The 129,605-nt window shown below is 41.9% G+C and overlaps 1 protein-coding gene across 2 annotated transcripts; it reads left to right on the top strand.

The window, feature by feature from the left end:
- The first annotated feature begins 12,732 nt into the window (after positions 1–12,732).
- trrap (transformation/transcription domain-associated protein) lies at positions 12,733–73,680 on the top strand. 2 transcript variants are annotated; one of them, XM_028407632.1, is made up of 72 exons: positions 12,733–12,765; positions 13,345–13,512; positions 13,916–13,965; positions 14,157–14,267; positions 14,377–14,481; positions 14,742–14,825; positions 15,063–15,119; positions 15,270–15,395; positions 15,764–15,841; positions 15,941–16,029; positions 16,571–16,667; positions 17,120–17,258; positions 17,744–17,822; positions 18,371–18,605; positions 18,682–19,018; positions 19,171–19,268; positions 19,389–19,583; positions 19,692–19,883; positions 19,961–20,126; positions 20,225–20,481; positions 20,759–20,959; positions 22,120–22,271; positions 23,522–23,721; positions 23,972–24,189; positions 24,292–24,489; positions 24,638–24,898; positions 24,987–25,148; positions 25,309–25,405; positions 25,498–25,619; positions 26,702–26,872; positions 27,000–27,068; positions 28,650–28,769; positions 29,255–29,374; positions 29,606–29,770; positions 29,925–30,106; positions 30,605–30,803; positions 34,144–34,272; positions 35,129–35,395; positions 35,486–35,692; positions 37,055–37,213; positions 37,342–37,479; positions 38,024–38,134; positions 38,792–38,938; positions 40,427–40,640; positions 40,815–40,943; positions 41,743–41,892; positions 42,788–42,987; positions 43,411–43,532; positions 44,520–44,733; positions 44,868–45,047; positions 45,336–45,482; positions 45,682–45,801; positions 46,999–47,286; positions 47,465–47,602; positions 47,852–47,964; positions 48,238–48,373; positions 50,392–50,583; positions 53,180–53,375; positions 54,216–54,334; positions 54,421–54,567; positions 55,200–55,300; positions 56,810–57,011; positions 57,982–58,143; positions 61,461–61,551; positions 61,818–62,023; positions 62,964–63,225; positions 67,515–67,740; positions 67,846–68,063; positions 68,673–68,857; positions 68,983–69,186; positions 71,498–71,692; positions 72,668–72,952. In XM_028407632.1, exons 2-72 carry the CDS (start codon positions 13,413–13,415, stop codon positions 72,950–72,952), a joined length of 11,532 nt encoding a protein of 3,843 aa, XP_028263433.1. In that variant the 5' UTR covers positions 12,733–12,765; positions 13,345–13,412. The 2 variants fall into 2 exon arrangements, with proteins under 2 accessions (XP_028263433.1, XP_028263434.1); XM_028407633.1 differs by lacking the exon at positions 12,733–12,765 and having other exon boundaries at positions 13,413–13,512; positions 72,668–73,680.
- The last annotated feature ends 55,925 nt before the right edge of the window (positions 73,681–129,605 follow it).

The following is a 129,605-nucleotide window of genomic DNA, read 5'->3' as shown; positions in this document are numbered from 1 at the left end:
GAAAAGCAAAGCACACTGTCAACTGAGGTGAGGACAAATTTCCCATTTTTCACATGTCAAAGAAAAAATACCAACTGAATATTTTTTGTTATTGTCTGCTTAAAGACACAAATATCAATTATTTAACATTTAAATCAGTTAAAAGAGAAAATAAAGTGTTTGGCCAGACCTGAGTTACAGTGCTGCTTCAAGCTAACTTTAAAATATGGCTGATATTAGCAAAAATGGCTGTTTGGGGCAACTGCTACTTATGATATAAGAGACACAGAGAATCTGCTGGTTAGTGGTTGTTCAATATGTGATTGTTTTTTGAAAGAACAAAGGAAAAACTCACAGGAGAAGAAATTATCAGTAATTACACAAGAAAAACAAGAAATGGCAGCACAGCACCTGACGTGATTGAGGGAGGTGAAGTTGGCCAATTTTTATTCAAGTTTATTGATTAATCAAACTTTTTCTAGCTAAATTTAATTTGGAATATTAATTACACTGAAGTTTTATTTATGCCAACTATTACTTCACACTGTGCGACAACTTACCCGCTAATGGGGCAGCATATCACATGTGTGCACCCCCTATTTAAATGCTGATAAGACAGCACAGAAAAGAGATATCAAAACAAAATGAATACAAAGTTTGTGCCCAAGACTTTGTATTCATTTGGTGGGTATTTTTTAACAATCTGATGAACTAATTTTAAGATATATAACAGAGTGTAAAAAGTGTGACAACCCCTACATAATGTGACTATATGTCAATTTAAATAGTATAGTATAGAATGCATGCATTTAAATATCATTTGTAACATATATTATTGATCTGCTAAAGTGGATCACTTCTATGTCGTTTTGCATTATCATTGCAGGCTTGTAACTCTTAAATGAATGTGACATTCACACATATAGTTCTACACAAACTGAAACCAGGAGCCACTGATCTTTAAAAAATGATGATCTGGGTTTAAACTGCTCTCTGGCCACTTCAAGGACCTCATATACATATTAGAAAATATAAGTCATGTGCCGTGAAGTAAAAACAGACTAACTTGTATGCGTCCACATAAAGAAGTGGTCACAGTTCAGTGCCATCCTGAGCGTATAAGATGCTGATGATGCTGAAGTTTCGGCCTCCTCTGGTTATTGCGCCCTCTGCCCTTTCCACCCCCCGCTGAGCTCCTCTTTCATGTTGCGGTATTTATAACCAAATCAAATATTCTTTTGTGCTAATGCTGTCATCCATCTCATGCAGTCAGTGACTTTTGAGGTTATACGTGTGCACGTTTTTTTTTGCACGTTTGCGTGCGCGTCATGAGCGCCTCGTCTCCTGCGATGGAGTTATGACAAGACCTCAGACCAACACAAAGGCACATGTGCAGAAATCCAGCTGCTTTATTGTCTAAGGCAGGACAGACTTTTGTTTTCCACCCGGCATCACAAAGCAGCAGAGTTTAAAGCACAAAGCCACAGGGGGGTCGACTCAGTCAAACAAAAAATGAATATATTAGTGCCTGAACTTAGTTTTAGGGACTTCACAAATGAGTCATAGTGTCCACGTGCACACTGTGCTCAGATGGGGGGGACAGTCGCATTTACACACTTTGTCAAACACATCAGTGTGTATAGTCATTAAAACAATGGCACGCATACGCCATGTGACCCCGCTTTGACCTTAGCTACAGTTTAATTCCGCCTGGATCATGTTCGAAGCTTTTATGTGGTGTGGCCACACATGCACATAAAGATCTTAAACTTCAAACACGCTGAGTTCATGAGGTTTTAAACTATTTTCTTACAACACTTATAAAGTGTACCCTGTCACTCCCTATCCAGGTTTTAAGAGAGACATTGACTTGGTTCTTGACACACAGGAAAGAACCCCAAATTACACATCAGCATGCAGGGCCGCAATCAAACTTAGTCTGAGCTATCATTAAAGGTCAGAGTGTGCACGTGAACCAGCAGACCTGCTTGTTTCCGCTCTGCTTTCAGAACAATGCCATCTTTGATTGTAATGAAACACTGCCTGTTTGTCTCCCCTTACTGTAACCACCAGAACAGATTCCCATAGAGTTTTAGCAGCGTTCTCACCAGCCCGCCAATGACAATGTCTTCAAACAGCGTTGCTGTACGCATACGAGAGTTTGCGTGCATGTGTCGGTCCTCTGTGTATTTACCCTGTGTGCTGTATATGCCTCTGTGTGGGGGCATGTTCAAACACACACACAGGATGTAGTGACAGTGTGGTGTGAGTGGTATTTATGGGACCTTGACACTGTGTGTAACTTTCTCTCATCATCCCCTCAGACTGTTTCAGACCCAAAATCAAGGGCCTCAATAGAAATACTTCATTTTTAAGTTGTTTGAATGAGGCTTGTGTAGATTCACAGGCCTATTTTGGGACTCTAATTGTGACCTCCTGCCCATAGATTAGACTAAAACCAAATAACACATCAATACACCAGAGAGCAGGCCGATGGCACCCACAGGTTGTACATTACTCATTTAAAAAACCAATCAAACAGGAATATGTTGTTATTTACAGCTGAAACACCAAAGGACGACCTGGTCTGACTTTGAGAAGCTGAAATGTCCTCGTTCCCAGGCCTCCCATGGCACCTCAATGCTAATCTGGCTGATCTGAAATCAGTGCTGTTTGTTTTCCTGCACAGAGTCATCTATCTGCTGGTAATGAGATCTGAGACCTTGTCAAGACACTCTGGTAATCAGCCTACGTCCAGGGAGGCAGAAAATCTGCCCTTCTCACCACAGGATTGTGCAGTGTGTTGTGTTTTGCTTGGGATTGGTCCTGGAAAAACATTTTTTAAAAGTGGCAAATGAATGAGGAGAAAAAAACTTGATTTTCTACTCAAAATGCCCTAAATGTTTTAATTAAAGTAACGTCGAGTCTCATGAATTGTCACAGCAAAGAGGTTTAAATTAGCCACTCTCATGTGATGAGTCAGTGAGAGCTGTGAAATAGACATTTTCCCACCTCTCCATGCAGGTGAGGAAGCGGAGTCAGAGAGTCGGGTGGCAACCGGAGGCTGTGAGAAAAGCCAGCACCAGGGAACCTTGAAAAAAAAAAGCTTGTGCTGATATTTACCATCTGAGCCCCCATGAGAGTCGCTCGCATGCGAAAACCGACACCTGCTCTCTCATTGCACTTTCTCAGGGTTCTGATTGTGTATGTGTTTGTTTGTATGACAGTAAATTTCTCCTTGTGCCTCTCATCTTGGTTGTGTGTCTGTGTGACACACAGAGAGAGCGAGAGAGAGTGTGTTAGTGTAAAGCCCAGTGGGAAACAGAATACTAGAGGGTCGTATACCAGATAAACAGAGTGAGACAGGGTTGATAGCAAACGCAGCTGGAAACGCACAGAGACACCCTGAGAATGCTCTCTAATGCTTTCCTAAATGTGTAATAGATCACTTAGCTGCACTGTCACAATACCCTCACATGGCCCTGGTGTGCTTTAATCTTTTTGCTTACATGTTTCTGTATGTTTGTGTCTTTTTGTGTTTGCATTATACTTATTATTGCTCATACATCATTGTGATCTGTGTTTGTATCTCGTTTTTAAAGTGCTCTTCAGATATGTATATTTTTTATTAATAGCTCTACACATTTTTTTTCGCATCTTCTAACTCTAAATATAACATAATAATAGTGTCTGGGGTCAAAGGTCACAGCTGGGTGCCCTGGGGACCTTTCATTAGCAAAATGGAGGAAAGAGCCTACATGTGTCTGAAATGGACCTCTCTCTATCTATTGTGACCTGATTCAGGAAGTTCTGTAACACAATTACATTTAAAGTTGTAGGTCTATTATAGAGTTGTCTCTTTTAATAAATTATCTGTGCGTCATATTTACTGTGATAAATAGATATGTCAGCATTAATTGCTTTTTTTCAAGCATATATTGTATTTCTTGCAGCATTTAAAGAAACATCCAGTAATAATGGGATTATGTACCCATGGCTGACCTTGTGGTGATAAAAAAAAGATTATTATTGTGTTCCTGTGTTGATAAAGAGGTTAGACCCACTCCCTTATCTCTGTGTAAATAGATACTGTCATTGAATCAAGGCTGACTTCAAAACAGGCAGAGCGTCAATAGTGCAGTCGACCATGACATCCTCTGTGTTGATTCTCACATTCCTCAGTGTTCAGATGAACACAGGGGAATGGTTTAGGGTAAACATGCTGGATGTTTTTTTTAAAGTAGTTCTTAACACAGCGTTGCCACTGTAAACTCGGGGGATTTCACGTTTGACAGTCAGCGCTTGATAGCGAGCAGCAGGCAGGGATGAAAAAGCCGCAGAATGTGCAGGAAGTTTCCTGTGGCTCATGAGGTTTTGGGGGGTATATTTAGACTACAGAGCATTTGCACACATCACCACAGCATTTGATTGTAGCCAGATTGAAGCAAGCATGTGCAGGGCTCCTTAACATTAGGACCTCCTAGTTGTATGTGGGTGAGCTTGTCCTGATTGTCTGACATTTATTTGCAAAATCAGGTCTGTGAATGGTTTGTCTTGTCTGTTTTTGGAGGGAAACCCATTTCAGTTATTGCCCTTTAGAAACAGCATCTCCACCTCCTTTCACTGCACATTTATGACTCTCATTAGCTACAATTAACAGAGCATCTCCCAATCTCACTATTTGTAATCCAGATGAGAGTATTGTTATCAGCGGTGCTGCAGTAAAGCCTTGGGCTGGGTGACTTTTGATAGGCAGTGTTGTTGGAGCCCAGCTGGGGGTCAGACAGGGGATCACCGCTGTCTGCTCCACCACCCCCCACACTTCTTCTAATTGGCTGAATCAATTTGGAGGGAAACTTAACAAGAAGCAGGATCCCTCCAAAATTCACAATATAGTGTTTTACATATGACCACAGGAAAGACAGATGTTGTCCCTCTCGACCACATCCACATTTGAATAGCCTTATTTGGATACAATGGATGAATATATACAAAGGGCAGATATTTTTGGCGGTCAAAGCAGAGGCATGATTTTAACACCTTGTTGTGTGTTGACTGCAAAATTAACTGGAAGGATCCTACAAGTAGTGGAAAGTGATATCCAGGCAAGTAATAGGGAAGCAGCTTCACTCCGTCAATCAACATCTTAAACAAGCCACTACTTTGTGGCATAAAGTCTATTTAATGGCAACCTATTCAAAAAATGACCATTCTCACATATAGCTCCGTGGGGAAAGACTGAGAAGCTTGTTGGTAGCAGCGAGTATGTGCAAGAGGGACTAGAAGAGAAACACTATTCTGACATTTTAGAAAGTTTAGTGACAAAAAGATTGAAAGGTCAATTTTTTCTTTTTCTGCCTAACTGCACTTGAGCACCTCCTCCTCCTCCTCCTCCTCCTCCTCTGCATCCTCCTCTGAATTAAGTTTGGTCAGTCTAGGTCATCCTTGGCTGTGCAGAATATAATTAGACTGCCTACACACATACAGACTTTAAACCTTAAACCCCCCCTGGATACAATGGCCTGCTCAGACAATAGACACATGCCAATACTATGACCCCCCCCCCCAGGCTATCTCAACCATGCACAAAAAAACTCCCTGTTCGTCCTCGGACCCTCCACCTCCCCCTCTCCTGCATGCTCACTCAGCAGAATAATGAGGGTGATAAGATTACATTTTTATGTCTTACATTTCACATTATATATCATAGAGCAAATAAAGAGCTTAACAGGTGTCAAACCTCAGCTGGAAATGCAGCTGCTGATCAGAATTACCCATGATAATATTATATTTCAAGTGATAAAGTGGCTTTAAAGCTAGAAGCTGTGAAGTTTGTAACCAAATATGGTGCTTTAGTGTATCATTAAAATCATCTGCATGAACCACTGCTTGCTGTTATGTCAGTGTCCATTTTGCTCTGATTGTGGATGCAGATAATATGATATAAAAATAACAGGATTAAGCCAATAATTGAATAATTCTACATGAATGGCATAAGGTATTTTGAGGGTCATTCAGCAGGCGTTTGCAGTAATTGGAGAATCTTAACATTTCAGTCCTAAGATGACAATTAAAATCTCTGAAAGGGGACTCAGCAGGAGCATAATTGTGCATCCTGAACTCCTTTTATCTCCCACCATCTTTCATCCACTCCATTCAGGCTCCTTGGTGACCTGCAGCTCGTCCCTGCATCCCATTTAATCAACTTTTTTTTTTCTTCAAACAATGTCATTGCACAGCAGCTACCCTCCCCTCTTTTTTGCTCCCTCAGCACCTGCACTTCAGTGTCCTCCGGCTCGTCAACCAACCTGCCTTTTAAAAATGTATACATCTGTTGCAAATGAGGTAGGCCTTTTGTTAGGGGAAACACTTCAGGGGACCGCCAAAAAAAAGTTGTGGTGTCTCCCTGACTGGCTCCAGTAAACCCCAGCCCCCCTCTTCTCCACACACACACACACACCTCTTACTTCAGGGGTATCATATCACTGATCCCTGAGGGTATAGGGGTGTGCAGGGCTGCATGTTCTCATGATAACAGGTGTATTTGAATGTATACAACAGGTGCAGGTGAAGTCAGTTATTTTTTTCTCTTCCTAAAAAAGAGTCACAATAAGGTGGTGATTTGTTAGCGGAAGTGGCCCTCAGATTTTTTTCCACCCCAGGATATTAAGCATTCTACAAAGCATAGCAGAAGCGATAAATATTTATCTCACAGCTCCGTGTGGTTATTTGGCTTTTCTTCATCTGACCCATCAGTGGAAGCTGAAAGACTGGGGAGGGACAAAACAGAGCCTGTCCTCTGACTGAGTGACTCTTCAATGGACGTGGTTTGTTTCTGCAGCGAACTGTGCAGTGCAGACAAGTGAGAAAGCAAAAGAGGAAAAGGGAACTTGCTGAATAATTAGAGCATGGAGTTGTAGTCTTGGATCGACACATTCATGCATGCACACATTTTTCTCTCTTTGGCATGCACACACACACACACATAAGAAAAGACTTTCATACATAGTCCAAACTGAAGGATTTTGGGCCTATCTGCACATGTATGCAGGCGAATCAGGGCCTCTTCACAGACAGAAAGCAAAGGGTCACTCAGGGTGAGATGTTTGTGATGGAAATTTGGACGGCAGGCGTAGGAAAACAAAGCTAGAGACAAAACACCCCAGAGACGACATACTTTACACATGAGATAACACATTTTGAGAAGTTACAAAAAAACTTAAAATTCACGAAGACTTTTTAATTCATATTACTGATAAAGGCCCTTAGTCACTGAAAAATGCCAAGAGAAGAGTTGAGTTTTTAACCTATTCTGTCTGCTGATTAAATGTTGAGAGCAGTTCAGGGAAGGAATTTTATCATGATGTGTTTTAGGCATATCTCTGTCCTGCAGCAGAATGTGTGAGCTTTTTTTCCCTGTTTCTAAAGACTGCAGTGAAGGTATGATGTTGCACCGTACAGAGCATAGATTGAGGGCAGCCAATGGAACTGCTGCGCCTCACTGAGAAATCTCACAAAGATGGGATTTAATGGCCCTTCGATTGAGCGCTTCTGAAAAGCTAACCTCTGACCCCCAGCCTTGACCCTGGGCGACTCCTCCCATCCTTCGGGGTCCAGTGCTTGTCATTGGTCATTTGTCAAACTCCTCACACTGATCTGATTACCGTCCAATTCGGGATCTGCCGACTACACACTTCTAGGATCAAGACAAGCAGCTTTTCAGCAACTTTACATGACAACAAATAGCTGGATTGTTATGGGGAAGGAAAGAGTATTTGTTCTATTCAGAATGAGACTCACAACATCTTTAGATAGTAGCCAGACTCCTACTAATGGCCACACATTCTTCATCTGATGAAGAACTGATACAGATACAATTTGACACTGTAGCCAAAACAAAAAGGGTTTATGTGGAAAGATAAGCACATGAATCAAGAGAATCATGCAAAATAAACATGCACCACGGTCCAATGATTAACAGACACAGCAAAGAATTCTGCGACCATCATTAAAGCGTTCCAGTGTTTATATCAGACTGAACCAGAGTTAATTTTATGCTTAAGAGATCCAGAAACGATTCCTTTAGTGGCAACAATTACACAAAAACTAGCTTACCTATACGTCATACATTAGTATACCATCTTCTTCTCCACTAAATATGATTGTGTTTATTATGAAAGTGAATCTCTGCTTGGTTTTGATGTCTGCCATTTGGCCACTGATTGGCTCATTACTCCTGAAATCCAGGATGTTTATTAAAAGAATAAACAATATTTTTTTTTGTGAAGACGGCAACATTTTGAAACTAAATAATTGTTTTATCATCCATTTCAAGGATGACATTTTAAGACACCAAATGATGTTGGTGGATTTTCAATAAGTTGTTCACTGTGTGCAAATTTTACAAATCACATACAATCCATTGAAATTGATGGTGTGATCAGGGCATGTTGAATAAGTTACTTGATAAAATGACATGTATACATATTGCTTATTGTATTTGGCTTTGTGTGCAACACTAAACAGAATTTGTATGGAGAGCTTTTTTTGCCTCTTTCAAAATGTTCTGTGAAAGGATATAACAAACTAATTTGCCCTGAATGACCGACACAAACACACACACACACACACACACACACACAATTAGCCTGTAGCTCATTATGTCTGCTTTAGCTCCTTTGGATTGTGTTGGGTGGGGGGGTTGGTTGGAGCAGGGTGGAGTTTGGTGACCCTGGAGATTATGACCTGGGGGGGGGGGGGGGGGGGGGCAGAGAGGTAAGAGGAGGAGGAGGAGGAGGAGGAGGAGGAGGAGGAGGAGGAGGAGGCTTCAACACACAGGGAGGGAAAGTAACTTCTTGGTGCTCCTGCTGGTTGTCCTGTCTCCTGTGAAGACTCTCATTGATTTTCTAAGAGAAAAACACACAGATTCGTCATCACTGATAAAATGCACAAGCTTTACCAGAACGACTGCTTTTCACTTGATAATGTGCTGAGATACAGCTAAAACAAAGCTCATTATAATTATAAAAAACAACTCAGTCGTGTCTTTTGCAGCCAGTTTATCATGATCAGTAAACATATTGTTTACATCTGGAGATGGTTGTCGGCTGTAATATGATTTTTATATATAGAAAATTATGCTGCAGGATGGATTGACAAATTTCCCTCCATGTCCCCAAAGTGTTCATTCAAAAGGAGGTTTGAGTTCCCTCCAAAAACTCCTGGCCTATTGTAACACTTCAGACAAACCACTCAGCAGCTGCCTCCATCCACAGCCACCACACATCAATCCATGGTGGTGTGGGTGTTTTAAAGGGTGGGGGTGTTTCAGCCACTCAGCTCTTAACCCCCCAGAGTGTGAAGGATTCTTGGACTAACACTGCAGGTTAGAAATAAACACTTTGACTACTGTTCTTTAGCATCGAAACAATGAAGACAGCAAAGATATTTGCACACAGTTGTCCTTGTAAAGACGCCTAATTCATTTATGCAGAATCAAATTACTCAAGCACAGGATTTAATTTGCAGGATTGTTTTTGCTTTTGAAATTAATGAACGCCACAGATTTAACTCTGCTTAACACATTGTTGCCTTCTATTCTGTTTGTGTGCAGGCAGAGCCCGAGTATAGACAGGGGATCCATCCTTTATGAAGTAAGATGAGTTGGTCCACCCCCGTCCTTTGTCAGGAAGCTTAAACATGGCTGCAGAGGTGTGTGGATGACCTTTGACCTCTCTAGCATCCCAGGCCTTTCTGTTAATTGCCTTCAGGGAAGCATCAGGATATCACTCATTTAACTCCTAACCTGAGAAGTCAGCTTTAGCAACCAGTGGTTGAGAGTTGGATGTATGTTTACACCCCCACAGTCAGTCATTTTCAAACTCTTAAGACACGGTTAAGCTGAACGGGTGTTTATATATTTAATGGTTACTGTTAAGATATTTGAAATTCCATTTTGTAGGCAAATCTTCCTTGTAGAGCCCAGCAAATACTTTATATACCTCAAAGTTAGTTGGAGTGTGTGTGTGTATCCCCCACAGGAGACAGGGTCGTTCAAGAGGACGTAAAGACAGCTGTGATTGACAGGTGGGCATGTATAGTGCCTGAGTTAGTACTTTTCTTTACAGACTAAACAGTAATATGGAATAAACTGTTTGCAAATGTTTTTTTTTACTGCATCCATCTTCATACAGTTAAACTCTTATTTTACTGTGACCTTACAAAAAAAATGAGCAAAGCCGCCAAACAAAGAGCCACCATTGTGGACAAATACTGCTTTTGTTTTACCCATTTGAACCTGTGGTTTCGATTAACGCTGCAGAGAGTGTGTTCGCCCCTTTCTTCTCTTTTCAGAGGGTTTTTTGGCGCTAAATAGCAGAGAACACTGCCAAATGGGAAAAGGACTACACAGGCAGAAAGAAAGACCAGACTCCATCAGGAAGTGGCAGCTTTTCAGCTGTGCCAGAGGAGCCAGGCAACTTCCTGGTGTTGTTGCCAAGGTGACTGGAAGCCCAGCCAGCTGGTGCAAGTGGGCAGCCGTTAGGTTTTGATAGAGGGGGATGACGGTTGGGATATTGGGCAGGAGGAGAGAGGGTAAAGAGCTATACATCAATGAAAGGCGGAGTTAGTTGCAGTTTAAATATAAACAGTTGATACTTCATATAAATCAACTCTTGGAATTTGGGTTTCTTAACACAATATTTTGATAATAACACGCACATATTTTCAATGGTTTTCAGTTGCTTTGTGCCATCAGAATTTAGAAATTTGTTTTATTTAAACTATAACAAAGACTCAAATTTATGTTCATTTGTAAGCAGTAGTATTAATATTGTGTCCACCCCATTTAAATCCCTCATTGAGGACTTTTGTGTTCCTGTGACCTACAGATTAGTTGGGTAGGTGGGTGTTCTAGGGGGATCTTTGCACCAGACTGGGGAAGATAGGTAAACACAGCTGGGGACACAGTTCTGGTGGGTCTCCGGCTCAGCGGCCCCCTTCACACATTTATCAGTGTGTTTGCTCAGGGGATGTGTCCTAATCTTCACACATTGATCTGTGTAAGGAGCCTTCACATAGGCCTGACAGGCAGGGATGAAAGTGAGGCAGTCGCAGCCCTGCTAATTCCTCCAACGCTAAACTTGAATGTTCTTCTTATAATAAAGGTCATCCATAGATCTCTATGTGGGTGGGATGTTCCTGACGATATGTGCTAAATTCCTGATATGACCTCTATTTAAAGATTAAGAATTACCTAAATAATCCCCATATGGAAATTAGATTGTAGTACCAGCAGCATCATAAACCATAAATATATATTTATTTATATAAAACTCTTATTTACATACACACACATGACACATGACAGCAGACGTATGAACATAAATACACAGTTAATGTAACTGAGAAGTTTGAAGTGCACCTGAGATGATGCTTTCAGTCCAAGGTTGTGAGCGCAGCTGTGACAGATGAGTTTAAACCCAACAACACAATACCCACCTTTTTAATGAGTTTGTCCAATCTGTTGGTGTCATTTGCTTTTATGCCATCTCTCCCTAGCACACCACTGACAGACTGCAGACACCTTTAATAACAGAGTGAAGGAATGTTTGAAATGACTGGCCGCAAAGGGTATCTGTGATGTGCAAATGCTTATAGCCTCTAAAAAAGACGCCCTTAATGGTTATTTTTTTTCAGTACATTTATCTTTTCTGTTTTGAGAGTTGGACAAACTGTTATTATACAGTGCCCTCTGCTGGTATCACATATTCTCAACCAAGAACAATGATTGTTTTTCACATGTATTTCTCAAGGAATCTCTTATTACCATTGACAGGTGAAGATTTGCACTGGTTTCAAATGATAATGTTGTTGTTGCAGAGTGGTTTGTTTGTTGTTATTCTTAACTGCAACTATCAGTTATTGAAACAATAGATTGACTAATCAGATTTTATCAATATGTCATATCATTACATTTTGTTATAGTATTTAGGCATGTGGTCACAATAAAGATGAAAAATGCCTAGATCAATAACAAGACATTTATTCAACTCAAACTGTGCTACTCAATAAAAACATTAAATAATACCCTTTTACCTGACACTTGTTACAAAAGCTCAGATATGACAGTTTAGATCCATAACAATTTAATTTAAAAAAAAAAATGCTGGCAGATAAATGTGCTTACATCTTGCCAAATGTGCAGGAGAAGGGGCAGGACCAAAATAGGTAAGTTCTTTATATATTTATAAATATATATAACTTTATATTTATAAATATATAAAACTGAAGGAATCAGGCTGTATAATTAAAAAACAACCTAGGCGATTTATCTTGATTATTTAACAAATAATGTATGCAATACGACATATTAAAACAATGCCAGTATAATGTGGTAGATATAATATAGTCTTTTTGTATGATAGCAAGACTGTGTATGAGGCAATAGTGCCAGCTAGCGACCAACGTTACCCTCTGACAAGCTGAAACAGAAGACCATCGAAAATGATGGTCTTATAACCACTGTGTTTGCAGTGTATCCTTCCGATAGTACTAGGATAATTCGTTTTAATTCGAAGATTCTATCTTTGCATGGCTGAACATCATATGCGTTACTTCTCTACACATAGTAATATGAATAGAACATTATTACACTGTAAGTGTACTTTTATACTGATTATATGATATGCCACATGCGGAGGAATATCATACATCTTCGCTTGGGGACAAACAGCAGCCGCTTGTGCGGCGGATGCAGCCTAGTGGGTTTCCTGTCTGCGGCGCTGGGTGAGTGCAAGGGTCTTGCTTTGTCTTTTAAATTTTGTGGATTAATATTATTTTCTGCAGCTTCTTGTATAATTGTGAATATTGAACAATGAAAAGCGACATGTTTGCTTCTAGTGGAACTAGCCTTTTTTATCTCTTAAATTTAGAGTTTACTGTTAGTAGATGCGCGGGCGCTTTCTTTCTTCAGGAAAGCTAGCTTGTAGCTAATTGTTGTTATTATGATCTTTAAAAAGAACATATGTTACTTTTTTGCTCTGTTGAGTGGACGAATACATTTACGATGCACGTGGATATCAAAATAGCTCTCATTTTACACAAAAATAATCAGTTTTTAATTCTGAAATACTCTCACAGTGCACAACATTGTGCTAGCCGATGCTTATGATGTCATCAATGTGCGCCCACTTATCGTCAGGTTATAATGGATCTGTTGTATTTTTATGAAATATTGCAGCTTCCCCAAATGGAAATGAGTTCTGACGAATTTTAATAAGCAAATACAGTTTTTTCGTGCAGAGTAAAAATATGCTTTGCTTTAATCAGCAGTGTTTTAAGTGCCCCGTCTCCTGTCACCTGCAGTGTACATGAGAGTAAAGTGATCACATAGATCTGTGCAGACTGCTGCCCAGTCTGCTCCTCCTGCCACCATGGCCTTTGTACCTGCGCCCAGCCCCACTGTGGTCGACCAGACCACACTGATGAAAAAGTATCTGCAGTTTGTGGCGGCACTCACAGATACAAACACACGTAAGTTCATATATCAGTATGTGTTGACCTGTGTTGTGTGCTAAATTTGTTGGACTGGAGTAGGTAGAGCTGTTAAAGTTATGGTAAAATAATTGTCACACACCTACACACTGTCAGCAAAATCAATGCCGGTTCTGATGATTCACCAGTGTTTAGCGTGGGCAATGTGATGAGAGCGATATGCTTTAGTCCAGTCAAAGGTACAAGTGCCTGAGAGAGTGTGTGTTTTTGTGTGAATGTGTTTGAGTGTGTTTCTGAATGTACCTTTAAAAAAACTGGACGCTGAAAGTAAAACTGATAAGATCTGAGTGCCCCAGCTAAACACATGGAGACAGCCATGAATAGTGATACTGTGTCATTAGTAAGCATGATTAATGGCGACACACTGTCCTTCATCTTTCAGCGGATGAAACCAAACTGAAGATGATGCAGGAGGTCAGCGAGAACTTCGAGGTGAGTTTAATGAATGGTTTCATAATGTGATGGAGTAGATTCATTTTCTTTGTCTTTGAAGATGACTTATGATGGATTTTTAAAACAATTTTTAATCTCAGAAAATATTTGTCTTATGCATGAATTAAAATTCTTTTTGATTCACTGAATTGCTTAATAGCAACAAATTATACTTAACTTGTCTCTTTCAGAATGTGACATCTTCACCTCAGTACTCTACCTTCTTGGAACATATTATCCCGCGCTTCCTCACATTTCTTCAGGATGGAGAAGTACAATTTCTTCAAGAAAAACCCACACAGGTATGTGGCTGAAGACACATTCAACAACAACAGTTGACGAATGCAGATAATTGACAGAGAGTGTGTGCACAGATGGATTAATTACTTTAACATGTTGTGCACTGTTCAGCAATTACGGAAGCTAGTGCTTGAAATCATCCACCGTATCCCAACCAATGAGCATCTTCGTCCACACACGAAGAACATCCTGTCGGTGATGTTTCGCTTCCTGGAGGTAAGAGTCCTATTACAACAAACACTAGTATGCAAACAAAAAAGTGTTGGAAAATGAACATAAGGTACCTGTCAAACGCAGAAAATTAATAATGCTGGTGAGTGTCATTGTGGCACAACCACACTATTTGATTTTGATGTTTTACAGCTGCAGGGTGGGCTTATCGGTGACCAATTGCCTATATGTGTAATTGTCTCATACAGACTGGAGCTATTGTATATCTATTTCACGTTCCTATTTATCCCTCATTTGTCTTCTAGATTGAAAGTGAGGAAAACGTGCTGATATGCCTTCGCATCATTATTGAGCTGCACAAACAGTTCCGCCCTCCAATTTCTCAGGAGGTGAGCCTCTCCGTCTTGTGCAAGAATTGATGTTTTGATATTAATATGGATGTTCTCAATATGAATGCTAGGTTGACTGAAATCTGTTTTTCCCGCCTGTGTGTGCCTGTGCTAACAAGTGCCCAATATTATTTTTAAACATTTTTAAGGCTGAGCAAGGCCTGAATAATGAACAAAGGTAAAAACTACAAAAGTACTGTATTGGTTCAACATGTTTTCTATATTCTCTCTTCTCAGATTCACCACTTTCTGGACTTTGTGAAACAAATTTACAAAGACCTTCCTAAAGTTGTTGTAAGTACAACCTCACCAGCAGATGGCACAGTCTACTCCACACACACACTGGTTTTCTTCCTTCCACTTGTGTATGTGTTTCTTTCTTCCCTCAGTGAAATTTCTAATTTTCTGTTTTCTTCTGCTGCTGTTTGTTTTTGCTCCCTGCAGGCGAGGTACTTTGAGAATCCACAGGTGATAGCAGAGAATACGGTTCCATCGCCAGAAATGGTGGGGATGATCACATCAGTGCTGGTCAAGACTGCGCCCGAGAGGGAAGACAGTGAAACACGAACAGTAAGCTAACCAACCACACACCATTTATCTTCAATAAGGTTTTTATACAGTAATAACTTAACCACTGGATGGTAGTAGTGTACTCTTTTTACACAGTAACAGGTTTGCATGACGTTGCAGGTGTGCTTCACTGGAAAACACATAAACATATTTGAAAATGATAATAATAATGCAATGCTTTATTTTAACATTTATAAACACCCACAGTGAAACAAATTAATTTGAGGTTATTTTTTCGAAGTTCTTATCATGTTGTCTGGCTCTCTCCGGCATACTTTTTTTTCAGGACTTGTTTTTGTGTTGATCGTTTACTTCACTCTGCCCTTGCATCCTTCTCAACATGTGTCTCCTTTTGTTTTTGCCTCTAGCACACCATCATTCCTCGGGGGTCCTTGTCTCTCAAGGTGCTGGCTGAGTTGCCTATCATAGTGGTGCTGATGTATCAGGTGAGTGACAAACACCCCTGGACTTTTAGACCCATGTGTATCAAAAACACTCTTTAGTTATTAATGAGCTGTGCGTGTGTGTTTGCTCTGGCCCTGCAGCTGTATAAACTGAACATTCACAACGTGGTGTCTGAGTTTGTACCCCTCATCATGAACACCATCATGCTCCAGGTGTCTCCACAGGCCAGGTAAAATACATCTGTGCACACTCATATATGTAAGCAGAGCAGCTGTTTGAGAGTCCCTTTTAATTTATTTTATTTTCACTTTGCAACCTTTGAAATGAATTCGGGCCTGTTTTAGAGCATTGATTTCTCCTGCTCGTCATCTCTTGCACTAAGTTAGTTGACGGCATAGCTTGACTTTTTCTATTCTAAAGCCGGAGCTGAAATCTATTTGGAGAAGTTAAAATAGTAGAAAATTGGCTTAGCAGGAGGTAAAACCACTCAGGGTAGGCTGAGAGTTGTGTTAAGCATTCCACATGGAAAGGAAATGGAGCAGAGTTAATTTAGAAAATATACCTCAGTGGTCTCTGGCAGGTATAATGAGAGTTTCTTCTTGCTCTCACTAACAGCTGTGACGCAGACAAACAAGTCACCCATGTAGAATTGACTCACATGTACACCCACAATTTCAGCGTCTGTAATTGCCACTTCTGCAGGTATACAACATCATTAATGTCTTTTATGGGGCTAAATGAGTTTTGTATGTTAATTGTTTAATTTGCAGGCAACACAAGCTTTACAACAAGGAGCTTTATGCAGACTTCATCGCTGCCCAGATCAAGACGCTGTCATTTCTGGCCTACATCATCCGAATTTACCAGGTACAGCCGTTTGATGGTTGAGTATTGCACCACTCAGCCTTACGTACACCCTGTGGTTGGACGGTTAGTTAAGCAGACATTGTGAAAGATGGTTTTCTGGTTATCGTTCAGGTGATTGGCAGGAAGGCCTTTAATATTTGCTCATAGGTACAAAGACATTGAAACTTGGAAGACCGAAGATAAAACAGACTTTGAAAATCAAATTAGGACTTAAGTTTTTCACAGTGAAAAAGAATTAATGGCACAAATATCTTCCTCTGAAGCTATTTCCTGTGTCTGCATCAGAACAAAACAATTAGAGACATCAAAAACACTGATGGCACATACAAAAACGTATTACATTTGTTGTTTGTGCGTCAATTAAAACAAAATATATGCAAGTTACTCGCTTTTGGCCTCAATATATTCAGTTAAGAAATAGAAGTAATTAATCATGTTGTGTTTTTTGTTAGGACCTGGTGGGGAAATACTCTCAACAGATGGTGAAGGGCATGCTGCAACTGCTGTCCAACTGCCCCTCTGAGACTGCTCACCTCCGCAAGGAACTACTCATCGCCGCCAAGCACATCCTCACTACTGACCTACGCAGCCGTATGTATATGCACGCACAAGTGCGCAAAGTGTTACACAGTGTGTATATATATGTGTGCATATTTTAATTGAAGTATTTACACATTTATTTTTTCTGCTGAAATCATTGGAAGGCTGGATTCGTTACACTTGGGTTCTCACATGTCACTTGCCTGAAATAACATTTCTGTTAGTTGGCACACTGTGGCTGTAGAAGCTCATTTTGATTTGGTGACTCAGAAGTGAAAAGTGAAATGGAATGACAGCTCAAACAGCCATCAGTGAAATATTGAGACAACGATACAAATTTGGATTTGGAGCATAATGCAATGTTTTGCATGTTTTGAGTTATTTCTGCTTCGCTCACTGAAAACTGAGGAAACCATCTAACTACAACTATGCATTTTGTGCTAAACAGAAGCCATTTAATAAACCGAACGACTTTGTATTTTATCAATTTTGATCTGAGCCTAATAAGAAATACACATTTCTCTGTTGTGCTTCAGAGTTTATCCCTTGTATGGACAAACTTTTTGATGAATCCATCCTGATTGGTTCTGGCTACACCGCTCGGGAGACTCTTCGGTAAGTTTTCTGAATGTGTGCTCGCGATCGTTTGAACTCCTTGGTGTCAGTACCAGTCTCTTTCTCATGGATGAGTTCTCAGCCAGGTGCATGTTAAGTGTCCTAGCATATTAATGAGGCAGTTCTCAGTGCTGCAGAAATTCTCTGGGAAGCTGAGGGCTGCGCCGCAGCACAGATCGCACTGTCAACTTGTCATGTACACCGGCATCTCCAGAGGGCAGGCTGCCTACACATCCTCCCCAAGTTCGATTTCAAAACCTCCTTGACCCGCCTAAGTTGCCAAGCCAGCTCACCTCATCAACAACATAGCTGTCATTTCACATTAGTACTACAAAAGAAACAAGGCAGCTGGATGGGATCTGGCAGGGCTATCAGTGTCACTCATTAGCACACCTTCTCTCTTTCTCCCACATCCCAAAGCTATTTTCCATATCTGTAAAACTCTTTCAGACGCCCTGCTTGCTTCTGTTCTGCCTGTTCAGTGGAGTGCAGTATTTTCACTTCTGCTTACTTAAGAGGTATGCTTACCTGTCTGTCTTCCTTTCCAGACCCTTGGCCTACAGCACACTAGCAGACCTGGTGCACCATGTTCGTCAGAACTTGCCCTTGACAGATTTATCCCTAGCTGTGCAGCTTTTTGCCAAGAACATTGATGACGAGTCACTCCCCAGTAACATTCAGACCATGTCCTGCAAGCTGCTACTCAACCTGGTGGACTGTATTCGTTCAAAGTCTGAGCAGGAGAACGGCAATGGGCGGGACATCTTGATGAGGATGCTGGAGGTAGGCAGTAAAATCCTGGGATGAATAGAAGTTGATGTAAATATGTACAGATACTAATGAAGATTTATTTTTTCAGGTGTTTGTGCTGAAGTTTCACACCATCGCTCGATACCAGCTCGTCTCCATCTTCAAGAAATGCAAACCTCAGTCCGAGCTGGGTGTGGTTGACCCAGGGGCATTACCTGGAGTACCTGCAACACCCACTCCATCCACCACCCCTGCTCTTCCACCACCGGCTCCTCCAACACCGGTTGCTGCACCACCTCCACCACCACCAACACCCTTTGACCGACCTGGCGAGAAGGAGGACAAACAGACGTTTCAGGTGTCAGACTGCCGGAGCTTAGTCAAGACTTTGGTGTGCGGGGTGAAGACGATTACTTGGGGGATCACCTCCTGCAAGGCCCCTGGAGGTGTGAACGCACAGCACTAACAGTTTTTGCTCTGTTTGTAGTTGCACAAGTGACACTTAGGCCACAACTGGAATCATTTAAAACCTATGGTCAGTGCATTTGTGCAACAGCTTAACTTCATGCACTGTTAATCGTCCTGTTTTCTTTTCCAGAGGCTCAATTTATTCCTAACAAACAGCTCCAGCCAAAGGAGACCCAGATCTACATCAAGCTGGTTAAATATGCCATGCAGGCTTTGGACATCTACCAGGTACAACTCAAGTGCCATGTAGCTGTGCTGCTAGAGCTCTAAAAAGCAATATGAGTAGAACGCAATTCTGAATGGTTGTACATCAGTCAACAGGCAGTTTAATATGTCTTTCCTGACCAGGTGCAAGTTGCAAATAACCAGCAGACATACATCAGAGTGGCCAACTGCCAGACAGTACGCATGAAGGAGGAGAAGGAGGTTCTGGAGCACTTTGCTGGGGTCTTCACCATGATGAACCCCCTCACGTTCAAGGAGATTTTTCAGACCACTGTGCCCTACATGGTGGAGAGGATCTCCAAGAACTACGCACTGCAGGTGCACACAGTCTCACTTTAAAGATGTGTCAATGTTAGTATAATGTCAAGGGAGATCTTGGTTTCTCATGTACATAAATTCCACTCATTGTTTTTTGATGTTTTCCAGATTGTGGCAAATTCTTTCCTGGCCAACCTGTCTACATCTGCTTTATTTGCCACCATCCTGGTAGAGTATCTTCTTGAAAGACTGCCAGAAATGGGCTCCAATGTTGAGCTGTCAAACCTCTACCTCAAGCTCTTCAAACTGGTCTTTGGCTCTGTTTCACTATTTGCTGCTGAGAATGAACAGATGCTCAAGGTAATTGGGTGGTTTTCTTTCTTCTTTTTTTTCTTTTCTGTACCTCTTGACAAATAAAGATGTTCCTCTTTCCTTAGCCACATCTCCACAAGATAGTGAACAGCTCCATGGAGCTGGCCCAGTCAGCCAAGGAGCCCTACAATTACTTCCTGCTTCTCCGGGCTCTTTTCCGCTCTATTGGTGGAGGCAGCCATGACCTTCTCTACCAGGAGTTTCTACCCCTTCTGCCTAACTTGCTTCAAGGTAAAACATTTTCTGAATCAAAAATATGTCTTTGACAGTAAAGTATCTGTCATACTTTTATACTTGCCACATATTCAATCTCCTCCCATTTGTTTCAGGTCTAAACATGCTGCAAAGTGGTCTTCACAAGCAGCACATGAAGGACCTTTTTGTGGAGTTGTGTTTGACAGTGCCAGTGCGTCTAAGCTCCTTGCTACCATACTTACCCATGCTAATGGACCCACTGGTATCTGCCCTCAACGGCTCTCAGACTCTTGTCAGCCAGGGCCTTCGTACCCTAGAGCTTTGTGTGGACAACCTGCAGCCGGACTTCCTCTATGACCACATCCAGCCAGTCAGGGCTGAACTCATGCAGGTGGGCAGGCTGTTCCTGATTACCCTTTGACTGTTTTATTGGACTCATAGAAAAAAATCCTACTTTATTTGTTGTTAAAACAATCTAATTTGGCTAGAATATCTGCCCACTAGTGGTAAACAGACGGCATAGCAGTATCTGCATCTGTCACTCTGGCACTCACTTTAGTCCTCAGTTTTGACAGTGATGAGCTGTTCTTGTGAGGATTAACAAGAATCAATATAATACCCTGATTTTCTTTGTTATTGATTTGTCTTCTCCTTGCACTCTGCTCCAGGCCTTGTGGCGCACACTTCGTAATCCTGCAGAAAGCATCTCCCATGTAGCTTACCGGGTGTTGGGAAAATTCGGAGGCAGCAACAGGAAGATGCTGAAGGAATCTCAAAGACTACATTATGTAGTGACTGAGGTCCAGGGACCCAGCATTACAGCTGAATTCACGGACTGCAAAGCATCCATACAGCTACCCATGGAGAAGGTAAGACATGATGTCCTCAGCTTTGTGCTGTTGTTAGCTAAAAGTTTTGGAATGTTGTTTCACTTTGTCTAAATTAAGGCACTCTTCCTTTTTGCCTTTGTATTATTTTAAAAAGAGTGAAATATAAAGGTACTTGATATTCCTCATTGTTCTCCACTAAGAGCAATATATCTTTGTCACAGGTTTGTGTGTGAGTGAGGAGATGTGAGTGAGGAGATGTGAGTGAGGAGATGTGAGTGAGGAGATGTGAGTGAGGAGATGTGAGTGAGGAGATGTGAGTGAGGAGATGTGAGTGAGGAGATGTGTGTGTGTGTGTGTGTGTGTGTGTGTCCAGGTAATTAAATTCATCTCTTGTTTCTCCTCCTCATTCCCAGTCAGTAATCATCAATCTAGTGTGGGCCACCATGACGGCATTATTTACTCTCACTAATGGCTGCTCCCTCTTCTTGCCTATCAGTCTGTGTGTTTGCCATCATCATGGACACAGGCAATGCTCTAACAAACCCACATACTGTCACATACTACACACCCACAGGCACAAGCTGAAGGCGTGAATCTCTTGTAGGTTTATTTAGCCATATGGTTAGCACAAAGAAGAGGGAGGTGAAAAATCTAAGGATAGTAAACGTGCTGCATGAGCTGCATATCTGTGTTTTCTTAGAAGTTTCATTGATATACATGAAAAAAACTAGGGTGATCAAACAAGATAAATTTTATTTTTATTGATCTGCACCAGGGAAATGTGTGCATGCAAGACTACATTCAGAGTTTCAGTCTTGACAGATATATCCTGATACACTGACAGGTCTGCAATTCAATTATGCCATGCCCTCATCTCCTCTCATCCTCACTTAATTCTCACATCCTCCTCATCTTCTCTCTCATCTGTTCTGAGTGGCATTAATTAGTTCATTTTCTCCCTTTTAAGTGCCTGGCTGCTGTGGCTTGTCAGCCCATAATGTAGAAATGATAATGACCTTTGCTCAGCCAGATGGCGCTTTGTGTTACCCCTTGGAATGAATCACATATAAAGCAAATGCAATTTAATCCATATTTTAATCATTTCAGAATATTGGCATTTTGCATCATAGAAATGTCTCATGTCTGTTCAAACCTGTGAAGATTTTAAAGTGTAATGTGCATGTTGTGTTCACTCTAAGGCAATAGAGACCGCTCTGGACTGCCTGAAGAGTGCCAACACAGAGCCATACTACAGACGACAGGCCTGGGAGGTTATTAAGTGTTTCCTGGTGGCCATGACCAGTCTGGATGACAACAAGCATGCTCTCTACCAGCTTCTGTCTCATCCCAAGTGAGTAAACAATCTGGGTTGGATTTAACTGTGGCATATACTTCAGTTATTGTGGTTTTTATCTTAATCAGTTGTTTGTCATTTCAGATAAAATCAATAATTTTATTCAGGATTATGTATTTTCTACTTAAGGAGGCATTTATCTATAAAGTTATCATTGCTATGAATATTTGGCAGAAGGTGTCTCACATGTCTTCTACCTGTTAAATTAACCTCACTCACCTCATCTAATTCATATCTTACTACACCTCTGCCCCCTGCCTCTGTTTTACTACCTGCATCTGTCTACCATGTCACATCTTCACCACATGCTGCTTTTTCCCCATTCCCTCTCAATGGTAAGCAGTTCTAATAACACATTTTTTGGCCACCCACTCTCTGGCTGTCTTCACTGAAAGGCGGAAATGCGTACATGAGCAGATGAACAGGAAGGGGGGTGATTGTCGGGTGGGTTAGTCACATTACCATCATTGATCCCTGGGCAGGGGCTAATTGACTTTCTCCTGTCTGTTTATGCAACACCATGCCCCTTACACTCTTCCTTCATTATGCACTGCTAACACACACGCACACACACACACGCGCTAAAGCGTTGTGTGTGTATGGGGATAATGAAGTGTGTCAGTTATGATCAGTGCGCTGTGTCTGCTGCCTTTAGACGTCTCGATTTGCAGCATCTCTTCTTTCTGTCTGCTTCTTTCCCCCTCGGCATCCTTTCATTTTTTTTTAACTGATCTCTCTTTGCCTCAATATTTTGGTAACTGTTAACAAAAAAGAGAAAAGAAAAAACACACACACACTTAGCAGTTCAGCAGATGGCAGCAGCTTTGGAGTGGTTCCTGAAAGAAAGAATGAGTGAAGGGCAATTGATCTGACATTCTGCAGACCATGCCACCCACCACTTTCTCCACCCACCATGCCCCCCCCCCCTTCCCTCCTCCTCCTCCTCCACAAAGCAGTTTTTTTAAATGGCAATAATAAAATGAAGCGATCCATCAGGTCTGCCCCTGGCGAGTGGCATTATAAAACACAAGCTCAAGCATGGAGAAAACAGCTGCTCAATCACACCATGACCCAGTTGCCTTCAGCTGCAGTAAATAACAAAAATACCAACAGGGTACAAAAGGAAGGGTGATGGAACCTGAAGTATGTTATATAGTATAAATATTGTGTCAACGCACACCTGTCTTATGTTAGTATGTTATGTAATGTCCAATCCTCTCATTTATTGTGTGGTTTCTCCCTCATAGCTTCGCTGAGAAGTGGATCCCCAACGTCATCATCTCTCACCGCTATAAGGCACAAGACACGCCTGCCCGCAGAACTTTTGAACAGGCCCTGACTGGGGCATTCATGTCTGCTGTGATAAAGGACCTAAGGCCCAGTGCGCTACCATTTGTAGCCAGCCTGATTCGCCATTATACCATGGTTGCTGTGGCTCAGCAGTGTGGTAAGGGACTCGTGTTCTTCTCTACATCTAATATTAGCTTTCTGTTTTGCTCTGCCATTGACCTGAATTCCCAACTCTTTGAGAAAATTAATCACTTTGCAGTTTCACAGTTTTATTTCAAGTCAGGTCTATTGTATTTATCACAACATGTAATAAATTCTTCTAATCAAAGGGAATGTAACATCTCATCATTAATATTGAAATGGATATCTTTAATTCATTCTTTTCTTCTCATCCTAATACATCCCAGGTCCTTTCCTGCTGCCTTGCTACCAACTGGGCAGCCAGCCAAGCACAGCCATGTTTCACAGTGAAGAGAACGGCTCAAAGGGAATGGATCCGCTGGTTCTGATTGATGCCATAGCTATCTGCATGGCCTACGAGGAGAAAGAGCTCTGTAAGATTGGAGAAGTGGCCCTGGCTGTCATCTTTGATGTAGCCAGCATTATCCTTGGATCCAAGGAGAGGGTAAATTAATTTACTCTCAAGTCTTTTGCACGACTTTGATATAGTTGGGAATAAATTCTAAATGTAATTTACCTCTAACTGCCCTGGCTTTTACACCTCCAGGCTTGCCAGTTGCCATTGTTCTCCTACATAGTGGAGCGTCTCTGTGCCTGCTGCTATGAGCAGGCCTGGTACGCCAAGCTTGGTGGTGTGGTATCCATTAAATTTCTAATGGAAAGGCTGCCTCTGATCTGGGTGCTGCAAAACCAGCTCACCTTCCTCAAAGCCTTGCTCTTTGTCATGATGGACCTCACAGGAGAGGTGAGACCAGATGAGTGCATATTCTGTCATATGGCAAATAATATCCACTGTCTCTGCATGGACATACATGCTTCCATCTCTGTTGACTTCTGTCCTGCTATGTCGTCCAAAAAACCTAGTATTATATTTAACATTGATTTCCACACAGGTGTCAAATGGAGCAGTAGCTATGGCCAAGACCACCTTGGAGCAGCTGCTGGTGCGCTGTGCAACTCCATTGAAAGACGAGGAGAAGACCGAAGAGCTGCTGGCTGCTCAGGACAAGTCTTTCCACATGGTCACCCATGACTTGGTCAGAGAGGTCACCTCCCCAAATTCCACTGTCCGAAAGCAGGCCATGCACTCCCTGCAGGTGCTCGCCCAGGTTACTGGCAAGAGTGTCACTGTCATCATGGAACCACACAAAGAGGTGAAGCTAATGACTATTAAATACCAAAATTACGAAAGTAATGTGTCTATACGAGGCTCCTGTTTTCATGGGGTTTCTTTCTCTTCAGGTTTTGCAAGACATGGTTCCCCCCAAGAAACACCTTTTGCGTCACCAGCCGGCCAATGCCCAAATTGGCCTGATGGAGGGTAATACCTTCTGTACCACCTTGCAGCCACGCCTCTTCACGATGGACCTGAGTGTCATGGAGCACAAGGTCTTCTACACAGAGGTATGCAGGATGCACATCACATAGAGCAACTGGAGTTGTTATCACTCTTAAATCTATTTAAAATACATTATTTCATGCAGAATTAAAGTTCTATAATCTTAAAGATTAGTAAAGATTGATTAGTGTTGATCTGTTGTCTTAACATATGTTCTCTGTTTAGCTGTTGAACCTATGTGAAGCAGAGGATGCTGCTCTGATGAAGCTGCCCTGTTACAAGAGCCTCCCTTCCTTGGTTCCGCTTCGTATTGCTGCACTCAGTAAGAAGGCCCAGTTGTGATGGTGAAAATATAATATTTATTACACATCAAAATGGAAGTACTTTAAGCATATTATTCTTCATCCTAAATAGATGCTCTGGCAGCTTGTAACTATTTGCCACAGTCAAGAGAGAAGATCATTGCTGCCCTGTTCAAAGCCCTCAACTCCACAAACAACGAACTGCAGGAAGCTGGCGAGGCCTGCATGAGGAAGGTCAGTGTGTGATCTCACCAAATATGTTCTAAGATTCAGGACTTCAAATTCAGTAACCTTTACCACATATAACTTCACTTTTTTTCGACTATTATTTAGGACCTTAAATTAAAATACAAGTTGCTTTAATTGCTAAAATACAGGATGGACATGCACGTATAACTTTCCCAATCTGGATTAATCTGCAGTCCAAAGTAATTGTTAAATGATTAGACAGATACACAATTGAAATCTTTTTCTAAAATTATATTTTCTATACATACTGAAATTGCCATCTATTGTGTCACCCTCGCACCTCAATTATTCTTTTTGTATAAGTATAGTTTCTCATTGTTTCAAGCATTGTCTGTTTTCTTTTGTTCTTGCCCTCGCTTCTCCCTCAGTCCTATCTGTATCACTCATGTCATTTGCTGTCTGCAAAGTCCTTTTTTAATTCCCCCCTCATACTATTTCCCCACCGACTTATCTTCATATGGACCTCCCTCTGCTTTATCACACTCTCCCTGAACCACTTCTGCCTCTATTCAGCAAAGTATCCAGACCATCCTTGCCTCTATCCATCTGCTCCAAGCTCTTTGTCCCTTCTCCCTTCTTTTTTGGTGTCCTTAATTTTTTTTAACCACTGTCACTCCTTTTCACTATCTTGGAATTTTTTTTCTTTTTTTTGGCTTGCCATTTTCCCTTCCCTCCATTCTTTCATCTCTGCCCTGCTAGCACTAATGAGCGTTGCCATGGCCAGATCGATACAGGATGGAGTGTTTGTTCTCAGCTCTGAGAGGAAAATGAATGTGGCTGCCATGCATCATTCCCCCCTGTCTCTGTGCGGGTGTGGGTGTGCGTCATCAGTGTTTGGTTGGCATGTGTGCTTGTTTACAGCTCACCATGCCCTCATTTGAGTGGCCTTAGTTCTTTAAATTACAAGGGGTAGTGAGCAGTTTGTGTGGCTAGAAAATGAAAATAAAAAATATTGTGTGAGAGAAATGTAAAAAATTGTTGTTTGATTACACAAATGACACGCCTTTTTACTTTGTCATTTAGTAATTGAATTGTGTGTGATTATGTTTTCCTCTTACATGGTATAGTTCCTGGAAGGTGCCACGATTGAGGTGGACCAGATCCACACTCACATGCGCCCGTTACTGATGATGCTGGGTGACTACCGCAGCCTGACGCTGAATGTGGTGAACCGCCTAACCTCTGTCACACGACTTTTCCCCAACTCCTTTAATGACAAGTTCTGTGACCAGATGATGGTGAGAAACTTTAATACTTGGAATATTCAAATTAAAATATCATTAGGTGGAAAAAAAATATGCTAATCTAGTACCTGCCGGGCTCTACATGTGGACACAGTCTCACTTTTATTTCTCTTTTTGTCAGCAACACCTGCGGAAGTGGATGGAGGTAGTTGTAATAACGCACAAAGGAGGTCAGCGCAGCGATGGCAGTGTAAGTAAACATGTCGCTACACGGCACTGAGAAATGTAATACTGTTGTGGATCTTTCATCACTCAGCACATCAAGATGTGTCCTTTCTCTTGTATACCTTACTTAAAATCCTACTGGCACGACCAGTAGGAACTGTTTTTATTTAGTTGATCTATCATTGCATTTACTAAGGGAAGAGAGAAAGCCATAGTCACATGTAGGCAACACCTTCTATGTGTGGCCTTCTCCCAGATGAGCTGTGAGTGCCCATATTACAATCAATGATTAATTAGGCGCCAGGCAGGCGGCGGTGGGCCCAGCACTGTGTCTCCTCATTATCTCCCCGACAGATAACCTTGTAAAGGCAGAGAAAAGGTGAGGGGAAAAAACAGCTGCCTCTGCCTCATAGAAATAAAGCACTTTTTTTTTTTGCTCTCATACGTTTTCATCCTGACCAATCTCAGAATGGCGTGCTTAATTAGATGCAAATTGGCCTTTTGTCTTTCCTGCCCTTCAAATTGTGGCCTTTGTGCCTGTTGACAGTGAGGCTGGCAGTGACTGTAGAGCCAGGGTCAGGGAGTCAATTAGCTAAGCCTGATGAAGACAAAAAATTTGGGGGGCAGGTCAGACGGAGAAGATGGTCTGAAGACATGTTGACGAGAGAGAGAGTGTGAAAGATGACAAAGGATTTTGTGAATGAATGAAAGAAAAGAACTAATTTGACTTAAAGTTGTAACACAATGCCAAACCTGTCACTGTAGTTTTGTCTTGATATCTGGCAGACAGTGTTCTTCCTCCAAATGCCATTGATTGTGTAAAATTAAAATTAAGTACAGCTGCCGCAGTATTATTTACCCAGTAGTAAAAAATGGTTTCTGAGGTCACTGGTAAAGGTTGCTGCTGTCTGCCTGTCCATTATCATCGTATTTTATCTACTCACCCTCCAAATAAAGGCAGACAACACTCAGCCACACAAAAATGCACACATGCTGCTTTGCTGACTCTGATCATTGTCTCCCGTTCTGGTACAGCCTGCGTTGGAGGGCGTTGAGGTGAGATGTGACCCGGTGTTGCGCCCTCTATTGGTGATTCTCTGTCAGTGGTTGAAACTTACTTTAAACCAATGTCGTGCTGGTGAATTAAACCAATGTCGTGGTAGTGGTGGAGTTGCCCTGTAGTTCTATGTCCATGTGTCTGTGGTCATCTTCAGAAATGTTATCGTCCTCTCAGCTTCGCTCTAACTTCACATTTTGACTGTTTAGAAATGTCCAGTTTTCCCGTTTCCCCTTTTGCACTTCCAAAATTTTGATAACACACAGTTTTAAAAAAATGACCATGCTTACTGTCCTCTATTTATGTTTGTTCCCTGTGAAAATTTAATCCAAGAGTTTATGTGAGTGTGGTGCAGTGCACCTTTCCCATGGGAGTTAACTACCTAACTGCATTTTCAGTCTTTTGACTAAGATTCATCCTCGTCTTTTCACAGTGGCTGTCCATCAAGACTGTCTGTAAGAAGCAATGTCTGTGTTTTACTCATTGATCCAATCATTTCATCATCTCTCTCTTGTTCCTTCTGTTTTCTTTCTCTGAACCTTTCTGTAGGAGATGAAGATCTGTTCAGCCATCATTAACCTTTTCCACCTGATACCAGCCGCACCTCAGACTCTAGTCAAACCTCTGCTGGAGGTGGTCATGAAGACAGAAAGGGCCATGCTCATAGAGGTAAGATACCAGTATGTAGATGGGCTCGTTAGGGATTGGCTTTCATTAGAAAACAGTGACTCAGGAAAAGGAAAGCTTTTGAGCAGTTCTAATTGTATTAAATTAGAGCAGTTGTTGTGTCCTTGGTACCCATTACTGTGTAGTCAAGCAATTATATATTTTGTGTGGTTGTGTGTAAATGCAAAGAGTTTGGGCTTAATTAATTTATGCACCGGAAGGGATAAAGCAAATGACCACAGCTTGAACAAGTAAAACATTACTCGAGGCATTTTAAAGGTAATATAGGCAATTTATGATAAGTTTATATTTAACACCTAAAGCACTCTAATGTCATGATAATAGGTTTTTAAAAATTCTAAAGTATAATATTAGTAACTGTGCCTTTAAGGTATAGAATTTAAGTCTGTTTTGTGAAGCACTTCCCATCCCTGTGTTTTTTTTTCCATACTTCATTTCTCTGACCTCATTAATTTGTCTCACACCAGGCCGGCAGTCCATTCAGGGAGCCTTTGATCAAGTTCCTGACGCGTCACCCATCTCAGACAGTGGAGCTGTTCATGATGGAGGCTACACTCAACGACCCCCAGTGGAGCCGCATGTTCATGGTCAGACAATAGCAGCTCTAAATAGCAGACTTTTCATTGACTTATTTGCCCTTAAACAAAGTGTTTTGCTTCTTTGCTGCCTCTGTAACTGGTTGTATTCAGGGATATATAAGGTGTTTTAAGCTGAGTTATCCTGTTAACACCAAATGAAGATGAATTTCCATGCAGTGGTTCTCTCTACTTATACAAATATGTGTTGTAGTTACAGTATTTGCATGTGTTTGTATACAGAGTTTTCTGAAGCACAAAGATGCAAAGCCATTGCGAGATGTATTAGCCTCCAATCCCAACCGCTTCGTCCCCCTGCTTGTTCCTGCTGGCACCGCAGCGACTGTTCGACCTGGATCTCCTTCCACCACCACAGCCAGACTTGACCTGCAGTTTCAAGCTATCAAGGTGTGCACATTTCTTTGGCATAGAGTATACTTAAACACCATATTGACATAGGCCAGTCAGATGTTTATTTATTTATTATTTTGATACTTATTAGCTATGGCCAATTTTATCATTTAACCCAACTTGTCCTTGCCTCTTCTTTCCATCTGTTTAGATTATTAGCATCATAGTGAAGAATGATGAGGGTTGGCTGGCAGGGCAGCACTCCCTGGTCAATCAGTTGAGGCGAGTCTGGGTCAGTGAGGCCTTCCAGGAGAGACATCGCAAAGACAACATGGCTGCCACCAACTGGAAGGAGCCTAAGTTGCTGGCTTTCTGTTTGCTAAGCTACTGCAAGTACGTAGACTTGCTGTCACTGTAATAGGGATGAAAATTGCCTAAATGTGGAAAATGGACAATATGAAAATGTGGTCTGGGGACTGATAAGAAACCTCCCAAATCAACTATGCTAGATGAGCTTTCTGACCAGTCATTACTCTGAAATTAACGGTTTCCAGCAGTGTGTAAAAACTGATGACTTGAGTGACCCTTTAAGTATGATTATACGGTAAGTCATTCAGTGGTATAAGCACTGCGAAGTAATTTTTAACATTGGTCCAGTTTAACTAATGGACAACCTTCCCTGTCTGAGCACTGAGAAGATGCTAACACACATGGTGCACTTCGCACTTAGGAGGTGATTATTTCAGACTTTGCAATTACCTCTCCAGCCAGTAAATATAGAGTACTTGTGCTCAGTCAATCTTCTTTTTAATAACCAAATTCTGTTGAGAAACACCATACAACTAGATAATCACCAGAGATGTCTAAATTAAACGTATTTTTTATCAACAGGCGTAACTACTCAGAGATTGAGCTGCTCTTCCAGCTAGTGCGGGCTTTTACGGGTCGCTTCCTGTGCAACATGACCTTCCTGAAGGAGTATATGGAGGAGGATATTCCAAGGAACTACTCCATTGCCCAGAAACGTGCCCTGTTCTTCCGCTTTGTTGAGTTCAACGACCCCCACTTCAATGATGAGCTTAAAGCAAAGGTATGTACACATGCAGTCAGAGGAGAACAGCGTATGATTACATGATACAGACTGACGTTAGATGTAGCAGTACAAAAGTTAAAAACAAACACACTTGCGACAGCAAACAGAGGCCGAAAACTTTACTCAAACTTTTTAATCTGGACCAGGTCTTACTAAAATGGTAACCCTGTTAAAAGTTGCCTGTAGATATGACATTGTCACCTAGTCTGTGTCAGCAACTGGTGACCCGTACAGGTGCACCCACCCATGTCGCAGTAGGAGAGGTTCCAACTCCCCTTTAACCCTGCACAGATTTAGCGGTGCAGTGATGGATGAGCGCTACTTCAATTGGCTGAGTTTGTGGAGGCGTGATTGTGGCAGTAGATCTGTAGTACTATTCTTCTCGGATACTTTAACATCTTGTGGACCTGCATGCCAACACTGCTTTGGCCTGTATAGAATCTTACGCAATTATTACCAGTTGTCACACAATTAAAATAAAAGCAGTTTGCTGGCTAGGACAAACTTATTTTTTCCTAATTTGGTTGATTTTACACTATTTGGGGATTGTTATTGTTGTATCGTATTACATGACTGTGTGGAATATTTGGCTGTAACCGGTCAGCGGATGCTTTGTGCAATCTGTTGTTTCTGCAACAGCAGTTGCTATGGAAGCGGTTCTGGAGAGGATGCTGTCCAAGTGTAATGAATTTAATTTTGAACCAGTATTCTGTTGTGTGTCTCAATCATACAGTATAATCTAGGGACAGTTTTTTCTCACTGTCATTTCAGCTTACTTGCTATGCGTCCTCAGTGTGGCAAATGCAGTATTTAGGGACCTGATCTGTGTGACTTTTATGGTTGATGTGTTTTGCACCAGAAGTTCTTTGATAGAGTCAGGAAGGTCATTGTGTCTGGTTCTGGACCCTCAGAGGCTCACAGATGAATGCTTCTGTCCTCTCTACCTGACCTGCTGCTGCAAGCATTACAGTCATTGAGGCTGCTTTTTAATTAAGCTCACTCTTTCGCATGCAAACGCACACAAATGGATGGACACACATATTTTGCACAGCTGTAACGGGCACATAACCTGGCACAGAGGAGCAACAGTGCTGCTGTTAAGTACAAACGGGTCAGTGGGGAAGGTCTGCCCTGGCACACACTATCCAAATGGCTGTGCACACACATGGAGAAACACACTAGAATGCACCCGTGCCCCTAAATTCAAGGACATACAGTTGCTTTGATCCTGCTCACTCCACCTTGCCCTTTCATGTTTAGTTCGCACTGCTATAGTGGCATAATGGCAGAGGATAAGGTTCAGCCAATTCATTGTTCTGTATCTTTCACAGGGAAAAATGCTGCATTTAAATTGTGTGTGCACTTTAGTTATGTAGCTAGCACAGCTGCAGAACACCCCACACTATTTTTCTCCTTTGGTTGTTTTTCCCTTAATTGTATTTCAGTGGTGTGCAGATGCTAGCTGTGCGTGTGAGGCAAAGACAAACTGACAGACAGGATGTGTTTCTCTGTGAGTAGGCTTGTGTTGATTGGTGTAGAGTCACAAGCAGGAGAATGAGTGTGGGTGTTACATCCATTGACATTTAAATAATTGCCTGTAGCATTTTCCTGCAAGCATAATATCACAGAAAGGTGTGTGTGTGTGCGCCTGGAAAAAAAAAACTTTGCAAGAGTCTTGGAGAATATTTCACTTTGAGAGTGCACAGAGAAGCGTTTGTAAGAGATGAGGAGAGACAGCAGCAATGAATCATCTGCAGTAACACAGACTGACCTCACACTGCTTCTTTTGTTTTATCCAAACATTCCTTATACAAAACCACTTTGGTGCAGCTCTTCTGTTCGAATGCGTTTTGACTATTCATGGAATAGATCTCAAGCAAACAAACAAATGTGTGATGCACAGTGCATCTGTTTCACATTCTGCTGTTTCTTCTTTTTGTTCCCGTTATGACAAACAGTGTAGCAGAAATTTCTACAACATCAGAATGTGTCCACATGCTGCGCTGCTACATTCTCTCTCAGTCAAGATGGAAATTGAACTAAGCTGCTAAACTGAAACCACAAATGAATGTTTTTTGACTTTTACCTGTATATTTTATTCCGGTATATATATGTGTGAGTGGCGACAAAACAGGGGCAGGTAAAACCAGCTATTTAAATGTGAGAGGTTTGGAATGTGAATATGATCCTGCACTACTTCACCTAATCATAACAATACCCTATAGTTAGTTTGCAACTAGTATTAATAATCCTTATTCTCTGCGGGTTCTTTACAATTAAAAACCTCGTCCCTTTATCACGTCCCTCTAAATTGAGGTCAGGGAAGAGAAGAACCTTAGCAGCACTGTTTGATACACGCATGCCTAAGATGCTAGCAGTGTGAGATCCAGGGAACATGCACAAAAGTATTGTATGTATTTCCACATAACCAAGACAACACAGATGATGTTGCATTACAAAAAAAATTGCTATCTTACTATGATTGATGCCAGAGAAGCTTAGAATCAATAGGAACAGATGAGACTGGTGCTCAATGCATTATCTTTGCATCTTTATTTGGCGATGTGTGTGTGTGTGTGTGTGTATGTTCCTGAATGTGAGTCTATCAACCATGCATGTACATTGTGCAGAGTGTGCGTGAATAATGTGCTAATGGAGGAGTTGCAACATATGCTACCACAGCTCATTCTCCACTGAGCGATGCCCCGTGCTCCACAATGATGGATTGAGTAGGGGTGTTCATTAATAAATGGCAGCTTTTTTCAATAAATGCAGTCATTAGCTGCATTGTGGTGGGGTTATTCTGCTTTTTACTTGCTAATCAAGATTTCACCATGTTACAAAATTCCGTTTTCCTCAGTAATAACATGACTTTAAATGAAAATAGAATATGTTATTGTTCTTTAGTGTTGTCACTGCAAGTGGATTTCTTTCTTTTCTTTCTTTTCCTAAATGCCAGATCATTTATTACCATTTTTTGGGTTATACTGTATTTGACATTGCTGTGTCTTTGATTTCAGTTTTTTCTTTGAGTCAAAGTTTTTCACTTATCATTATGAGTCTGAAAAGGACTTGTGTCCCGTTGACTTTCGAATAGAATACCGATTCATCACTTAATTATGTGCCGTGGAGAGCTGAGAGTATGCTGGTTTTTCTTTTATGTAGCTAGACCAAACTAGGTGAATTCACTGATTAGTTTCTCCTTTACTGAAGGTGTGCTTTAAGTGAAATCATGCATTATAATTTTTGTAAAATGTGCTGAAGATTTTAAATTCATACATGAATGATGGAAAATAAATATGTTTTTGAGGATTCTCATCAGTAAAATCTTTCATAGGTGCTTCAACACATCTTGAATCCAGCCTTCTTATACAGCTTTGAGAAAGGGGAAGGTGAGCAACTGCTTGGACCACCCAACCCTGAAGGAGACAATCCTGAAAGCATTACCAGTGTCTTCATCACAAAGGTAGGAATACATAGACATTATTTCTCCTTATGCTAACATCTTCCCAGTTCAACCTGTTTATTATAGAAAAATTATGTTGTTTCTTCCTCAGGATCTTTCCACTCTCAGTCATCATTGACCACATGCTGCTTAGTCTCTTTCTCTTTTATGGTCTCTGTACTGCTTAATCACTTAATGGCCAATCGTCATCTTTTTCTGCTTCCTTTTAGTTCATTCCATTTGTCTTTGTTTTTCCTCTCTTCCTCCTACCATTGCCTCTTTCTATCACATTTCATTCATCAGCCTCAGACTGTAATTCCTGGTGTAAATGTCACAGTGTGACTATGTTAAAGGTCAGCATGTTTGTTTGTGCTGTGGCAGATCTCATCACTGACTAACACCAGTCCTAATGGATGCTAATGGCTCCTCTACGGTCTGGTTAAAACTCATTTCCTCCCTTATCTCCCTCTGTCCATGCTGTCCTCTTTTCTGTACCTCCTCTGCAGTGATTTTAGGAGCTGATACTTACTGTGGGTGGCAACCATGTCAGATCTGCTTGTTTATGTAGAAACACAAGTCGATCTGTCTTTATTTATATGGAACTTTTTATACAAAATTGCTTTACTAATACAAACACACGTACCCTGATGCACAACCCATTCAGTAGTGCAAACATGTTAAAAACAGAGGATAGAAAGGACATCTGTTGGCATTCATTAAGAATTGCAGTACCAAGAACAGGTTTCTGGCATTTTTTGATCAAAAAATGTTATTTTATTTTCAATAAAATGACTCTGATCCCTGCGGCAAAACCTCTAATCCTGTCTGCTTTGCCCAACAGACTCTAACCCCACATTTTTTTTTACACCTCTTTCAGGTTCTGGACCCAGAGAAGCAGGCTGACTTGCTCGACTCGCTGCGAATCTGCCTGCTGCAGTTCTCCACTTTGCTGGTAGAGCACGCACCCCACCATATTCATGACAACAACAAGTCACGCAACAGCAAGCTCCGTCGCCTTATGACCTTTGCTTGGCCCTGTCTACTGCCTAAAGCCTGTGTCGACCCCGCCTGTAAATACAGCGGGCACTTGCTTCTGGCTCACATCATAGCAAAGTTCGCCATTCACAAGAAGATCGTGTTGCAGGTAAGGGGGTAATAAAAGAAAAGAGAGAAACGGCAAATAGAAAAACAATTTGTCACCCAGTTAGACTTTGTGATTGTGTGCTCTCTGTAGGTTTTCCACAGCCTTTTAAAGGCCCATACAATGGAGGCTCGGGCCATTGTTCGCCAAGCCATGGCCATCTTGACTCCAGCTGTGCCTGCCCGCATGGAGGACGGCCACCAGATGTTGACCCACTGGACTCGCAAAATTATTGTGGAGGAGGGACACACTGTACCACAGCTGGTTCACATTCTGCATCTCATTGTGCAGCACTTCAGGGTGAGTACACAAAGAAAAAAAATTCACACAAACAGAAATTTTTTTGTACACTTCCTACGTCCTCCACTTTAGGATGAGCAAAAGTAATACTACAAGATTATAAAGTAACTATTTAATATCATCATCTTGCATTTCAAGGTTACCTGCCACAACAAGCAGGTAGAGGGCAACTGCCATGTTCTTCTGCATATGCAGAAATGTGTTGCTGCTGCCAGCTTGTTGCTCAGCCTGATCACGGCAGGGAACCATGTGGGGGGAAAACGGTTGAAGAGCTAATTTTACTGATTATCTAAGTGCCTTGAATTACATGGTACCTCTTAACAAGACCTGATGGGAATGGAGCATCCTAATTAAAAGTTAAATTATTTTATATGACCCCCAGTTTACTTTGTGTGCATATTATAGTTTTATATTCTGACATCTTTGCAGAAGACACACCCTGAACAGTGGGAAATGAAAGTGTATTTTGTTTGTTGGACGAGTCACCAACAGCAAAGGATCATCTGCCTTTTATTTATGCCATCCTCCTCAAATTTGAAAGGCACTTTCTGCCCTCTCGGTTCCTCAGCTGATGTTCACCGCCCCACAACTCAGAGAGCGACAGTCTTTTAACAGAAGACTGACATTTTCCTCATCTCCCCTCTCTATCTCGCTGACAGGCTGCTCTCACTGGGCCAGATGACTAATCTGATGTAATCACATCAGCATAATTACACTGGGGAGGAGATAATGACAGACAGATGAGAGACTTTGCGTGTGTGTGTTTGATAAAGAAATGGAGAGATGCTGTGCGTGTTTGTCTGTGTGCACATGTGATGGACAGGGCTTAGCCACTCTGTCATTAAGGGGCTCTGAAGTCCTGCTCTATCGGCTATAATTACCCTCAAAGTGAGAAGCTTTAATATTATTTGACACTGACAAAAGCCCTCAGATAGACATCTCATCTCTCGCTCCTTTTGTCTGCATGTGAGTTTGAGAGTCCCAGTTCGTTTTTTTCGGAAGCCAAGTGACTCTTGAGTGTGACACTTGAGTGTGTGAATGCTTGGGGCCAAGTATGTGTCATCATGTCCTTGAGACTAAGTGAGAGAACGATGTCAGAGTTTACCTATTCTGACTGAAAGTGATTGAGAAGATAATTTAACTTTGCACCCTAAAATGTAGAACAGTGCATCTGCAGTGTCCTGTGAATACGTCCATGGGAATCCTGGAGTGTGGTTGAAGGACAATTACAATAACAAGGGAGTGTTCTTTGACATGCATAAAACATTTTAGATGTGATGCAATTCATGATGGTAATGCAACATGCTCATATATATATATAATTGTATACATTTGTTTAACTATCAAACTTGTTTCCACCAGGTGTACTACCCTGTGCGTCACCACCTGGTGCAGCACATGATCAGTGCAATGCAACGTCTGGGCTTCACCCCCAGTGTTACCATAGAGCAAAGGAAACTGGCAGTAGACCTGGCTGAGGTGGTCATCAAGTGGGAGTTGCAGAGGATCAAAGACCAGCTGGTAATCATACAGGATTTATGAACTATTGACTTTCCTTAGTCTTTTCACATAAATATTCATGACCTACATTTCTATCTAAGCTAATAAGACACATTAAGTGGTCATAACTCTCTGTCCGCCTCTGGCAGCCGGAGTCCGAGGCTGAAGTTGTGCCTGGTGGTGAAGGGACCAGCAGCGCAACTGTGAAAAGAGGACTGTCTCTGGAGGCTGCTGGTGCTGGGCAGGACGTCAAGCGATTCCGTACAGCAGCTGGTGCTGCTGCCACGGTGAGCTCAAACAGAAATCCTTCAATGCTCCTTAACTGTGGCTGTGACAGACAGGCCCATCCTTTTATTTTTATAGTTCTTGGTGGGTGTCTGTGTGTTACATGCTTGTCTGCTTGATTGTGGTTTGCTTTGAAAAATAATGATCAAACGACCATTTTAACTTTTTTTTTTTAGCCAGTAATTTATTTGATGAGTCTGATCCAACAGCAGATAACAGCAGGATTGTTGTTGCCTTAATTCTGCTGTTCTTACAGCAGTGTTGCAGCTCCACACCTGTTTCATCTCATATCCCTTTGGGGTCTGTTTTTTTTTTTTTTTAAAGCTAACAGGTGAACATTGAATTTTCCTTTTGACTTTATTATTCTCAAGTGTTCCCTAATGATATTGCCTGGAGGCCCCAATTGCTCAGTGACAACACAAAACCTGATATCACCTCTTTGTCAGGACTGTGCAGCATTTGCAGTTCTACTATCAATATTGTTTATCTCCCTCTTTCTACAATTACATATTATAATAGATATATAAATAGTGTTTATATTTTTAGGTGTTTGGCCGCAGCCAATCTATGCCAGGTACTGAGACCATGCTCACCAAGCCGGTTGAGAAACAACACACAGACACCGTCGTCAATTTCCTCATCAGGATTGCATGCCAGGTAAGACCTGCACAACACATACACAACTCTACTACTCATGTTCTGCCATCCATTGCGCCTGCCAGGTAGGGCATGACTATTCTAACAACATCCTGGTGAGGGTGGGACACACTAAATGCTTCTACACACACAGTCCTTTGTGTGTCTCCTCACACAGCTGTCCCTCGGTCTAGTGGCGGGGATGACCTTGGTTACAAACCTGAAATAGACTGCTGAGATTTCACTCACCTTGACTTCTTTCTTTTTTTGGGCCAAGCTTCATTCTCACTGTTCATCCAACCATCTCTGTTGAATATACTTCCTGTGCAACCACTAGGGATCACTCACACCTCACAGAGCAGTTTATAGAAACATAATCTTTTCTTTGGATTTCACCAGATAACAGTGTATTATGATACTAAATTGATCCCTTGAGGAAAATTTTTGACTTTTTACTGGCCTAGAGGATCACTATCAGCCAAAAGACGTCACACCTCCACCTGACAGGGTTTCATTGTCTTGGTGAAGGAAGATACTTGAACTCCAGCTTCATAAATGGAGATACATTACATGTTTACTCTGTAGCCATTTGTTGCTCTGTGTGATTTCTAATTTCTTCATGGTGTCATAAAGGTAAAGATCTATTGTCAATAACATTGATACCCTTTTCCTGTCTAGGTGAATGACAGCACCAACGTTGCTGGGTCTCCAGGAGAGTTGCTTTCCCGCCGCTGCGTTAGCCTGATGAAGACTGCCCTCAAGCCTGACATGTGGCCTCGTGCTGAGCTCAAGCTTCAGTGGTTTGACAAGCTGCTAATGACAGTGGTAAGGTGGCATGTGCTTTCAGAATGATTGTCATTTTATATTCCAATAGACTTCCTTTATTCTTCATATTCATATTGCCCTAAATAGTGCATATTGTCACTGTTTTCTTACATTATTGTCTTACTAGTGCTTTTGGGAAGTCCTAAAAATTATCTTTTGTGAGCATGTTTTAAGTCAGAGTAAAATTTTGTGGCTTGATGTTGTGCATACAGCACCAACCAATAAGCTTAAATGGTAAAGGATAACTACGTAATTCTTTTCCTGAGAAGTTTCTGCATCCCCCCTTAAGCTCTGACTTAGTGTTTGCTTCAACACCTCAGTCTTTTGTCTGTTATCAGCAATACATGAAGTGAGGCGCCAACCGCAATAATGACAAAATAATGACAGTGGTGAGATAACAGGAGTCTATCCAGGCTGGCCTGTGCCTTCTCACTCAAACCCCCAACCCGTCTTCATCCTAAACTCCTCATCCTTGCTTTGCCTTGTGCCTCTCTCCCATCTTTTCCTCCATTTCTAACCACTTCCTTCTCTCATCTCTTTTCTTTTCAGCCTCTTATCGCAGCCTCTCTCCTCTCTCACCCTCTCTCTTTATCCATTTCTCCTCTCCTTTTTGACTCATCTCTCTGGTCTCATTCAGCGTCGCTGTTCAGACAAGGTTATCGCCATGCGCCTGCAATTGTCACGCACTTCCCTTGTTCTCTTTTGGGGATCACTGCATCAGCTGCGCCTTTCTCTCCACACACACAATCCCAATCAGCCTTTCCTTATCCCACTGGGGATGGTCTGACAAACAAGACTTTCTGTAGGTCTTATGCAGATGCACATACACAGGCCCCTTTTCCCTTGGGAGCATGCTCTACCTGCCCAGCCGTCTTACTCAGACTAATGAACAATGCTCCAAATCGGATTAGCTTTTATCATCTCATTGTACTGCCATGGCAGTGATTAAAAGTCACAAGGAGTGGCATGAGAGGGCAAATGAGTGTGAAGGGAAGCAATACACATACATACATGCACACATATGACCTATCCGCATGCCTCCAGAGACAAGTTCCTATTCTGTTAATACAGTGCCAAATCAATACTACCCTAATATCTACCAGGAGCCTTATCGCAAGAGTCACCTTGTTCATTAGCCAAGATTAGTACCATGGATCTGTCCCAGATTACCCTCTTGGCCCTGCCATTGTAAACCTTGATTGCAATTTAGACAGAATAAGGATCCATCGTTGGTCATTGATCTTTGGTTTAGCAGCGATCACAGTGACTTGTTTTTTGCAGACGAAATACCTCTGCGTTTAGAATAGTGATTTCTGAATTGTGTGAAAAAAACTAAACTTGGTTAATGTATCCAGAGATGAATTTGCATTGTGTTTGGTGTTTCTTTCTTGAAAAAGCCCTTATATTTTGCAGTGTATGAAGATTAAGAATATAAAGAAGTGCAGTGAGTCTTGAAAATGTATCTGTTTCTCCTCTTTGACCTTGCAGGAGCAGCCAGCACAGGCCAACATTGCTAACATCTGCACTGGGTTGGAGATTCTTTGCTTCCTGTTGACAGTGCTGCAGTCCTCAGCTGTCCTCACCCACTTTAAGCCTCTCCAGCGTGGTATCGCTGCATGCATGAGTTGTGGCAATACCAAAGTCCTGCGGGCTGTCCACTCCCTCCTTTCTCGCCTCATGAGCATCTTCCCAACTGAGCCGAGTAAGATTTTCCAGCCAAATAACCAATTTAGATCAGGAATTTAGATCAGCTACATTCTTGAAAGTTCTACATGTATGTGTTTGGTTCCAAGAAATTGGCCACACATCTGTGTGTTTCAAAGCAAGGCATTGATTTAGGTTTTCATTTGAGTTAAACATTGCTTTATATCTTTAGGTACATCAACTGTTGCTTCCAAGTATGAAGAACTGGAGTGTTTGTATGCTGCTGTGGGCAAGGTCATCTACGAGGGACTCACCAATTATGAAAAAGCCACAAGCAATACCAACCCCACACAGCTCTTTGGTGAGAGCAGCTCTCCTTTGTTCTTATTTGTCTTTTTCCTTCCTCCTGTTGTCTTTTATTCTCACTTTATTGCATATAAATCCTGTCATTTAAAAAAAATCACACTCCCACTCTTTTCTCCACAAAACCAAGCAGTCACTTCCAGCAATTAAGCCAGTGAGTGGGTCTTTAAAATGCAAGCCGATGGGCCCTGCTGCTCTGGCTAACATCTGGTCTATTTAAACTGAGGCCACAGTCCAGCGGTTTGGGAAAGATTGTCTTGGGAAGGATTGCTGCTTTCGGCCACCCTCCCTGTGCAAACATTACTGTTATCCAACCAGATGTTGGTGCTGGAAAAGCTTATATTAAAGCTTATTTCAAAGAGACCGACTTTTTTCTTTTCTTTTTTATATACCTACAGTTGCTTTTTAAATATAGGGTGCTCAATGTAACAAACGACTACTGAAGAGTGCTACTAGAGCCACTTTTCCAAAATTATACTTGCAGTCAATAAAAAGCTTTTGGTAAACTGCTGTCGCAGCAAGGTACTGCTGATGTGATGCATCCCTCTGGCCAGGAGGGTGACATTTTAACATTGGTCTCCCCTCCAGGGAGCAGCAACAGAGAGGGACATTACTCATTCAAAAAAAAAAAATCACACAGCATGAACAAGACTGGTGTTCATGCTGCGTGAATGAACACCAGCTTACTGTAGGTGTGCTTGTCTTATATTTAACCCCGACAGGTTAAGGTTCTTGTCAGGTTGTTGTATCTATCTATATTCATCTTCCCCCTGTCTTTCTCTTTATGTGTCTTACAGGAACACTTATGATCCTGAAGTCAGCTTGCACTTACAATGCCAGCTATATTGACCGTCTCATCTCAGTGTTCATGCGCTCACTGCAGAAGATGGTGCGGGAACACCTGAGCCCCCAACAGGCTAACCCAGGGGTCACCGAAACAAGCACAGGTACATATGTGAACATTAATATAGTAAACACATGTGAGGGATTCAGTTACAGCCATAACCCACCCTATCCAATAGAAACTTACTGTCACCCCAACTCACAGTCCTCCTTTCTCCCAGTATGTCTCTGTGTGTGGCTCAAAATTTAAACCAGATCATGAAATTACAACACCTGAGTCACCAGACCTAACTGCAGGGCTGTGGTTACGTCTGGCTGACATTATCAAAAAGGTTAGTGTCCACACCCAGACCTTAACCAACAAGAGGTTCACTGTGTGTGAGGTCAGTGGGACACAAGACAACACACACACTCATGTGGTGACCTTCCTCAGAGCTCAGATATCCCATGTATCTCACTAGTACCTGGCTCCATACAAAGACTGTATCAAAAGTTCTGTATCAATGGCCCCAGCTGTGTTCTCAATAGCTGTCATGGCCAAGGGAGATCCACTGTACAGATAGTCTGGTTTCACAGGGAAAGTTTCTCATCTCTGGTTCCCAGCCTGTATTGTCTCCTATTCTCTTGCTGTTTAAAGTAAACAGATAGTTTTCTTCTGTTTTGTAGTGTGCCTGAAAGTATACGTCATTGTTTGACGCAGAACATGTTGGCAATTAGCTCTGTGTGTAAACATCAGTAAGGGTAAAGAAAAGACTTCAACAAGTCGTAGTGATGTGATTGAATTATAGAATTCCCTAAAGGCTTCCTGTTTTCTGAGCTTGACTCCACCTGTTTGAGGAAGTCTGGCGGTGCATAATTCCTGTTGCTACTCTGGTTCTGATAATGGCTCTAAGATGCTATCGGTGCCTTAAATAGCCCCTTAATTAGTATATTGGAAAAACACAGACATTAACCACTTATAGGTACTGATGTATATTTTGCTCTGGTTTGCTCTCATAGTGACCAGTGAGCTCATAATGCTAAGTCTTGATCTGGTGAAGACCCGATTGTCCGTCATGAGCATGGAAATGAGGAAGAACTTCATTCAAGTCATCCTTACGTCCCTGATCGAGAAGTCACCTGACCCCAAAATCCTCCGTGCTGTCGTCAAGATCGTGGAAGAGTGGGTGAAAAACAATTCTCCCATGGCTGCCAACCAGGTAAGAAAGAGAATTTTCTCACTGAGGCACTTCAGATGTTTTGACTTTATTCACAGTATTAAGTTTCACAAAAAATGCATGTTTTTTGCAAAGAATGCATGTTGCATGATTCAGCAGATTAGAGTTTTAGTTCTTTGATAACAGCAGGTGTGAATTGAGAACTGAATCAGCACTTATAATGAAGTGAAACCTTTGGACAAACAACAAGCAAAGCACATTTTTTAAAAGCCAGTGAGGTTAACATTAGCATAATACCCACAGAAGCGACTTTATTTTTCATTTTATTTTGGGCTTGTACAAAGAAAATAGGCAGCAATGGATAAGATGGATAGAGAAGAGTAGTTTTAGGAATAAAAGGAGAGTTGTTTTTATTTTTTCTCACCTTCTCTTCCCCTGTCTAACCAACATTTCTTGTGTGTTCAGATGCCAAACTTGCGTGAGAAGTCCATCTTGCTAGTGAAGATGATGACCTACATAGAGAAACGTTTTCCCGATGAACTTGAGTTAAACGCCCAGTTCCTGGACCTCGTTAATTATGTCTACAGGTAATTACCTCCATTCATCACATGGCCAAATGGCCATGCCACTGACGCCATACTGCCCTGGCATCCATCTTAAAAGGGGGGATGAAGGTCGGCAGGTTGAGGCGGGGAGAGATACGGCAGGCTGGGTCATGAAGCAATAGGAAATAAAGATGAAGAGGAGACGATCTGAAGCATCAGCAGTGCTTTTTATAAAAAAGATGGAAATACCGATAGGAGGAGATAGATCATTAAAGATGGAAATGATTAGAATTAGTTGGCAGCACATGCGAGCCGAGGAACTAATTAGTCGTTAATGTAGCTGTAGAAAGTTAGGGAAAAGGAAGGCTGCAACATGGAGAGGCAGTTAGAGACCGCAGGTAGTGATAAAGATAGATTGTGTGCCAGGGTCTTTCACAGGGCTACAGTAGTATCAGGACTCAGTCAGTTCATGGCAGGACACCCAGCAGGAGGGGTCAAAGGGGGAGAGACTGTCTTCCTGCCTACTATTCATCAAACCATGCCGCTTACTGTCTTTCCTTTTTACACACATTTAATCAGCTCAGTGTCCACCCCAAACCCTTTGGCTCCTCATGTCAAAAGATTTCAAATGAGCAGCGCAGTCATGATGGACAATGAGTAATGATAATGGGATGATAGAGCAGCTGTGGCAGCCTTGCCTTTGCTGTGTCCCTTTCAGCCCACCTTTGTTCTCTCCTTCTGTTATGTGACTCATTCCCACAAAGCCCACTCAATGCTGCAGGAAGGTGTAGAAACGGTTACATTTGTTAATAACCTGCAGTTTTTTGCCTGTATCAAAGATGGAACATTTTGCCAAATAGCTGAGGGCTCTTTCCAATATGACATCTGCTAATCAAATATCTAATAAATTGTATCTTAACATATTAATTTTCTAATTTATACTATTTTAATATTGTAATTAAGAAACAATTTAGGAATAAAAAGGATTATGGCCACCCTCTAAGCACTGTCAAATGGTGTTCTGTCCAGGGATGAAAGCCTGTCAGGAAGTGACATCACATCAAAGCTGGAGCCAGCCTTCCTCTCAGGACTTCGCTGCACTCAGCCACTGATCAGAGCCAAGTTTTTTGAGGTGTTTGATGCCTCCATGAAGCGGCGTGTCTACGAGAGACTACTCTACATCTGCTGTTCTCAGAACTGGGAGGCCATGGGCAGCCACTTCTGGATCAAACAGTGCATAGAGGTAGACAGTGATGTCTTATAACTCTCGTTAGGCTTTTTAAAAACAACTCGTCGACGAACATTTTTAGTTTCAGTTGTCCTCTAATCATGCATACTGCCACTGATCTGCTTTGCATCTCTTTATGTTCTTTAAAGCTATTACTGGCTGTGTGCGAACGGAACACCATCATTGGCACTAGTTGCCAGGGATCTATGCTGCCGTCCATTACCAACGTCATCAACCTGGCTGACAGCCATGACCGTGCTGCCTTCGCCATGGCAACCCACGTCAAGCAGGAGCCGCGTGAGAGGGAAAACAGTGAGACCAAGGAAGAGGTGGGACACAGAGACAGATGCATGTACACAAACCTCTTACAATGCATCTCACATAAATTAGCACATTATCCCATTAGGCGTGTGTTGCATGCTGTGGATCTCACAAAAGACTAAAGAGACTTTTGTCTTTTTAAAAGTTGTCTGTGCTCATCACTGGCCTATTATCACAAAGCTTTTGATATTTTAATGTCACTAAGTGCCCTTTTTAAATGGTATTCATTTCTCCTGAAGAATAAATTTCCACCAGATGACAATGTTTTTCTTCTGCTTTCTTTAATTCCCTGGCAGGATGTGGAGATTGATATAGAATTACCACCAGGTGACCAGACAGCCATTCCTAAAACTAAGGAGCAGGCTGAGAGAGACACAGGAAACCAACTGCACATGCTTACCAACCGCCATGACAAGTTCCTCGACTCATTACGGGAGGTCAAAGTAAGTTTGGTCTCTCGAACCAGCAGATTATTAAACACATTCCTGTTTTGTTGGTATCGATGTATTGATTTTTGTCATAAAAAATACAAGAAGACTATTGTTAGACTGTCAAAGGCAAAACTCTTGAAGACAACATTCAAGAATCAAAACCTTGCTGAGTCAGCAGCCAGAAGCTGATTTTTTTTTTCTTGTCTGTTAGACAGGGGCACTTCTAAATGCCCTGGTCCAGCTCTGTCACATCTCCACACCACTGGCTGAGAGGACCTGGGTTCAGCTTTTCCCTCGCCTCTGGAAGATCCTTTCTGACAGGCAGCAGCATGTGAGTATGATTTACTGGCGGTTATATTGCTGCACCCACAGTGGCTCTTCTCACCACTCCTTAAATCCCAAATTTTATCCCACATTTGGAAAATCCAAAATGACAGTTAGCCACCTTACACTTCTCTCCATATTTATTTCCTGCATGTTGCCCATTTGTGATCGCTTTCTACACACATGCACACAAACATATTCGAGATATCTTTTTTTGGTTAGCGAGCCGACAGTATCTGACCTTGACCACCTCATTTTCTGTCTCAAAATGTGCAATCCTGCTTAATGAGGACAGATTAATTTATACTAAAAATGGAAAGAAGAAAGCAGAGGGAGAAGGCTGCAATGAGTTTAATGAACCGAATGCGCATCTAGTATTTTGAGACTCATTCAAAGACCTTGATTAAAAATGACTGCAAGATTCAGATTTTGTTCATATGACAAGTCACAAATCATGTCACATAGTTTTGAGTCCTGCCTTAGCTCTGCATTTCATGCCACTATTACATCAATTTATGGTGAAAATAGAGTGATTACTGCATCTCAAGCTTCATATATAATGATAGAAAGAAGCTGCCTTTTTCCTTTGATGACATGTTAGTGCTCACCACCAGTTTAATTAAAGTGACCATCAAGGCATGAATTACTCAATGCTGTCAACAGGCAGTGAAAATTATATTCATTACCAACACATCAGTGTGTGTCAGTCATGATTTTCAGAGCACTAACCCTGTGATCGTGCTCAAAGTCCACTCTGAGGAGATCTGAGGGTTAAGAAGCATTAAAAATATTTTCACAGATTTTTAACAATAAATATAAACAAGACTTCCAAGAAGGCCCAGCTTGAAATTACAGGCAGAGTATTTATTTTCCATTATTGACTATTTATATAAATGTGTATATAATAAGCACAGCATGGTGCATGTTGCAGATCTCTGTGGGAAATTCATGGATCTACTTGTTGATCATGTTTCTCGTGGTCTGAATGCACAGGAAGACTGCATACAGTTTGTCATTTGTCACCCCTCTACCTGTTATCTCCTACCTCTCTTTTCCTGTTTCTTAACAGCTTTCTCTTACTGGAAATTGGCATCGTGTTGCATCCCGTACATGCAACAGAATGCTTTTATCAATATGTCGTATCAGTGCTCTGCTGCTGAAGTAAAACGGGGTAATTTGTGATCCCTCTTTCTCGCCTTTCCAGGCTTTGTCTGGAGAAATGAGTCCTTTCCTATGCAGTGGCAGCCACCAGGCCCAGAGGGACTGCCAGCCCAGTGCCCTAAACTGCTTTGTGGAAGCCATGTCCCAGTGTGTGCCTCCTATTCCCATCCGCCCCTGTGTGCTGAAGTACTTGGGCAAGACGCACAACCTCTGGCTGCGCTCCACCCTCATGCTGGAGCAGCAGGCCTTTGAAAAGGGCCTCAGCTTGCACAGTAAACCTAAGCAGAGCACAGAGTTTTATGAACAGGAGAGCATCACACCGCCTCAACAGGTATGTGTATTTTTACTTAGGTTCCAAGCTTGTTATACATTTATAAGGTTATTTTATTCATTTTCTTTCTTTATTTATTTGACCATATTTGATGTAGACTCATTAAATTTACAGTTTGATCACTGCAGTTTTTCAATTTGTTCTGCTGCCATCCACATTTTGTTCTTCTTCTGTGTAGGAAATTTTGGACTCCTTGGCAGAGCTCTACTCTCTTCTCCAGGAGGAGGACATGTGGGCTGGCCTATGGCAGAAGAGGTGCAAGTTCCCAGAAACAGCTACAGCCATTGCATACGAACAGCATGGCTTCTTTGAACAGGTGAGAGAGAGCTTGGGGTAGACCTACTGGCTGCTTTGAGATTTATGTTTGTATATCTAATTACTAATTTATTAGGTCCACCTTGTTAAAGTTAATGCAGTCTACTGCAGCAAATAAACCCTGTATTCATGAAGGCATTCCACTTTATGGTCATTGAGGGACATGCAGTTTGTAGAATTGTTAGATTATTTTGCATTTTGTAGAAAGGCATCTCTGATATTTTAGTAAACTAACAATTTCTTTGTTCAGGCCCAGGAAAGCTACGAGAAGGCGATGGAGAAGGCTAGAAAAGAGCATGAGCGGAGCAATGTGTCCCCAGCCGTTTTCCCAGAGTATCAACTCTGGGAGGACCACTGGATACGGTAAGATTTATGGAACAGAAAGTGTGCTTTTTTTGTTTGTTTGTTTTTTAATTCAAGTCTGTAATCTGTTATGATCTAATGAAACTGAGTATGATACCTGGATCCACCTTCTTTGTGATATATACAAGCCCTGACTGTATATACCTGATATATGATTTATATGTTTTTGCTCTAGTTTTAAACTTGGTCCCTACAAAGCAGAGCAGCTGTATCAGCTTTTCAGGCTTACTAAACTTTTTGCATTCTTTGTTCTTACTTTGTCTTCATCTCCAGCTGTTCTAAGGAATTAAACCAGTGGGAACCACTGACTGAATATGGCCAGTCTAAAGGTCACTCCAATCCTTATCTAGTGCTTGAGTGTGCTTGGAGGGTCACCAATTGGGCTGCTATGAAGGAAGCTTTGTCACAGGTGAGTGGTGGTTAATCACCATGTTAAAATGCTTGCATTCATTTCTGCATACATGTATCTTCTCATTGTTCTACAGAGGTTACGGTAACCCCCAACAGTTGACTGAAAATAGAAGCTATATGGTGAACCAAAGAGACTCTACCAAACTTTTTAATTTTTTTTGTGGTTTCTATGAAAGTGCTGTAGCTTAAGCATAGGCATCATGTTAGTGTGAAGTAAAGTAACATGATACTGGTGCAGTCCAGCCCCTGCATAAGCCCATACAGCCTGGGAGAACGAGAGATGGCTGTAAAGCTGAGGAAATGCAGCTGAGCTGTTTGCTCTGTGAATTTACTGGCCTCATGTTTCCTAAAACAAAGTGTGGATGGGTGGCGAGCGTGTGATAGTACCTGACATATAACAAATACTCCTGCTTTGCTCTTTCAAGGAGACTTGGAACCAATCCATTGAGCCGCTCTGTCCTAAGGTGACATCTAATTAAATTGTCTGGATGGCAACACCAACTCCACTATATCCCTTCCTCCTTGTTCCATTCCTTCCTCCCTTTGAGTACTCATTTCTCTTTCTTTTGTCTTGTACTTCCCCAGCGTCTCTTCTTGGTCTTCTCTCCAGTATTACTCCCTTCTCTACTTTCTTCTCTCTTCTTGCCTCGCTCCATAGCTCTGGCTATAACAGCTAATATTTACGACAGCTGTGCGCGTGAATAATTACTCCAGCATCTGCTGCAGGGTGATTTGTTTTATGGCAGAGGAGAGGAGCAAGGCTTTCAGGTGCCTGCCTGCCCGCTGCTCACCAGCTCAGGGGCGAAGTCCAAATGTCCCTGCTTTCAATTAAAGCTGGCTCTTGATAAGGGCGGCCCTGTCTCCAGGACATTCATCAAGCGTCACCTGCGATAAGTGCGCTTTGACCGATCACTGTAATTTTCTGAACGGAAGAGCACACAAATACACACCTATGTTTTCTTCCTCTTTTCACTTTTTTTTGGCCTTCTCTCATTCACTTGTAAACACACAACAGCAAACAGGTGTGACATAAGAGGCTCCCTTTGGCTATTATTTGTTTGGTGTTAATGCACTCTGTGTTTTAATCAATAGCAGGGCCTTTTCTGCTTCTCTGCCTCTGTGTCAGACTTGTCATGTTTATTAGTCATTAGTACAAAAGTCCTGCTGAATCCATTCAGAAAATGAATCGGATCTGGCATTGTGTATTTTTCTAAAGTATTAAATTATGCAGGGAAAAATGTCATAGGCCTTTTCCCCTTGGGTGTTTTCATTTAATTAAAACCGCCACCCTTACAGTGCACACTGTTCAGCTTGACATCATGGGGACAAACACACACAAAAAAGCACAGCAGCACATACACTGTCCATGTCAATATTTGGAAAATACGCTCGCAAATTTCTTAAAATGGTCCGTTCTTCCTGGCACTATACACAGCATGATCCACATAATCACTGCATTGTGAGTTCAGCCATTCTACATTTACATTTTACAATAAATGTAAAATATTCTACAAAGAGTTGGTGTGTAGAAAGTGTAAGATAAAACAAATCTGCAAACTTTAAGGAAGATTGTTTGAGGAAATTGCCAGCCTGTTCAACCTAGCATTATATCACGTGGTGCTGTCAGTATGGAGAAAAACAGTCTAAATGATTGACATCTACAAGCCTAATCAAGCTGTTTAAGTGTGTAAACACAAGTATAGCTTTGATTTTTCTGGAGAAAGCAGATGGTAAGGCAACAAATTGACTGATGGAAAATGCAGATTACATTTATGCGTCTCAGACAAAGGGAGTAAGTAACAAAACTCTCATTTCCAGCAGCAGCAGCATTTGTGATATCTATGGTAGTAATGAGCAAGCATCAAATCAATTGTTTGTGTAAAATGAAGCTGACCACTTAAGAACTCATTGTCTGATATAATTCATTTAAAAAGAAAAAGTTGAATATGCTCAGCTCTGAGTTCGTGACATTTCTTTGCTGCTCTACATTTAGCTTTACATATGGTTGATTTCCAGGTGGAGCTGAGCTGTCCCAAGGAGATGGCTTGGAAGGTGAACATGCATCGAGGCTACCTGGCCATCTGCAACCCAGAGGACCAGCAGCTCAATTTCATAGAGCGTCTGGTGGAGATGGCCTCTAGCCTGGCCATTCGAGAGTGGAGGAGATTGCCTCACATTGTTTCCCACGTGCATACTCCACTGCTGCAGGTCAGTATACAAAATGCATGAACAGTCCCCTCCCCCCATCTGTACAAAGGCTGCTTTTGAACTGACATAGAATCCAGTATGGGTAGCAAAGGAGAAGTCAAGTCCATTGTGATAAGTACTTAAGATGCATGTCAAGAGATCATCAGTAGCCCCGAGACACTGTTCTGTTGAGTAATGCTGATAACAGCTTCCATCTCCTGCTCACATTTTGTAAAATTGAGACACATGATTAAAAAAAAAAAAAATCAAAAACCCTTTTAAGCCTCTTTGATTCCGCCACAAGAGATTACAATAGATGGGGCAAAGATGAAAAAAAAGAAGACGCTGGAAATTGAAAAAGGTGAAGAGGGAAGAGAATGAGGGGACACATGGCGAAAGTGAGGAGGGAAGAAAGAGAGTTAGTTTGGAATGGCTGTAATTACTTCCCTGCCATCAGATACTATTTGATTAAATACCTGCAGCAGAATTACATTTACATGATGAATGGGACGGTCTGAATGAAGGTTAGAAATAGGCCATCAGCTGATATTAACAGATAATTGTGAAAAATATTGTACTGCCTAATTTATTTTGTTTTGGGAATGGGGGGGGGGGGGTTAAGTCTTCAGCACAGCTCTGATTCACTACATTTATCTTTTCAAAAGGGGTATTTGAATTGTGTGACTCTGTTCTTTGTCTTTGTGTGTCTGTGTGTGTGTGTGTGCGCGCTCACATATGTGAAGTCCAATTATTTACCCTAGCTCAGGGAAAACAAGCTATTTATTCCTCTACCCAGCCAAGCAGCCCTGTTGTAAATCTCCATTCCAAACTCTATATCTCAAATTCACGACTCCATGAGCCTGAGCCTGAGAAGCTCAGACCCTGAAAATACAGTGGGGTTCAAATACCATTTGAATCATGTTATCATCAAATCCCAGGTCTCAGCAGTGACTGACGATCAATGGATTATCACCCACACTATCGATTATGAGGGTTGGCATTAATATTGATTGATGAGTAGTTATAATGGAATGATTGATTATATGTTCTCAGTGCTTCTTCGGGCCGATCAATGAGGCTTCTTTTTACAAAATGAGATAGAAGCCCTCGCTTATCATTCTCATATTTTCCCATTTACTTGTCGTTTTTTGTGCCGCTTCAGAGCAGATTAGCTCTTCAAGTGATGTAGAAAGAACTAATGATTTTTTTTCCTGCTAAATTATTTTGGTGGCATAAAAAATGACTGCTGTACGGCGTTTCAATTGCAAGAAAAGTGTGTGTTTTTTGTCCTTATGACATTTTTGCTATATGGAGGAATACAGGTATCTCCTCGTAATCATTCTGTTAAATTAGCCCGAAAAGGAGAAAATTGAATTAAATGTCAGATGTTTGATATGATACACAGTAGAGCCGGGGTGGGGGCATCTTCAGTGGCCTCTTAATTCAGTTCTGATTAACATGCTAATGAACTGAATTCACAATAACTGTAAATGTGTATTGCATGATCATTCCCACTCCACAAAAATTAAGAGCCAGATAAATCTGGACTGCATTTTCATTTAGAAAGTGTTTTCATAAAATCTGAGCTGAATGGCAAAGTTGATGACTACCTCCTCTACCCCTGGCTGGACAAAAAAAATCTAAAACAAAAGTATAGAAGGTGTACATCTTATCCAATTCATGTTTAGATCTGTCTGTACTTGAAGGGATTGTGTTTTTTTTAATGTGGCAGTAGTCACAGTCCTCTACTTGCTATTTCAGTTGCTGCATTTTATATTATTTTCCCCCTCCATGCTTCTACCTTATACTCTCACACCGTCTTTTTCCTATTACCACAGCAGTCTCACACTCTGCCATCACCTTCCTCCCTGTTCCCTCCATCTATCTCCTGTTCCCACATCTCCCATACCATCTTTCTACATCGTAATTAAACATAGATCTTCAAACCCTCCATATATCCTCTTTCTAACCATGGTCTATTCTCTTTAGTTTAGTCTTTAGTTATGTTCTGCTTCATTGTGCTGTTTAAGACTGAGGAAAGTAATAAAAAACCTCATATGGGAGATGAGGCACACAGGCACAAGACCTTTTAATGGCTCACTGTCTAGTGAAAAACTTCCAATTGCATGTCAGACCTCCCTAAAGCACAGAAAGCTTAAAATGTCTTTGGCTCTGAAGCATCAACAGAACATAAAAATGAAAAAAAATTGTATTTCAAAAAGTGACACGGCACTGATCAATGGCAGATGGGCTGTGTTTGTGTGTGTAATTCAGTGCAAACTGGCTAGGAAAGCTATTTATTGATTGTTGTTTATATATGCATACAAAATATCTACAAGATTAACTTTAGCTGGTATCATGCCTGAACCAATTATTTGAAACTGACCTGGCAACACCACAAACTCACAACAAAAAAAAGTCATTACAAGGATGAGAAATATTCAGCCATTTGTCTGCTGGCTCAGAATGGCTACGATGAACAGACCATAAAAATGTAAATATTTTAATTTAAAGTTGCACTCATAGATTCAAGTGAGCCCGCTATAGATAATCATGAATTTTATGTGAAAGTTACAAAAAGGATGCTAGCAGAGTTTTAATTATCATTTCTCCCCAGGCGGCACAGCAGATCATCGAGCTGCAGGAGGCAGCTCAGATTAACACCGGGCTCCAGCCGGCAAACCTGGGCCGTAACACCAGCCTCCACGACATGAAGACTGTGGTGAAGACCTGGAGGAACCGCCTGCCCATTGTTTCTGACGACCTGTCTCACTGGAGCAGCATATTCATGTGGCGCCAACACCACTACCAAGGTACAACGTAGGATAGTCTGTAAATAAAGATGGATGAACATGCTGGGTTGTGTGATATCACCCTGTAGTGTTCTCTATATGGGCAAAGATCTCAGTGTGTTGAAAGTTGAACTACCTGTCACTCAAGGTAGTTGCAATTTTCATTATGTATATATGACTGGAAGGACTCACTTTTGAGTGGCTACTCAAGAAACTACATTGACAACTACACATGTTGGCTTCCTTTTTTAACTCTAGGGGTTGCGCTTGAGTTTGAGGCATTGTACTTACTACTTGTATTTTTACGGGATGCCTCACTTTCAAATTGTTGCTTTGTATCCACCATTTTCAGGAAGGGGTATCCTTTAAAAGGCCACGATGTTCAGAACCCCCTCCAGGGTCTTGGTACATTTCCAAATGTCAGCCCACTAAAGCACTCTCTCTCACTGCGGGACACAACACACACACACTCGTGACACACACGTGTTTACCTTGCTCAGTGCTCAACTCTCTCCCGCAGTGACTTTGAAACCACTCAGAGAGGCAGCCACTGCAAAATGTGATGTCTCAAGCAACTTGAGCCCTCAACTCACATTGAAATAATGATAGCACGGATTTCGCAGCACCATGCCAGTAAAATTCACTTCATGGCAGCCTTCAAAGTTGAAGTGAAATGGAGTTTTCATGATAAAATTAATACGTTTAGTCCCCACTGCCCTCCTCTGCGTGATGACAGCTCAAGTATTCTCAGCCTTCTAAGCTGCTCTGTTTTTCGTTACTTTGTGATCTAATAACACTTCTGTAAAAAAAAAAAAAAAAAAAAAAAAAGATGTTTATTATACTCTTTGCCTCTGTTCACAGCCATAGTGACAGCATATGAAACAAACACGCAACATGATCCGAACAACAACAATGCCATGTTGGGCGTTCACGCCTCAGCTTCTGCCATCATTCAGTATGGCAAGATCGCTCGCAAACAGGTACAGCCTTAAAAAATACCACAGCTTCATCCTTTTAATTGATGTATGTTTGTTAATGACACCATGGCATGCTGCTGTTTCCGCAGGGACTGGTGAATGTGGCTCTGGACATTCTGAGTCGCATCCATACCATCCCTACAGTTCCCATTGTCGACTGCTTCCAGAAGATCAGACAGCAGGTCAAGTGTTATTTGCAGCTGGCTGGTGTTATGGGCAAGAACGAATGCATGCAGGTGAGATGGACGGCTCCTACATCCCTCATTTCTGTTTTTAACAAGAAAGCCCTTTTCTACATGCACTCGCTTTGTGTTCTACCCAAACACATTTGATGCACAAAGTATGAATTAATGCTGTGTGTTGATTTCTGTCGGTAGAAGCTGGAATCGTAGCTAAAGTAGTGAGAACAGGAAGTGTTTAGGGTGGCTCTAGGTGACAAGTTATAGCAGTGAGACTTATAAGAGAGTGTAACTCAGTAGCTTGCTCTTAAGCCCATGGAGTGCTCTGATTAATAGAAGCAGTTCAGCACACCACAAGTCATTAAAAGTGCCAGTAGATACTCCCCTCCCTCTCTTCTATCTCATCTCTGGTTCTCTATGTCTCTTTCTCCTGCTACACATCATTTGTCACAGCAGCACATAGGGGACACCTAATCAGAGGCACACCGTAATGGAAGTTTAGCTCCCTGAACACCTCTTTTCTTACTTCTTAATGAACAGTGAGCGGTTTGTTTGTTTTTCACCTGTGATTATGGCCCTGTCTAAAACAGAATGCTGTTGTAAGTTCTTAAGGATTCCTCTCTCTGGTGTCAAATGAAAGTTTCTTTCCTGAAGTTAAACGTCTGTTGTTCTTCCCTCTGTGTTTATAGGGATTAGAGGTGATTGAGTCGACCAACCTGAAGTACTTCACCAAGGAGATGACAGCCGAGTTTTATGCTCTGAAGGGCATGTTCCTGGCTCAAATCAACAAGTATGTACAGTACAGAAGCTGGTTTGTCTTTGACAACTTTTCCCTTTGTTCTTTGCATTTCTCCTTCTGTCACTGACTATATCACATCGCCTTGAAAGTGTGTCAGTGGCCCCCTAACTGTGTGTGGGTGCTTTATTCAGCCAGCACATAGCCTCAAGGTGAGGCACCGCTGGGGTTATGACTCATTGCTTTTTCTGGGCTGTGTAGATCCCTGAGCCACACTCTTTAACACCCCCTTATTTTTTGGCACCCCCTTTTTGCCCATCATCTTTGACGTGACATGGCGTCCTGAGGGGTGAAAGACAAATTGAGGAAGGCTTATTAAATGTATATGCGGCTCAATAATTAACTCAAGGCAATTTGCAGGAATCTCTGGGATCAGCAGAACTTGCCTCCACCTCAGCAGGGTTTATTGCAATCATTAAGTTCCCCCTACACGGGGGGAGAATTAACAGCAGAGTGGGGGTTAGGGGTTCAGAGATTGGTGTGTGTGTGTGGAACCACATGTGCTATGGATTTGGGGATCATTCAATTAAATGGGTGTCAGAGATTTGACAGTCTGTTGGGTGCCTGCGCTCCTGTTGAGCCGGGTAGTAGAAACTGTTAATGTACTTTAACACTCGCAAAGTGACTGAGGAAACCCCATTAAGTATTACTGAAGGGTCTTCGGCTCTGACTCCCATAGCAATCAAGCTCCCAATTTTAATCATATGCCAAAATGCCTTTTATAATAACGCATTTTAATTGATTGGCTTGGGAGACATTTCACTGTAAGTAAGCAGGAGAGTCATTTTGGAAGCGCTCCTAAAATGGAGGTCCTGCAGCTCAGTCAGACTTTTCCTCCGTTAACAGGCCTGTCTCCTCATTTTGACTGCCGAATGGTGCGTCTTGGGGTGTCTCTTGCATCTTATTTATTAATCAAAGGTTTGAAAGGTGTGTAAAAATTATTCAGACTGTTTGCCAAGAAGTGGTTAAACGCCGCTCGGTGTGGTGAAAATAGCTGATGATTCAAAATATATTTCTCTGTCAGCATAAGTAGTGCAGTCAAAACTCAGGTCTCCTGCCAGAGTTCACCTATCTATTTATTTGCCTGCAATTTAATAGTGTGTGACTGCTAGGTTGCAGTGTCACAATAAAAAAACTTCAAGTTTATCAGCCAACACTTCTCACTGAGCTGTAAGAATAATATTTATTTGTGCATATACACTGAGGTTTTTATTTTGCTGCAGCTCTGTCAATAGGGAGATTTAAATGGATTGATCTGCACAGCATGGTAGGGTTGGTAAGTAAATGAAGTGTCAGAGAGGGAAATTCATGAAATTACAACTTAGAAAATTTTAACTAATCAAGTTTACAAGCACCATCTTTCTTCTTTTTTTTGTGTCTCAGGTGTTTAGGGCATCACTTTTACTTTTTTTCTCTCAATCCCATTCCCCCTCCCTTTGCTCATTTGCACTTGACACTCTGCCTGTGCCTCACTCTCTTTACTTTCTTTCCTCCACGTTCCAGGTCAGAGGAGGCCAACAAGGCCTTTTCAGCAGCGGTACAGATGCACGATGTCCTAGTGAAAGCCTGGGCCATGTGGGGCGACTACCTAGAGAATATCTTTGTCAAAGATCGCCAGCTTCACCTGGGCGTCTCTGCCATTACTTGCTACCTCCACGCCTGCCGCCACCAAAACGAGAGCAAGTCCCGCAAGTACTTAGCCAAGGTGAGGAGAGGGGGAGAGTCATATGGGGTTCCAAATTGTCTAATCACTGTTTTCTTTCTCTTGTCCTCATTGTCATTAGTGAAATGGTTTTTCGTTCATTAAAAACAGCAACCTTCTTCACACACACACACACTCCCACAGTTACCAGTTCAGAGTGGTTATTTCATCGATTACAGTCTAGCAGTCGCCTATAGATTGGTTCCCACAGTGGATCGATGGTGGAGTGAAGGCCGTCCTTTGACACCAGGGGTTAACAGACTAATGGCCTCCCCTGACACTCCAATCTCACGACCCTCTACATGAACTGCCCTTTCTCTAACAGTCAGACAGTTCTACCACACTTACCAGTTCAGTAAGCCCTTTGTGGGAGGTAAAGGAGTCCTTGCTAACAAGCATTCCATCTCACATACACACACAGCTCATTACACGGAAGCCTCTGTGTCAAGCTGGATAAATAATAAATGTGGTCTTGCTGTGTCAGTATTATCTGTTTTAATAAAGGCTGCTACTAGCTTCACATGTATATTAGATGTTTTTCTGGTGACCCAGCTCTACATGCACTGTGTTGCCAAACTGGTTTGGCAGTGCTTAGTCCTGATGGATGAAGTGAGATGACCAGTCATTATCAGTAATTATACACAATCTGTGTACTCGGGGTGGCTTGCTAAAGAGAGCCTGGGGGGGTTGGCTGGGGTTAATGTCTTCATCATAATGTAGATGCACACACAAGCACACCGGGGGAGGAGAGATCACCTCCACACTGGCTCCGCTTTGATCACAATTGCCAAGATATACTTGTATAAAACTCTGCATTCCTCCCCCTGCTGTGAACAGAGCCAGCGAAGGTCTGATTGAAGCTAGTGACATTACCACTTGCTACTTCTGTCACACAGTGGTTAGATTATTGTGATGTATTTTGATGTGACTGCTACTGTTTCTATTTCCTTGAACATTGTTTTGTGTTCTATAGGTGCTGTGGCTGCTCAGCTTTGATGACAAGAACACTCTGGCAGATGCTGTTGACAAGTACTGCATCGGAGTCCCCCCAATCCAGTGGCTGGCGTGGATACCTCAGCTCCTGACCTGCTTGGTTGGATCAGAAGGCAAACCTCTACTCAATCTAATAAGCCAGGTGAGGCCTGTTTAAGCTTAAGTCACCAATAAAAACATCAAACATCTTTGTCAAGTATAGGCGCCATCCACATGTCTGCTGCACCCATCAATCATATTCTTTCATCCATTTAGGGCAGCACATCTGGCTCGTAGTCCTCATGCACGTCTTTCTAATCAAGATAAATTAACTGCATTCACGCCAAAGTGGTCTCTCCCTTGCTTTTTATTTACCAAATTAGGCATTCAGACTCTTTTACTGTCCCTTTTTACAGCAATTTATTGGCTTTCACCATTCCCTGGTGAATTGGTTTTTAAATTATTTGTTCAAGAAATGATTATAAACTTAATATTGTATGCATCCGCACTGCGGGAACAGAGCTAGTAATTAAACCGAGGACTAATTTGCTTTGCTTAATGGAGTATTATTTCCGCACAATTTGGAGAGGGTGATCTTCAAAGAGTAGTCTGCTATAACAAACAGCCATCCTCTCAGCAGAGCTGAGATATTTTAAAGAGGACATGAGGGAAAGTATGAAAGAGAACAAACAGATGAGAGAAGTGTTGAGAGAAGCAAGATCTAGGGGTGTCATGAAAAAACAGACTAGTACCTTTTAGCATGCAGATGGTAAAAACTGTTAAAAAATGTTTTTATTTAGATTTTTTTCCTATAGATTTGTTTATAGTTCAAAACACATTACTGTTTTGCATTAATATGACCATACACATTTTCCCTCTATGGAGATCTAACCCTTGCTTCAGTCTATCTTGTCATCCTGTAACAACTGAAGGATAAAAGGTTCACACCCTTTTCTTCTTTGCCTTTATATGTAAAGAAAAAACACATTTTAATGCATGGCATTCTTTATCTCTCTCACTCGCCTGAATTATTTAGAGTTTCTCTGCGGCGGCGGGATGTTTAAAAAACGTATGTTGAAATATTGATGAAGGTGAGAAGAAGAGCGCCTAGGGACAGGCGGGAAGATGAATTGGAAAGTTAGCAGAGAATCTCTGCACCCCTTCCCTCATGCACTCCCACCCTCTCTCGTTGCTTCCACCTTGTCTACCATTCGCCCTCTTCCCCTCAGCCCACCTCAGCTTTGCCGATATGTGACATTTCTTATCTTCCCATTAGCGTGGTGATCTCTGGTTCCTCCTCTTTCCTCTGCCTTCGTTCCTCTTTCATCTTTAATGCAGCTGTTAGCTGCCACTTAGAACTCCCTCTCCCACTTACTCCTGACGGCTCATCTCCATAGTGTATTTTCCAGTTTAAATCTTCCTCTCTATTTTAAACATTATAAAAGGAGAATCATGGAAATTAAAAATTTACTGCGTGCAATACATACAATTGAGATATATAAGAAATAGAAATAAAGACAGTGTATGAATTATTGAATACTGTTCTCAGTGCAGTTACCTTTTTTTCTTGAGGATACACTCACTGTGTCCTTATGTTGGTAACAGTTAATGATGCTTACATCATGACAGAGGAAGTGGAAAGTGTTTTGTGAGAAGTGTCTCCATTTAATAACTGTTTTCATTCTCCACCTTTGTGTTGTGTTCAGGCTGCCCAGGCTTAGACCTGGAGCAGCATCCGCCTTTCAATCAGTCAGTCAGTCCTATCTCTCTTTCCTGCCTTGGTGCTGGCTGATGGACAATGAAGAGCTGTGAGTTACATGTCTTCAGGCATCAAATCCCTAAGAGAGCTCACTAAAGACATGATGAACAGGTCTTTTAGTAGTGCATGTAGTCTTAGGAGAACTACAGTACCTTCTAGTTAGCTATAAGGCCAATCCATTCTCAGCCAGGTTTGAGTGTGAGTATCACTCTGAAGACCTAGGCCAGATGTCAGATGAATGAGGATAAAACCAGAGAAAGCTTAGAGGTTCCAAAATCCATTTAGCCTCAGGCTAAAGAGTAAAAACAAAGCTTCTTCTCTTTCTTTCTCTGTCTCACTCCTGTAGCCCCATCCAACACCACCCCATTCTCAACCCATCTTTAATCACATTGAGCTCAGTTGTGTTGTTGAGATGTGGTGGTGCCCTGCAGGCCTGTAGAGGGCCTAGAAGGATCATGCAGCTATCTAATTGCAGCCCATGAAGCTGTGTCTTAGGGGACCTTATGGATTCAACTTCTACTAAAACCTAGTGAATCAGGAGCTTTCTTTATTTGACCTGGTTTTTATCTATGCACTTTGAGTCTGTTTTAATAACATATCACTAACCAGAAAAGGATGAAGATGACTCATCAGACAGTTCCATATATTAAAAAACAAAACTCTGTCTGGCTTGTTTTCCCTCAGGTTATAGTTTTTAATAATGATCGACCTCTCACTGCTCATGTTCAACCTTGAGGCACTTTGTTCAGTCAGAGAGTGTCACACACACACAAAGTGTAAAGGTTTTCTTTTTCATGCAAAGGTGGAGATTCATTTACAGTGTCAGTGTGTGAAATGTTGCGCCGGGTGCTCTTTATGTGTTGCAGTGTCTGTTGTTGACAAGTGTGTGGATGTTGGATCACAACCACAGAAAGGGAATGGTTTGAATATTTGGTCAGAAGTTCTGCTGTACTGTGTGTTCAAGAAAAGATTTAAGCAAAGTCTATCTGGACCAAAACACTCCTAAGCTTACTATAAATGGATGACAAATCAACGTGTTTATGTGACACTGAATGAGACTGACCTGCCTAAGTAGTCCACAGTCCGACCTAAGCAAGCCCTTTAAATCAACAAAAAGCACCAAATATCCATATTATGTTACCTTGCCAACATTGATTTTCTGTTCATTGGATAGTTGGCACGTTTGAACAGAACAGATTTCAGAACGTTATCTAGTTTGGATGCTGACCTACAGGTTCTGTGGCTAAGGAATCATCCTTTCACATTGAACTGTGACCCAAGACTAATATTACATTCACACCAAAGGTAGGATTCACCTGGTGCACTACTTATCAAAGGAATCTTACTCCACCAAGTTGGAGGTGGATCTCGCTATGTGTTTAAAAACTCTTCTGTCCCAATTCCAGCCATTAAGCTTTCCAGTGTTGTCAGTGACTTTTCTTGAAGTCTTGAAGGCAATTTCATCATCAGTCACATTCAGTTTTGTAATTCAGCCATGACGTGTTTTTAACTTGCCTAACTCTCTTCTGACTCAAAGCTTCAAACACTGCCTCTGTTACAGCAGAGGTCTTTGGCTGTATCAGTATGATCTCCCTCACTTGACACACACACATACTCTCTGTCCCTCACCCTCTCTCTCTCTCCATTGCTTCCTCTCCCTCCTTTGCTGTCCTGAGGGGGAGTCTTTGAAATGTAATCTGTGACCCTCTTTTATCTGCTAGGTGGGACGAGTGTACCCTCAGGCTGTCTACTTCCCAATCCGCACCCTTTACCTGACTCTAAAGATCGAGCAGCGGGAGCGCTACAAAAGTGGTAAGTAAACATTTCTGGCTGTAGAGTGGTACCTTTTTACCACACTTTGAACATTAAAAGCTTTTTTTCAGCTGCTATCATGCAGAGGTATTATATTTTAAAGTATATATTGGTGCAAAAATATGTTTCCAGCATGTAGAGTATGGTTTGTTTACTCAGTAGTAGATAGTAGTTTTTCTATTTGCTTTCTCATAATTATGGTTCTCCTTCTGTCATCTTTTTCCACCACTAACGCATTCCTGCTCCTTTCCACTCCTCCACCGCAGATGCATCTGGCCAGCAGCAGCCAAGCTCGGTGGGGGCCCAGGCTCACTCGGGGGCCTCCGACCCGGGGCCTATCCGGGCTACTGCCCCAATGTGGCGGTGCAGCCGGATCATGCACATGCAGCGGGAGCTTCACCCCACTCTGCTCTCCTCCCTGGAGGGCATTGTGGACCAGATGGTGTGGTTCAGAGAGAACTGGCATGAAGAGGTGAGAAAAAGAAAGGTGCTGGCTTTGCATGTCGGAATATGTCGCTACGTGCGTGTTTTCAGCAGGTCAAATGGTGAGAAAAACATACACCTGGTGGTGAGAATGTTGATGTATGACAGCAAGTTGGAGTGAACATCTTGTGTGCCATGCAACCTGGTCAAAAAGATGACGACAGCCTTATTTTCCAGGTTTATGAGACTGACAAAAGCCATATATATTCAAGACAAAATAATTTTATTGTGTCACGCCTGCAACTATGTTCGGTAGGCCAAACTAAACATGGTGCTGCTGGGCATTGTTTTAGCATTCGCGCACAGAAGCTAATCTGTGGTGCTGGTGAAATATGGGAGAAGCAGAGGTGGTGGGAGGACAGAAGCCTGAGACAAGTGATGGATGGGTGCGGTGAGCGTGTAGGATGGGGCAGGGGATTTAGGGCTGAAAGTTTGTTGGTGTGTGTGTGTATCTGTGTGATTACCTGTGATGATTTGGGGGCACTCGGCAGCAGCTGCAAGCTCTATGCTTCATTCCACCGGGCAAGCACATGCAAAGGTATGCTGCACCATCATCACCTTCTCTTTCCCTGTTGCTTTGGTCACTGAATGACTTCACATTGCTGTGTGGCTTTGCTCTGTTACTTAGATGTATGCTCATAGCGCACTTTTTGCACAGCAGACATTTGAACATGTCACGGTAGAAAAAGCACAGATGTGTTGAGGATGGTTACATTCCACTTAGGGGAAGCACATCTTTTGTGCATGTTGGTTTATTGTAAAGGCACAAGAAAATTTTATTCACCTGTGCTTTTCCTGCTTTGACAAGTGAAAAGCTTTACTTTGAATAACTTCTTTTGAGGGAAATCATGCTCAACAAAAACCAAATGAAATGGTTCTGATTACAAAAAGACGTTGTAACCTCAGTATTTCATCCCTCCTCTCTGCAGGTCTTAAGGCAGCTCCAGCAAGGCCTTGCTAAATGCTACTCGGTGGCCTTTGAGAAGAGCGGCGCAGTGTCTGATGCCAAGATCACGCCACACACGCTCAACTTCGTCAAGAAACTGGTCAGCACCTTCGGCGTTGGTTTGGAGAACGTGTCCAATGTTTCCACCATGTTCTCCAGTGCTGCCTCTGAATCGCTTGCCCGCCGCGCCCAAGCCACAGCCCAGGACCCTGTTTTCCAGAAGATGAAGGGACAGTTCACCACAGGTTGGTTTGCATTTAAAATTTACTTTAATCTGATGCTGTGTGTAGAATAGAACCATACAGGACAGTTGGAAGTGCAATCTGAAAAAGAAAGGATGATTCAATCCATGTCTGACTCTTGTTTTAAACTTAGTTGTTTGTTCACTTTAGTTTCCTGCAGCCATGTTAACTCTCTTGTTATGACATTGGAATTTGAAGAGACAAAATTTTAAGCATATGTCTTGAGGCAAACCTAACTGAACTTGACAAGCTCCCACAATTGGCAAGGTAGCAAAACTAGCAACACCTCCCTGCAGATCCTCACCAGACGTCATCTACCTTTCAGCAAATAACAGCAGCACCATTTGTAATACTGTAAGTCTAAACTGTTTTAAAGGGAGGAGAGAGCGGCCCTGCACTGCCTGGCCTTTGTATTGAACTGGTTACATTAAATCTACACTGACACTCATACCACTCATATCAGCACTAGAATAGGCTGCACTGTCGCTTGGAGCAGCTGGGGCACTGGTGTTCTACAATGTAATTAAAGTTTCTGACATGATGATTGGATTTTAGGGAGGGATTTTGGCTGGTCAGAAATAGGTGTTTATATGTGTGTCTGTCTGTGACTTTATTACACCGTGTGTGTGCACGTACACGCCCACGGTGGATTTGATTATACACAAGTCAGCAGCATTTCTAATCTGAGCCAGTGCAGCTCTGTGGTGATGATCTTAACAACAAGTCCAAGTACAGCACGATTATTTGCCTGAATGACAGTAATTATATTGAATTGTATTGATTTAAATGATCCGTTGACTATATCAACCGTACGTATCTTCAAATCCGTTAAATTTTAAATTAAAAAAAAAAACCTCACAACAAAATCCTTTATACTTTTGTGCTGTATGCTGATGTAACATCTGAGATCAGGAGTTGGGAGACAGAGGCAGTTCTCTGATCTAGCTCCAGTTTTGGATTTACACACTTCAAAGAAAGGAAAAAAAAACCCAGTGATATTCATGTGTCAGCTTGTAAAGCAGTGAAGAAGCCCCCAGTAATGTTGGCCTGTGTGTTCAAATTCATGACTAGCCGTGGAAGCCAAAAGGACAGGTGCCAAGACCCCCAACTGAGACATTTTTTTTTCTTAAAACAATCATTCCTCTGTTTTTGGAAGCCATGTGTTTGTTTTCCAACATTACATAAGGACGTTGAACTTCAGTTCACTGGATTCGGTTTAAACAAGAACTGTCTGCAGCTCTCCCGAGCTTTCAGTGTTCAAATAAACATTCGGGTCCATTTTTTTGTTGCATTTCTACACCACTCCTCCTGCCCTCTCCTCCCCTTTTCTCCTCTTCAATCTCACATATTCATTCACTCCTCCTGAAAGTGGCCACTAAGGCTAATGCATTTGGCCCTGAGGTGGAGGCAAGCACGGCGAGCAGAATGAAAAGCAGTTAGGAAGGAAATAAGAGGGGGGAAAAAAAGCAAACATATGTGATGGAAAAGAGAGAGAGAGTAGAGATGGCATGAAATAAAATGAGGAAAATTATAAAAAATGAGAAACATTAAGACAGGTGTGATGTCATTAGTGGACAAAAGTTGTGATCTGCACGCAGAATCAACAACACAAACAAGAGTGAGCCGCAGAGCGAGTGCCGTGCTGATGAATCTCACCAGATGTTGCGGTGCCAGCTGTGCTCACACAGCCAGGTGTCACCAGGGCTCCTGCCTCACACGGTGACTGCTGACCATCACTACACAGCTGTCCCCGTGGCGACGAAGGAGCGCGGCCGACAGAGACCGAAACCACACAAGCCTTCCAGAGCGGAACAAACAGGGTTTACAGAGCTGCAAAGCAGCCAAGCTCCCATTCCCCGCACCACGTTAGTGGCTCGCTCGCTTTCGCAGGGTTTGTGGGCCGGAAAATATGGGTTTATGTGTGCACATATAACATTTGGCAGCAGGGAGGCATTCAAATCCAATTACAGAGAATGCTATTTGCATGAGTTACTGTTTTAGCAGTGGATGTGTTCCAGAGACTTTTGTCAGATTAGCTTTTTATGAAAAAAATGGACACGTTTCCTGGCTTTTTAATTCTTTGGCTATTGAATAGTCATTTGTCATGCTAAAATTACGTTTAACAACGTTAATATGCAAGTCACTATAATCCTGTACAGCATATATACCTCAGTCAGAGGCTTTAAATGTGAACTTTTAATGTCTGAAATTTCATCCTTGTGCTGACCTCTGAAACACTCCACTCCAGCTCACCTTAATAAAGTCGAATAGACTCCAACTCACACATACATACACATTGAGTCAGGACCTGGGCAGTGCACAAGGGAATAATGGTTCTATATACAGAGGTGGCCAACCTCTCGAGTTTGGATCCATAATGTGGTGCAGCAGTGCAGATCCTCTGCTGTGGTCTGCCATGCAGGCTGGGCAGGGCAGAATACCAGCCCCTCATTTCTACATGCAGGTCAAAGAGGTGTTTGGCTACTTTCCACTCCGCACTCTTTCTCTCAGCATCCCTTCCCCCCTGAGCAGGGGTCAAAGATAAGTTCAGGGGGACTGAAAATAACTCGTCTGGTTTCGCTGGCTGCATTTCACTTGTTACAGTTGACTGCTGTAGTTTCCAAACAATGGTCTACAGTTTTAGTTTTGGCGATGTTTAAGCTTCCAAAAAGACAAGAAAAAAAATGAGTGACAAAACCGCCACATTCTGTCTATCCCATGAAACATTTTTCACTGGCTGGCCTGACGATGGCAATACCATGTTTGTTAGTTTTACTAACAGGATTTTATAAGGCAGGAATGGTGCTTCTCTCTCTCTGTCATTAGTGTGTCATGCATTTTTTTTATTTGGCAGCTGACGGCACTAAATCTATAGAATGTCCTTGCAACTACCTTAAATAAAGTGTTCATATTGGTTAGTAATTGTTCAGTAAAAGTCATATATACAGTGATTAAAATATGGATGTATTGTGCAGCTGTGTCCAGATTTATATCTGATAAAGATGGAATGGTATTACAGTATTGATTGATGGCTCAGAAAGCGTGTAGCATGTCTCGCCGTTTCTATTTGTAAGCATTATACACTTTTTTGGTGCTGAATTGTTGTCGGGCTGCAATTTCTCCGGACTGTTTCAATTTTACCTGTGCTGTGGAGGCAGGTGAATTTCAGGCAGACGGATAGCGAAATAGGGCCACTCCTAAAAAGAACATTGGCTGTTTTAAAGGGCTTATTTAAAGTATTAGGAGGTCTCACTCTGGGAGAGATTGAACAGGTTTGAAATGGCAAGGCCTTGCAGTTTCATGGATTCATTATAACGGGCAGCACAACAGGGTGTACTGAAATAGGAGAGGCGGTTTGTGTGTGTGTGCGTGCATTCATGTTACAGAAATGTCCTGGGGGGCTTCACTCTAAAATGGAAAACCTGCCTGGCTCACTTCCCCTCCTTCCGTTGTTATTGCTGCAGCTCATCACAATATGTTATGTGCAATATGAGTTGTGACTTGAAACAGGAATTTAATACTTTAAGACTCTCATTTTTATAGCTCTAATTTAATCAGCTCCCGGCCTCGGCCTGGGAGTTTTAAGTCGATAGAGCAAACAGTTCTCTATGTGCTGCCAGCCTGCCATGAATAACTTATCTGTGAAGTTCCCTTAAGCAAGGCACTGCACCACGCTCCTGAAATGGAGTGGCCATCAGTGCAACACAATATTTATAATAGAAATTTCCCAGTGGTAACTGTGTATATCCACTGCTATCCCATTGGAAAAACAGGGTGTTTTTGGTCCATGGTACAGGATAACTAAAGTAAACACCCAAACCTCACTGTAATTAATCTTCAGTTTCAGACACTGTAATGTCATTTACCCCTACATTTTCATTTGCAATTGACGTATCAGAACTGGTGTGGAATCTTCTACTTTTTATTCAGCAAGTGCAAATAGAATCCAAGCAGTGTGTATAAATAGTAGTGGGGTTTAAGGTCACACACATAAACACATCTGGGAACTCCTACTACTGTTTTTAGTCCTGGCAGAGAGCAGGTCTACTGGAATAGTTGAGGATTAGCATGTTAATGAAGGGCATTTGAGGATAGTTTATTAGAGAGAGCCAGACTACCCCACTCTGGATTATATTGAATCACTTTAAAAGCTTACATCGCCACTTCTTCAATTTTTTAATGTCACACACACATTCCAAGTCATTGGTAATACAGCCAAATACATTTAAAAGCAGTCCTGCAATGAGATTCTTGCTGTAACACTTTCTTCTTCTCTCCCCCCCCTCTCACAGACTTTGACTTCAGCGTGCCCGGCTCCATGAAGCTTCACAATCTAATCTCCAAGCTGAAGAAGTGGATCAAGATCTTGGAGGCCAAGACCAAACAGCTGCCTAAGTTCTTCCTCATCGAGGAGAAATGTCGCTTCCTCAGCAATTTCTCTGCCCAAACAGCAGAAGTGGAGATCCCTGGTGAATTCCTTATGCCCAAACCTACGCACTACTACATTAAGATTGCCAGGTACAGGTGTTTTTTTATACAGCAGGGAATGTGGTTATATATGATGTTACCACCCTTCCTCTTTCATTGTTTACTACTGCTGTTCTATTTCTCTGCACTTTCCAGGTTCATGCCCAGAGTGGAAATTGTTCAGAAACACAATACTGCAGCTCGCCGTCTCTATATCCGTGGCCACAATGGCAAAATCTACCCCTACCTTGTGATGAATGATGCCTGCCTGACAGAGTCACGCCGAGAGGAGAGGGTCCTGCAGCTCCTCCGCCTCCTCAACCCCTGTTTGGAGAAGAGAAAAGAGACCACAAAGAGGCACCTCTTCTTCACAGGTATGACCGGGACTATGTGTGTGTGTGTGTGTCTTTGTCTGTGTGAGATAGTGTTAGGAGAAGGAAAATAAAAGGCGGCGACAAACTGGCCACAAACTCTGATAACACCGTCATATATTTCAGTTTGCTTTCGAGCGCCATTTCCTCTCTTGGTATCCCCTTGAGGTTAGTCTCCACCCAGATGTTTGCTCATTTATACACTTGATGGTTTGTTTAAGGGGGAAATGTGGACAGAGAATTCTTCAGTCCATTCCAACACATTTTCTTCCAGCTTGAATGGCTGGTATTGATTTGATTTGAGGTGCCAGTGTGTGTGTAAATGTTTAGACTGCTTTCAGCACACAGCCCAGGCACAGCCTTTTACCTCCTTTGACCCTGCTTGTTGTTGATCTGTGGCACTCCCTAAGCCCTTTCCCAACTCTGAAATTATTTTAGTTGTAGGTTTATATCTGCGGTTTACACTGTGGGAAAGCAGTTTGTTTGTGCAGCCAAATGTTTACAGTTTCCATATCACTGATGTGGCTGTTCTCCCACCACCTCACGCCTCCTTTTTAACCCCCCCTTTCCTATGCGCTGTCCTCATCTCTTCACCTCCCTCCGTCTCTCCAGTGCCCCGTGTGGTGGCAGTGTCGCCTCAGATGCGGCTAGTGGAGGACAACCCTTCGTCTCTGTCACTGGTGGAAATCTACAAACAACGCTGTGCCAAGAAGGGCATCGAACATGACAACCCCATCTCCCGATATTACGATCGTCTGGCTACTGTGCAGGCCAGAGGCACGCAGGCCAGCCACCAGGTATGGAGGCGGTTATAAAAATGATTTTGAGATTTAACATCCAAGGATTTTCAGATGGGAGGGATAATTGCATTCTAATTAATATCTGAAATAAAAGCTGTGCTGTTTTCTTGGACTTCCTCCAGGTCTTGAGGGACATCTTGAAAGAGGTGCAGGGCAACATGGTTCCCCGCAGCATGCTCAAGGAGTGGGCTCTCCACACATTCCCCAACGCCACAGACTACTGGACCTTCCGGAAGATGTTCACCATCCAGCTGGCCCTGATTGGTCTGGCCGAGTTCATGCTCCACCTCAACAGGCTTAACCCCGAGATGCTACAGATAGCACAGGTAGGAGACAACAGATATTTGTTGGACTTCCTGTCAAGGGCAACTGGGATCCATTTGACAGGGCCTAATTCAATAGATATATACACACTCATAGATGCATTAAGAGATCACTATTACCCTCTCCATATCAGGCTGTATGAATTACTATTCTCCCCTGTGACATTCACGCTAGTCCTATCAGTCAGCCAGCCGCTGTCAATAGGAAGGGTGTTTTGACAGAGCGTTATATTCAGTCCCTCTGCTCAGCTATCAAAGACGTTTCAATTTGAAGAGGCTATGTTTCTGTGTATGTGCTTCTCAGTCCACACACATCCGTCTGCTGCTCGAGGTCCGCAGACAGCTTTCTCAAAGTCATTATTAAAGATGATTGTGTCAGTCGGCCACCCCTCCCCTCTGATCCTAATCGGCCTTTGCTGACAGGCGTTCCTCTGGGCAGCTAAGCGCGGGTATTAAGCCCCCTCTGCCTGTTCCACTCCACAGATCCCATTAGACACAGGAGGATTACGGTGCGGAGAGTGTACACACATACAAACACACAAACAGAGAAAGAGAGAGAGTGCAAGGACAGGACATCACATCCACAACACTGCGCCTCACCCTGCCTAAATAGAGACCTTATGTTTCTTCAAATTGGCCCTTATAGAGTAAAGAAAAAAAAAAGGCAGCGCTTTGTGGTGTTCATCAGGCCTTAATTCAGTTAGAGTGCCCAATTTTAACTACACAAGTGCAAAGCAATATTTCTGAGCGCGCAGACAGTGAGGCGTCTCCACTGACGCTGAATATAAACGAGAAGGTGTGTGCTGTTGAATAAACTCATTCATGCTCAAGTCCCATCACTTGTTTCATGGCTCTGGCACAGCTCTGCCAATCACAGTAACATATGATATCAGCTGCTCAATAAATAAAATGATATTATTGTCAGGAACACACAGCGCTACAAATCTGCAGAGCCAGAGGCAGATGGTGCGCCTTTTTTTATTGAACTTGTACAATGATGATGGAAATAAATGTTGAAGCCACATCTCCCACGTAGATAACAGACTAGTCTAATGTGTGTTTACCTTACATGCAGTTTAATAAGAGTAAACATTTTGCTTTTCACAGTTACAGTAAAAATCATCATCTAATTAAATCACTCCCTTATTTACATTATATGCAATATTCCATTATTTCCTCACAGTACCTAATTTGCTCTCACAGAGTTAATAACACAGCTGCAGCAGATTGACACAGCCAGAAATAGACCTGGAGTTGAGTGCAGTGTCTTAAGAAACATTTTTCACCTGTCTTTTGTCTCTATTTCCTGCACTGTGGAGTCTGTGCTTGCCAGCCAAATCCCACAAATGTACAAAAAAGCAAAATTCAGATTCAGGAAATCACCACACTTTTGGAAAAGTGCTTGTTCTTATCTCCAAGAAAACAGAAAAGAACAATTCTTTTCAACACCTGTCTTGTTACGTTCATCATCATCTCTTGAGGATTTGTTTCATTCCCTCACATCTGTCTGTCTCTTTTTACATTTACTGTGAAAATGACCCAGTATCTGTCATCTCTCACAGTTCACAACCCTGAGTTACTACATGTGACACACTAATGTTGCGTCATCCCATTCACACCAGCCTCCGAATGAAGCCATCGCTGGCCTCTAGTGTGGCAATTTAGCATTCTGAGCGCTGCCTCCACAGTCAACTGTCTGCAGGCTTATCTGAGCCTCCTGGGGGTTGCTGGTGTCTCAGCCCACTGCCTTTAGGCCCTCTACTGGGCCCAGGAAGAGCAAATGACAGTAGGTGAGAGAGAGAGAGGGAGGGAGGAAAGGGGCGAGACAGAAGAGGAGGAGAGTGTGCACGAGCTGGAATGAAATGCTCTGCTATAAAGCTGTCAGAGCTGCTCACTTTTTCATATAAGGGAGCTTATCTTTCCTGCAATGGCTGCTCGTGTAGCCCTCGTCTCGCACATAAATGCAGGCTTAAAAGATGAAAACTTAGCCATATATATTTAAGTCAGCAGGGAGCAACAGGGCAGAGGGGTGAGGGTAGTTGGGAGTGAATTGAGGATTATAGATGCTGCGCTGCAAATAGTTTGACATGTTGCTGTGTCTTGGACATGAGGATCAATACTGGCAGCCATTTTGTTGTTGTGAGCTTGTATTGTAACTGCCTCAGCCCTACTGAGAACGATTTGTTTTGTCCCAGCGGTTATGTGAGAATAAAGGTGAATCAGGTTTTTGTATAAGCAGGTAATATATAACAATGGCTTTTGTTGTGCTGATTGAAAACCCAACTTTACACTTTTCTTTGTTCTCTGTTTTTAGGACACAGGAAAGCTGAACGTCTCCTACTTCCGCTTTGACATCAACGATGCCACAGGCGACCTTGACGCTAATCGCCCTGTTCCGTTCCGCCTGACGCCAAACATCTCAGAGTTCCTGACCACCATCGGTGTCTCCGGCCCGCTCACCGCCTCCATGATTGCTGTGGCACGATGCTTCGCACAGCCAAACTTTAAGGTAGCTTTTAAATGCATTTATGAGAGAGTACAGAGTTTATGTTAATAGAAAAATACTCATTGATGTGAAATGCTAAACACATTTATTTAAAAGTGGTAATTGGGGAAGTTTTGTCATAAAACTACACATTCAAACATCACATTTAAAAAAATAAATAAATAAATAAATAAACCTGCACCACAGCTGCCAGTGTTAGTGAGGATACATTTCATCCCGTCAGTCACAAGGGAGCAGTGGTTTGTCGTCAAATTTAAGCTCCTGCTGTGTTACCCAGATATTTGGTACCTAAACTTAGACAAACCCAGAGAAAGTTCACTGAGGCTCAACTATAAACAATGCTAGGGAAAAAAGGCGGGCAGTCAGGGTTGTGTAATATATGTACAGCAGGGCAGTAATGACAGGCGTGTGGTGTCTATGTATAGGCCTGGCTCTCACTCAAAGTCTGACTGACGTGGATGAGTGCTTTAGATGCAAATAAACAAAACACCCGGCGATGTGAACTAGTTAACCCAGAGGCCCCGAGCTTCTTGTGGTCAAAGAAAAGGCACGTTACTAGGAAACGCAATAAAGCAACACATAACAATCATCCACTCAAATATAGTCAAGCCGTAAACCATATAAACAATCCAACCATATAACCATATAAACACTTTAGGTAAGAGTGGGGAACAGTGTGCACCTAGCTACATGATGAGTGCTAGAGCTGCGGCCGCGTCATGGTTTAGATGGTTATGTATTTGAATTCACCATCACCATAATAAGCTGCAAAGAGATTTCCCCGAGGATAATATTGAAGTTAACAGCTTTGTTTTATGTGCATGTTTGGGACTGTCAATTACAGTTTATAAAGAAAAGACTTATCAAGTTTCACTGCTCTTTCCCATGATGGGACGATTTGAAAAAACCCAGGAGATGGACTCTATGATTTACCCTCTTCTGATCAATCCTTGACTGCATTCCCCTCGTCTCTGATAGGTTGATGGCATCTTAAAGGCAGTTCTTCGTGATGAGATCATTGCATGGCACAAGAAGACCCAGGAGGACACATCCATCCCTCTCTCCCCTGCCGGCCAGCCAGAGAACATGGACTCCCAGCAGTTGGTCTCACTGGTCCAGAAGGCCGTCACAGCCATCATGACCCGCCTCCACAACCTGGCTCAGTTCGAGGGCGGAGAGAGTAAGGTCAACACCCTGGTGGCTGCAGCAAACAGCCTGGACAATCTGTGCCGCATGGATCCTGCCTGGCACCCCTGGCTCTGAGAGGCCGGATGGGACAGAGAGAGATATGCACGGCCGAGTTTGTTTACTTATATTACATATCTGACAAAAATGGTGTTACACTGTAACTGAAGCCTGATATTTGACTTTCAAACTGAATCAAAATACCCTGTTTGCCAGTAATGCTTCATGGTTACATCTGGATTCTTTTTTTTTTTTTTTTTTTTTTTAAATGACAAAAAGGTTTTGCTTCAACTTGTATTTATTTTTATAACTAAAATTCAGGGACTTCAGGTGTAATGCTAGTTACCCTGCCTTTACAAGAGGACAGTACAGATGTCTGTGTAGGTATCGTGGTGCGCCACACTTACACAGGAGTTTTTATTTAAAAGCTCAGACATTTTTGTTTGGTTACGTTACGTATGCAGATTTTTTTGTTTGTTTTTTATCTGAAATGCATCTTCTGTAATTTGTATTTTTACTTAAATATTTACAGAACTGTAGCTTCTTAGTGATTGCATCCCAACGAGGAACACTGTCCTGTAAACAGCCAATACTTCTGTTTTTTAATCCACAGATTTCTGACTATAACTATTCCAAAAAGCCATTTTACATCAGATCTTTCTATAGGTCTGTTCACACAGTAATAAGCTATGTAATGTCATTCCCAGCCTGGCTGTGTACACACATCCCTCCTCCCCTTTGTTTGTAAAGGTACTGCTCCTCCTGCCTTGTAAATAATTTAATACAGAAGCTGTGTTTGATTTTAATTCTGTATTTTCCTGCAGTCTTTCTTTACACTGTAAAGAAACCAATGAATCTTTAAAATGACTTTCAACTGTGCTCACAATTACCATAAAGCAAAACTCACAAATAGTTTTCCTTCTGCTTCATACTTTTTTTTAGCAGTTGTAAAACAGCAGTAATAGCCAGTAATCCCCATCTGTGGCGCACATCTACTGCATCACTGTCACAGCCATAATCACCCTGAAGGACGCACTCTTGGATATTATTGCCGTAGTAACTCATGCTGTGAAATGACTCCAGATGAACCGTTCTCTGGCGTTTAAAAAGTCTATTGTTGGTACCCTTGCGGTTCACAGTTAGCAGACATTTATGGAACGGCATTTCAGCGCAGCAGTGCTGAATCAAAGGGAGCGTCTGACTTGCTGAGGTACGGTAACCTTGTGGTCATCCCCTCCCTTTGGTTAGAAAGTCCTGCAGAGGTGTGTTGAGGCGTTACCCTCACCGCCTGGTGCTTGATTAATGCGTGCCAGTAGATCTCCAAGAGGTCTGGCCTCGCTTGACTTATACACACTGTCAGCCAGCTCGCCTGCACTCATAAACAAAGGTTATATCTCTGTTTCCCTCTATACAATGCACACAGCCTCTCAACACGGTTACACACTCCCTGGAACATTTCTCTTCCTCTCTGAAGAAAAGAAACACTTGTTTGTTCTGTGGTTTCCAGCAGTCAGGGTGAAGTTCTTTCTTACTAGGTGTTTGCTATTTTAGCAAGACTGCTTTGTTTTCAAGATGCTGTGTGTACATCTGCAGTGTTTGTACAAATGCCTCCTCTTATATAATATAAACCATGCCTTGAAAGAAAAATGTCCTAAAAAATGTCCTAAATGTCCTTTGACCACAAAGGGGGTCTACTCAAAAGTGGCAAATTGCCACACTACTCGAGTATATGCAATAATAGACACAGAGAATCTGCTGTTTTGTTTCAATTTGTGATTGTTCTTTAAAAGAACAAAGAAAAAACTCACAGGAGAAGAAATTATCAGGAATTACACAAGAAAAACAAGAAATGGCAGCACAACACCTGACGTGATTGAGGGAGGTGAAGTTGGCCAATTTTTATTCAATTTCATTGATTAATCCAACTTTTTCTAGCTAAATTTAAATTGGAATATTATTTAAACTGAAGTGTTCTTGTTTTATTTATGCCAAACATGTGTGACGTATGCTGTGACAACTTACCCGCTAATGGTGCAGCATGTCACATGTGTGCACCTCCTATTTAAAATGCTGATAAGTCTGCACAGAAAATAGATATCAAAATGAAATGAATACACGTTTGTGCCCAAGACTTTGTTCTTTCATTTGGTGAGTATTTTTTAACAATCTGATGAACTAATTTTAAGATATATAACACAGTGTATATGAAATATACTAATGAAATATTATAGACCTTCATACAGAAGGTATAAAACACAAAAATGTTCAAGCTGTAGTGTTAAAATCACCTGCATCACACTGCCTGTTTCCCATTGGACATCTTGCTGTAACAAGCACCTGCACAGTGTTAAAATATATGAACCCAATATCTCTCCGTACCACAAAAAAAGATATTCATGTCAAGTGTTGGGTCCTAAACTTGATTGGGGGATTTAGTTTCTCAGTGGACAGAGATGGAGACAGACTTACATTCAGCCTGTTTTGTCCTTTATGAACATTGTGTTTGAAGTTCTAGGTGCCCTCTGTAGGGACAGGCATCTATTTCACGCCTCAGGTGTCTGCTCTGATTTGGGAGAGATTATGTGACATATGAAATCCACAACAGCAGATCTCGCACGCACACACACACACACACACACACACAGGTGTGTCATTACTTACCCTCTGGGGTCTTTTCATAGCATCCTGTGACTGCAGACAGACATCGCAGGTGCAGAGGTGACGGCTGCACCATCCACACCACCTTCTCCTCCTTTATTCCCTTTTTTTTTCACCCCTCAGCCTTTGAGTGAAGTGGAGACGAAGGCTTCATCACCACCTCCCCGACAGCAGCATCTCCTTCCCTCCCTCTCCAGGAGTGTGAGAGGAGTGGAGGTGATTGATGTGCTCCTGTGGGAGTGAAGGTGTAGAGCCTGGATCATCATGAGTGCTGGCACAGAGCAGAGATCTCAAGAGACACACCAAAGCAGGAATAGATCCTGGCAGGACCAGCTGATGAAATCTCCCCCCTCTCCAATGATCCTCGTCCCGGTGGAGGATGGCCGAGGAGGAAGAGCTTAAGGGAGGAGAGAAAGACGGAGAATTTCTCAGCAAAGTGGCAACTAAGCTGTCAAAATATAGCTCAGGAGACACATTTGAATATAGTGTAATATAAAATGTACACTTGATGTTGAGTCTGGATGAAGCTGTGAAGAGGATGGAGGTGAAGAAGTACTTTACTAACACTAATCCACTTCTTCCCTCTTTTCACAATTCATCATTTAGGACGGCACCAACTCTTCTGCTTTCACAGCCAGCATCCAATTATATCTCACACTGTATCAGTCTTTGTAGTGCAGTAGGGCGAGAAGACTCTTTGTATTTTCATGTAAACAAACAGTATTAATAAAAAAAAGATGATTGTGTGTTGATCTCTAGCTGGGTAAGCTGCACAGCTCATATCTAACAGCTGAAGATTTGTTTTGTTGCTCTGAGAATGAGTCCCATTAGGACCTCTAATGGCATTTCCACTCCGCGGAGTTGAGCTCATTAGTTGTGTGTCTAAAATCTGCCATTATGATTTTAATTGCTCAAGCTGTACACACAACAGCAGCATGGCATGTAATCAAAGTCACTTTCTTTGTCTCGGTGACAGTGATGCAGCAGCCCATCAACAACTTTGTATAGAAGAAGCAGCGGGGTTTAGAGTCACGTGACGTTTTAAGTTTGACATGGAGAGCTGAGCAAAAGCCCGGAAGTTAGGATCACACAGTTTTTTTTTTTTTCTTGGACGAGCTGGATAAAAGCACAGTTCGTGTCACCCTCTAAGGGAGCCGAAGATGAAACAGCATCCCTCTTTTTTGTTGCTGTTTATTAATGATTTTTATTTATTAATTCTCAATGGTTTCAGGTTCATGAACCTGAAAGGTAATACCCATTCTTACTTAAATTACATTTGCGTACTTTACTTAAGTTTCACTCTCATGTCGATTCAACTCAAGGAATGTGAGTAATGTACTCATTTAGCCTGACAGAGGTATAAAACTAAGTTCTCATGTGTAAACTGGACTTGAAACTTTTTGCTACTGGAGTGAAGGCTTGAGTTCAACAGTGCACATGCGCAGTAAAGCACTCTGGGAAGCTTCCAGAATCTTCTTGGACGTGATAGTTGGAAGAAGCAGACCTTCTCTCAAGGTGAGTTATTCAGATTCAATATATTTTCATGTGCCATCTATGATTTTATTATTCACATATTGTGATGACAAGCCAGTTAGAGATACAACTATTTGCAGACTAATGGTAATGTTAACACAGGCTGACGTAGCTAAGACTAACATTAGCTAACATTAACTAAGATTGCCATGCGTTTTTTGAGAGCGTTTAAGGTTTATGTTCCTGTTAAGAGCTGTGGACATTCACTGTTTATTTCAAATGCAGTTAGTCCGTGTGTAAACGTAAAATCAACAAGGGCTGCTAACCTCCACACAGCCAATTTCACTCGGTCATGTCCACATGTCCGCCTTGACTTTAAGTGGAGTTGCGCACCACAGTTTTCAGGGAGATAAAACCGATAGAACAGGAGTAGACCACACCAGAGGAAAACTACTAGGTACAGGTCCGAGGTGAGCACCATAATTCTGTACTAAGTTGATGCAAACTTCGTCGTCGTGGAAGCTACGCTGTAATAGCTATATGTATTAAATTTGTTTTATTAGAGCACGTGGCTAATGGCCGCGTTCACTCTGTTGCTGTGGGGTCTCCGGCTCTTGCTTCACTAAAATGAGCCAAACATTCTCATTGAGACGTAAAGAAATTGTGGAAGAGCAGCCATCTGTAAAGCAAATGTTGGAATACTGGCCAGCTCTTTTTAGGAAACAACAGGTAAGCAAAAATATAGAAAGTACAAATGGGCCACCTCATGCAATTTGTCTACCAATTTTGTGGTTCTCTCTTCACTTATGTACAAGATATTGTTTCTGTTCTGTTTTGTCTTTAAAGGTTTTTGCAGAGTTCACCAGAGTGGCAAGTAGGGATCTAGAGCAAGACTTCTTTGAGTTCTTGGACTGCCACACCCCACGTTTCCTGGAGTTCTTCAACTCTAAAAAGGGAATTGTTGGCAATACACTTTCAGAGACCCTTGTCCAGATTGAAAAACGGGTAAGCATTCCTTCTCATTTTGTCTGAGGGGCAGGGAATTCAAACCTTCCCATTTACAGTAATCACGCTAGGCACAACGACCAGTTTTGCCCTGATATTTGTTGTACAAAGATAAAGAGTATATCAACACTCTAATCTATCTTTGCAAGACAATACACACATGCTGTCATAAGTGCTCACATTAAACAATTATTTTGGAAAAATGTGATGCAGTTTCTTCAGAAAATAGTTTTGTTTAGTTTTACTATTTTTCCCCCACTGATAGACCAATGATGTCATTGCCAAGAGGACTGCTGTCCTGCGATGTCTCCCAGTTTTCCTCAGAGATGAGGGAAGAGACTTCTACATTGTCTGTTTTGTAAGTATTGCAAAATTTGGTGTGTTAGACATTGGGGCACTAGGAAGCCCAGACTTTCACCTGAACCTTTTAAAATTGTACTTTCTTTGATATCAACAGGATTCAGATGCCATGGCAGACTTCAGCCATGTTCCTGTGGGGGTATTAACTGTTATTCCTGAAGTTACTCAGCAGCCAGGTCCAAATGCTCTGCACCTTGAACCATCCAACATAGGTATCGTACTGGAAGGTACAGTTGTCCACCATCAAGCGGTATGCCTTGTGTTTGAACTAATCTATGCCCTTCATCTTGACTATCCAAAAAGTCTAAAAACACCTTTGACTTCATTCAGAGGGTGATGCTCAGTATGGGTGTAGGTAACCTCAGGCCAAAACTTGCACTTTTGCTCACTGCTGCACGCAGCTATAATAATGGTTAAAGATGCTGGGGCATTGACACTTGATTTGACTGTTAGTTGCAGATATTTTCAAGTAGTAATTAGTTGAAAGTTCAGATGCTCTGCTCAGGCAGAGAGATAACTTGTGTTGCTGAAGTTTGTACAGTTAGGTTTGTAATTACCTACATTTTTTTATTATTACCTAATTGTATAGTGTTCCAATATGTGGAGTATTCTTTATTTTATATGAAATTTAAAAGCCCAAGGTTAAATACAATCAGTATTACCACTAGTGGAGCAGAAATATAATGGTAACATTTTGTTGTATCATTATTTTGACATTTTTCAAAATTTGTGACATTACTCTGGTTTTCGATTCAACATTCATTTTCAACATTTACTTATTTGTCATGACTGAAAATAAGTTAAATTGACTGCAAAACAAGCATAGGTGGATATATCATTTCAAAAGATTTTATGGCTGTGTTAAAAAGTTGCAATACAAGTATCCATGAACAGGTTAACATTTTATACAAATCTGTTTTAATTTAACAATTCCATTTGTTTCACTGGCCACATTGGCCTTTTGTTCAAATGTTTATGATAGCATTTTTGTTTAAAAATAAACATTCTTCTTGTGAACTTATCATCCTTTGTTGTGCTTACTTGATTCATATGAGGCAATCGGTTTCCTAGATTCTACTAAGTAACCGGTACTGTTCATGTAAGTCGTACTAACTTGATATAGCAAAGTAAATAACAACTGAATATTACTTGCTATTTCTAAGTTGAAATAACGTAACCAAACAAAGTTAGCATAACTTCACAAAAGTAAGTACATACAACAAACTTAAGTACACAGAACAAGTATAGGTAAGTAAAGTAAACTTAAGACTAATAGTTATACTTACCTTTTTGAAGGCAATCGGTTTCCAAGATTTTTTTAAGTGCAACTTGTCAGATTTTAGAGTGCAGTTTAATAAATCATATATATATTCCTGCAATTAAGTTTAATAAATAATTTCTATATTATTGTAAATATCCAGTTCATTATATATCGACTTGTTTTGCAGTTTACAACTGTGACATAACAATACTCCAACAACATGCATTGTTGATTTTTCATCTGAAACTTAAGCAAGTGTGGTGTCACAAGCCACAATTACAAAACTATAATTTGACTAAACTATCCAACAAGTACACAAATTTCAAACAATGAAAAACAAGCAAAACCAAGACCATTAATTTGTCATTAATTAAATTATTAAGGTGGGCAAACTAGAAATCTCACCATACTAAATTCATTGTGTTCTTTTCTGTGTCGTAACATAGCAAAGCATTAACACATGCCCAGACATGAAACACAACTATTGAGCAAACTTTATGTTATGTTTTGTCTGTGCTTTAAGCAACTAAGTGAGTAAACAACATGATGCACCTTATTTAAAAGGAAAAGGTGAAAAACATTTCATCATGACCACAAGCATATAGCTATAAATGATGATATGTTTATTGCATTCGCTCACTGAGACCATTACAGAAATGTTTCACTTCAGGCCCTAAGCCTCACGACGGCCGAGATGCATTAAACTTTGAACCACAACTCTGTGACCTGCCTAACCCAAACCCTAGCTCTGTATTGGGGTTACGGTTAGGAAGGTCACAGAGTTGTGGTTCAAAGTTTAATGCATTCGGCTCACTGAGACCGCTACGGAAATGTCTCACTTGAGGCTCTAGCTCTCACAATGGCCGAGATGCTAACCCTAGCTCTGCATTAGGGTTAGGGTTATGGTTAGGGTTAGGAAGGTCCCAAGTTTATTACGTTCGGCTCACTGAGACCGTTATGGAAATGTCTCACTTGAGGCTCTAGCTCCCACAACTGCAGTGTCTCTGTTGTTAATCTTCTATTTGTTCTCTTGAATGAATCTCATACAACATCATCACTGTTGAACTTATGTTAGTATATGATGTGAAACAGAAAGCCTATCTTCCCTCAGTGAACTTTTCAAGTCTACCTGTGTTCAAATGTGATGTGGTTCTCTATGCCAGAAATGTTTTTTTTTATTTTATCTTGGCCAGCACAATCTCTTTCCACCAGAGTCTCTGCCGTGTTATTTGCACTGTTTCTAACTAAACTAGTCATTGCTGGTCAAACTTAACATGCTACCAACTACAGGAAGGATTCCAATAAGATCAGATTTAAAACTCGACTGTATGCAATCAACATAATTCTTTTCAGCTTTTCTTTTTCTTTTTTTAGTAATAAGAATGAAAATAAAATGGATGGATGTTGTAGGGTTAATTTCCATGATTAGAAGGCCTATTTCCTGCTTAAATCAAAGACTGCTCTAATCACACGAGTGGCTGGCTGAGTGGTGTTCACATGATTCCTGATGTCGAACACTATTTAGCACATCAGACTGCCCCAGAAATCAATTGGTGTGCTCTGCTGCTGCTGCTGCACACATTGATTCAGAGCTACAAAGCCAGAAATGTGCTGCATGAAGGGTACAAGGAGGCTCCATCTGCAAACTGCTGTGATAGAGTTTGGAATCTGGATGAACATGCAGGGGACTGTCGGTGGTTTAATTGCAAATAAAGTGAGTTTTCTTACACGCTGGATTTTACAAACACTGTTTTAACTCATCAAATAACTTTATTTCTTTCTCTACAGCTTCCTATTATCTTTTATGGCTATGAGCAGTGTTGTAATGAAAATTAAACTTGCACACTGAGTCCTTCTCCAGTATAAACTTTTACAATTAGTCAGGTGATAAGATAAATTTCATTTTTTTTTCAGATAAGTAAAAAAAAGTAATACTGACTGTGTAAAATATATGCCAGCAGAAAGTCGGTGAACCACATTTATTTGAAGACATTTTTATCCTCATGATAGCAGACTGAGAAGGGTTCTTTCTCTCTTTTTTTTTTTTTAAAGATGAAGTGTTGTAATATATTTTTGGTTCCTTATCTGCTTCTGCCAAAGTTCTGCCTCCCTTCCCATAATTACTTCCTGAACAACCTCACCATACCTGTTCTATTCAGCTGTATTTTGACTGTATGTGTTTTATATTAAATAGCCAAGAACAACAGGTAGGAAGAAATGCAGCTTGTCTTTACAATCACTACACTGTTTTCCAGCGTTGGGTCTTTTAACACACTGCATGCATCTGATTGTTCTAAATCATTCCTGATTAGAAGTGTCAAACAAAAAGCAGCAGGATTAGACTCAGAAGGCTTCGCTCCAGTCGATCGAGGGGGAAATTGACAGCTCTGTTTACTAATGGATTTCTGGATGGATGCAGCTGTGGAGCCAAAACTTGCTTTGTCACTAAACTGCTTTACTCACTTTGAGCCATGTTTTCAGGGACCTCTCTTTTTGGATGTACTGGATTATGCTACATGCAGACATTCATGGTCCCCTGAAGATGTCTCAGGCGAACTAACTCTGACAAATTGTACTTTATCAAGATATCTTGTCCCAGAAAATAATTTCTGTTATATCTCCTGTACTGGGCATCAAGTGGCCACTTGAGGAACTGCAGTTTGTGGCTTCAGTTCTCATTGCCTAAAACATGGCACTTTGTGTAAAAGCTATTTCAATCATTAGAGACTCAGCAAACTGAATGAGAAAGAACTTATTAATACAATAATTGTGAATGTACATTGGCGTCCTAGACCCCGTCGTGAGGATCAAAGGGGGGAAAGCTCGAGAGGAGAGGCCGCTGACCAGAAGACCCCCCCCCCCCCCCGGTCTAGACCTGGTGGTGGTGGTGTAGAAGCAGGAGAGCAGGAGAGAGGAGGCCTTGAACTGCATGGATCGGGAGGTGCTTGGGGTGGAGGAGGGTTGCCATATTCTAAAGTATCTAAAAAAAAAATATTCGATCAGGAGGCAGCTGGAGAAGAGAGAAGAGACAGAGGCTTTTAAATTTCTTGCTACACTATGATTGGGCAGGAGAGGGACGGATCAACAGTTGATTGGTGAGGGAGGTGCCATCTATTAAATGCCTGACTATGTGAGAGGTCACTAGAGGGAGTGCAGTGCAGTGAAAGAGAGAGAGTGCGAGGATGGTGAAGAGGGAGAGGGAAGCGGATTTAGATTAGTGGTGGATGATGTGAAATAGAGTCTTCATGACTGAACATACGCTGAGAGCTACATTACAAATTAAAAATGTTTTCATCATTAGGCAACAACCTTCTGAGCCATTTTCCTGGCTACCACACCTGCCATGAACTATATATTCACTGAACCACAGCCGAGGCCAGAAGAACACCGGAAGTCCAATTGTCAAAACTGTCCATATCTCATATGTTTTCCAGATGATAAACTGGCAAACAAAACACCAAATCTTGCCCAGAAATGCAAGTTTCATTCCATAGATGTTTTTCTGCCAGCATAACTAGCGGGCTCCTCACTTTACCTGCACCTCCTGCAGCTGCTTCATCTCTGATAAGGCCTTTAATTGTTGGCCATCATGGTTTTTGTCATGTACACAGCCAGCAGCAACTGAACCGCCTCCCACCGGTCCTCACTTCCATCCCGAGCCAATTAAGGATTCTCCTCCCAGGATGTCCTGATCGGACCAGGCGCAGAGCTGCTCGGTTGGGTTGACAACCACCTCCCCCTTCCCCTCCTTCTCTGCTCTGCACTTATTCATCCCAGCATCCTCAGCACTCTCCCTCTCCGCCGCGCCCAACCGCGTGATTTAATTTGTTTGGTAATATCAGGATTGGCATGTTCAGCCCAGCTTCACTCTAAAGTGAAATTGGACAAGGGCATTGGAGCCTCACCATGTAAAACCGCCTCACCTTGACAGCTGCTTGAGTGGGCACTGGATTGCAGGAGGGAAGGGAGGAGGAGGAGGAGAGGAAAAGGTGGAGGGTGAAGGATGTACCTGAGTAGAAGGCAGACACCAATTCACTTCTCTCTTTTTCCACAGGGGAGTTTTGTGTCAGGAAGGGAGCCAACTACGAAGACGGAAGCTGTTTAAAGTGGAGACAAAGCACCAGGTGCTACTGGGGACCAATCTGCTCCACAACAACATGCTGGAGCTCGTCCAATCTGTCCAATCAGCTTTCAAAGAGACTCTGGCAAGACAGCTCATCCTGTAATATGTGACTGAGCTGGTTGTAGTTTGTCACATTTATTTAGTCAAGACAGATTTTTTACAAGTCGGCATGGATTGTTGAGATCACAGATATGTGCACACATTTATTAGCCAACACTTTGTATTCTGTGTTGTAACTGGCATATTTTGTTGCTTCATTTCCTGTGAATGAGGGTCCATTATGAACATGTTAAGAACAAATAATCCAACATTTATAAGAGTTGGAGCCATGAGCATGAACACTAGAAGCAGGGGGAAGTGGGTGGGTAGTCTTCCAAAAAAAAAAAATCACAAGAAGTCTCCAGTGGGTAACTGGAATCCCTGTGTTATATACATAATGTAACTATAGTCAGAAGGAGATGTAGGATGTGTTAGAAGCACTGGATGCAGGATGGATGTCAAAAAATGGAAAGAACAGACAGACACAGAGATCAGGCTAACTAGCTCTATGTAAATGCACATTTGACAGTAACAAGTTCTTGCCTTTTTTTTTTTGGCCAAATTTTAATTTTGCCAGCTTTAGATCCAGGTTTTGCTTTGACGTCTGTGTTATTGTGAGCGATACCCACCAAGTTGACTTAACATTATTATCCTCACAGAGTCATCCGCCTGCAAAAGTTCTAATAAAAGAGCGCAGAGCCGGAGGGGAGAAGCTGTGTGTGAGTGTGTCTGGAGTGACAGTTTAACAACCTCGCAGACAGAACAGACAACCGGTGAACCTTATTACATGTATATATGGAAAGTCCAGATCCATGTCTCTGCTTCTCTCCACTGTAGCTCAGACAGTAAAAGCTCCTGGACCAGAAACATGCTGAGGAGGCAAGGAGCGATGGTAATAAGATTAGTTTTCTCCAAACTTCCATGCACGGCAGATCATGGCCATCATTTGTGACTGTGTCACTCTGTCAAGGCCTCTGTTGCTCTTGATAAGTCATGGCGGCTTGATGGACAGTGATGAAGAGCAGAAAAATGTGAGTCCCTGAATGTTTAGCTGACTCAGCCAAAGAAAGAATCGAAGGTAATAAGATTCAATAAAAATCGTGCTGCAGTCGATCATCGTGTAGTTTTAGAAAGTTGGAGTTTTTGGCTCACGAGGTGTATACACACACACAGATGGACTCACACATTCGCTGTTTGCACCCATCACGTCAAACAAAGTGAGATGGCCTAGATAGGTAGACGGGGGAGACAAGCAGGGTGTTAGAGGGAGCAGAAAGGAGAGGGGATCTGAGGCCAGATTCATTTCCACCTCCAGTGGAGGGAGACCACCTATTTAGCCTGTCTGTGAGAGGCCAGGCCACAGGGATGATAACAGATCACAGCCCATCAGCCACCGGAGCTCAGATCTAACTGATGGCCATGAGAAGAGAACTCATGACTGCATTTCACGAACTTACGACTTCAATTTCCATTTCATTAATCTTGTCTGCGTCAGAGCATTTTAGGTGCTGGTTTTCCATAAATCCACAGTGATACATAACAAATAACAAATGCTACAGTATCAGTGCTTGTGTTGTTTATCGCTTCATGTCCAAAATTGTCTGCCATTCACTCGCTTAGACGCACATTACGAGCAGATAACCTTGTTACCTCATAAGGGACGCTTGGGAATATTTTGATGTGTTGCTGGAACACAACAAAAGATATTTCTTGTTATTTAGGGAGTGAAAAAAAAGTGAAGGAGGAGCCCAATCTCCTGTCTTCCCACCTCATTACCCACACCTGGATAGGACTGCGGGGGATCCTAATTTAAGTCACTCGTTAGCATCGTCCTAATGCATTGTGACAGCAACAAGAGAAGGGGATGGAGGGAAGGTGAAGGAGGACTGGGGAGAAATCGGTAGAGGATTTTCTTGACAGAGACAACTCTGAGACAAAAGAGTAGAAAGGGGTGGATGTGCATTGCAAGAACTGTTCTTATTTTTTGCTTTGATTTCCATAAAATGAGCATCATCCTAAATCATACAAGCCCTCCGCTGTTGCCCTCGTATGCATAAACCATTAGACTCCTTTGCTAATGCACATAAACTAATGAACGCAATATCATTTTCCTCTACTGTACACCATGGCACAACATGAAATCAAATAAAACCCTGTTTATCAAATAAATTCTTCTGCGTCTGTTAGATCTGCCTCCGGTTGATTGTATGTTTTGCAGCAGACACAGCTGCATGCTAGCTACAAGCAGCACAGCACATCAGCACGCTGGGTAATGGATCGGAAGAAATTATCGTGGGAGCTGGGTTAAATGTGACTTCTGAGAGTAAAGGGCGGTGAATTTACACCTCCAAATGGGTTTGGAACAAGGTCGGAAAAGATTTTCTGTGAAAGCAAATCCCTTTTGTCTGCCTAAGATGTGGAAGGATATATCCTCCATTACCTTGCAGCTGCAAAGAAGTGACGTTCGCATTGAGCAGAAATCCCATTTGGCTGTCCCAGTGAGACACTTTACAAGATTTCCATATTAGGCCAGTTACATCCCATATTTAGTAATTGCAAGTCAGGGATGTCTTCCAGTCATGTGACTCACTTGATGGGAAAAAGAGGGTTTATAGGTCTCCCCTAAGTGGGGCAGAGATAGATTTTAGCAACACCCAAATGTCTTAATAATGCAGGCATTTTCATCAGTAGGCTGCAGTTTTTCCTACTTTCATTTGATTGCAACAGAAAATGAAGATGTGTCATGATTTATTTGGGTGTCTTTGGTCAACTATGTCTTATATATATAAAAAAGTTTGAACTGGAGTAAGAGGAAGCTACAAATCCCTCTAAAAGTTGAGACAACAAACTGAATAAGAGAGAAGCCGGGAAAAGCAGAAGATCAACAGGGTCACCTTGACAAATATGAGGAAATGTTTCAAACCCTCTCATTAGTCCTGACCTGGTGTATAATTCTGGCTCTGCTGCCTGTCGAAAGCGGCGCGGCGAGAGGGAGAGGCAGGGAGACGTGAAGGGAAAAGCACAGAGGAGAAGAACAGCTGGTGACAATACTCTTCACGTAGGCATTTGCAGATGAAAAGAGACCTTCTGACTCTGGAGGCACTGAAAGACGAGTGTGAGACACAAAAAATGGGAAATAATTAGAAAGTGTCAGAATTAATTTGAAGCAGTGGATGTCATCCTCGTTGCTTGTGGATTGCAAAACTATACTGTGAATAAATAGTCACAGCTGTACGGCCGTGACCTCTCAGGATGTCGGATTATTAGTCAGAGGATTTACACTTTAATTTTGTCTTGAAATTAGAAGAAAATATATTTCAATTTAGCATCAAATATACATAACTCAATCTCTGTCAGCCTTTATTCCTGCTGTTAATCAGAAGCAGCAGTCTCTTACTCATTACAACTTTTTTTTAAAAATATATATCTGCACAAAATCCTCTTAACTGTGTGCATTCCAGCAGGTGTTATAAATATGAGCATGCAGTGTAAATAACTACAAAATTAATAGGTAATTATGTAGACATCCATGCTGGTATAAGGCAGCCTCACCCATTACAAGTATAACAGATCTCTACTCACACATTACTGAATAATTCTCTCCCTGATTGGAAATAATATTGGCAAGCCTGGAGCACGAAGATATGAGTTTTAATTTGGTTTGCTGATGCATTCTGAGGGATAAACAAACAGATAGCGGCATGATCTTAGACGGGCAGAGATGGATTTCCTGGTTACTTTTTTTTTTCACGGTTGACTTTGTTTGCATCGCATGTAGTAACATGGTCATAATGAGATTTTTTTTTAAAGCTGTAATGACATTCAAACAGGAGTTCTGTGTAAATCAGGATGGATGGGTTGAGCATAGCTTGGAGTGTAAGCGACGTGGTTCTGACTGCAGTTCACATAATGACCAGAAGTGTCAGTATTAGCAATAGTATTTTTACATTCAGTGGAATATTTAGTGTTCACAGGTATGCAGCAAAAATGATCAAACACACACACACACACAAAGACACACGAGTGCAATAGTGACTCTGTCATGTGTCTATAATGACCCTGCCGTGCAATCGTGCAGGCATCAATCAATCAGATGTACAATGCTGACATTGTTTCAGGATATGTGTGAGAAGGTGACTCCTTCAAGACAAAACGTTGGGCAATGTAACCCAGCTCCTTCTCAGGCCAACAAACATCAACAGATGAAAAACAAGAAACCTTCTTTTGTCATATCTGAACTCAATAACCTGCTGTTTGTCATCACACTAAGAGATTTGATTGTAGATCAACACTACTGTAATTCTAAAGCTGCAATCAAAATCTTGACAGCCATAGTGTAGCATTAGTAATCAAGGCTGCATTTAATTTGACAGAATCTAATCTGCAGACTTCATGTCATGTGGATGTTATGCTGATCTGCCTCTTTATTTGCATCACGTTCCAGGCAGATCCAAAAAAGAAGAGCTGTGTTCTCCTTTGTCCTTGTCCGGCATTGCTGAGCATGTTCCCAGCTAGTTGACCTCTGCTGCTGCTTAGAAGGCACTTTCCAGCTATTAGACTAATTTGTTCTGGGCTCCAGCGGTCCTGTAAAAGGAGCAGTGAAAAGGTTTCATGGTTACAGTGTGCCTTCACAGGAGGGTTGTAATTAGCACAGATTGAGGCGCTGTGCCTTACCTACCCCTGTGCAGCATGACAGATGCGTTGAATGATAAACACAGTGTGCAACCATGAAAATTACATTTACAGTTAGGATTTAAAATCCAAATAAGCAAGAATTTGTTGACATTGGGGAGCATAGAGTGAGATGGGCAAGTTAACCTTTTCATTTAACCTCTTAATGTGCTTTTTTTTTTTATTCCAACTGAAGCTCAATTTAAAAGGGGTCACTCGTTGACATTCAGCTCCTGTAATAGTGTCACTATCTCAACAAGAGGACTTGTAACATTGGCTGGAAGATTAAATCAGAGGTGTGTATGTGTGGCTGTGTACATGTGTGCTAGTACCTTCCTGTAAGGCAGGTCAATGTCACCGGATCACCGAGAATAGCCTCCTTATCTATGTGCCGTTGCTGTTCCACTTGACACAAGGGACGGTTGTCAAATGAATCATATAGTATAAGGGCCTCCGACACAACAAATAACCCTATTACCTTTGTGGAAGGATTGAGAGATGACTCCTGTGGACTCCTCCCTATTAATAATTAAAAAACACTGATGCTGTTGTCACTTTTCATAAATCATATTTAACAGTATAGTGACGGAGGGTTTGTGTGCACGTGCCGAGAGCCGTAAACCGTACAGGAAATGACTTACACTGTGACCTTAGCTGTTTGTTGGATGGATTGTTTACTATATGAAAGAGAATATTTTTTAATAATAATCACACTCACTCAGACTCACAATATAATACACAACTGTAAAAAAAAAAAATCATCAATGGCCCAAAACATAATTTGTTTAATTGGTTTTTATGCTAATGTTGCACACCGTCAAAGGTGAGAAGTTTGTTTACCTGCAAAATGAAAATTAATAGAATAAAAAAAAACAAAGACATTTATAGAAACCAATTTGCTGCCTGGTCTATAAACAGTTCAGTAAATGAATCGCTGATGATGCTTCTATGTGTGAGTCTCTAAAAGAGCCGTGCAAAACCTTCCTCAAGGCACTCGGCGTTATCACGAAGGACAGAGGGGTAATGTACCGTCACACTGACAACTGTGCGTCTATGAGGGCCCCATTCATGTGTGTGCGCCAGCCAGTTACATTTGTGTTCACAATTTGCTGTGCGTGATCGTGCCCGTGTGTAATCACGTCCGGCCTCGACACAGGCGCCCATGGGAGTGCTCGCTGTGATAAATTGTTGACAACCTGCAGTAATTACTGATCTGTGCTCTGATAGCTTCAGCCACCATGTCCGAACCTGGAGAGATAAAGCAGCAGATAGTTTTCAATCTACCAGCTCGTCATATATATTAATAATAATAAAAAAACATCACCAGAAAAAATATGCACAAACAAATTAATACCACACCCTTTGTTCCAGAGAACATGTCTTGTTTGAGAGAAGCAGGATGAAAAAAATCAAACACTTTCCTCGGCTGTGACTTTTAACTTTGCTTTTCTAATTTCTCTGCTTCTATGAGTCACAGTCCTTTGACAGAGTTATAACGGTGCACAGATGATAATAGATGAAAATAATGAATTCACTGTGCACATTCTCACGTGGCTCTGTAGCTACAGTGTGCCTGATGACATTTAGATAGTATTTGTGTTACTCTGTGGGTGACCTGTGTCAAAGAGCAAATCTTCTCTTTTCATCTCGCTGAATCTCTAATTACAGTGCAGTGAATCGTGTTATTTCCTCCTATTGGTATCATCTCACCAACGCCTTTACAAAATCATTCAATTGCAGGAAATCAAGTAAACTGTATAAAGCTGATGTTTGGGATGTGACGCCTTTCTTGTAGCATCTGTTTGTATTATCAGTTTTTTTTTACCATGGCTATTTTGTCTGTGCATCTTAGCTTTTCTTGCTAACAAACTAGCATAATAGGAAATTATCCCTCAATGGGAAAAAAGCACTTTGGATCAAACACACTAATGAAGCAGTTTTACTATAGTTTAGACATGAATGGGTTAATTGTAGTAATTTTTACCTGCATTCACTCCTCCACTCTAATGTGCCGCTATAAAGCATGGTAACACAGGGTGTGAGAGGCTCTGATTGCATCTACAGTATGTGGTCTGCTGCAACAAAAACACAATTTTAACATATTATTTATTTGCTTTTTAAGATTCTTTCTTTCATAACTTAGTTTGAATGTGTTAAATCAAGCCCTACTGATGCACAATTTTATCTTAGCTATTTAGATAATAGGTAATCGCTTTTCTTTTTACCCCGCCAGATGTAAATACTTGTAAGACTGCAGAAAAAAAATCAGGAATGACGATGATTTTTTTGCAGCGTTAAGAAAAATTCTGAGTATAAATTCAAAACAATAAGCTCAAAGATGCTAAAAATGACCAACAGAAAGCTGACTCAGTTATGAAACAGCAGCTTACTGTGTTCAGGTCAGATCCTTTGACCCTGTGATCTCTCAGCATGTGATTGCATCACTAACTTCATGCTGACGTCACGTGTTGCTGTTGCCCTTGCAAACATGGCTCCCTTTTATTCTGCAAAAGGATTAGCCCAAAAAACACATTTTCCCAGGTCAGAGGTCATAGAAGTACTGTGACACACAGTCACTCATTTACCATTACTGTCATTTGCAGTAATTAGGAAACTGAATAGTGCCATTTCTGATGAGAATATTCACCCCAGTTAAAACAGTTTATGGTACAAGATAAAAACGTTTGAGACATGAATCTATTATTTTTTTATCTAACGGCGTATCTTTCTTTCTCAGATCAAGTATTCATGCCTTTGGCAGAACAATTGCAACTTTAACTGCACATTTATCATTTCAGTCACACTTTCATCAACAGCTTTTATCGTGTAATTGGGTTGCTCTCCTCGTGGCATGTGACTATTTTTGGCCAACAAATCTGTTGCTTGTCGTGATGTTGGCTGAGTTTCCATGCTCAGTGAGCTCTGAATGGATCTCCAGCGACTTGTTGCTTCCCTGGTTCACAGCGGGAACATATGGTAAACAAAAATGAACATTGCACATGTACAAAGGAGTTCACAGAGGTATTTTACACGGATGCAATAAGATTAACGTAATTTAGTAAGTAAAGGAATCGCCTATTTTTGAATCAATTCTTCACTTGTATCGCATGCCGGGTGAAGAACTCTCCACTGAATCGATGGTTTTAATGTAACAATTAACATTAGGTCATGTATTGATTAACTGGCTGTCATACTACTGCACTCTGGTAAAGCGCTGTACTCAACAACTGAACAACATTTCTAGCACTGTGCTCAATAAATTAGAGTATAATCTGTTTGGATTGGACTTAGACTTTGGATTTACACTTGTGAGCCCTGAAGGTCTAGAATGAAACTTTTCAGGTTTCACCAAACCAGGACAGCATCCTCAGTTTTCAGTGTGTGTCCCGACCACGTTTAGGTTTCAGCCTGTAACCCTTTCACCTTGCAGGGCTCTGTTTCCTTAGGCAATTAAAGGTTAATGTTGTACCTGGCCTCCACTTGACACTATACAAACATTTCTCTGCAGACCTCCTGCCAAGCCCTGCAGTAACCATGCACAATGGATGTAGACCCAAAGTTTCCTCTCAGATATCACATGCATGCATAGAGGCAGTTCTGTTAAGTTTTGTGGGGAAAAAAACAAAAGCACAAACTGATAATGTGGATTTTAATGTGAAAGCAAGACTTTGCTGCTCCTTTCTCCTACACATGGAGCTGGCTGTGTGTAAAGAGTTCTGAAGGTTTTCTATTACTCATCATTTGTAGCATTAGACAAACAAACATTAGGACTGCTACCCTCTGTCCTTCTGTTAGTGTTTGGCTCTGCATTACTGTTGTTTGTTATTGCATCAATGAGTCATCAGGGGTTTGTATTAAGACACAGCTGAAACAAGTTTTCACTCACTCTTTACTTTCATTCAGTAAACACAATGATGTTACCAACAGATTAACTATGGATGAAAATATACCCAATCACACTGTTGACTATAATTATTTGACATGCATAGAACTCACCATCATGATGCCAAGAAAATGGCAGAAAAGCTTAATGCAGATGGGACAATTTCAGCCTATATAATGTGTCAGTTTTAACCTAAACAATGATCTAAGTAGTTTTAACACCTAAAAGAAGAAACAAAACAACAACAGTATATTGTTGGTATATCATTGTTTGTCTCCCTGTCAGCGGTTAAGTGGGCACCAGTGTTCATCTTCATAATTTAATTTCCTCAGAGCCATTTCCTTCAGTAGAATCAGATCTACACTGTGAGCACAATTATTACATTACATTACATTTTTATGCATATTTTCCAACTCCAAGCTGTAAACTTAAGCGTATCAGATGATATGTATTTGTGTAATGAAGGAGGGTGAAGCCTTAGGAGATCAATACCCTAAATCTTTTTTTTTTTTTTTTTTAGATACTTTAATAATAAATTGCTCAAGGCTGCTGCCAAGGAGTGTCATACAATGACCAGCAAGGAGCACCACACTAGTGAGTGCACTGGAGGCTATGCAGGTAAAGTGCCTTGCCCAAGGACACACAACAATGACTAGGGAGGAGTTGGGATTGAACCACCAACCTTCCAGTTATTGGACAACCCTGCTCTACTACTGAGCCACCGCTGCCCTCATGGTATGCATAATTATTAATAACTGTCAAAGTTTAGAGAAGAATCAAACATGAAGCTACCAGGAACCCATTATGCTCCAGTACAACCTATCTGGATTTCCCAGAAGTGCAATGTGTTCAGTGCTCAGGGTGATGAAGCTGGAAACTGACCACCACTGAACAAGACACATTTGTTGAAACATCAAGACCTGGTCAAGAAATATCTGAAGACAAAAATAAAACTCTAATAATTGTCCACGCAGTTTACACTGCTTTTATTTCCATTTATTTCCATTATTCAGAGGCATAACCTGGGTGAAACAATGACCACACTCTGAGGGGTTATAATATTGCTTCAGTTAAATTTTGTATTTAGCTCCTCACATGTGTCTGACATCGTTCTCAGGCTTTAAAAGGCAGCAGTGCATTGGTTTATAGTTTATTCTAATTAGTTTAATCATGAATAAAATGGAACCCCCAATCCTAAACCAAACCATATCACCACATCATATCATTAACCCTTTGCATTCTGGAGGAATTATTGATCTTCATGGGACTGTGCTCTACTCTCTTTCCGTGTGATGCTGACTGCCGTGCAAGCTGCGCACTCAGATGGCAGAGAGAACATGCACAGATGTATCTTTCTGATGCAACAGCAGCAATTAATGTGGTGATTTTCTTGAGAGCCTAAATTCTTCTCAGTCTCAGTTAATAATAGTAAATAAAACAAAGATGGCCAACAGAGACTGGTGCAGACATTAAAGCATTGGAATGATCAGGGGCCGGACTGCAGTCAGCGTGCAGGTCTGGAAGCAGAGAGACCTGCAGAGAGAGAGAGGCAAACACAGTTAATGACATGAATCACAAGTATGAATCAGGCTGATAAGAAAAAAGGTAAGAGGCTAAGAGAGGTTGAGGAGGACAGGAAACTGCTCAGTGGATCATGTTTGTCTCTCCCGGTTTTAAGTCTGGTTTTAAAGGTGGAGGTGGTTTCTGCCTCCTGAACCCAAGTTGGAAGCTGGTTCCATAGTAGCGGTGCCTGGTAGCTAAAGGTTCGTTCCTATTCTACTTTTATGAGCTCAAGGAACTACAAGTAAACCTGCACTCAGAGATCTGAGTGTTCTATTAGTGTTCTGGACCTTTATTGAAGAGTCTGGGCTTCAAGTCCCCCTGACACTGTGAGCCGTTTCGTTTTGTTTTTCCCTTGCAGTTTGGGTTGTGCATGAAAAACTTCTGGTAAAGGTTAGGTGTTAAAAACAAGGAAAGATCATATCAAAACACACATTTTTAAGTGAGAGTCTGTTCTGTGCTCTCCTTTTTTTGGCTTCCATGAACACAGATCTGAGGAAATGTGCACACATGTTCCACTTTGAAGGACAGAAATGTTAGCTTTATGTTTCTGGTGATGACAGGCTGGTTTTCACAGCATGTTAGCAAAAAAGCTGATTGAAGATGGGGAAAAAAAGTCTGATTCTTGGTCAGCGAGTATCCTGAGGATTATATACAGACCAGAGAATCACCTACAGGATTCAATATAATAACAGCAGATGTCATAGAGAATGTCCTTCGCTTTAAGGAGGGCTATTTAAATAAATCCCATTATCAATATGCTGAGGCAGTTTTTAACATCACAGAGAAAAAGAGAGTGTGAGGAAAGTGAGTGAATGACAAAAGAGGAAGCAGATAGACTGAGAGAGGGAGTGAGATGTAAAATGGTGTCTAACACAGAGGCGAAACAAAGAAGGAGGGGTGGACAGGGGTGAGGAGATATGATAATAGATTCACTACAGAGCCAAAGCAATTTCCATTCTTAACCTCATCCAGACCAGCTGATGATTAAGAACACAGCTGGGGTCACCTTGCTGCAGCTCTCCTTTCTCCATCCCAAATTAGAGACACTTATGGATTCATGACATGCATAGAGCAGATGGAGTCACTCTGAATTATGTGCCAATACATAAAACAGGACGCTCGGAGTTAATAAGTGAGAGATAGCATATGTATGAGTGTATATGTAAAGGAGGAAGGGTTGATCTATTTCTGTGCTGCATGAGGTTAGAGGTGAGAGGTACAAGCATTTAGGAGAATTAAGTTGTGTTAAAGTTAACCGGCTCATCTAAAAAAACTCATTTTTACACAGCTTCCAGTCCCAAAAAGTTTTCACAGTAAAGATTTTAAGAACAACAGAAAAAAAGTTCCTTTTCTTATTAGCTCTGCTGTTTATTGAAGTACAATGAATGAATGAATTGTGCTTTGGCGTTCTAGACCCCGATGAGATGACCGACATCTGAAGGGGGAAAGGACAGGAGATGAGGCCGCTTAGACAGGAATCCCCGCCCCCGGGTCTAGACCTGGTGGTGGTGAAGGAGCAGAAGAGCAGGAGATAAGAGGCCTTGCCCTGATGAGGAACTGGTGGTGCTTGGGGTGGAGGAGGGTTGCCTAAATCGATCTGAAAGACAGCTGGAGAGGAGACGGAGAAATTTTAAACGATTTGCTGAGCAGTGATTGGGCAGGAGATGGACGGCTCGGCTGCTGATTGGTGGGGGAGTTGCTCTATATTAACCAGCTGATTAAGTGGGAGGCAGAGAGAGAGAGAGAAAAGGGGTGAGGGAGAAGGAGAGACGAGTGCGAGGAGGATGACGAAGGAGAGGTGGTTGGAAGAAGTCATGAAAGTGTGAAGATATTCTTCCTGATTGAACTTGCGCTAAGAGCTTCATAACAAAGAAAACATGTCCTCCACGAGATATTAAAGTTTTTGTCCATCTCTGCTTAACCAGCAATTGTTATTATTCTGAATCTGCACACTCAGTTTAGCAGCGGTTTTACTGACAGGGAAGTAGAAGATCATTTTCAATAATAAACAAACCAACAAACCAAGATATATGTTCATTCTCATCAGAAAACTCATCAGAGTTTCACCTTTAAAGAGTTCAAATGTGCAACATTAAACTGTATTGTAAACGCGGAAGTACCAAGCCACACACTCATTTCCTGAAGGTTTTATGCAAGAAGGAGGCCAGGACAACTGCAAACTTTGCTATGAATGAATAACGACAAAGACCTGCAGCACGGGAGCCTCACTCCTCACGATTATGGCCGCTGTTGCCACTTCCTCGGCGGCCGTTTTAAGTCTCTTAACTTCAACCAGAGTGCTCAAAACTTCGACAACATGCATTCACATCACTTACTATGCTAAAGCTTAGCCTTAACAATCTTTGTCTGTTACTGACCTGTGTATAGAGAAGCCCTCAGACAGTTCCGGTGCCAACGTCCACAAGTGCCTCTCACATTCTCTGTATGTAAACACAAAAAGTGCTTAAGTCACATTGGGGTGTGCACCAAATAATTCCTAACTCTCTCTGTGGCTCCATTTTCTCACATTTCTCCAGGACCGAGGAGTGAAGCAGCAGGAGATTTTTGTTTTCCAGAATATTCAAAGCTAATCTGGTATTCAGTGAAATCTTACACAGCATTGATCTGACAACAGTCTGTGCTGCTTACAACCAACAGATCCGTCCCTTCCTTTCATCCGACCCTCTGCTGACATCCTTTTTCTTCTCCAGTCTCATTTATCCCATTGGAGTGTAGCTTAGTGTAATTGACTCCAAGAGCAAAGTGGAGCTGAAATTGTTCACAGCAGCGCCACAATTTCCAGCATTATAGCAGAAGAAAGTAGAGAAAGTCTTCTTTTTTTGTCTGTATTGTTACAGTTATTTCCATTAATGTAGGCTTGACTGCCTGCTGTGAGCACTTTCTGCAAGGACTATTTTATCAACGCTTGGTGTATAATGTTTCACCTTAGAACCATGTAAGCTATAGCCTGCTGTCCTGTAAGATTCTCATATAACATGAAGCCATCCAGGACAGTAATAACCATACTATCATTGCAAAGCCATGAGGGAACGTTAGTCTTATCTTTAACACTGAAATATTTAGTGAAAAAACAAATAGTGCTATTTAAAATAACTGACAGTAATCTTGTGGGTTGTGTTCCTGATTGTGAGTTTGATCACTGTAGCACAGGTAACCATGAAGGGCACATGATTTCCAGTAGAAAACACAACATTACATCCTTTCACCCAGCTTCCAATTTCCTCAAAGTGGCTGCAGGCTAACAGGTTAATAGGTTCAGTGGTAACCTCCCTGGTAAATTGGCTGCTCCGCAGTGGTTAAGGGAGTAATCAAAGAGGCTGATTGCATACCACTCACCTGTCCTTCTCTCAGAGGTCGTGCCATCAAACCGGCCGGTCACATTGCTTCTGCTGCTGTCATCCAACCTAGCAGATGGCTAATTGAATGGGCCGAGGCTTTCCAAGGGGAGATATGAAAAAAGAGTGATGGAGAGACAAAGGACAGATAGAGTGAGGAATGAAGGATGGATCACGGAGTAAAAAAAAATGTGTATTTTATTGTAAGGTGGATGATAATCAAAAAACTGAAACACAGCTTTTGATTAAGGGAGAATAAGAGAGGAAAGGGAGACATTACCAAGGTAATGGCTTGTGATAGCACGCCAACCAGTCAAGCTGCAGTTAACATCCGTCTGTTCGAACTCACACATGTGCAATGGATTTCCCAAAGAGGCTTAGAGGTGGAGGGATGTGCAAAGACGGGAGAGAAGAGCAGAAATGGAAAAGCTTGCGTGTGAGACAGTAAAGTTTTAAACAGTATGTACAGAGGAAATGAGGCAGGTCATAAGGTCATTCAGTCAACAAGACCTTTTGCAAAACCATGTTTGAATATCCTCCTCTCTCAGCTCGGCTCGGCTCAACACCACCCCTGGACTGTGGGTCTGAATATTTACTGAGACAACGTGCAGAGGGAGAAACTGCACATTATCTCAGTGAGAAATTCATTCTCACTGCAAATGCTTTACAAAGCATTTTGGATGGAATAATAAAAAAAATAATAATAATGCACCACAGGCAATTTTTACCACAGTCAGTGATCCGTTGTAGCTCTAGCTGTGGCCGGTGGCTCTGATTATCAGATCAGCACTAAGCTGTTAACCTTGAACGTCCAGTTATAAGCTGACTTTGGTTTGAAGGACAGAAAGAGGGGTGGGGTGGTGTTTTATGTTAGACATTTGATGGGTGAAGATCACAAAAAATAAAGCCATCAATAATAAGCTGTTCCTTTCATCAGAGTTTTCCTGTGGCTTTATCTGAGTGTGTGTGATTCACTTTCTGGGCAGGAAGGCGAGAAGACAGGCAGGTGTGCACAGTCAACAAGGTGATCTGGGAGTCAAGCTGTCGGACAGTTCTGCCTTCAGGCTGGAAATCAGACAATCAACATTTTCGACAGAAAGGCAGACATTTAGGAAAGCCAGTATTGTTGCTCAGCAGACAATCAGGTGTTGGGACAGGTGGTCAGTCAGGTAGATATTATGCTAGAGACAGACGGGCAGTTAGATTGGTAGGTATGCTTCTGTGTAGGGAATACCAATAACATTCAGCCAGGACTGTTACAGCCCTACAAACACAGAGAGCCGCATGGCCGAACAGACTCTCTTCACTGATCAGAAGCAGTGGACCAGCCAACAGAGCCACAGAGAATCGATGGATCATTTAACAATAGAATGGGTGGAGGGGAGGGGGAGGAAGACGGCTAATTTGGCTGCCAGAGAGGCAACTGTGAACACTGGAAGTTAGAGTAAGGTTTGTTTTGGTAAGAGGCTCAGCTGGTGACAGTTAGAATAAGAACATGAAGCAAACACATAGACAGCAGTTCTGGGACGGTGCAGTTTCACTTGAAAGCTTTTCTTGTTTACTGAAGATGTATTTGTATGGTGCATGAATATAGACATTATTCATTTATAAAATCTATCAATTTTTTAGTATTCCTAAGCAAATAAACAGGGGTGCTATTACGAAATTATGAAAATTTCAATTTAAATATATATATTTACCAGTAAATTAAGTATCATTGCAAAATATGAGAGTACAAAACAGCATTCAGCCATAATAATAAATAATATAAATCTGTCTCCCGGATTCTTCTTCTTTCTACTTTTTGGATCTACTTTTAGAATTCTTCGGTCTCTTTTGACTCCTTTAAATTCTCCTCACATCCCTGCTTCTGCCAGGTTGTTTGTTAAGGTGTTTTTTTTTTTCTGCTCACGGCTGCTAAATGATGAGAGATTTATTCCAACTCCTGCTTAGGTCAAAAGCCTTGTTTTGCTTCCGGGTGCAGCTTAATAATGCTCATAACAAGGGCTGACAGAGAATTAATATAAATTAAAATGGAGCAAAGAGTGCATGCAAACTTGTCTTCATTAATAAATAAGTGACAATATAATTTTTGTGGGGTACTTTTGCCAAGAGGGCTCATACAATAAGCTCTGTACCGGCTGCCATCCTATGAATTATTTCATTGTTTTTGAGTATAATTAGCTTTTGATAAAGCTTTATGAGGGGGTGTAGACGAAGGCAGGAAAGAGGAAGGGTAAAATAAAACTGCTTTAACAAGGTATTAGCCTCCGGGCCCTGTCCTATTATTGTGGGGTCTGTGCTCTTCACATTGTGTATTAGGTTATATTAATTTGGAGAGTGGTATCTCTTGCAGGAGAGTGGGGCCACTCTTTGATGTGCTCGCCTCTGCGGTCCCCCCCCCCTGAACCATTTTTCATGTAGGTGCTCCACTCCGTATTGATTAGACCTCATAAATTGTGAAAGAGTATAGGGGCGATGGAGAGGTCTAAAAGCTGCCCTAAATAGGTTAATGCTGGGGAGCGAGAGCCAGCAGGGGAGGAGAGGAGCAGCGAGAGCCTCATCTCGGAGCAGCTCAGCTGAAGGCGCTGCTGAGACCATGTATAATCCCTTTATGAAATTAACTAAACGTGCAAGGAGCTCTTTATCCATGTCTGCCTTTGTCTCATACCAATACAGGCGTGCACTGTGTGCTGCTGCAAGTCTACGAAGACTTACTCAGATTATCTGCAGATTGGGTTTTTATCATCAGTGCAAAGAGCTGAAAGATGAAGTTTTTCAGTTATATACTGAAACTAGTTAATGTGCAAGACAGGGACACTAAATATAAGACTGTGAAAAATCACTTTGTGTATGTAAATCAAGATTGGTGACTGCATTGTTCAGGAGGCTGAAAATGATTCCCACCGAAGACAAAAGGTGTGAGCGGGTATTAGTTGGTGTTTTGTTCAGTGTGAAAAGCTTAAGGAAAAATCACATCATTTGTTCAGACGTTACAGATTGAAAGATTACTTTTAAATAAATAAAATCATGCTGAATGCGAGCCTCTTTTCAGCATCACAGTCTCTTCAGTGGTATCTGATATGAAGTAGGGCACATTGTTGAATATATTTGCACATGCAATAACTCAGAACAGCTAGACGGAAGCAGCAGACTGGAATCGAGCTGTGAACGACGACTCAAATCCACATATGCTTACACACAGTCAATCATGCTTACTGCTGTATGTTTTTTTTTCTTCTCTTGTTTACATCCTATCTGTCAGACTGAATATATGCTTTCAGTCATGTCTGCTGATTCCACAGATGTATCTGTATCAGATTAAAGAGACCTCGTTCCATTTCTTTTATCACACTGTTCTGCAGTGCTGTCACTGCTTTACGTTAGCGTACAGCTGGCAGAAAGATGAATGTGCGCTTGTGTTTGTTTGTGTACAGTAAATATGTACTGTGAATTTCCCCTTTGTTTGTGGTGAATGTTCTACGTGTGTGTGTGTGTCTTCTGTCTCATCTCGTGCATGGATATAAGGTGTGAGTTGTAATGGCGTAGCATGGAGCCACAGTCATCTGTCTTTGTTCAACACTGATGTCCTGTTATATATCAGAAGCAAAGATGAATGCAGTTAATAGACTGTGACACAGCCATTAACTACAGCTGTAATAGAAGTGTAATGGAATCAAACAGCCGTTTCTCCCCTCAGCACAGGCAGGCACAGGTAAATGTTTAAAGACCGGTCTGTTTTCAGGCAACTGGCCTTTTCTACTCTCACTCAATAGTTATCTTTTTTTCTCTTGCATACATGTATATTTTCATCATCTATCCATCCTCACACACACACACACACACCTTCCCTCTACCCCACCCCTCCCATGAATCGTCCTTGAACCTCCATCAGCCTCTTCACCAACATCAAAAAGCCACCAGATAAAAGTGTCCAATTGTCCATTTTCCTACTGATACTCGCTGCCGCCAGACAGATCCACTGATGTCTGCTTTTATCCCGTGTGTCTTGGGGATAAAATGTGACATTGCTCCCTGCACGCGCTCACACACACACACGCACCTCTCCTTCCCTTCTTCTGTAACCCCATTTGTAACTCCTTGTATATTCCTGTATGAAATTACCGTATTGATTGGTGAAATCGTCATTTATGGTCAAGCTCTTGAGTTTCAGGAGATAATGGAAGTCGTGTTATCCACCAACGTGGACAGAAAATCATTGGAAAATAGAGAACAGTCATATCTGCGCAGTGATAGTATCCCTGTATGAACAGCATTGGGAGGATTCACTAATGTTTGTGCATCAATAATGCACACGATTGGCATTGAAAACTTTTATGTGATTTTTATCTGTACTCATGGAGTTCAGCTGATACAGATGATACCACCTGTTATTTTCCTCTCTTATGGAAGCAACTGTCAGCTTGTAAAAAACATACTAGTAATGATCTTACCTGTGACAGCCTGTAGTATACTTGTCTTGTTGCACATCTAATGCAGACGAACACCGGATGCAGGTAATAGGGTTCAGGTGCTGTCACACGTCCCATCAGGCCTCTCATTCTCCTCCACCTCCTGTCAGTGCTGACCAAACCCACCTCCAATCGCCGCAGGACACTCATCACACATGAAGGAACAGGTACAGAAAGGCGTTAATGCAGTTGTCATGATGTCATAGAATTCAGTGAATATATCTTTGTTTACGTGTCTTGTATGAATATTTTATAGCTGTGTGTGGGAGTGCTTTTTATTTTTCCCCTGGGTTTAAAAACAAAAACAAAGGTGCCGAATGCATTTCCTCACCTCTGCCGTGGGACTTCATTCTTTATTCTTGTTCCCATTCCTTACATTCAGTCTGCAGCCCTTTGGTGGAAAACATAGCAAGGCAGTAATTATTTAGTACCACTAACACACAGAGCTAGCATGAGATGACTCACTCTACCCATGCAGTGCACTCTAAGCTTTTGTGTGTAGGATCACCTTGGTACGACCTTCTAAAAGTTCTTGTATTGTGTTGTGTTGTATTTTTAACTCCACATCACTGAATCACCTGCCTACACAACAGGTTTACCCTTGGGAATGTTGGGAAGACCCACGTCCACTGTGTGTCATTCTTGAACAGCTGATGTGGAAGGAAATAGTCGCACACTTTCCTAAATAGATGGATGTTTTTGGGTTGTTCCACTCAAGGGACTCAAGCTAAAAAGCTTGGCTGAACAAGAGACTCAGATACGATCACTATTCTGATCTGCTGTCCTGTCATTTTCCCTGTTTTCACTCCATAGTCCATCAACCTGATCCGCTCTGTCAATCGCCTGATTATGTACCTGCATGCCTGTGTGCACATCTCTCCGATACAGCTCAAAATCAATGAAAAAGCATGTCTGCTGAACATACTGATGTTAGCTCTGCAACAAGATATGCTTTTGTCCATTGACCACCGCCTTGGTCCTTGTCAGTTCACAGATACACTGAGAAATGTTTTAAAAATTAAACACTGTTGATATTCTGTGAAGGCTTTTGCCCTTGGAGACATGCTGAGTATAAAAATACCCTCAGCTCCAATACTGCAAGTATCTCATTACAATATAAGAAGAAATGTGCTGAAAAGATAAGATTTGTGTGACGTTTTCGATGTCACTGGCCTCGAAGGGCAGTATTGGATGTCAGTGGCTTGTGAAGCTGTTGATGAGATTTTTGTCAGAATCAGCTTGCACGATGAGGAAAATATCAGAAACAAGCGAAACTCCTGCAGGAGTTTTTCAGGAGGTCCATCTTTGCATGCTAACAGGGACATATTTTGGAAATGATTAAAGGTGAATAAGCTGCATCCTGTCCAGCTGAGAACAATCATGCAGTGATATATGAATTGTGTCTGCTTGCTGTTTACCGGGGATGTGTAGCTGCTTCCTGATTAATCAGGCTCACCTGTTTTTGGCCCGTCTGGGACTGGACCAACCGAGCACTGCATCATTACTTGGTCTGATTAGACCTGAATGGCTGCAGACGGCCACCACGGTGCTAAGCACCTGCTTTTTCTGCCCAGCAACAGCACATCAAAACTTTTTAGTCCGCCCTAATTTAACTAATGAGCCAATAGGTGAACGACAATGTGAGTAGCATTCAACATCATGTCACAACTTATGGGTATTTGGCAAATTGTGCCTGAGGTGGTGCAACATTTCAAATATCATGGATTTGCATGATATTTTTAGCTCCATGTGAATGCAGAATAAACACAAACAACACAAAAGCACAAAGTGAAGACAAATGTTAACATTTCAGCAGGCAGAGCGGCTCCTCTGTTCACCAAAAAGTAAATCAAGCTCAGCTTGTCCTTCCACCTACTGTCCCCCCATCAGCGCTACGAGTCATTGCTCTCCGGAGCACAATCCACCATTCTGGCTGCTTATGTGGCTGCCTGCTCAGGATTTAGTAGACTGGTAAATGTTGTCACCCATGATACACACACACACTCAAGGCCTCTGTTGTTTGTCGTGTCAAAAAGTCTTGTTAGTCAGACTGATGGAGAAATACAGCCCTGAAAACAGCAAAGCGACAGAAATCCAGCTATCCTTCCACACAATGGAGTCAGAAAAAGGCTTCATAAAGACACATCTGTATGTGACATTTCTGTCACTTGTTTCTTGTGGCTCCAGAAAGATGTTTTTAAGGAGGGATGCAAAATATTGGGAAGACATTAGAAGACAGATATTGGCCTTACAATAAAATATCAGTTAATAAAATAGAGATATGAGCAGATAAGTTGACATGAAGAATTGTCAGTGATGCATCAAAAATTATGTCAATCAAAGCATAAAGTACTGTAAGTCTATAGAGTTGAGCTTCTTTTAAAGTTCAGGAACCACTTGACTGAAGGTTAATTAGTCAGGAAGATGGCCCCAAATGATGGAATACTAAGTGAATACCTCAGGCAACAGAAGCCCGATGCAGAGGAAGAAGAGCAAGAACCATCATGGCAGGACAAGCCCCTCTACGGAATGTATCACCGACAGATACAGCAAGTGGCTGACATCGAAAAGTCCTAGTGGCTAGTGGCTAGTCCTAGTGGCTGGAAAAAGCTGGACTGAAAGACAGCACAGAGGCACTAATCGTAGCAGCACAGGAACAGGCCCTGAGCACAAGATTGATAGAGGCTGGGGTCTACCACACCAGACAGGACCCCAGGTGCAGACTGTGCAAAGACGCCCCTGAGACAATCCAACACATAACAGCGGGGTGTAAGATGCTAGCAGGAAGGGCATACATGGAACGGCATAACCAAGTGGCAGGCATAGTGTACAGGAACATCTGTGCCAAGTATGGCCTGGAGGTCCCAATGTCAAGATGGGACTCACCCCCAAAGGTGATTGAGAATGATCAAGCTAAGATCCTGTGGGACTTCCAGATACAGGCCGACATAATGGTGATGACTAACCAACTGGACATAGTAGTAGTGGACAAACAGCAGAGGAAAGCCGCAGTGGTAGATGTAGCAATCCCAAGTGATAGCAACATACGGAAGAAGGAACATGAGAAACTGGAGAAATACCAAGGGCTTAAAGAAGAGCTATAAAAGATGTGGAAGGTGAAGGTAACAGTGGTCCCCATGGTAATTGGAACCCTCGAGGCTGTGACCCCCAAACTCGGAGAATGGCTCCAACAGATCCCAGGAACAACGTCAGAACTGTCAGTCCAGAAGAGCACAGTTCTAGGAACAGCTAAGATACTGTGAAGAACCCTCAAACTCCCAGGCCTCTGATAGAGGACCCGAGATTGAGGAAGATTGAGGAAGACACACCACCTAGGAAGGGGTAAGAAGGGAAAATATATATATATATATATATATATATATATATATATACTGGAGTGCCCGAAATGTCTAAAAACCACATTATTATCTGGAGTTTGCTTTGTTCACATTTTATTCATCGAGCTGTCACTATTCACAGCAGAGGGTGCATTTGAGTTTTAAGGATCCAGAGATTCTTCCTCCTGGGTGAGTCCCTTATTTTGATCAGAAAACAACTGAGTGTGCAGTCTGCGGTAGTGGAAAATGTTGGCACCCTTACAGTAGTAGGCAAAAGTGCCAACTATAAACAAACCACTTTGCAAGCAGAGAGAGAGAAAAAACAACAACCAACACAGAGGAGGGAAAGAAAGGTTTGAAACAAGTTTCCAAGTTTTCACTTGCTCATGTGTTTAATATACACTGTAAAAAAATGCCTCTTAATAACCTGTTGGCTCTGATCGGCGGTGATAACTTACATGCACGTACAAAAAGACAGGAGAAATTATAACAAGAATGAAAATCGAGCAAGCAGCAGCGAGGCAGATGGGTTCACCTTGCTGTGTACGCTGTGTCAGGGTGAAAATCCCCTTGTTTCCTTCTGATCACCCCCTGAATTAGTTTGTAAGGAAGGAGCGGATAAATTCTGGTCTCAAAATTATAATTTATTAAACAATGAGGCAAATTCTGAGTCGCAGAGCTCTGGGTTGTTGCACACAAAGAACCAAACAAGAACAACACAAGAACAGGACAACCAACAAGAACAAACAACCACACAGCAACAACGAACAATGCAACAACAACTGGACATGGAATTCACACATTGATATACCCCATGGGCGTTCCTGCCTGCCGGCCCACAGGGGCATCTACCGCCCCCCTGCAGACCCTGGTTCATACAGCAACTAGACCATTAGTGTTTACTGCCAAATAAGGTAAAACTTCAATTCCTTAAATCTCATAGGTTGTGAGTCCGATCTGGGGGTGACCATAAAACTGGGTACTCAGGAGAAAAACACATTCCTTTAGAATCTGGCTTTTATCAGGTCAGAGGTGCTGCTGTCCTTAGTCTAAATTTATGACCATCTCGTACCAACCGGAGCTCTCTCCAGAGAACAGAAAAACAACTGATCTCATCTGCCACAGCCTGAATTGCAGAAAACAACGTTATATGACATACTATGAAATTACTTATTAATACATTCAGTATCCTCAAATTACTTTGATTTTCTATAAAACTTCCTAACACATAAACACTCATGAAAATCACATTATTAAGCGATAAACACATATAAACATGAATACTTATATATCTGAACACACTGCATGTTAACACCATGCAGAATAAATTCTTTCACCCAACAATTCCCTCTTTTGAGCTCTTATAAGAGCTCACAACAAATCTTCCTCGTCGTCACCTGGCACGGGCACCTCTGCTGCCAGCAGAGGCATCTGATATGAAGGAGAATGAAAACCTGAATCCTTCTTTTCAATTGCTGACACAATTAACTTGTTACATAAACAGTGCACACAGGGAATATAACAACAACAACCACATGTAGTCAAAATACCCAAGAATGCTGCAAAAGAAGTGATTAGTGACATACCATACTACCGCCTTCCAGGGTCCAAGCAGTCTAATCAGCCAGTCGTCCAGGGGGTTATCTATCCCTGAGTGCTCATGCAACATACTGGAAAGAGTTCTCAAACCTTCTAAAGCTTTAGTGACCTTACCGTCAGGAGCAGTGTTATTGGGAATGAAAGTACAACACATTTCATCAAACATAGCACATACACCTCCTTTCTCTGCCAATAACATATCCAAAAACATCCGGTTCTGTACTGAAATCAAATCCCCATGCATCGTCTGGATGTAATGGGGCAGGTTCAGTGTACAGGTGGGGCCTCGCTGATGCACAGGCAACACAACCTGACATGTTTTGCTCCCTCACCTGTTTTACCATCCATCTGAACCAAATATTATCATCCTCATAACCGGTAGATAACGCTAATACATCGAACGGGGTGAGCTTATGGACTACAATGTCGGGTTAGGAGTCCCAACATTGGCCAGGCACTCCGGAAGATTTAACATAAGGGTTGTGGTCCAGGCCAGTAATTGATAACATAATAGGATTCTGCATGCAGCTCCAATCTCTTTGTATATGGAAATACCCACTGAACAAGATCTGCCCGCCTGAGGTGGTTTTAGCTTTTTTAGGTGCCCAATTTGTGTCCTGCCACCCCAATCCACAAACTTCTCCATACTGTCTCCACGACACATTATATCCCCCGCAGTTGATTACTGCGCACAAATCAAAGATAAAAGAGAACTCTGAACCCTTATAGTCGTCTAACTCTATACCTCCCCTGTTTCTCACACATACATCTCCTCCTGTCCCTGGCGCTCTCCTCACCCTGCGTGTGCTGGGCCCTGGATTTGACTTACCATTGGATCCTGGAAAACTGACAAAATAATTATGTACACACGAAATTATGTTACACAGAAAAAGTCAAAGATACACTAACTACAGACATGAAAACACAAGCTCCCAACACCCTCCAGTTACCCCACAGTCCCATCTTGTCAGCCGGAGTCTTCTTGACACAGGAACTAGAACCTCTGCTCCTGAAACTTTAGACCTTCCTCTCGACAGCTGACCTTACTGATGACTGTGGTTCGTTTCCTGGTGGGGTGATGCGCTTAACTTCGCCTATCACCCTTAGTTGGAGTGATGCGCTTAACTTCGCCTATCACTCTTAGTCCCACGCTGATCCTGATGATTGCTCATGTATGTGTATTCACCGTCTCATCCTCTTCAACCAAGTAGGGTAGACTACCTACTGGTCACACTCCTGGTTTCAGGGGATTATTCTGCCCCTTTTATTTTATCCTCCTCCTGCTCCTTCTAATGTCGCTCAGCGTTCTCCCTGGTTCTGTAGCTGGGGTGCACTGGCTCCAGTGATACCAGGTGTCTCCTTTGCCTTTCAGCCACACCGCGTGGGAGGAGCGCTCCACCACCTGGTAAGGACCTGTCCACCTTGGCTCCGACCACTTTCTCGTTATCACCGTCAGGAGGACCCACTCAGCTGTGTGTGGCTCCTTCTGGACTCTCCATCTCTCCTTTCTCCTTTAATACAAATACTAACACCAAAGCTTTAAATTCATTATATTATGGTTTATATTAATACCATACTGCATACTTCTTCAGTCTCAGCCGGCCAGCTGGTCCAGGAAACTGTCGACCTGTAAGAAGCTCATAGGGTGTACATTATATGGCGTTATTAACAGAACATCAATACAATAGATAATACTTGAACCCATATAAATTTGGTCTGTGCACAGATTTTAGCCAATTTTTGTTTTAGGTTTTAGTTTCATCCTTTCCACTTTTCCCTGTAACTATGATTGATATACTGCACCATACCTATGTTTTAGGCCCAAAGTCTGCTCCACCTTTTCCAAGTCTAAACTCTTAAAATGAGATCCATTCTGGGAATCCATGCTGTGGAATGTAATAGTTAATCAAACAGTTTATCATCCGGTTTAAAACTCAAATACATTAATCCTGTCTCACCCTCTTTTTTCTGAAACAGAACACCATTCACAGCTCCACCTGTTTCAGAAACATCAAGATAAAATGGGACTAAGTGATCTAGGAGAACCAGATCGGTATGGAAGTTGAGACAATGAAAGAGACAAGAGTACAGGAGGCACAGAACCTACATCAGTAAATGATGAAGACCAGATGTTATGTGGTAGTGTGGCTAACATCTCCTGAGCCTTATTATGCCTCTACTGTATGAATGGCAACCTAATAAGCTTTAAAGGATGAAGAATTCTAAACACCTATCCTCTGTGCCTATTTATTAGAAATAGCTTTACATTTCTTAACCATGGAGCTTAATTCTATAATATTATGTGTGGTACAATTACTAAGCAAACAAGTGGCACACTATTATCTGCCATTTTGAGCCATTTAAAACTGTTCTGGTGTTTACGTCAGCAGCTACTCCCTCCTCAGTCACAAACAATTTATCTGCTGTGATGGACCAATGTAGTCCCTCTCATTAGGAGGTAGAACCTCTCCTGATAGAAGAGATCCTCACACCTGTCATAGAAGAGAATAACCTACAGGGATCAGTGGACAGCCTATAGGGTCAGAAAGACATTATCCAGGGTTTCCACAGCTGGAATAGACTGAGGAGACCGCCCCCTTAAGGAGACTCAGGTAAAAACGAGTCCAGCAGATATCTTCACAAGACATCTGTATCATAGTGGTTCTCATCAGCCACTGTCCAGCTACTCCAACACTCTGGGAGCATAAAAAGTCTGTCCAGTAAGAAAAGTCACCATTAATCCATCTGGGGAGCACATAATGGAGGTTCCAGTTTTGATCAACAAGTCTCTGCCCATCAAATTCACTGGTGATGAGCTGGAGCAAATGAAACAATGTCTGTGGTGCTGCTAACACAGTTTCACAAGTTCTGTGAATGGCAAAGGTTTCCCAAAAGAAGCCAACCGATGAAATGATGTGAGATGCCGGTGTGATCTTTGACAGCCATTTCCCTGGGGAGGATACCAGGGAGCCCCTTGTGGTCACTGACGGGGCTGCTTGTAGTGACAGTCTCTTTCCCAGTGGCCAGGTTTTCCACAATAGAAGCAGTCACCTCCACTCAAACCGCTGTATCCACCCCTTCCATGCCCCCCTCCCCTACGGCCACCCTCTTTTCCCCTCCAGTTACCTCCTCTATGATATTGACCCCACCCACCTTGATAGTGGGGGCGGGTGACCCAAGATGGGGTTAAATACATATCAAGATTTCCCACAACTGGGGACTGTGGCTGAGGTGGGGGAGCAGGCTGAGGCTGAACCACCCTCTGTGATGCAGGGGTGTATTTCTTCATTTTCCTCTGATATGCTGCTTTCTTTCTAGCTTGACCTAACTGCAGCTTTAATAATTGTGTCTGCAGCCCTTTCATCTCCATGGTCTCTGTGTCTGTGTGTAAATTCATATGGTGTACAACATGTCTCTCCCAAGCAACAGAATCACTTCCTGGTAAATCAGGGTCATTTTTCAGGGCCTGCTGAAGCAACAGGGGAAGCCCCTCCTCTGTTGCCTGTCTGTACCAGTGCTGCTGGGCACCAGGTTGACTAGAGTTCACTCCTGTCTGTCTGTCTGTTACTCGCCCCCTCCCATCAGGGACAGTCATGATGGGGTACATCCCAGGAAGTGGGGTCTGAGGCGAAGCAGAAGCTACAGCAGAGGCTGGTGAATAGGGAGGACGGTATCTCCGCCCCCTGAGTTCCCTCGCTCTCTACTTCCTGTTTAATGTCAGTGGTACTACCAGACTCCTTACAATCATCATCTATGCAGCACAGATATGCCTGATATAGAATCTTACGTCTCTCATCAGCCTGCACTGCCTCCTTCAACTCAACTGTCTCTAACACTAATAATCTAATAATCTCCTCCTCTCTCTCTCTCTCTAGTTTAACTCTCTTCTCCACTGTTGCAATCACACTTTTTAGTGGCTTTTTATCATCTCCTTTCACTCCCTGCTCTGTCATTGCTGTACACACTGCTGCTTCCATCTCAGCTGCAGCCTTCTGTTGTCCCTCTGGTCCTGCCTGTCCGCAGCAATGGCTCAACATCTTACTCATCTGTTCATCAATTGTCTTCCACGTAGACATGATTACCACTCACCAAATCCTTCTTGCGTACCTGCTGTATGTTAAAAATGTACCTTCTATATGTGCCTTCTCCTATCCCTCACTGTGACTCTGGCAACAGAGTCACACACCTTCACTTAAACACACTTTCACACACACACACACACACACACACACTCATTCAACCTGCAACACACACACTTAGGCCTACACACACACACTCACTTCTCCGACAGCGCGGAGTAAACACCTTTCCTCGACGGCACGAGGTCAAAACAATTAAACACAATTTTCAATACATAAAACACAACTTAAACAATAGGCTATATATTTTCTTCTCTTTTCTCTTTTCTCTTTTCTCGTGATCCTTTTTTTTGTCTTTATTATTTTGTGATCACTGTGACACTTTTCCTCTGTGTGACCCTTTTTTTTTATTTTTTAAGCTTTAGGCGGTCATCACTGTCGTTTCAGGGGTCATCAAATCCCACGGGCTTTCAACCGAGCTTTATCTATATTTGCGTCCAAATATAGCGGGGGATGCCACTCCCAATGACATAACGCTCATTCACGTTATTGTATTAACCCTTTTTTTATTCTTTTTATTTTTAATTGGTTAATATCTCTCTCAGTGTCACTTTTCCTTTTTCTCTTTTACTTCATCTCATTTTCTTTTACTTCATCTCATTTTACTTCACTTATTAAGACTTACAATCTGCCTCTTACAATTTGAACTCTAAAACACCATACCCATCCCAGTGACTACTTAATTTAGATTGTCCAATGTGCAGAATTTTGATTAAACAGGTATCTGCTTACCTTGTTATTATTGGCCAGCCAGTAGTCACTCCGTCAGGCAAGATGTCATTTGACCCACACTCCTTCGAGCCCCACGTTGGGCGCCAAATTGTCAGGGTGAAAATCCCCTTGTTTCCTTCTGATCACCCCCTGAATTAGTTTGTAAGGAAGGAGCGGATAAATTCTGGTCTCAAAATTATAATTTATTAAACAATGAGGCAAATTCTGAGTCGCAGAGCTCTGGGTTGTTGCACACAAAGAACCAAACAAGAACAACACAAGAACAGGACAACCAACAAGAACAAACAACCACACAGCAACAACGAACAATGCAACAACAACTGGACATGGAATTCACACATTGATATACCCCATGGGCGTTCCTGCCTGCCGGCCCACAGGGGCATCTACCGCCCCCCTGCAGACCCTGGTTCATACAGCAACTAGACCATTAGTGTTTACTGCCAAATAAGGTAAAACTTCAATTCCTTAAATCTCATAGGTTGTGAGTCCGATCTGGGGGTGACCATAAAACTGGGTACTCAGGAGAAAAACACATTCCTTTAGAATCTGGCTTTTATCAGGTCAGAGGTGCTGCTGTCCTTAGTCTAAATTTATGACCATCTCGTACCAACCGGAGCTCTCTCCAGAGAACAGAAAAACAACTGATCTCATCTGCCACAGCCTGAATTGCAGAAAACAACGTTATATGACATACTATGAAATTACTTATTAATACATTCAGTATCCTCAAATTACTTTGATTTTCTATAAAACTTCCTAACACATAAACACTCATGAAAATCACATTATTAAGCGATAAACACATATAAACATGAATACTTATATATCTGAACACACTGCATGTTAACACCATGCAGAATAAATTCTTTCACCCAACAGCTGTGAATGAGATGTAAATGTGCTGCTCACCTTCCCACTGCAAGACCCTGCTGTGATCAAAGTGCTTTTAGAGACATGACTGCTCTGAAGAATATCTCCGCAGGTGGAGACACAGGCATTTTAATTATGCTGCTGAAGCGTGCGCTCACAGACACACAACTGCTTTTTGTTGTTAGTACAAGTGTTTGCATTTAATGTGTGTTTGCATTCTAGAATTTCTGTGTTTTATGTGCAAAAGTGTGACTCCAGGCTGCCAATGGTATCTCAAAGAGGCAGGTGGATCTCTGGGAAAAATCTCTTTTGCTCACAGCCACATGCTGTTTATGTTACAGGCCTCCAAAGGATAAATCACATCATGCAGGGTTGTTTTTTGTCAAAACTCTTAACAATGCGTTGGTCTCCTCAAAAAGCGAGACATATAGTTCTTTTGTAAATTCTTTTGAAATGTTTATGACACAACACTAACAACAATTTAGTATGAAACCCATGATTCAGAGGGAGAACGGAGAACAAGAACTGGAGAGCGACCACAAAAAAAGGAAAAAAAAACCCCTCTGCAGTGTCTTGAAGATAGTCAAACAATTTTCAAGACCAGCAACTTTCAAGTCTATAAAAATTGATCTGTTTGTCATGAGAGCAGACCCATTTGGGATTCTTCAAGCGTGAAATCTTTGTGAAATGGGTGTATCAATCAGAAAAACAGAGAGACATAGATTGAAAGATGATAGAGGGAAAGACAGAAATGAGAAAGAAGAAGTAGAAGAGCCAGAGAGAGGGAGGAAAAAAAACCTTTAATTTAGTCATTGTCTCAGTTTCCCTGATTCCTCTCAAGATGAGAGGCAGCCGTCTCCGTCTGAGCAGCGGAATATCAGCACACTGTCAGAGCCGACATGAGAAGCAATCAGCTCCTGTTACACGTACAAGTGTACGCTATCTTGTATCTTCTTTATTCTCCTAATAATGCAGGGCTGCTGTCGTATGAATGCTCTGTATTCCACAGTATTGCTGTACGACATCTGTGTAAATAGAATCCACAGCAACTTGGGCATGCAGGGGGCTGATCCTTTTCATGCTGCTGCTGAGCTTCAGAGTCAGTCGGGAACAAAAGCAGCTCAACAAGCATCTTTTATGTTTTCAAAGCTGCCAGAAAACATTATTCAAGAGCAAAGTCACATTGTTGACTCTGATTTAGAGAGGCTCCGAATGGAGGTGGATGAAAGCTACTGTCACAGGCTGCTTTTATATGCCCAAAAAACTTCTAAAAAATAATAATGCACAACATTTTTTTTTAATTTTAATGAAAACAATTTCTACTGGAATGTCTGCTCAAATGATACATGTAATGTAATGTAACTTAATGCTAACACTAGACCTTAAACCTGTCCCCCTTTCTGTCTCACATCACTGTTTCTGAACATGTTGCTGTTAGTGATGCATGAATTAGCTCTGATGCCATTAAAATCTCGATGCACATGATTATCACTAGTGTCCTGGAGCGCATCTATAGCACATGTCTGCTGTTAAGTTGTGATTTATGCATCATAGTTATACAACTGTGTCTCTTATTGAAGAAAATATACACACAGTATAACATGACTGACCACCACAGAATCAAATGTTAGGACAACTTTAAGCACAATGGCCTAAAAAGTCACCAGGTCATTTATGTACCAAAAAAAAAATCCACACAGCTGCAAACAACATGGAAAAAGGATCAATCAGGATTGTTCTTGTTTTTTAGCTGTAGGCTAAATGGATGTTCAGGAACTGAGGTGCAAACTTCAGGCCTCCTCCCTTTGTTCTCCTGATCTTTTTTCCCCGTAGCATTTTCTATTAACACCTGTCACGGCGATTCATTATTTAATTTACGTCGCACAAACCAGGTCATTCTCAGAGGGATTTACAGGCTGCGATGTACATGGAATTCAGGGAGTATTGTAGCATTTTAACCATGGATTATGTGTTAACTCACTTCTTCAATTTGTATGAACAGAACCTTTAATTCATTTATATTACTGTGAACAGTAATGCTCGGTTACAGGGTCGGCTGCAGGATACAAATGGTTCACAGATCAACCAGAAAAATATGAGAGGAAGCAGAGAATGGCCAGCCACCGCATCACTCTAAATTGTAGCCATTATGTCTGATTTTAAAAGTGAAGAGAGGCAGCTAAAAGCCCTAAAAACTGTCAGTGGTCATGGTCTGTGCTGCTTCCCCACCAGAACATGAGCTGAAATGAAGCATGATCCCCACCACCACCACCACCACCACCACCGCCACCACACAGACACCATCAGCACCTGCAGCACTGCTCCTCTTCCTCCATTTGTCATCAGCCTGGGAGAGCACAGAGAGAAAGGAAAAGAGAGAGAGAGAGAGAGAGAGTACCTGAAAATGAGTATGGTGGTAGAGATATAATTGCTTTCTTGTCTTTTTCGGTTCCCTCCCAAAAGCAGGAGGCATAGCTGTGAGTGACTGAGGTTATCTTCACTGCACTATCTGCTGAAGAAGCACATTAATGAATAGTGCATTAAAAGTTTGAGACTGTTCGGCACAAAAAAAAAACCACTATCCTGCAACTACTGTAATTTAAAAACCACAATAGCCGCTATGCAATCTTGAAAATGAAAAATAAAGGCCTTCAGGCACTGTGCACTAAAGTTCTTTATTATTATTCACACAAAGCAAAGGAGGGGTAACATTCACCTATCTGTGGTTACAGCCTAATTGATTCATTTCACAGCTCTTCAGTCATTCCTCAAGTTCACACTTTCCTCCTGGAAAAACATGCCGCTAGAGCAAATGTACAACCAGGTAAACACAGAGATTAACATAAAGCAACAGAGGCAACCACTGCAAATCAAACAGGGCTGCAGTGACTTGTTTGCATTCAGGTGAGGAACTGTAAAAAGCAAAAATAGGGTAATACTTTAAAAAAGTACACTTTTTATCTGAACCTTGAACCAGTGCTGGAAACTGATCGGGTGCCTCTTTAAACTAAAAATCCAATTACTGTTGCGTGAATGGTTGTTTAATTGTGCTTGTATGATGGGCTGCCCATCAATTACGTAGCTAATTGCTATGCTATCAGACCAAATAAAATGCGCTATCACACTCTGGAGCTTGCATCATTGCACCACATGATATAATTTCCTAGGGAATCATCTGGATACTGAAGAGAGCTGGCTGACGGATATGAATGTGCGCGTGTGATTGTGAGATGGAATGCAGCGAGAGTCTTGTGCCGTAATTCAAACCTTTGAGCTGGTTTGACAAAGTCTCCATGGCTACCGCTAGCAGGAAGTTCTCGTCAGTCTTAATCGAAGACGAGTCGTGTTTACAGTGTGTGCATGCAGCCCTTACCGGAGGACCGCTTTCTCATTCAGCTCCCCGTGGAACAGAGTGTGGGTCGTCTGAAGATAGATCTGCACTGCACAAACAATCCTTTTGCAGTGCAGCTCAAATAAAGGAACCAAAATTTCCTGTTCATGTAGATACCGTTCAAACTAAATCGGTTTACTTAGCCTAAGTAGTCCATATGGTCATTTACCGCAGTATTTGCTCCTTTTAGGACCAGGCCAGAGTGTATTCTCTCCATGGAACTGAAGTAAAGAACGACTATGAGTAGATTTTCACATCGGCCAGCCCATGTGAAGTAGAAGAGACTGTCATTATGCTGTTCAGTGGAGCAGGAATATCTCTAGCTGCTTGGGGACATTGGGTGCCTGAGCGTAGCCGGTCTACCCTCCTGCCTGTCTGCCTGCCCACCTCTATACCTGCCTGCCTGCCTGACTGCATGTGTGTCGCTCTCTGACAGATTATCTATCTGTCTACTAGTCATTCCCCTTATGGTGTGTAGTTGTGGGTTGAGCCTTGCCCTTGGGATCGAGCTCTCGGCTTAGAGACAGCATGGCAGATAATAGGAGCTTCTCTGGAAGATTACTAGGCCTCCTCTCACAGCTCCTGTTTTAAACAAGACCGGCGTGGTTGTCAAAGCAATTAAACCACCTCCCTGTCACTGTCCCTGTCACATTTTTTATTTTTATTTCTCCCTCTGCCCTCTCTTCGTCTTTTTCTTCTCCTATACATCCATTTTTTATGTACCGGCTATGAAATGGCAAAGGTTTTTTGGAGAAGAGGAATTGGACATCAGCACTCATCTTCTCCCCTTTTCCTCACCACATCCTTGTCATGCTCTCCTTCCTCCCTATCACCCTATTCTTCTGCTTTATGTAAGACCTCAGCTGTCACCACAGAAAAAGGTGAAACAAAAACAGATTTTTACTGCAGAGGAGAGATGATACATCATTACCCTGCATAAAGAGAGGCTGACACGGCAACATCAACCACATCACATGACTGGATGCAAATAAAAGATGTCGCCCACACTAATAAAGTTGTTTTGTTCAACGTAAAATTTGATCAGCCCAAGATGGCGACCACTAGAGGGTTTTACCTTTATGAGTACGCCATCTTCTCTAATTAATATAAACATTAAATGAATGCACAGTTAAGCCAAACAGTGGAATTAAGAGCGCTAATCACTAAAAAGCCATGGCTTCTGTAGTAATAATCGGATTACATCATTCACCCAGACCTGTCAATTTTCTTTATTGTAAATTAAAAAACACTTAGTGAAATGAGGATTAACTAATGAAACTAAAATGATGGTAAATCTGTGCCAACGGTCTTCACAGCATCAGCTGTTTATCCACCAGGGCTGAGATCACATTTAGACGGATACAGTGGTTTTAATACAGCGAGAGGAGGCATATTTTTAAAAAGGCCTTATTAAAACAGCTTTTAATTCATAGTGAGTTTTTTTTCACTCCAGTCTGCCCAGAGTGCTAATCGAGGCCCAGAGGCCCTGATTCTGACAGCCAATGAAATCAAGCCTGGCACCCTCAGCCCAACATTATTAGCAAATGCACAAGAAACTCTGCCTGTGTCTGCTGGGGCTGTCTCTGCCTCCATCTTACTCTCACTCAACACACCAGGGCTGCGATTCCCTGTGACAGGTTTCTAGCTGCAGCGTGCGAATGTGTGTATGTGTGTGTGTGCGTGTGTGTGTGTGTGGAGGGGAGTCTGGGTGTCATGTGCACTATGCTACACAACAGCTCTTTAGCTAATTGCAGCTATTAGGCCTCCAGAGACCGTCTCAGATTCTAGCATGGTTAATGAGGAGTGCACAGTGAGATAAATGAGACATTGTGTATCTCATGTTGGAACAATGATCGAATGACATTAGATGTGCGGTTGAGGGGCACTTGGAGCAGTTGTCTTCCTCCTGACCCTTGTCCCAATCATACTGAAGAGTTGTCACTTGAAATACTTTTTTTGAATGGCAGTGATTAAGGTTATTATTTCCCTTTTTTGGGTGCTGATTAGGCCTTTGTCCTTAGATTGTCAGGGGCTTCAGTGTGGTCGTCTCACTTTCTTTTTTTTTTTTTTTTTGGATAGTGCAACTATCACACAGTCTGTAGCATATAGGATGACAATCATTTCAATCAGTTTTTTTCATAAGCAATATAAAGTTGAGGATGTACAAGGGAAAGGTCATACCAAGGTAAAATATTAAGTGGAAAGAAAATCTAATGTGAAAGTCTCTTTTTTTACCTCTTGTTCTGAAATGCTCACACTTTACTTAACGTTCAGTGTGAAAGAACCTGACCCACATTTGCAGTCTAAGTTTAGGTTTTAGTATTGATGGAAACTGATGTAGAGACAGACAAAAAAAAAAGGTTTAAACAGGATTTCTTGCAAATGAATCGCAGGGGTCCAATTTGCAATCAGCGCTGATATTGACACAGTGCAGCGGATGTTCTCTCTAATGGTTTCAGTTATGATGACAGACATGTAGTAAGACATGCATTCATCCTTGTCTCTATTGTCAGTCATAATGAAGTCATAATCTTCCCTGTAACCGTGGAGATTGAGCAACATCAAAGATCTGCTCTTTGTTCGCTCTCTACTTCAGATGAATATATTCATTCCCTTCTCAATTTCCTCCTTTTCTTTCTTGGCAGTTTCTCTCTGTACCGCTTCTCTTTCAGGCGTAAATCTCTGTCGCTCTCGACTTGCTGATGCTGCCATTTTCCCTCTAAAACTCATTTCCATTTGGGATTTCTTGGAGAAATTCCTCTCTCATCAAAGGCCTTCTTCTTCTTCTTCCATCTTTTTTTTGTGTGACCAAATCAATACCTGGATGCAGCAGGAGGCGGGGAACCAACTAATGGCAGCGAGCAACTGGCACACAGAACTATTTGTATCTCTTAATTTAACGGGGAGGTCAGCTGGCCAGCGGTTTGATTTTCTATCCTCCGGACAAACAAACCGATCAGTTTAAAGGCTAAGTTGACAGACAGAGCTGCTGTTCATCAAAAGGCCTCATTAACATTTCAATCTGCCACTGCCCAGATAAGACAACGACAGCCATTTTGAGATGGACACCATCTGTCAGATGTGCTGGGCGGCCAATAATGACGGTGATATTTCATGTATGTTATCGTAATCTCCATTCGTCTATCTTTTAAATAACAGATGCCACAGGTTTAATGTGACTACCTTCCATTTTAATCAAAGCAGGTCTTCTGATGTTTTTTTTAAAAGTTTAAAAGATTAAATGAGTAATGACTTCCTGAAAGTAAAGGCGGAAGGTGAATCCGGTTCCACAAGCCTTAGAATCCTTGAACAATTTTAGATTTAATAAAGTTGGATGTGAAGCTGAAGCAGGGGACAATGGGGGCGACACTGCACGCTATATGTGGTGACTACCAGACACCATCTCCTGGTACTCACCTGAGTAACTCACTAAAAAAAAGTTATGTGCACCCCTGATTATAACAGCTCTTTTATCAATGCCACGGTCTCCTGTGTGCATGTTTGACTTGCTGCTTGGCTGCCATTCAACAAAGACTCTCGGCCTGACTGCACACAGTGAGAGCCGAGGAGGGCTGCAGACGCACAGTAATGCTACAATTCAATCCCACATGGAAAATGAGCAAAAAGATAATAAAACAAGACTCTGACAGATCAGATATGGTGCTGGATGTTTCTTTGGCATCATGTAGGTCCACTTAAAGGTGTGGACTGAGTCGACTTTTATAGCCTCATATAATAAAACAAACTGATGGAGGTCGATAAGGGTGATAAGGGATCAATACTAGTGACTCAATGATTGCTCAACCACAAAGACTGAAAAGCTCTTTTCTCCAGGCAAAAAAACAAAGTGGAGCAGTTTTATTATACCCAATAGTGCATGTGGATAGATCACCCCCAAAGTAAACATTTTGGTCTGAACTCAGCTGCATTAATGCTTCTTCCTGCTAGTGACAGATTAGGTTTGATGGAGGCTGTTTAATCCAGGAAACATGCCAATGAGAAACTGTCATCATTCTGTGGGTCGCCAATGAAATTGGATCCACCCATAAGGAATCACCATTAAAACCAGTTTTGGCGTTGATGCTATTCATCATCGGCCAACAAAATGTCGTCCCTGCAGCACAGTCAACCATCTGCCTATTAAATTTAGTTTGTGGTGCATCCAAACTGTTTCTGCAATCTAATTAATGAAGTTCATTTTTATTGGTTTAGCTTGTGATGAGCACTTTTTATGTTAATAAATTTTTTAAAAGCTCAAACAGATCTCTAGTAAGCACATTAAAAGCTATGTTTACCCACCCCACAATCACTGAAATCAGTGTGCAGTGTTTTTAAGCAAGCAAGCCTGCTTTTAGTGGGTTTTCACATTAGAATTAGGAGCAGCTGCTGTCGCTGTGCTCAAGTTTCCACCATCAAATTCATGTAATAAACAGAGGCTGCGTGAACACACTGTGAATCTTTTCTAGAGGTGCATCTCCATATCATTCTGATACTACATATTGGGGAGAAAAATCAACAAATCTTTCAGCATGCAAGTGTTTCATTGATTTTCACAGTGTTACATTACATGCTGAAGGCAAGCCTGAGTGGTGATATGTATGTTTCCTGGAAATATAGCGGTGAACAGATTAAACTTGGATGCTGGACATTAAGTGTCAGCATGTGAGGATGTTTGTCCTTTGTAATGAATAATATTTATTGCATGTTTGTTCTTCTCTCTCTCTTTCTCTCCTTCATCCTCTCTGTCCTGTCTACCTCTTCCTCTCCTCCTCTACCCGGCTGACTATCAACAGGAAGGTTCTCCCTCATGAGCCGGGGCCTGCTCGAGGTTTCGTCCTGTTAAAAGTGAGTGTTTTCTTACCACTATCTGCTTGCTCTGGGTTCAGGTTCTGGGTTTCTGTAAAGCACCTAGAAATAAATTTGATTGTAAAAGGTGCTATATAAATAAAATTGAATTGAACTGCTGTAAGCTTGTAGGTGTTTGCATGTAGCTGCCTTTGTGCAGCATTAGCGAGCTGCTAGCGTGCTTACAAATGTGCTTTGTGTATGTGTGCCGTGTTCACAAGCTTAACTTAAAAGTGATTGAATGCATCAACTAAAGCCGCTCCTGTCTGACCCATTTTCCCAATCAATCCAACTTTGGATACAACAGTAGCCCTGCAGATATTTCCTCCAGATGGGGGATCAATAGCAGGATTGAATGATTGAACACTCCTAATTCAATTGACTTTTTCCCCCTATTTGACTGGGATTTGTTCAGCAGCCCAGAATTGTTTTTCTTTGCTTTGCTTAATTTAAAGTGGGCTAAATGACAGATAGAGACAGACAGCATTAGTGTCTTCGGGCTTGATTGTGCTTGCTGGCCACGCTTGGTTTGAATTCGTCATTGGACTTAGAAGTGAGTGGTATCTATTTAGGTGAGTGCTGTTACAAATCAGCTGGCTTTCCCACTGCATTTACCGTGGCACGGCATCCATTGCACTGAAATGCACTGTAGCCACTGTGGGCACTTCCTTTGAATTCACGTCTGGGTAACAACAGGGTCCTGACTCCATTATGTTCACCAAACAGGCGGTAAGTATGAACCCTGTCGAGAAACCATTTCAATGTCAGCCCTGTTTTGGGATGATTACTAAAGTCATCCATATCAGTGCTGACTGAGAGCAAGCAGCCACTGTTACTTAGACGGACACATAATCATTCAAACAGCCTGAAGCCCCTTTCACACTGGGCAAAATACACTCACAAACATCTGGCTTTCTACAGGAACGGATCCCATCTGTGTTCACTCACAGGTCAAATGACTGCAGTCACAGGTGTTCGTCAGCTCCAGGTGATTCCAGCAACAATAAAATATTGTTCAATGTTTCAATGGCTGAAATACTATTCAAGAAAAATCAGTGTATGTTTTACAAATATACTTCATCTTCTCTGCACCGCGTTTCAGCAAATAGCCAAGAAGAGATTTTGGTCCCACAACCATGAGCCCTCAGGTTTCAAAATAATCTGTCCATCTTTGAACTACACAATCAAAACCAACCACTACCCCGTATTCACCCTCTGTGTTGTCGGCCAAGGACCTCCGGTAAAAGGAAATGAGATGCAGTGGGAGGCCTGAGAAAAAGCTTTTTTACTGGTTTGAGATCAGCCACAGGTATTAAGCTCCTCTCGGGGTCCAACAAAGCCCCGGCAAAAAGCCCAGGCAGGCAGGTGGGATCACAAACAACAGGGAATCAGATAGAAGGAAATCATTGAGATACACTGATCCACTGTAATCTGGGCAAAACAGAAAACCAAGGCTTTAATGTTTGTTTTGTGCTCAGAGGAAAATTAGCGTCGGAATGTGCTGCTATTTGATGTTAGAATAAAGGATAAAGAAACGCTGATACTGAGTTCATATTCTATGCTTTTTTTCCCTCCTCATGTTCAGTCCTATCTCAGCTATATCGAGCTCTATACTTAGCCTGCACCCTTAATCCTGCCTCTATCCTATCCCTCATACCTTTCTGTATCACACATGCTTAAGAGTCTTTTTTTTTCTTCTAACAAACCGCTGGCAAGAAGCAGACCTGCTGCCTTTTTCTTCTCCCTTTTGAACGCGTCATCAGTCTAATGCAATCAAGGCCAGCCACCTGCCCCCAAAACCACCACCTATTACAACAGAGCTTTTGTCTTTAGGCACAAAGACAGAGGGCCTCTGTTTTCAGACGGACTGGAACGGACAACTGAATTGACAGAGAGAAACCGAATCCAGCGCAGCTGTGTGCGACCTTTAAGTCGAGGTAAATGAGATTTAATAAAACACATAATAAGCTGAATCAAGGGATTTTTAAACTGCATTGTCACAGAGAAGAAACCTTCTCTCTGTTTCACGTTGTTCTGAAGGTATTTCAGAGAGAAAAAAAACTGCAAAATTAACATTTTTATTTCACAGATGGTGCTAAGCAGAGGTGAGCTTCTGTGTGTGCTGATTTATTAAGAGTATCAATATCACAAGCACAGGGGGTTTGAGTCGCTGCAGTCTTAAGGGAAATAACACAGGAACGGTTTGGTGTACAGCTAAATCAATATGTCCTTTAAATGGCAAAAACACAGAGAGCAGAGGTCTTGCCTGCACCGACCATTTGAAAGCATTAACAGCAATAGAGTCTGATGTATAGTATGTTTTATGGGGTAGTAATAGTTCAAGGTTTGTCATATTTTACTCCAACAGATCAGCAGCAAAGAAAACCCCAAACAAAAAAACAAAATATGAATCCACAAAGAGCAGACATAAAGGAAGGCATGTTCTGTGGCTCGTATCAGCCAGTATTAGTGAGCAAATTGTCTCAAACTGAATTGTTTCACTTATTAATGCCTTCTTAATGCATTTGCATGGTGAAAACTAAGAGAAAATCTGTTTGTTATGCAAGGTTAAGAAATAGATGAGGGTCAGACTTTATCTCAGTTTTGCCTGACATTCGATAAGGAAAGTAGAGGAGAAACGGCCGCCCTTCTTACTCTTGCGCCCCCCCTCCCCGTTCAATAAAGGTCCCATTGAGGGGAGGAAAACAGCAGACGCACCTTTTCTTTTTTACCCTGAGGGGAAAGTACCTCACGTTGAGGCTATCACTGAAAGGTCAAGCTGCTCCGAAATCTCACGGAAACTCCATTCAGGATACACACTCTTCCAGCGCCACGGCGGGCCCCATCCAGCTATCATCTCGGTTACAATAACATTTCCACGACCTGGCGGAATAGATGTAAGCTCCAGAGATGTAGAGAATGTCAAGACGACGCTCTGACCTTTTGATCGTCGTGAATACAGATGGGCATCTAGCACTCTGTTCATGTCAGAATTGCAGCCTGTGTCTTTCACATGCACGGTGCCCTTTCTGTCGCCGCTCCGCTCCGCTAGTATATCCAATTTCAAGGTTTAAATATATTTGTATTTATGTTGCACGACAAAAAAACAAAGAACATACATCAACCTGTGCTGACATTCAAATAAAGGCACTAAACTCATTGATGTGGTCTTGATAACTCAAACTGGCACCCTTACCCATGGGAAAGGAGTCAGTTGCCCTTTTTAGTGAGTGTAACCTGTGTTTAACAGCCTTCTTCTAACTTTAGTGTAAGGTATTCATGAAGTGTCAATGCTGGCCTACAGGTCAGATACAGCTTTGCCAGTGTGGAGGGGATTTCTGCAGGAATTCAACCCTCCAATAACCTTTTCTAAAGGACTACACTGGCAGCTTTACACCTGACAGTTGGGCTGGGCTTGCTAAATTATGCACAACAAAGGAGGTATATCTCTCTGAGCTCTCAAACGTTTTTTTTTTACTACAAGGCCTGGAACACAAAGTTCATCTTGATACAAGGGTATAAGCCAGCTGGCACTCAGATAAAAATGTTGGCAGTAAAACGACCCATGAATGAATGAATGAATGGTGCATTGTTGATCAATTCTCTATTGATCATGTTGTGGCTTTTTGATTGCGCTGAAGTATAAAAGACATCATAAAAGGAGCTATACAATATATATAAAAAAGTGTTTTTGTTTAGTTTTATGACCCAGGAGCAAGTCTGAAATATTGTCCACGAAATACACTTCATCTGTCAAAATCCTTTTTTAACTGCAGTTGTGTGGCTCCATTGTGTGAGTCCAAGTCTAGATTTGTACCACCAGCATAGAAACAAACACAAGTGTCACTGAGACTGGTTTGTCCCTCCACCTAAGTTCACATGCACACACTCACACACCATGCCAAGCAGGGAGGGGAGAGGAGAGGAGAGGAGAGGAGAGGAGAGGAGAGGAGAGGAGAGGAGAGGAGAGGAGAGGAGAGGAGAGGAGAGGCCTGATAGGTCTACAGAGGTGTGTTGAAATGAGAAGAAGATGAGACAAACTAAGAAGCTGCAAAGTCAGCAGTCATGTGGGAGCTCCTATAGCTGAGCAGCCAAGAGCTGGTGAAATAGGCAAGTAACAGTCTTTGTGCACATGTGTGTGTGTCTGTGTGTGTGCGCACTGTCCACTTTCCACTCTGAGTAAAGATCTTGGATGGAATAGGTTCATATATCATCCTCCTAATGGTGTTGGCCCTGAGTCAAATCTCTGAGATATCTCTTTCTCCCTCATTTTGACTTAACGACTTCAGGATCTGTCTCTATTTAGCACTGTTTTAGCTCAGCTGTCATAACTGCTGGGATTTACTGCAGATATAGCATCCAATGCCGCTGCGTTTTAGCAACCCAAACGTGTCCTCTGCCGGGCAGAAGGCTGCATTAATAGTGAGAATTCTGTGTTTTCAAGCCGTCAGGAGGTTTATGTCCTTTTTCAGGTCCCAATCTGAGGCTTTGCTCTTGCAGCACACCCTCACCTTGTGAAGGCGGTCTGCATTACACACATAAAACGTTCTAATATAAATGTTGATTTTGTGAGATGGTATCTGTAAAAGAGGTCGTGTAAAAAAGCGTAGAGGGAGCAAAAAAATTTGTTTAGCAAAAAGAGCATGTCACAAGATAAGGATGTTTTTTCACTTAAATGGTGGTTACAGTGATTAATTCAAATATTTGCATGAAATTGAATATGTGGGCATGTGGAAAAATAACATTCAGAATAAAAAGTGCAAACATTAGAGTGAAACAGTAATAAATGGGTGGAAAACTACACAGAGAAGAAATGAAGTCATACTGAGCTTTTACTCAAACTTTAAATTAGATTTTCAATTAAAGTGAGAAACTCTGTTTAGGTAAAAGCAATGTTTCTCATTTAAAATGTTAAACAAAATGAGAAACGTGCATCCGAAAGTTTACTTTCTCATTACGTAAAGTTCAGTTGTACTGACTCATTTCTCCTACCAATAAATTTGACGTTTAAAAAAAAAAAAAAATTGGCCCATTAGATGTTACAGAAACCTGACGCCTTTAAATTTTACATTTTTTTTTTGGTATTTGGTGTAAAATGGTGTAAATATATTAGAAATAACTTTTGTTGACCTTCGAAGTCATCTTTTGTAGCACACACAATTCTAGATGTGTTTTCTAGTATTGTCATAATGTAGCTTTTACAACATGCTTGTGATGTAATCCTCATTTATAAACAGGATATTGCAGCAAGGACACAGTTAGCTTAGCATAGCAGCGTGCTCTCATCATCTTTACAAGTGTGTTTGTTCAAATACGTGAAACGTGTGTATTGAAAATGGAATTTCCGTTATTATGTCAGCGTAACGTTGACCTTTGACCTTTTGGATTTAAAATCATTTTTCTTGGACATCTGTGTAAAAAGGAAAAATTATTTGACCTTAACATTTGACCACCATTACAACGTAGAAGATTTTTTGTTATTGTTTTGGTGTTTATGTTACAACAAGAATAATTATTATTAATAATGTGAAACATGTATTGTTATAAGTGAAGCTGTAGTCAGCAGCAAAAAAAATGCTGTTTTAAATGTTCACCAGCACCTCCACATGATTTGCACTTGTCTCTTTATGATGTAGTTTACCGTCACAGGTGAACCTGAAGGTCAAGATTAGGTAATCAGAGCACAAGTTAACAAACATTTTTTCTGCTGTTTGATGAGAACCGTGGAGGCTGCTGAGGGTCGCGGCTGTTTCTGAACACGAGCAGTGAAGCTCATGCTTTTGGGGGGGGGCGGGCTGGTTGGTCGACAGAGCCACACTCTAAAATAAACACATGCTTGTACTAAAATGATCCAAACAAGAACGCTAATCCATCCGAGCCAGCCTTCATTAAAGTGGTCCACCCAAGCTCTAATTATAGGATTACAGGGCAGTCGGCAGGACACAGCCAGAGCCTCTGGTTGGATGCAACTACCCCAAAACACACTCATCACTGTACCTAGTGACCCAGGTATCCACCCACAAGCGCACACACACAATCACACACTCCTGCCATAACCTCAAACACTCATTTACACAGTGGCTGTTTTTTGCCTTCCTCTCCGCAGGACGCTGTGCACACTTCTCCAATCTGAGCTAACACACACAGAGCAAACAAAGACGTACACCTGGGTAAGTATAGTGCTGACCGTGTGCCTCCAAAACAGACTTAAAAATAACCCAAAGGTGGAGCAGCAAGGAGAGCCAGCCCCACCGTCTGATAGCAGAGGGAGGCAGACAGGGTCAGGAGAACTCTTCTCAATAACATCTTATTATAGCCGCAGACAGTCTGGGCTTTTAAGATGTTTTAAGAGATGGCCCAGGAGAGGCTGCATCACCACTTAAGAGTGTTGATTTAAGGTGGGGGGGAAAATGCATCCTTCCTTTCCTCCTTTCTAGATTTTCACTCAAAGCTGCTGGAGGAGCTCCTTTTATTTGAGTTTGTTCCTTCTTTTCAGTCTTTAAGGGTTTAATTTAATTTTAACCACGGTACATTTATTATAAACTTTTACCTGTTACATCTCAGTAGCCTAAACTATGGGCTACATTTAATTGTCAGTTCCCTGATTGTGATTATACTAATGAGAACAAAACAGTCCACTCGAGTTCTGTCATAATTATGCATGGAGGACTGTGTCGTTTATATTGCAGATACACAAATTCTTCTGTAGAGCTACTGATCTGTAAAGTGCTGCCAAGATGTGTTTTTTTAAGCCTCAAGGCATCATCTCAAGGAACAATGAATTCTCTATGAATATTACATTTCTTCCAAATGAGATGGCAATTATTTTTATCAACAACTTCCATCCCTCTGTAAGTAAGAACAAAGTGATGATCACAAAGAAGACACACATCTCTCTCATGCACTCCCTAATATGCAATCAAGCAGAATGTCAGGCTTGCTTTGTGATGACACCCACAAGTGATAATTGTGTAAACAGAAGACGCATCATTCATTCAAATATTATAAGAAAACAGATGAGAAGGGATAATAAAAAGAAAAGAATGATGTGAGTGGTAGTGTATAAATCTGAGAGAAGAGCTGCTTTGGGTGTGGGCTATAAAACACATAAAATTCCTCAAGGCCTCCTGTTACTGTGGATGTATGTTCTTTGGTTGTTTTTAAGTGATTATCATGGCAGTTTAAATGTGTTTGTGTTGTACACATCTGGCGAGACACTGTAAATGAAGATGGAGAAGGAGGAGGAGGAGGAGGAAGAGGAGGGTCGAGGATATGGAGGAGAGGCGGAAACGGCGTGAGGCTTATTGGGGCCAACAGAGGGCATTGTTATCTGTAATATCCATTCAAATATGCTGTATCAGATGCAGAGAGTGCGGCGCTGCTCAGGGATGGAAATTAGTCTTGTTCCCCACTCAGCCCTGGTCACACCAAGGGCAGATTCAGACAAATGAATTTACTCAGACAATACATATGGAACACTGATGATACAGAGGGCTGTATGAACAGCGGAGACAGCAGAGAGAGAGCCTTCCAACCTGCTCTCAATTTTTCCCATTAAACATCTGTCAGCATTTTAGCTCCACACAAAATCCAAGGTGACTTTAAACTTGACGCAAAAAAATTGGGGGTGCACAATAATAACCCAGAAAAACCCACTTACCCCCCAATCAATTGTGGTGCATTCATTTGATACAGAAAGTAAATGTAACACAATCCAATAAGACTGGCAAGTGCAAAAACTGCCAGGACTTCCTTTCCCCGGGGGGAAAAAACCTAAACAGTCATCTAACTAAACCGGTTCTACACAGTCAGAAATGAATTGTGTTGAGTCATTTGTTTTTGTACACCCTCACAGGAGAAATGTTGTGACATCACCTCCTCCCACCTCCTCACCTGAATCTTTGTACAGCACACCTCACCCTTCACCAGGCAGATACAGCATGGATTCTGCTATCTGGCTATCTTCGCCATGAGAGACACTGTGAAGCGTAGAGGACATAAATCTTGTGTATTTATGACCTGTGCTGTAGTCAGCTATCTGTTAGGATACCCTGCCCTCCTGCTTCCTCCTGATCTTGTCTGTGCAAGGTCTACGTACATTTTTACTGTCACCACATGGGACATGGTGGAAGATGGTGTTTCTCAATCGGTGTTTTGTGTTTTATGTTATGAGTGTGACTGAAAGAAGGGTGGTCAAGAAAAAACAATATGACAAAAAGGCTGAAACCTGACGCTGGCCGGGTCCTTTTGTGTGTGAACGTGTTGTTTTTTTGAGCTTGGTGCTTCGTCATGACAGCTTGCGTTTTCTGCTCAGTGATAGAGTGAGCGATCATTAATTTGGTGTTGCAAATTGTCATCTCACAACAGTCCACTTGTATTACCAAACTTGCAACACTAATGTCATTTGACAGCATGTAAAATATAATAAATAAAAAAAAGTGTTGACATATCAGCTCAGCAAAGGGGAGGTGAGAGAATCAAGCGGCCCTCTTGATTCCTCCCTGAAAGCCTCAGCTACAATTGCACAAGACAGGCCTTGTGAAGAAGCATTGACCCATCGACTGCTGTGATCCATGTCTGACTGACATCAATACACATTCATCTCTGCTTGTTTCACCTCAGGCTAGTATAGGCCACTGGCTACAGTGGCTGGCATGAAATCTGGACAGACAACAAGCATCACTTTGTCTTCCACGCTATCATTGACATCAAACACCAGAGGAGGCGATCTGATGGACCTTTTTCTTTTGTTGCACAAGTCACTGTTAACTGGCCCCAAAATGTCAACGGTCAGAATGTAAACCCTCCATTACACACTCAATTATGAGGGAAATAAGGGGGAAGATGCTTCCTCAAGTGGAAATGAAACAATCTGACTTTTAGGTTAGTGGTATGATAAACCCGACACCTGATGCTTTCGGCCCTCCACACACATGTACACACACAATGT

Source organism: Parambassis ranga, chromosome 6 (genome assembly GCF_900634625.1).
Source record: "Parambassis ranga chromosome 6, fParRan2.1, whole genome shotgun sequence".
NCBI classification, from domain to species: domain Eukaryota; kingdom Metazoa; phylum Chordata; class Actinopteri; family Ambassidae; genus Parambassis; species Parambassis ranga.
This window is presented reverse-complemented; position numbering and strand designations above follow the sequence as displayed.

Excerpts from the sequence above, each read along its gene's own strand:
- trrap (XM_028407633.1), top strand. The coding sequence starts at position 13,413 with ATGGCCTTTGTACCTGCGCCCAGCCCCACTGTGGTCGACCAGACCACA. Across the intron at positions 16,030-16,570 it reads CAGGTGTCTCCACAGGCCAG|GCAACACAAGCTTTACAACA; the intron begins GTAAAATACATC and ends TTTAATTTGCAG. Across the intron at positions 45,483-45,681 it reads ACTCATTACGGGAGGTCAAA|ACAGGGGCACTTCTAAATGC; the intron begins GTAAGTTTGGTC and ends CTTGTCTGTTAG.